This window comes from Cynocephalus volans, chromosome 10 (genome assembly GCF_027409185.1).
Source record: "Cynocephalus volans isolate mCynVol1 chromosome 10, mCynVol1.pri, whole genome shotgun sequence".
NCBI classification, from domain to species: Eukaryota; Metazoa; Chordata; class Mammalia; order Dermoptera; family Cynocephalidae; genus Cynocephalus; species Cynocephalus volans.
In genome coordinates, this window is record NC_084469.1 from 43,078,520 (window position 1) to 43,222,698 (window position 144,179).

Sequence of the window (144,179 nt, forward strand, 5' to 3'; positions counted from 1 at the left end):
GGAGCGACAGGTGTTTTCCTGTCCTTGGTGCTCTCACCTTTGGTTGACTTCTTGTGTGTCAGCTCTGCAGGAAACCAAGGTCCCCGTCCACCGGGAGTTGCCCCCGGCTGTCAGCAGCCAGCTCCCAGCAGCCAGCTCCAGAGGCAGCTCGAGCAGCTGCAGGCCCCGGCCGCTGCCTCAGCATCCCCGGCCCTCGTTGGCTTTTTTGCTGCCACTGCCCACCAGGGCTTTCTCAGACAGGACATCTTGGAGCTGGGGGTGGGAGGGAGGCAAGCTGTCCTCAAAAACTGCCCTTGCCACCCGAGAGGAAAAAACATTTCAGCCAGAGGGATTTCTTTTGCTGTTGCTAGACATAGAGTGTTTTTCTTTTTGGTGGCCGGCTATAGCCAGGCATGTTCTGTTGCCTGTCCCCAGTCCCACTCTCTCCCCGGACCAGCCTTCCTGGTTATAGCTGGGGAGACGTACCAAGTACACTTTGGTTCTGGGGGACCCGCCTTCCTGGGGCCCTGTGGCTTCCCTTTAGGGGATGTTTAGGGCTCAGGGTCCTGACCTCTTGTGCTCTGCTGCTCCTCTGTGGAGCTGGGGCGTGACCCAGGAGTCAGGGTTCCTTGTTCCTTTTGGTCTGAGATATCAGCCAGCATTGAATCCCTGGGATTGATGTGCCCCCTCCAGGCCACTGGGGATGTCTGGAGCTGGACTCTGGATGGTACATGGGGAGGCTGACCCGAGCCCCCAATGCCTCCCTCCTCCAGTGCAGGTGCTCTGGAGGGTGGGGCTGGGGGCACTGATTGCCATGGTGACTCTTCCCTGTGTCTGACTCAGTGTGGCAGGTGCTGTCCTGGCCCGTGGTTGCCTTTTCTACTCACCACCTCCTTGCCCGAGCCTTGGCACTGAGACTCCCCTCCTGTCCTTCCCCAGCCACTGCAGCTCAGGGGCCCACCTCAGGCGTTTGTGCACAGGTGGCTGGAACATCAAGATCTGCACATGGGAGGAGGGCTGCCAGCCTGACTCTGGGGATCCCTGAGCTCCAGAGCCCTCAGCTGCTGTGAGTCACAGATGTGGACCAGCAGTGGTCACCATCCTAAGCACCCCCACCCCATCCCGTGCCAGACACTCCTGCTGTGGCCTCCAGGAATTCCTGAGAGCCGAAACTGTCCTCCTTAGCTCTGTTTACAAAGGGCTCTTAGGAGGGACTGAAGAAGCCCCTGGGCCTCCAGGAAGAGATAGCTGGTAGGTGGACTGAGCTGTTCTGTGTCCCCTCCAGGCCTAGAGCTGCCCCATTCCTGGTGCAGTTTAAGAAAAGAGCAGGTTGTAGCCCTGGGAGTGGACAGACGGGCCAGCCTGGGCGCCTTTGTCCTCCCCTTCATATCCCAGAGCAGCTGGGCTGGGGGCCTTCTTTCCCTCCCTCCCTCCCCTCCCTAGGATCACACCCTTCCCAAGTTCAAGCACAGACTCCCCAGTAGCTCAGTGATCTAATGCTGGCTCCCTCTGGAGCCTAGAGGGTAAGGTGGCCCAGTGCCCTCCCAGCCTTCCCACAGGAGGGCTCCTGCACAAGAGGCCCCAGAGGGCCAGCACGGGCTTTGAGGAGCAGCGAGCCAGGTGGCACCAGGAGGGAGTAGCCCCTGCCTGAACCTAAGATTCCATGCACTGTGTTCTAACGGCAAGTGACTTGCCAGCCAACCAGCATACCCACAAAACACTTAGTACTTGAATGAGGAGACGAGGCTTATGGAGGCCCTATGTGGACCGTGGGCCCAGGAACAGCAGCTGGGGCTTTCTCAGTAAGTTTGTCCCCAGTTCCCACAGGTGTGACCTGGGCCTTCTCACCTTGGGCTTCCTTAAAGTTCCTGCTCCAGGGGGCTTGACAGGGCAAAGCTGGGCCTGGCCCGTGGTCTCCAGTAGAGCCTCACGGTGGCAGCAATAGCCACCTCTCCCAAGGTGGGGCCTCTGGTTCTGCTGGAGACACCCCGCCCTGGAGCCCCCCACCACCCCTCAGCCAACACAGTCTGACTCAGCCGTGCCAGCTTGTCCTCTGGTGCTACCGTCTCTGGCATCCCGGCCTCACCCCCTCCCTGTCCCAGGACGCTCTGGAAGCTGTTAGTCAGGAGGCTGGTCACACAGGGCCAGTTCGTGTGCCTGGGTTAGACCAGTGCAAGAGCAGGCAGAGGGACGTTTGGGGCCCACTCTGCTCCCCGCGGCAGATGGCCTGAAGGCCTCATACTCCCCTGCCACGTCTCACCCTGTGGGTTTCTCCTCCTTGCCCAGTCAAACTAGGTGGTGAGTCATGTGCCTTTCCTACTCAGGACCTGTTGAGATGGGTCTGGGCCAAGGCTGGTCTCCGGACCTGCTCCCTTTGTTATCTTTCAGCTCTTGAACATATTGCACGACATACATTTCAATGACAGGGTGGCCCAGCATTCTGCTCCAGGGTGCTTCCAGGAGAGGCACCCATGTGCTGTCCACACAGTCATCTGATCATTAGTCTTGTTTTTAACTGATGAGGAAACAGGCATGGCGAGGAGGTTGGGGAGCCCCCAGGGTGTGAGGAAGGAGTGGAGAAGACAGCCTCGGCTGGGGCTCTCCCTTCCCTCCCTGGCGTCCCACCTCTGCTCTTGATAGTCAGCACAGCCTGCACGATGGCAACAGCCTGCTTCTCAGCGGGGAGAGCCAGGCTCTGACAGGCGTTGTGGCTTGGCTGAGGTCTCCCAGCAGACAGCAGTGGCGTCAGGATCCCAAGCCAACCCCGGGCGACTTTGCTGCCCACCTTCCTTCCAGGGCCCACAGCGTGGTTCCCACTGCCTGGCTCCTGGGGCTGAGGCTGCCGTTGGCGCTAGCGCTGGCCCTGGCAGCGCGGCTGCTTTGCAGGGTTTCCTCAGAAGAGGCTGTGACTTCACACCAGCTACTGCTCTCGGATCGGAGCTCCTCTCCCCCCTAAAACATCTCCTTTTGGGATTTCTGGTCCAGCGTAGGGTGGTGGGGCCCAGCCTCGTGTGAACACAGGCCCGTCGGGGAAAGCGGTGGAATCCTGTCCCCCCCAGGGCCGCGTCTCATTCCGCCCAGGGAGGGAGCAGATGCCTGAATGGGAATTTTTCTCCTAGCTTCCCGCTGGGGTGAGGGGGTCTCACGGCTGCCCCAAACTAAAGAGGAAGGGGCACAGCAAGGCCACGCCCTTCCCCGTCTCATCCCGCTCCTGTTTGACAGGCGAGAGGCCGAGGCTTGCAGTGGGGGAGTCACTAGCCTGCAGCCCACCCTGCAGGAGGGGACCAGGATCCAAACCGTGTTCCCATCTTCTCTAGAGGATGGTGTTCAGCTTGTGTGTTATGAGGTCTTATGTCTACTTTAGGTGACAGATGCTCTCAGAAAGCAATAAACAGACAAAACTTCCAGCAACTTCTCTGCTCATTTGGAAGGCTGATGCAGGGTTCTGCCTCGAGCCATAACTCACATTGCCATTCAAGAGGGCCTGGCTGCCACGGGGAGGCCTTGCAGCGCGGAAGCAGGGGCCGCAGCGCAACATTAGCGGAGCACCTGGCCGTAGGCTCACACTTCCTCCTCAGTTCAGGATTCTCGGGTTTGCTCAAGTCCACCCAGATATCCCTTTACTATTCTCAGGGCCCCACTCCTTCCAGTTCAATACCCTAAATTTCACGTGAGAGATCCGGAGAGGCTATGAATTCAACTTGTGTTGTAATTCTGCAGCCCACAGGTTCAAATTTAGGGTTGCATTTTCAGTTGTATCAGTCTTATGACTACAATATATTAAACAGATTCTTTTCTGGTTGTCAAAGAGGCTCTCTGGTTTTCTGTCCATGCCTTGTGCAGAGTTTATCATTTTCTTTCCATGGACTCCAGTGTGGTCAGAAGCCACCAGCTCACTCCAGTCCTCCCAGGTGCCATCCCCACGATCAAGCAGCCATCCAGTCTCCCAAGCTTTGCCTTCAAAAGACACTTCATCCCCAGGCACTTAAAATAGGTGATATTATAAATATAGATGGTCTCTGACTTATGATGGTTGGACTTACAATGTTTTGACTCTATGATGTGTTTATCAGGACATAACACCATCGTAAGTCAAGGAGCTCCTTATGGCTTATTGGGGTTATGGTTTCCACTGGATGTGTATCACTGTCACACCATCGTAAAGTCGAGTAAGGCCAACCACCAGAAGTTGGGGACCGTCACTGTGTTACCAGTATTAAATGCATTTTTGACTTAACGATATTTTTGACTCGCAATGGGTTTATTGGGACATAACTCCATCATAAGTTGAGGGACAACTTACTACTTTTTTCCACTAAATGCTGTGAACTTCCAGGGCCCACTTTATTGTCAGGGCCCCCTGACAATAAGGTCATTATTGTTTCAGCCCAGTCAGGCCAGATAACCCATCCCAGGTTTCTAGCTTTGAGAGGCTGTTTCCTTGGGGGTCATTCCTGCTACCAAGAGCAATCTCGGAGCAGAGTCAGGAAAATGGAAACTGCCCAGGTACTCAGAGGGGACTTGGTGCAGGCGGTTGCGTATGAAGACCGTGGGAAGGACAAGAGGAGCAAGAGTGAGAAGGGGAGATCACCCAAATATTGGTAAGTGTAGGAAACTTTCACCCTGAGGCTGGAGGAACAGAAGGGGCTTCCAAAGCCGTGACCACTGGGCTGCTGAGGGTGCTCCTGGTGGAACCTCAGTGCCTGAACAAGACCCAGGGGGTGTGCCTGTTGGTCACTGCTGCGGCCACTGCCACTAAAAACACTCCCAAATCTAGAAACTCTCCTTACTGCCTTCTAATTTCCTGCCAGTGCTTCCCACCAGCAGAAACTAATTGGAAGGCCACTGGTGAGGGCTCTGGCAAATGCAGTGTGCAGGCTTCCAGCCCTCTGTGACACAGAGGAGGGAAGGGACAACAGCCAACAGGCAAATAATAAGGCTAAGCAGGAACATTCTTGCCTGCTAAGGGCATGGCATATGACGTAATGCCAGCCCATCAATACTGACAGCCAAGACGAAGCATTGTAGGGAATAACAGGCAGATCCAGGCCGACCGAGAGTGGTTATTAAAAATATGAGCTGACCCACTGTCACTAATGCTGGCGCACGATGGACTGGAGTGCTGAAAGAAGCAGAGCGTCCTTGTCCTGGGAGGAGCTTGTCTGAGGTCAAGGGAGACGCTTGCAAGCCACTGAACATGGGGCTGGGTATGAGATCTAACTGGGTGAAATTCTGTAACTTTCTGAATTAGGGAGATGGTAGAACTCATAAGGCCAAAGCATTCCTTGAGAGGTTTGTTCTTGAAGGTTGTCCTGATTCAGGTGGAAATTCAGTGATGGGATCACACATGAGATGTGGAAAGACGCTGAGGCTGAGCAAGAATAAGCCTCTCTGCGGTCATTCTGGAGTCTAGAAAAAGGACAGTCAGGGAGTAGGAGTGTACTGGAGTGTCTGCCAACGAGGGCAAAAAGTCCAGCTAAGTGCTATGGGCTAGGTCACAAAAGCAGGTCGTCTCACTTCAACATCCCAACAAGCTTGTGAGGAGAGAACCTTCACCTCTTCCAGGTGGAGCCAGCGCCCTTTGGAGATCCAGTGCCATCCACACAGGGACCACCAGTATGTGCTCAGGATGCAAGAGTGACCAAGACAGACGGGCTCCATCTTTGTGGGACCCACAGCCCAGTGGGGGGCCGGGGGAGTGGAGAAAGTACACGCACAGTGAGAAGCTCTGTGACGGGACTCTTGGTGCTTGCACAGGCAACATGCCCCCCCCGCCCTCAATGTGGAGGACCCAGAAGCCTTTCTTGAAGAAGGGACGTGTGGGCTACGACCTAGAAGATGAGTGGGTGCTGTGGATTGAATGTCCCCCCAAACTCATTGAAACTTAATCCCCACTGTTACAGGGTTAAGAGGGTGTTACAGAGTTAAGAGGGTAGTTTCAATTATGGTAGTTGAAAGGTGCAGCTTTAAAGAGGTGATTAGATTGTGAGGACTGTGGAGAATGGATGGATCCATTCATGGAGTGGTGGCATGGTTCTGATGGCTTTAGAAGGAGAGCAACTGAGAAGCTTAGCTCCTTCTTGCCCCTGCCATTCTCACCAGGTGACACCCTGTGTCATTATAGTCACCACCCAGGCCCCCATCAGATGTGTTCCCTGGACTTTGAACTTCCCAGCTTCCAAAAGTGTGAAGATAAATTTTATTTCTTTGTAAATTACCCAGTTTCAGGTATTCCATTATAAGCCACAGAACAGTGGGCTAATACAGTGGGCTTCATGAAGGGAGCAGCCTACAGGCCCTGCCTGATCTGGACCCCGTGTCTAGGGGAAGCCCTCTCTCACTCCACTCCAACCACATGGCCTCCCTGCTAGTTCACGTATCTGCAAAGCCACTCCCACCTCAGGGCCTTTGCATGTGCTGCTCCCTCTGCCCAGAGTGTTCTTCCTCCAGATAGGCTCATGGCTCCCTCCACCACCTTCAAGTCTGTGCCCAATTACCATCCTCTCTCTGAGCCCTTCTTCCTAATTCCCCCACACACACACTTTAGATTGCTACCCGCTCCACTCCTAATTCTCTTACCCTGCTCCATTTTTTTCCCAAGCATTGATTTCTTCTTACATAATGTAATAATTTGTTTTATCTTGTTTATTATTCCTTGTCTGTCTCTCCCTGCTAGAATATAAGCACCTTGAGGGCACGAGATTGTCTTCCATTTTGTTCACTGCAATATCTCAGCATCTAGCTCAGTGCCTGGCACATATTTAGTGCTCAGTATATTTGTTCAATGGATGGATGGATGGATGGATGGATGAGTGGATTAATGGATAGATGGACGAGTGGGTTAGTGGGTGGATGAATGAGTGGGCAAGTGGATGGATGGGTGGGTGGAAAGGTGGGTGGATGGGATGGTGAGGTAAAGAGGGCTACAGGTAGACTAAACAGCTTGAGAAAAGGCCTAGAGGTGAGAGACTGATGGCATCTGTGAGGAACTGAATGAAGGTGAACAAGGCTGGAAGGGGGGAGTCAAGAAATGAGATGGAAAGGTGGGCGGGGCCAGGTGACAGAGCGCTTGAGGGTATGGGAGAGGTTCCTGCCAGTTCCATCTGTTTCCACTTGTGGGCACAGAGCCACACTTCCCGGCCACCCTCACAGCAGGTGTGACCCGAGGTCTGAGTTCTGGCCAATGGAGTGTGTGGACATGACATGGGCTCCATCCACACTCTTTCCTTCTGGTCCCACTGCTGAATGCAGTTGGTGACATGGCCTTGGGAGGGGTGAATCTACTAGCTGTAAAGAACGTGGGTATTTGAATCACATGGAGAAAAGCCATTTGCCAATGACAAACTCTTGCTTTGGCTTGTTACATGAGTGAGAAATACATCTCTATGGTGTTTTAACCATTCTACGTCTGGGGGTCTATTTGCTATAGCAGATAGTGTACTAATACCTTGAAGTACAGTACTGTCATGACTTAAAACCTAAAACATAGCATTGGCTTAGTGGTCAGGCAGCAGGGGGCATGGAAATAATAGTGCAAAATGGGAAGCTGGAGCAAGATGTTATGCAGGGGCAAAGTGTTTGCTAAAAGTGTGTGGCCTGGCTCAGACCGGGGAGCACTAAGTCTGTAGCTCCAGGGGAAAGTGGTTGAATGAGCCGGAGGATTAATGTATGTTGATTGTTCCTTCAGCTTATGACAGCAAGGTATGAGAAAGATGCGCTCAAGCAAGATGCGGACGGCGTGCGAACAGAAGAGAGGGGAATAGAGAGAGTCTGAGGCCTTGCAGGGCTGGAAAAGTGAGGTGCAAATGGACCCCGAATGGCAGAAAATAAAATCGAAAAGGTTTTAAGTAACAAAGGCCCAATTAAAACTTTTCTCGGTTTTAGGGACAAGGGCTCAGCCCTGCAGCAAAGATCAAATGAAGGGCGTTTGTCTTGCTCCACAAGCTAATCGTTGAGATATTCCCAAGGTAGGCATGAGTAATCTGAGAGAGAAAGAGACAATCATAGGGATGAAGAAGCAGAGAAATAAAGCTGCTTGAAAACTATGTTAGGAAAGAACCTCAGTCACATGGAACTTCCTGGAAGGAAAGCCCCCTGAATTCTGGAGGGATTTGTATTGCCAAAGAAGCCATGAACCAGTTGTGTAGAATAAGAGTTGGTCCCCCAGACTTGCATGGGCAGGAAAAGAGCTGCAAAAACTGTGTGGTCCCCACCTCGGATGTGACCATGGAGAAAACCAGATGAATTGGGGTCCAAGTGAGGAAATCCCTCCATGGGTAGGGCAGGGGTCTTCACAAGCCTGCCCCCTGGGACTTCATTGCTGCTAGGGCCTGGGGCTGCCGTGTGTCTCCCATTCTCCCTCCCTCTAGTGAGAGCTCTGATTGTGTTCATTCTGTCCCTGCTCCACCCTTGAGCTGGCTTCAGAGGGGGCAGAAACTTGGATTTTACTTCATGATTGCAGGATGATTGCAGGTGGAGAACCTGGTGCATCTCCAGGAGATAGTGGCCCTGAGGCAGAAACGGGGTGGGGAGGGTGTGAGGACACCTGGAAAGGGGAACACCAGGACTGGCATTTGGTTGCCAGAAGGACAGACTGCTGTGGAGACTCATCGTAATGGTCCCATCCTTCCTCAGCACAGACTGTTTCCTGCTTCTCCTGTAGCTAATTGTGAGCAGAAGTGGACCGAAGCGTTTAAGAGGGGTGGGCCCCTTCCCTCATCTCTTCTTCTCCTTCTTTGGGCTGGATACAGAAGGGGAATGACAAGGACACCAGTTGGAGCCTGATCACTACCATACCCTTCCATGGACTGTGGACAGTCTGCCTTCCAGAAATGGCCCTGTCGGGCGGATGTCCTGCTGAGCTCATGCGGGGTTGCATGGGCTGGAGTGGTGGGGGGGGGCTGCAACAAGCTCCTAAGTCTGCCCTGCTGGTGCCCTCGCAGCAGCCTGCAAGTGACAAGTGGCAGCACTAAAGGCCCAAGCCATAGAAACAGGACCCTCTGCACTTCCCATGAGCCAAGCCACTGCTGGGAGACAGCTGGGGATGCACAGCCACCACCGGGAGGGACCAGCGCTGCTCACAAGATGCTTGTAGTTCTATACACGTCTTGCTCTTAGAACTTACTACATGACAGGCCTAGCATAAAGCAGGTGCTCGTAAGTACTAGCTAAAGAAAGACGGTTGGATGAATAACTGGAGGAAACTATACTTTTTTAAAAAATGAAAAAGGTTATATGTACGAGATCACACTCCTCTGAAGGGTCTCAGAGAGAAGCCTGGGTTCTGCCTCCCAGGTTGCACCCCTCCCCATGACACACACCATCCCATCTCATCTGGCCCACAATGGGTGGGAACCCAATTTCGGGTTGCGCTACAAGAGCAATTCTGTCAGATGCCGCTGAGAACACTCCAGAACAGATAAAGAAGATAGTGTGCTAGAAGGGGAGAACCATTTAATTGATGAGTAATGGCCTAACCTCTAGCCAGCAGTGTCCAACTGCACCCCCCAGCCTTCTCGGGCCCCTGTGCACCCTTCACGGTCTCACTCTGCCCTCCCCAGTGCACTCCAGTCCCGGGCTCCCCATACGACCCCTTCCCACACCTTCCTCTTTAAACCTCTCCCTGCTGCAGTGCCCAGCACAGTCCTCTGTACATGGAGCCAAGCTGGAAAAAACCTTTCATAACTCAACTTCTTTTTGAAAGAGAAACAAAGGACTGAAGGTGGAGGTGACAGGTTAGTTAGGGGCAGATGGGATAATAAAACGTGGTGTCTAAGCCTCAATTCAGGACTCATGGCACACGCCACACTGAATGTACCAATGATAGGCCCAGAAGGTCCTCGAGAAGCAGGAGGAAGGCAGGGCACAGGGCAGCGGCCTGGCAGGACATGTGTGAGGTGGCCATGCCATCTCCTCACACACACAGGCCGGGCAGCGTCTTGTGGTGACTCCCAGGCTGTGGCCCTCAGCTCCGGCTGCCATGGATTGGTTTGAAAATGCACAATGTCAGCACAGTTCTGACTCCGGCCATCCTGGGAAATGTCCACAGTGACCTGGCCTGGGAACCTAGGGTCTGGGTGAGAAGGGGGTGACCCCAAGCAGGAGCTGGCAGAGGTGATGAATTTTCCCCCCGCTACTAAAATTAAGACCTAATCTTCAGACAGTGAAAAAAGACACAGCTGTGAGAGTGACAGGGCCCAGCTGCTCCTCCTCGAGATGAGGGAGCCAAGGTCTGGAAGGCTTGCGTGGCCTCTGACCCCTCCAGACCTCACCTACTCCCAAGGACCTGAGGGGTCGCTGCACCGAAACTCCCCGCCACACCTCACCTGCACAGATGCCTCCACGGGGACACTCGCCTTTCTTTGGGGACAGCTCTGACGGCTACAGGGGCTTTCCTTAATTTTGAACTGATGATCTGTCCACTGTCTTCATAGTAGGCTGCACAGTGATCCGCAAAATGTCCACATCCTAATCCCAACCTGTGAATGTCGCCTTATTTGGAAAAAGGGTCTTTGTAGATGTAATTAGGTTAAGGATCTTGAGATGAGGAAATCATACCAGATTATCTGGGTGGGCCCTAAATCCAGTGTCCTTATAAGAAAGAGGCAGAGGGTGAATTGAGACAAAAGAGGAGGTGGCCATGTGACCACACAGAGATTGGAGTGACACGGCCCCAGGCCAAGGAAGGCCAATAGCCACCAGGAGCTAGAAGGGGCAGGGGACAGTCCCCCTAGAGCCTCCTGAGGGAGTGTGGCCCTGCCAGCACCCTGATCTCAGGCATCTGAATAAACGTCTGTTGTTTTGGGGTGCCCCATTTGTGGTCATTTGTGATGGTGGCCACAGGAAACTAAGACATCTTGTGGCCATTGGTCCTGGTCGTGAATCTGACTGTCCCCATGACACACCCCCTTCACCGTTCTCCCTTCCTGGGCATCTTTCCTGTCTCTCTCCCAGCTCCTCCTCCTTCTTCCTACCCTGCCTTTCCCAGGCACAATGAACCCAGGAGAGCCAGGGGACCTCAGCCTCCTTCCCTCCTCCAACTTTTATTTTGTCTCAGGCATTTTTTTCCCCATCTCCAACCCCAAACCAAATCAGATAAGATATACCCCCCAAATGCACCTGCTTTCCCCCGTTCAGAAGAGCAGTCACACCTGGGCCCAGGTTGGCAAGGTGGTGGGTGGTGCACGTGGAGAGGGGAACTCAGCAGGGAGGGACAGGCTGTGACAAGAGCCCTGTTCCAGTCCTGGCTCTGCCACCAGCTCACAGTTGGGCCCTGTGGTTATCCCAGGGCAAGAGGGGTGTATTAGTCCGTTTCTGTGGCTTATAACAAAATACCTGGAACTGCATAACTTGGAAAAAAGTGAAAGTTATTGCTTACAGTTTCAGAGGCTGGGAAGTCCAAAGTCCAGGGAACACATCTGGTGAGGGTCTTCTCTGGTGGTGGCTTCACAGCAATGCAGGGGTCTCACATGGCAGAAAATGGCAGATCAGAGAGAGAGAGAGATTCTCATGTGCTCTCCTTTTAAAGCTCTCAGAACCACACCTGTAACCACCATTATTAATCTATTCACTACTGCACAGTCCTACAATCTAATCACCTCTTCAAGGCTCCACCTTTCAATTACCATAATAGGATTTCCCACCCTCTTAACAGTGACAGTGGGGATCAAGCTTCTAATACATAAAACATGGGGGACATGAGTCAACCCACATCATTCAACCCCTGGCCCCGAAAGTTCATGTCTTTCTCACATGCAAATACATTAATTCCATCCCAAAGTCTTTACTTGTTTCAACTCAAAAGTCCAAAGTTCAAAGTCCCATCTGTGAAATGAAAACAAGTTATCTACTGCCAAGATACAATGGTGGAACAAGCATAGGATGCATATTCCCATTTAAAAATGGAGAAATAGATCAAAAGAAAGGGGTAACAGGTCCCAAACAAGTCTGAAACAAAGCAGGGCAGGCATTACATCTCAAAAGTGGTGAATCATGTACCTTGCTTCCATGTTTGATGTCCTCTGCACGCTGGTGTGGGAGTTGTGTCCCCATGTCCTTGGGCAGCTCTGCTCCTATGGCTTTCCTGGTCTCAGAACACACTTCAGCTCTCCCAGGCTGGTGTTCCACTCTGGTAGCTTCACAGGTCTGAGGTCTCCATGGTGGTCCCACTCTATTGGCTCCAGTAGACATAATACTGTTGAGGTTTTTCTGCTGCAACTCCAGCCCCATGTTTACCCTCAGCATTGCTCTAGTGAAAGATATATGAGGCAAATCACTCCTGCTACAGATCTCTTTCTGGGTCCCCAGGCTTTTCCATACTTCCTTTGAAATCAGGGTGCTCCTAAGCCTTCACGACTCTGGCATTCTGTGAGTCTGTAGACCATGTGGATGCCACCAAGCTTCCCAGCCTCTATTTTCCAAAGCTGTGGGTCCAGTTACCCCTGGGGCCAATTTAGCCACAGCTGGAGCAGTCAAGGTGCTGGTGCTAGAAGCAGCTTCCCAAGGTGGCCCTGGACAGTGAGCCTGTGGAGGGTGCCTCAGGCCTATTCCTGAGACCATTCAGCCTCCGTAGGCCTTGGGCCTGTGATGGAAGGGTTGGCCCTAGAGGCTCCTGCAATGCCTTCAGGGCCTTTTCCCCTTCTCTTGATAATCCCTTTCTTTTGTAGTAATCTCCTTAGAAAACAATCGCTGGGCTACACCATTGCATTTTTCTCCTGAAAATGCTCTCTTCTTCTCTACCTCATGGCCAGGCTGCAAATTTTCAAAATCTTCACACTCTGCTTTCCTTTTAATTATACATTCTGGCTTTATATGATGCCTTTTCTGCCATAACTGAGCATAGGCTGTTGCAGGTAGCCTTGCAGCTCACTGAATGCTTTGCTACTTAGACATTTCTTCTGCCAAATACCCTGGGTCAGCACCTTGAAATTCCTCATTCCATAAAACTTTTGGGCATGAACAGAATGCAGCCAAGTTCCCTGCCAGTTCATAGCAAGGGTGATCTTTGCCCCAGTTTCCAATAAACTTCTTATTTCTATCTGAGATCTTCTTAGAATGGTCTTTACAGTTCAAGTTTCCAAAAGCATTTATCCAGTCTCTAAAACATTCCAAACTTTGCCCGGTTTTCTTGTCTTCAAGCTTTCACCAGAATCTAGGCTTTTTCTAGCTTGTTCATCCAAATTCTTCCAGGCTTTGCTCAACACCCAGTTTCAAAGCTGCTTCCACATTTTCAAGTATTTGTTATAAGCAACACCCCACTTCTCCAGTACCAATTTTCTGTATTGGTCTGTTTCTGTTGCTTATAACAAAATACCTGGAATGGAGAGAATTATAGGGAAACAAAATTTTTTGCTTGTAGGTTTTGAGGCTGGGAAGTCCAAAGTCCAGGGAACACGTGGTGAAAGTCTTCTTGGTCGTGGCTTCACAGCAATGCAGGGGTCTCACATGGCAGAAGATGGTGGAGCAGAGAGTGAGAGACTCTCACGTGCTCTCCTTTTAAAGCCCTCAGAACCCACCCCTGACCACCATTATTAATCCATTCACTACAGCACAGTCGTACTATCCAATCACCTCTTCAAGGCCCCACCTTTTCAGTTACCATAATAGGATTTCCACCCTCAACTGTCACAGTGAGAATTAAGCCTCTAATACATGGACTTTGGAGGACACAATTCAATCAATCCACAGCATCATGTATTATTAAAAATAACTTCACCTGTCTCTCACTTTTTAAAATGTGGCTACTGGAAAATTTAAAAGGACACATGTGAGTGGCAAAGTATCTTCCTCCTCAGTGCCTGACTAGACTGAGGACTCCCTGAGAAGGTCTCCCCTGCATCTCTGCAGCCCCCTCATAGCAGGACGCCTGACACGGGGTTTACTGAAATGAATGAGCCAATGAGCTGCCAGCTGATGGTTCTCCACAACCTGCTCTTTTGGTGGATGGGGCTGGGGAGGGAGACCAGGGAGGGGTGGATAGAAAGAAACAATAAAACAGAAAAACCCGGATTTTGCTTTCATGGTCACTTTCTTTTTAACTGAGGTGAAATTGACATTAAAAAATTAACCATTTGGGGCCGGCCCGTGGCTCACTGGGGAGAGTGTGGTGTTGATAACACCAAGGCCATGGGTTCGGATCCTGTATAGGGATGGCCGGTTCGCTCACTAGGGAGAGCGCGGTGCTGACAACTCCAAGCCATGGGTTAAGATCCCCTTACCGGTCATCTTTAAAAAAAAAAAAAAAAAATTAACCATTTTGAAGGGTGCAGCTCAGTGGCATTTAGTACTTTCACAATGTTGTGCAACCATTAACTCTATCTAGTTCCGGAACATTTCCATCACTCCAAAAGAAACCCCATTTTCATTAGCAGTCACTTCCCCTTCCCCTCCAACACCCCCACACAGCCCCTGGCCACCACTAATCTATTTTCTGTCTCTATATGTTCCTTTATTCTGGGCATTACATATAAATGGAATCATACAGATTCTTCCTTTCGTGTCTGGCTTCTTTCACTTGGAGTAGTGTTCTCAATGGTCACCCACACTGTAGCACAGACCAGAAGTCCATTTGTTTCTCAGGCTGAATACTGCTTCATGGTGCGGATGAGCCACGTTGCTTATCTAGTCACCCACTGATGGGCACTGGGGTTGTCCTCCTTCTGGCAACTGTGAGCAGTGCTGCTGTGACCGTGAGCATACAACTGTCTGTTTGAACACGACGTGCAATGGTCCCCTTTGTGCTGTCGCAGGCCCCGTTGCAAGGCCCTTCTGGTCCCACTTCCTGTGGCAGCTGGTGCTAGGATTCTGTTGGTCCATCCTCCTGCGGGGTCTCCTTGGACCTCAGGCATCCCCAAGGGCAGGACAGGATTCACTCACATATGCTTTCACCCAGAGTCAGGGGTGGTATCTGGCCCAGCACAGGCCCTGCCCTCTCTCTGTGTCCTGGGTCTCAGGCCACCAGCATAGCCTCCCCACTTCACACCCCTTTGAGTGTGGCCACACACCAGCCAGGGGACACAGAGCAGTGTTCTCACCCCACAGTGTCCTTTTGTCAGTCTTCTCTCTGGTCTCCAGCTCCGTCTCTGTTGCCCCAGTTTCTCTCTGGCTGGAGGACAGTCAGCGCAGGGCATAGAGGAGGCAAGATGAGCCTCTCTTCATCTTGTGGCCTCATTCCAAACCAGGAAGGAGGGTGTTATGGGCTAAATTGTGTCCCTCCAAATTCATATGTTGAAGCCCTAACCCCTAGTACCTCAGAATGTGACTATATTTGAAGACAGGACTTTTAGGAAGTAATTACGGTTAGATGAGGTCATAAAGGTGGGGTCCTAATCTGATAGAATTGAAAGATCTCCCTACCCTTCCCCCCTCACCTTACCCATCCCCCCCACTTCCTACCCCCACCCCTGCCATGTGAGGACACAGCAAGAAGGCAGCTGTCTGTAAGCCAAGAAGAGAGCCCTCACCAGGAACTGAATCTGCAGGCACCTTGATCTTGGTCTTCCAACCTTGAGAACTGTGAGAAATAAATGTGTGTTGTTTAAGCTGCCCAGTCTGTGGTATTTTGTTAGGGCAGCCCCAGCTGACTAACGCACCTCTTCCCTGATACAGTTTCCTTCTTCCAGCCACCCCTAGTTACTCCCAATTATATCACCTGCTATCTCATCTGCTTAGCACTTACCTGAAAATATCAAATTCATGACTGCCTGTCTCACCTAGCATCAGTTCCTCGAGGGCAAGGGCCGGTCCAGTGCAGTTGTCCCTGATCACAGCCTGGTACAAACCCCCTAACTAGGGGTGGGATGAAAGGATGAACAGAAAGGTGTCGTGGGATGCATAGAAGCTTTCTATAATCTGTTTCAAACAACATTAACGAGCAATCCAACAATTGTCATCTGGCCAGGGGGTCCCCAGAAATGTTTGATGTGAGAAGGTGACCTTGCCCTTGGAGAGTCTGGGTGAGAACAGGGAGCCCCACACAGCCTCGGTGGAACGCTGTGCAGGCATGGGCAGGTGCCTTAACCTGTTTGAGTTTCCCAGTTTGTGAAATGAAAATACTGCCAGATGTCTCACCCACCTCACTGGTTTGTCATGAGGATGACAGAGGCTATAAAATGAGCTATAAAAAGCAAGGTACTATTATCATCAAACCATCTTTGACTTGCTCACCACACCCTTGCATGACCAACTTGGCCCAATTTGCTTAAGACACTCCCAATATTAAAGCTGAGATTAGGGCTGGTTGGTTAGCTCATTTGGTTAGAGCATAATGACACCATGGTCAAAGGTTCATATCCCCATACCCACCAGCCACCAAAAAACAATAAATAAACAAAAAACAACATGAAGTTCCTGTGTTCTGGCACCCCCTCAGTCCAAGGCAAACCCGGACATCTCGTTAGCCTTCTGCATTCCTGTTCTGGGTTTTGTCCCCAGCCTTGAGTGAGGGGCCGGCCAAGTGAGCTTATGGAAGTGAGGGGCACCATCTATCCATCTCTTTATTGCCAGGGCTTCTCCAGGCCTGGCACAGAATAGGTGCTGTGCAAAGTTTTGGTGAGGAATGAATAACACATCTGCCATGCATCTCCAAGCTTGCCAGGGAAGCCCACCAGGAAGGATGGGCTTCATTAGCAAAAATGAAAGAGGGCAACCTGTAGTACTCATGTTGTAAATGTGGGACCACTGAGGTGTCCCACTCACATCTTCTGGGTAACTGGGGTGTGCTCAGGGCTCCCTGGGAGTGCTGCTTATGCACACACCTCAGCGCCTTCCACATGTCCCAGGGGGGAATGTCAATGAGGTGGGATGGATTGAGTCTCCCCATGGACACCCTGGAGGGACAGTAGTTGGCTGCAGTTTGGGCTAACAGTTGAGCTTCTGGCTGCTGAGCCCTGCTAGGCCAGCTTCTGTCTCACCAAGTAGAGAATATCTATAGAAAGGATTTTAAAAAGTTGTGTCAGCTACCTACTACTGGATAACAAGCCACCTCAAAACATCGGGGCATCACACAACAGCAATTTTGTTCTACTTGTGGATTCTGTGGGTAAGGAACCCAGAGAAGGCACAGGGGGAGGCCTTGTTTCTGCTTCTTGATGCCTGGGCTCAGCTGCAACTGCCAACTCGAGCCTCCACACGTGGCCTCCCTGTGTAGCCTGGGCTTCCTCCCAGCATGGTGGCCACAGGATAGTCAGACTTCTTCCGTGGCAGCACAGGGAGCTCCATGGAACAGGGCAGAGCTTGTACAGCTTTCATGAGCCAACCTCAGAAATCACATGGCATCCCTCCCTCCATATTCTTCTGACCAAAGCAGCCACAAGCCCACTGTACGCAAGAGGAGGTGACACAGGCACCATCCTGATGGAAGGAATGTGAGAGTTTGTGGCCATGCTTTTAAACCTCCAGGGGGGCGCTTGGGGGAGAACAGAGTCCTAGTGCCAGGTAAAAGAGGGACAGTGGAAGCCAAGAAAGAGAGAGAGTGACAGCGGAAGGAAGTGAAAGGGCGACGGACTGAGGCGTGGCCACCGTCGTAGGGCTGGGGTTTTGAAGGGAATGCTGTGCACTGTGCGCTGCCACCATCCTCACCAACTCCCTGGGGAGACGTCCACCGCATCCACACCATTTGTTGCTGCTTCCAGACTTGGATTTCCGGTTATCTCAATAACGTGGAGTATAAGACCAGCCTCAAAGGTGCCGGTCAGGTAAGGGCCACCTCCATGGGGTGGGGCAGAGCCAGCCCAGAGGGGCCTGGCGATGTCCAGCTGGCAGTGGGGAGCCCCGAGATGAAGACGTGATGCTCCTCAGCTTACAATGGGGTTACGTCCCAATAAACCCATCAAAAACTCAAAAAATCCTCGGTGGAACCCTTGTTAAGTCAGGACTGTCTCTGTATTTAGAGCTTCTTTAATTCTTCTCAACAATGTTTCGTAGTTTTCAGAATATAATTTTTGCACTTCTTTTGTTAAATTAATCGTAAGTATTTCATTCTTTTTGTTATGTTGTAAATGACATTGTTTTTAATTTCCGTTGTTTGGATTGTTCGTTGCAATAGTATAGAGCTACAATTGATTTTTGTATTTTGATCTTGTATCCTGCAGCTCTGCTGAACTTATTAGTTCTAATAGTACTTCTGATAGATCCCTTAAGACTTTTCTGTATACAAGGTCATGTTGGCAGTTTCTCTTAAAATTAAAATGTGCATACTCTGACATTCAGCAGTACTGCTTCAGGACCCTATCCTACAGAAACAAAAGCAGCAGCTCATAAGGATGCAGGTAGAAGGATATTTTTATAATATTATTGGCAGTGGCTACTATCCACATTGAAAAGAAGTTTGAATATATTATAATCTTCCAAACTCCTGAATATTATGGAAGTAAGGAATTATTATAAGTAGTACAGTAGAACTATATATGTTGATCTGGGAGGAAAGCCCATGATATGATATTAAGTGAAATACAAGAGGCCAAAGTGTATATTTATCCCATTTTTACTAAAAAATAAAAATACACTTCTTTCCTCTGTGTGTGTATGTTTTAGAACAAGGAGAGGATGCACATCGCACTGTTAATATTGTTAGGATCAGAGCAGTGTGGGGTAGGGCTGGGAATTATTAACTCTTTTTTTATACATCCCTACATTGTTTCATCTGATATGTATGTTATGACTTACGTGATTGTGAAATAAGATCTGTAGAGTGAAAGTGCACAACCAGAGGGGAAAAGGTATCGAAGGTGCATATTAATGGCTGAGAATAATAAACACAGTATCAGATGATAGGAATTAGAAAAGTACTGTTAGCAAAATTTTGAAAAAGTGTATAAACTGTAACTTTTTTATCTCAGTAAATAAACATTATTAAGACCACCATTTTAAAAGAGCATTATATTTACAATGCTCAATTTCACTCATAATAAGAGAAATGCAAATTTCACATATAACAAGATAAGATTTTTTAAAAGAAACATTTTGGGGGATAATTTTAGATGTACAGAAAGATTGCTGAAATAGTACAGTTCCATATACCCCTCAGCCTGCCTCCCCTGATGTGAACATCTTGCCTATGTGTCAAAACTAAGAAACCAACATTAGCACATAACCATTAACTAAACTTGAGACTTCCTTCAGATTTTACCTGTTTTTCCATAAATGCCCTTTATTTGTCCTGGGATCGAAGGCTACCACAATGCATTTAGCAAGATACTTTTTCTTTTCTTTTTTTTGCTGGCCCATACAGGGGATTGAACCACAGACCTTGGTGTTATCAGCACCACGCTCTAACCAACTGAGCTAACTGGCCATCCAGATACAATTTTTTATTGATCAGATTAGCAAAGATAAAACGTTTGCTAACAGATGGTGCTGGTGAAGCTGTTGGAAAACAGGTGCTATCATATACTGCTGGTGGGAGTAGAAGGCAGTTTGGCAATATTTATCAGAATGTTCTCTTCAGGAAATTATCCCACACTTATATTTGCACATGGGCACCAGGAAGTTGTGCAAGCATATTTATTGCAGAACTCTGTGAAATAGTAAAATACTGTTGGGAGATTGGCTAATAAAATTACAGCATATCTAAACAATGGAATAGCACGTACTGTTAAAGCAAACCAGATATGTACTGATGTAGAGTGGTCTCCAAGATACAGTTAAGTGAAAGTAAAAAGAAGACACCGAGCAGTGTGTATAATATGCACCCTTTGAGTAAAAGAATAAAATTGTTTTTAATACATGCATGGACTTGTCTGTGTGTGGAATATCTGCAAAGGGCACATATAAGGTACCAGTGAACCTTGATGGTGTTGACATGGAGAGAACTAGGTAATGGGAAGATGGGCTAAGAAAAACTTATTTTTACTGTATATTGTTTTTGTAATCTGAATTTTATGCTATGTGAATGTTACCCATTCAGGATTAAAATTCTATTTTTAAAATGCTCATTTTGATGCTTTCAGTCATAAGTTCAAAACTTTTTATAAAAATATTATACCAAAGATATGTCTGGGGAAGATTTGCTTTTCTCTGAATGGCTCCTGTGTGCTGAAGCATAAGAATAGGTGTAATATCTTGAGCGCATGCTCATTTCTACCCCTCAAAACAGCCCTGCAAGAGAGGTGGTAAGTGAACGTATCTGTTGTCTACTTCCCCACTCTTCCCTACTTTTCTGTACTCTCTACTCTATGGTCAGGGCTGGAAGCCTGCAAACTACATTTCCCAGACTCCTCTGTCAGCTGACTCTGCCAATGGCAGGCACTGGCGGGAGTTTGGAAGACTGGAGGAAGGGAAAAGCCATTTCAGTCTCTGGCTCCTGATGGCAACTCAGACCAAAGTGGTGGCAGTAGCTGCATGTCAGTAGTGTTCCCCAGCAAGTGCAGCTCAGCACTCCTGCTCAGCAGCCCCAATCATGAATTCTGGAAACACAATTTTTCCTTTTGCTCCTCCAGCCTTAGGGGTCATAGCAGCTCCCTCCAGTTAGTAGTCTGGGGGTGTCCTTATTGCTCCCTTGTTTCTCCTGCCCTTCCAACACCTCTGTAAACAATACCCTGTATTAAATTCCTTCTGTCTGAAATACCTTGGGTGTTTTTTTTTTTTCTAATTTGACTCTTATATAGGTGAAATTACTCCCATTTTACAGTTGAGAAGACTGAAATTCAAAGAGAGGAAGAGACTTACCAAGGCCAAACTAAGTACCACTCCTGCCTCGCTATGCTCCAGCCACCCTGGTCTGGTTACGAGAGCACACCAAGCCCATTCACACTTGAGAGCCGCTGCATTTACTCTTTGTGTAGAACATTCTGTCTCCAGCCCTTCACATATGCACTTTCTCTTCATTCAGGTCCCATTCAAATGTTCCTTTTTGAAAGAGACCTTCTCTTACTACCCATGATCTCAAAGTCACTCCATTACATCATCCTGTTTCTTTTCTTCTTGGTACTTACCAGTCTCTGAAAATATCTACTCATTTAGTTGTTTATTCCACTGGAATGTAAAGTCCATGAGACCAGGAACAGTGCTTATCTTACTAAATGCTGCACTTCTGCACCTAAGAGTGCCTGGCATGGAGTATACCCTCACTAATGACTTGCTATAAGAATGAATGAATGTGGGGGCCGGCCCGTGGCTCACTTGGGAGAATGTGGTGCTGATAACACCATGGCCATGGGTTCAGATCCCATATAGGGATGGCCGGTTAGCTCACTTGGGAGAGCGTGGTGCTGACAACACCAAGCAAGGTTAAGATCCCCTTACCGGTCATCTTTAAAAAAAAAAAAAAAAAAAAAAAAAAGAATGAATGAGAAGTGGCAGGTTATTTTTGAGTACCAGCTAGAACATGCCCTTCCCACTGGCTGCCTCCCTGCCATGAGGGGCTCATTGGGAGTCTCCACTGCATGGGAGCCCTCTGGAATTCCAGTTTCCACCATCCAGGATGTGCCCTCAGTAGATGCTCAGTTAATACATCAACCTGCCTATGAACCTTCCAGACAATGTCTGTGCACTAAATGATCAAGACACAACAACATTGTGGGGATTTCAGCTCAAGTTGGCAGATTGGAGGCAGATGGCCATTTAGAAGTTAAAGGGAGAGAGAAGAGCTGGAGAGATGAAAAGATCATCCCAGGTCCACAGTTGTTTGAGCATTTACATTTAATCTGTGCACTAGACCCTAGCCTGGAACTGCCTCATTAATGACATTTCTGGAGCTTTTCCTGAGAAGCACAGTAGCATATTGTATCTCTGCAACCAGACAGCCTGGATTCAAATCCTGGTGCCATTCTTGACTGGCAGCGTGACTGTGGCAAGTCACTCAGGTCCTCTGTAACGCTATTTCCTCATTTGCAAAATAAGAATGTTGATAACAGTATCACTTTCATAAAGTTGTTGTGAAGAGTTCTTGGCATCACATAACAATCAGTTGTTATTGTTACCTTGTGCTCTCTTTTTCTAAGTTCTATAGGAGTATCATCTCATGACATACTAATAGCAATCCTGGGGGGGCGGTGGGTTACTAATATGATCCCCATATTGTAAACAAGGAAGCCAAGAAACAGAGTAGTTATATAAACAGACCCTGATCCAGAAGTGTGGAGCCATGCTTCAGGGTTGTTCTAGAATCCTTAGTATACCCTTTTAATCACCACGCTGGCACAGAGAAAAGACAGACATATCCACAGGTAGTGACATGATAACATGGTAATCCTTAAGAGGTCTCTAGCACGTGCTACACGTTGACACTTGGAGGCGGGGTTGTATGACTCAACTGGAAGACCAGGTACTTCCCAAAGACCAGACAGGTCCAAGACATTGAAGCATAAAAGTTGGCTGGGAGGAAAAGGCATTTTAAGGAAAGCATAGAACATCCGTGGACCCATAAAACTCCTGAATATACTAGCATAGCAAATTCCAGGCAGAAAAGGGAGGCGGTTGAAATTGGAGAGGTAGACGACCTCCAAACTAAGGAAAGGCTTCTAGATTGTGGTAAGGAGCTTAAATTACGCCCTGTAGGTAATGAGAGACTGCGAGAGCAGCTAAAGCTACTGTAGAATGTGAACTAGAAAGAAATGCAGAGGAATCCTCAAGGATGAGAGAATCACGTCCACACCTGCCAGCCCTCGGCTCTGACTTGCCAACGTCCACTAGACTGAAGTGTGGACAGCAGGGGCTGTGCTTCTTCCCCGCTCTGAATCTGATTTCTGTATTAGTTTTGCGCAAATATTTACAAGATCAACAAATATGTCTAGCAACGTTGTTTGTGGGAGCAGGAGAGGGACTTAGACGTTCACAAACTGTAAGGGATCACCCCAGACAGTCCATAAGCCTGAGATGCAGCGTCTAGGAATCTCTGGGTTCTGGTTGGCCCATCCTGACCCTGACTCTTTACTGCAGCGTCCAGACAGGGAAATGGCGGGTCCCGGGGCAGGGTTCTCGTCAGGCGGGATGATTTGCCCAGCACATGCCTTCAGAAATACTGACATATGAGACTATGTTCACGCTGCTACAGCCAGGGTAGGAGTGTGACTGTAACAGGGACTGAATCTCAAGCAGTGGCCTGGTGGCCCTACCTCAAACAGGCTTTTCTCAACCCCCCTATTTCCTTCACACATTAGCACACATTGCAGCTGTTTCTCTTTTCCGCTTTCAGATTCCTCCAGCAGCCTGCACCTGCAAGCAGCGGGACCTCCGTGGCAGCCGGGACGGCGTCTGGCTTGGTCTCCAAAGTATCCTCGGACTTCAGAGAATTTGGGGGGATGGAGCAGGAGCGGCGTCTGCCTCGGAGGAGGGCCCGGGCGGCACCTCCCGTCCCTCGATGACCTTAGTGGGCCGAGGCGGCTGTGAAGGGCAGAGGCCGAGGGGCTGGGGCTGGACGCGGGGGCAGCGGGGCGAGCAGGAGCGGCGGGGGCCACGCCGCCTCCCGCGCGACGCTCCGGGCGTCGGGGGCGCTCCGCTCTCCCCTCTCCTTCCGCTCTTCGCTCTCGCTACGCAGGACGTGCCGGCGAGTGTAGCGGCCGGGACTCCCAGTCGGCGACCCCGGGGATTCCAATTCCTGAGTGGCGCCCTAAACCAGGACCGCTCCTGCCGCCCGCCCCGCGCATGCGCGCAGCCCGCGGCCGGGCGGCTTCCGGCGCGCAGCATTGTGGGCCTTGTAGTTCCGCGGCGCCCGGCGCCCGCCCGCCGCGCCGCCCCGGGCTGGGGGCCGGACTACAATTCCCTCCGGCCCGCCCGCGCTCCCGAGGCCGCCCTGGCGCGAGACGTTGGCGAGCGGAGTGTCTCCAAGATGGCCGCTTGGGGAAGGAGGCGTCTCGGCCCAGGCAGCAGCAGCGGCGGCAGCGCCCGAGAGAGGTGAGGGCCGAGGCCTGTTGCTCCCGGGCAGGCGCTTCAGGAGCGGGTAGCCCAGCGGGGCCTCCGGGGCCGCAGTGCTCTCCTGCCGTCGGCCCCCGGCCCCCTCTGCTCCCCGCTGTTCCCGGGCCCCCGTCGGGCACACGGGTCCCCGTCCGGGAGGAGCCGGGAGCTGGGCCGAAGCGGCCTCGGCGTAGCACGGAGGGCGCACAGGAGGGCGCACGGGAGGGGGCCTTGGCAGCGCCCGGCGAGGTGGGCCCGGCGGGGCGTGGCCGAGGCCGGGCCGCGTGGGGAGGACCGGGTGTCCCGCGCAGGCCCCGGGGACCCGCCTAGCTGCCCACAGGCCGGGAGGCGTCCGAAGCTCCCGCCCCGCTTGGCCGCGCGCGTGGCGGTCCTGGTCCCCGACATGTCGGGAGGAGGAACGGGAAACCCCAAAGCGAGCCGGCTGTGCGAAGGGCTGTGCGATCTGCACGTTTACCAGCCGAGCCTTAACCCTCCCCACTTGTGTCTCTCCCGGGCCGAGAGCCGGCCGCTTCCTCGAGGGGCGATTCTTGCGACTTTTCGAGGGTTCTCTGCAAGCGCCCCTGCCGTCGAAGCCCTTTAAAGTGACCTTTCTTAATGAATGATGTGTGGGTAGAGAGCTAGAAGCGTGTTTCCTCCAAGATAGAGCTCGAGTTCTAGAAGAAGAGATTGGACTAGTTCCCGTGTTTCGTGTTGAATTTGCAGTTTTTGCTTTTCTGGAAGGCAGTTTCAGCTAGTAGAAGCCACTAGAAGCTCTTCGACCAATAGAAGTTTGGGAGAGGATATATATTGGTGGAGTCACCTGGATTAAACTGTCCTATCCGTTCTGCTGAGGCTTGATTGGTATAGCAGAGATCAGCAAGAAAGGAAAGTTTTGTCTTTGCTTTTTTTCTGTCTTTTGGGTAAGGACTGCTAAACAGAAGAGTCCTCTCTCTCAGCCACTCTGCGTTATTCCTTTTCTTTGACTGATTCCATCCCATGTTCATTGCTCTTGCCTGCGAACGGCTTTCCCAGCCTTGAAGACGGTTCCTGTTTGGCAGTTGTGATAGAATTCTTTAGCTTGCATTTTATTCTTGAGCTCTGAGTTACTGAACGTTGTCCATTCTTCATTTCCTCTTCCTTGGAAAAGCAGTGGCAAACATATTTTTGTTTTTCTGACTTCCTCTTGTTATTTCTTAGACAGGTTGGACCATTGAAGTTACCTCCGTAGTTTCCGAATGTCCTTAAAAACTAGCAAACATTTTCAAGATCTTTAATGCAAACATTAATCCTTTAGTAATAGGAAATAACCGATTTAGAAAACTTGGAGCATCAGAAAGAACGGCGTTCTTCTTCATTGGATAAAAACAACTAGAGGAGCCAAATGGAGTGCCCCAGATAAGGTACAGGAGCCTTGTCCTCAAAAGTTAAGCTTTTATTGATCAAAGGAAACAGATATTCGGAACTATTTTTCCTTTGGCTTGACACAAGTGTTAATTCAAAATGGAGTTTGTAAACCAGCAGCCCATAGGCTGAATCTAGTCCTTGATTATTGAGCCTCAACAATTTTTAAGAGAATTTAAATTAGTTGCCAACAGATTTCACGTAGCACTGTCCTTGAAAAGCCGGGTAGTGGCTGACTGTTTTTGGTCCGGGCAAGTGCTCTCCAGTTCATCATTCCTCACCTGACAGCTTGACTCATACCGGTTACCTGCTTGGTCTCTGTAGGTGTTCAGGTTGCAATCTTTGGCCTGAACTGAACGCTCTACTCACAAATACAGATGTTGTGTGTTGGCCAGTAAGGAGGCATCTGGTTTTGTGGTTTGGGTGTCACCATCTGCCCTGGCAGATAACATGGTGTGGCTGGAGCCTACCTCTCTGCCTTTGCTGGAAGCCTTAGTCAGGTCCTGTTGGAAAAGTCATTTGTATGAGCCCAGGTTCTCCTAAGATCCTCCTACACTGAGCAGGAGATGGAAACAACCTGCTGCTGGGTTAAGCTAGCTGATGTCTGGGCACACCTCCTTTCCTGCTCAATTGGTGGGATTACTGTTCAGGCAGCATAGGCTGAATTAATTGATTTCCCACCACCGTAGATTATGAGGTCTAAGTGTATTGGCTCTTATGACTAAAGTAGACTGTTTATGCCTCTCTTAAGTGACTTTGTTCCATGTCACATTTGTGCTGACTCAGTCTCAGCTCTGCATTATGAGAGCACTTTCCCAAATTGCTGTATACACCTGTGCTATGGGTCAAATGTGTTCCCTAAAAGTTCGTGTGTTAGAAACTTGATTCCCACTGCAACAGTGTTAAGAGGGTGGGAAGTCTGATTATGATATTTGAAAGATGATCCAATCACCTTTGAGAGGTGATTGGATCATCAGGACTGTGTCCTTGTGAATGGATTATAATTCATTTGTGAAGTAATGATCTATCGTGGGTGTGGACTGGTGGCTTTCTAAGGAGCACATGAGAGAGCTCTTCCCTTTCTCTTGCTATGTGCTACCCTCTGTCACCACGGGACCCTGTAGGAAGTTCCCACCCAGAAGAAGGCCCTCACCAGATGTGCCCCCTGGACCTTCCCAGCCTCCAAAACTGAAAGAAATAAACTTCTTTTCTTTATCCATTACCCTGTTTCAGGTGTTCTATTAGAAGCAACAGAAATGGACTCATACAACTTGGTTGGCATGCATTTTATGCTGAAACTGAAGGATACATTGTTTCGGGGGCAGGGCCTGGAGCAGAGCAACACTTTGGGCAAATTTACCAGATTTGCCAGTAGCTGTAACCTCTGAAGCAAACTTTGTATTTAAAGTTCCTGCCTGGTGCCAGATTGTCCACAAGTATTACTGTCATTAGCTGTGTTTTGATGATGGTCCATCTTAGAGCATGCATTGTATGGGCTCCTCCTGTACCTTGTTCTTGAGTCTAGAAACACAGCTCTAGAATTAGAGCTGAATTATTGAATTAACACAGCAATTCAGTAGTCACTAGCCACATGTGACAATTAAATTTAAATTAATTAAAATTAAATGAAAAATTCAGTTCCTCAGTCTTACTAGCCACATTTCAAGTGCTCAATAGCCACTTTTGGCTTGTGGCTACCATACTGGATAGCACAGATAGAACATTTCCATCATTACAGAAAGTTCTATTGATATGGACAGTACTGATCTAGACTAAAATAGGAAGGGTGGTAATAGCAAAATGACAGCAGCTTGCATGTTGATTTTTCTCTCCACTCCATTAAATCTAGGGAATCAACAATGTTTGTAATGAGAACATCAGACTCTGAGCTGTAACCTGAATTCTTGTCCAAAATTCAGCACACTGGCAGCGAGCACATCAAACAGATTGCCACTTGTCCTGTCAGCGTCTTTGAGACACACTTGCCCGTCTAGGAAAGCACAGTGCAGGTATCTGTGTGTTCTGCCACCTGTGTGCAAGTTCTGACCAGCTCACAGATAGCCCCGCCTGTCTTACTTGGGCTGCTTGGCTTCACTCTCTCAGGGCCCCTGGGCATCCCTGAGTTCTCCTCCGTGATTGTTGGAATGTGAGTATAGCTATGTGCTCTGAGTTCCTTTTTCTGTAATCACATGAGGATATACTTGATCTGCTTTTGGTCACGATGCACAGCAGCCTGTGGTGTTCAAAGGGCCAGGCGCACTGAACTAAATGTTCAGGTTGTTAGGGTTAAATTATTTTTTGTGGCTTTCTCTCTCCTCGTTTGTGCAGCTGTCTGCCCCAGCATCTTTTGGGCCTTCAGTCTGTGGGATTACTTCCACATCTTTCAATACCGTGCTTTATTCCCTGGGACCTCACCCTCCTATTCGAGAGCTTTGCTTTTATCCGTGAACTCAGATGTACATGGTCCCAGATGCTGATGGAGGGCTTAGTTCCCGTGAACTGTTCCAGTGAACAGATGGACCACAAGCCATATGGGCAGGTTGGTTCACATTCCTGGGGTGACAGACCCCTTTCTGATCTGATCCTTCCCTTTTAGAGCTGAGAACTAGGGTTTTGGGGTAGTTTTTCTGGAAAAACTCCCATTCTGGCTCTTATATGTGGTGGACATTTTCTTTCCTCCTCATCTGGATGGATGAGCAGATAACAGGATTTGCGCCCACGTCTGTCTGCGTTTAGCCACTGTGAGTTGTGGAGTTCTGCTCAGCTGTTTTCCTTGATTCACTCAAGCGGTCTGGATCCCAGCTGCATTAATTTGTGCCTCAGTAGTTCAGTGCTTCAGGCCACATTCCAGCCAAGGCCCACCTTTCTGAAGATGGTCCAGGGAGGTAAGGAGGTGGCAGAGGCCAAGCCCACGCTGGCTTCTCTGTTCTGGGCCTGTGGGCGTGCATGTTCTCCAGTGAGCGAGGGGCAGTGGCAGAGGTGGGAAGTGCTCCATGAGAGCTGGCACATCCAGGGAGTTCCCAGCTGCCACTGTTTTCTGTCCGTGGTGCCTGCAGCAGCTTTATGGGCACAGAGTTCTTGGGAAAAGTGAATAACTGTGTAGGTTTCATACTTTATTTCAAAGTATGTTGAAATACTTTCAAAGGCAGTTTCATAACTTTGATAATCAGCAGTTCTCATCCACATTGACTGCAGATTGTTGAAAGTGGTGACAGGTACGTAAGTAAGTAACCAAAGTACAGAGCTTGTTGGGTGAATCTTCATCCTCATTACGTTTTCTGGACAACCAGACATGGTTACAGTGTGCAACATCCCTTATTCCTTTGGCCAAGACATATTTGTTGAGCCTGGTATCAGTGTGCATATCCGGAGTCCCCATCTCCTTCATGGTGAATTTCAAGATCTGTCTGAGTGCCCAAGGGAAACACTTCTTGAAGGTCCCTTCATGGATACACTTGCAAATGTTGATGGTGGATTCTTGGGTCACCACCTTGTTGATGACAGAACGGCCCTTTTTCTCTCCACTCTTCTTTGCAGGAGCCATTCTTCCAGGCCCAAGTTGGAAAGCCATAACAGTTCTTTGGATCAGGGCTGTCCAATAGAATGTTCTGCCATGGTAACTGTTCTGTGTCTCTGCTGTCTGTTAGGGCAGCCATTAGCCACGTGTGGCTGTGGAGCACTTGAAATGTGGCTGGTGTGTCTGAGGTACTGAGTTTTTGTTTTATCTAAATTTAACTAATTTGAACAGCCACACGTGCCTTACACTGGGGTGGTGCTTTGCCCCTGTCACCTTTGGTTTGACACCCTGCCTATGTCCCGTCTTCACTGGAGTATTCTAGGAGAGCCAGGGCCTTTGGCCCCATTTGACATGAGGAAAATTGGCTCCAAGAAGTAAGGTGTTTTGCCCTTGGACACAAAGCCAGTAAGTAACTGAGAGGGACCTTGCATCCAGGCCTCTTTTGACTCCCACCTTCGGTGCACTGTGTTCTTGTTCCGAAGCAGAGGAGCTGCTCAGTTACCAGTGCACAGAGCAGGAAAGTGTCTTCTTGCGCATGGTTTTCTCTGCAACAGATGAAAGTGTCAGGTGCCCTGTGAAAGTGCCTTGGACTGTCGGGAACCCTTCTCAATATGCGGGGCTGTATGCCTATGCCTTTCTGTTCTAAATGGCCTTTAAATTTGCAGCATAGGATTTTACTGCTTAATCTTCCGGCTTTCTTTGAGCTCCTGAGAAAGCAATTCTTGGTTAGCCAAAAGTGGGTTTTCCTAGACCTCGGGGGTGTAGAGGTAGAGTCCAACACCTCACCTATCATAGGTGCTCAAGTGACCACATTAATCAAGTGAAAAGCAACCTGACATATGGGCTTAGTTTAATTTTTCAGGCACCAGTTCTCTTAACTGCCTTAAGTGTTTTTCTCCTGCAACTTATTACAAATGTACTTCCACTGATGTCTTTTGGGAACTTGTTACATTCAGGCCCAGTGCTGGGGATACCATGATGAAAACATAGTCTCTGCCTTTAAGGAGCTCAAATCAGTGTCCCTTGTATTTTAGATGTGAGCTCACACTTGAATCCTGCCTGTGAGCCCAGGGCCTCACTCCAGGGCGTGGGCCTAGAGCAAATGCTTCCACTACAGTTAGATTTGGTTCTTCTGGTTCTAGCGAAACCAGAAAGTGAGGGCAGCTTGGCCAGCGCTTACTTGTGTGAAACAGGGAAATGGAATTCTCCTTCTCCTCTTCTCCGGCACGACTGCAGACTGCAGGGGTGTGAGACCAGCGTGCTACCTGCATACCAGACTCAGCTGGTGGCCTCATTCCCTGTGGCTTCTCCATGGGCACTGGGAAGGTTCTGGAGCAGGAAGTGAGCCGCCTACTGCTCTCATTGGCATCAGAGGCCCATGGATATCTGGTCCCTTCACCCCAAGGGATACAGGGTTGTCAAATGGGACTTTTTTTTTAAAGAAAAAGTTTATAATTGTTTTTCCCATTATAAACAAAGAACATGTTTATTTATTTTTTTGAAACATACAGAAAAGTATGAAGAAAAATAAAATGTAAAAGTAACTGTTAGACCACCATCTGAAGAAAAACCATGGTCAGTCTCCTTTTTTCATGCATAGTACCTTTGCTACTTCCACCCATTTAGCTTGTCTTAGATTTTTAAAAATTATGTCAAATACGTCAAGAGTTATAACATGTAAAAAGTAATAAACATCCTACAACTTGATGACCCTTAAAAACAAAATACTAAATGAATGAAGCCAGTCACGAAAGACCACCTATTGTATGATTCCATTTTTCTGAAATGCCCAGAATTGGCAAGTCCATGGAATCAGGAAGCAGATTGGTGGTAGCCAAGAGCTGGGAAATGTTGGGGGAAATAGGAAGTGACCGCTAGTGGGTACATGGTTTCTCTTTGAAGTGATGAAAATGTTCTAAAATTGATTATGGTGTTGGTCACACAACTCTGTGGAAGTGCTGAGCCACTGAATTGTATGAGAAGTCTTCAAACAGTTCATGGAAAGATTCATATTATCTTTTAATTCTATTTTTCCACGAACTTTTTGAAGTACCCTTGTACACTTTATATGGGTGAATTGTATGGTTTGTGAATCCTATCACAATAAAGCTGTTATTAAAAAATACAAATTGAGCTGGCCGGTTAGCTCAGTTGGTTAGAGTGCCATGTTGTAACACCAGGGTCAAGGGATCCCCTACTGGCCAGCCACCAAAAAAAAAAAAAAAAAAAAATACAAATCAAAACCAGAGTGAGGTACCACGTCATACCCATTAGGATGGCTACTATTTAAAACAAAACAAAACAAAACAAAATAACAAGTATTGGTGAGGATATGGAGAAACGAACCTTTGTGCGCTGTTGGTGGCTTGTAAAATTGTGTAGCTGCCATGGAAAACATCATGCATGTTTCTCAGAAAATTAAAAATAGAATTACCATATGATCCCGGGATTCCAATTGTGGATATATACCCAAAAGAATCGAAAGCAGGGACTCAAACGGGTATTTGTACACCCATGTTCATAGCAGCGTTATTCACAGTAGTCAATAGGCGGAAACAACCCAAGTGCCCATTGGCAAATGAATGAATAAACAAACTGTGTATACGTATAGAGGGATATTATTTGGCCTTAAAAAAGTAAGGCAGTTCTGGCACACACCACAACGTGGATAAACCTCGAAGACATTATGCTGAGTGAAATAAGCCAGACACAGAAGGACACTTACAGGAAGTACTTAGGGTAGTCAGATTCAGAGAGGGAAAGCAGAATGGTGGCTGCGGGGGCTGGGGCGGGGTGGGGAGTTCGTGTTTAGTAGGTACAGTTTCAGTTGTACAAGATGAAAAAGCTCTGGAGATTGTACAACAGTGTGAATGTGTTTAACACTATTGAACTGTACACTTCAGATGATTAAGATGGTACATTTTATGTTATGAATATTTTATCACAATTTTAAAAAAGTAATAAACCCATGCGCTCACTGCTCAGCTTAAGAAGTAGAAGAGTAGCATTGCCTCTGCGCACACGTCCCTCCCCGGGCAGAGGTGCCTCACTGGTGAGCGCTGTGCCATCTCCCTGTGCTTCTTCCTAGTTCCCTGGACATGGAGACAGTCCTAAGTGGCACATCCTTCAGCTTTGTCTGCTGTAGCACGTGTAGGAGAGGTGTCTGGCTGCGCGTGTCCCCTCACGGGGGAGGGGTTCCACTGCAGAGACAAGAGCGGCTGGAGCTCCCCTCATTCTCACTCTTGGAGATTTAGTTCTCTTGTCGGTCATCTGCCGCTCTCACCAAACAGTGCTTCCCTGAACCTTCCCAGGCATCTCTTGACATCTGGGGAGGAGCCTCTGACTTTGGGGAGCCCCGCATTTGAGATTGCTTCTATTGGCCTTGAGGTGGCGTGGGGTGGAGCACAGGGCCGACCCTGGGCAGGTGGGCACACGCACAGGGTGCCCAGATCCCGGAGGGGACATGGAGTTGGTCCTGTTGAGTTTTCATTATGGCTGCCTTTTGCCTAGAATGCCAGCATTCCTGGGACATTCCTTTGCTGACCGCCACCAGAGGTGATTCCATTCAGCTCAGAGGTGGAGAGAAGAGGGCCTGCAGCCGACTCTATGGAAGGCAGAGTGGGGGAGGCAGGCTCAGGACGCCCAGTGCCAAGTGCACTGCACCAGCACAGTGGGCTCTTCCTGGGGCTTAAACAGGCTGGGGTCCTGCTCCCCAGCGCTGAAGGTCCAGAGACAGCCAGGTGTCCTCAGTGCAGGCAAAGTGTATGCCGGACGGGAACCTTGCTCCTTAAGTACCAGAGGTTGTGCCAAATTCAAAAGGATCAAAAGTTAAGTAAAGAGGAACTCCCCTCCCTTTTCTTTCCCAAGCTTCTTGGTTCCCTCCCTAGTCACAGTCATAATTCTCAGGTCTTTGTGTAGCCTTCCAGAAATGTTCTGTGCATGTTAAAGCAAACAGATACTTTTCAAAAAGATACACTACAGAGATCATACTATAAACATGGTTCTGTGCCTTGCCTTTCCCCTTAACCCGATTTCTTGGAGGCGTTCCTCTTATCAGTGCTACCTTCTTTTTAAACATAGACTCTCTATTCTCTCTTACTGGTCATTTCACTCCTGCAATGAAAAGAAAAAATACAGTCCCTTAGGAAGCCCAGAGCTCAAGATTCCAGCTAGTTATTACTTTTTAAAAAATCTGCTTCCATGTACCAGGGTTCAGGTTGGGGGTGAGCTGGAGATGCTGTGAGATGGTTCAAGGTACCTTTCCAGCTGGGTTCTCACCTTAGTTAGGTTACGTTTGACCCAGAAGCAGATCAAGCTATGCATGGGTGGTGCAGGAGTAATTGGTGCTGGCTGGACATGGCTCTCTCCTAGGAGTGCTCAGCCACCAGTGTCGGAAGTACCAGAAGTCCAGCAGTCCATGTCAGCAGTGCAGACCTGAACCCAGGGATTCAGGGGTCCAGGCAGCATTGCAGACAGTGTCCCACTCCTGCCAGCGTATGGGAAGGGTGGGTTGCTGACAGCTCGGCCTGTGTTGGGTAGACTCCAGCAAAGGAATCCTCCTGCTTCATGTGTGTCTGTGGTTTTTTTCATTTTTTTGGTTTGAACCTTGCCATCTCCTTGTATGTCAGTGTAGGGTCCTGGAAATTTACTTGTCTAGACTTCAGATTTTATTCTTGCCCGGTGGAAACCAAGAATACCTTTGCTCAATTGGCTTTAAAAGCCAAATTTGGGAGTCTCTAGTCTCAGGGCAGGCATGCAGGGTGGCACTGCCTACTGGGCTGACTTTAGAGACTGCCCTTGTTTGAAGGCGCCTGGAAAGTTCCTTCCGTTTGGCTTGTGTTCTTTTGTTTTCCTGCCATGTGTAGTTGTTTTAAATCCCATGTTTATATTAGTGGATAGGAGGGCAGTGACCTACCCACATTAACACACTGGGGCTCCAGGAAGCCAAGGCAATGCTTTGGCAGGCAGTGGGGAGCTGATCTGTGCAACTGTGTATTGGGATGTGTGTATTGGGTGAGCGCACCTGTGTCTAAACTTGCTCGCTCAAAGCTGTGGTGTTCCAAAGACTGCCCACAGCCAAGGGCAGAGGATGCCCAGGCCCCAGTGAGGACCGAACACCACTGACCCAGGAGTGACTGCCCTTGTCTGCTCGCTGTCACTCCGTGTGCAGTGAGCGCCTGGAGGTGGCCTCTCACTCACTTCTGGGCATGTTGGGACTCGCAGATGTACCCACTAATCTGTCTTAACAAATGATAGGAGGTAGCCTTGTCTACCATGGCTGCCCAAGGAACCAGAGGGAGCCCGCTGCTGCAGAGGGGTTGGGAGGAGTGGGCCTGGGTAGATAGGGATGCCAGCTGGGCTTGCAGGGGGTGAGGCTGCAGGGAGCTGGTGAGCATTTAGGGGTCAGGGGAGGTGGGATCTGCCCACTAATGTGTTTCCCAGATGGAGCAGTCTGTTCCAGGTGCTGGGTTTTCAACTGGAATTTCCTTACTGGGGTGAACAGTTTTTTCACTACATTTAGGATGGCTGCAGGCCTGCTGGGCAGAGAAGGGCATGACACTGGGGTGGATTTGGGTTTTGGCGAGAATATTCTGTAACCCCAACTTGACATCCATGTTTTGCTTTGAGTGTTCCAGAGGGATTAAAGCTCGCCTCTTGACGCCTGACCCTCGCTTTGATAGTGCACAGGACACACAGCTGACTTGGAAGCAACTCCTTTTCGGCTTCACTGATTGGTGCATGGTTTGGCTCCTGTCCCATGTTCTTCTTTGACTCCCTCTACCTCTCTTAGGTGATGGACTTGAAACTGCAAAGGAAATCTCGTAGCCAGGAATGCCCCCACCTGGGATTGGAATCCCCCTGCCCCTCTCTCCACACTTGGGGGCATAGCCAGCCTATTGCCACTGACTCTCATTTTTAACTGGACCACATGAGAGTGTTACCAGTCCTCAATTGTTCATCCAACTGGAGTGAAACCCTGCCTCAGGTTTGCTTACTTGTTTGCTAAAGGTGGCTTTTAAAATGTTGAATCCTGTCTGGCAGTAACAACTGGAACAACCTCCCTCTTACTCCTCTCGCCTCTGAATTAAAATCAAATGGAGAAACTCCAAAAAAGGACTTTTAAGGGAAAAATCCTATGTTTCCCATCTCGTAAGCTTCCAGCACAGTATTAGAGAAACAGCTTATTAATTTACCCCTGGAAAGGCAGCCCCCGACTACTGGCACGTGGTAGCAGGCTGCTTTGGCAAGGCCCATGTTTAGTCGGCTTCTTGTCCAACCCCGTGGGGCCTGATTTCTCCCCAGTGCACACCATTTAATTAGGGCTATGATTTAATTAGAAGCCTTTGCCTTAGCCCAGTTTGATTGTAGTACTTTTTCAGGATAAAAAGTTCCCTTTGCCTGAATCCCACTTGGGACTGGAGTCCCGTGCCTCAGCCCATTACCAGTGACTTTCATTTTTAATAGCAAGTGTTAATCAGTTGTTCATCCAACTAAAGTGAAACTCTGCCTCTTAGGTTTGCTTATTTGCAAACAGTAGCTTTTAAAGTGCCAAATCCTAAAGTGCCGAATGCTGAAGTGCTGAATCCTGCCTGGGAGCAACAACTGGGGACAGTCTCTATGGGCCATCGTACTCTAAAATCACCCATCCTTTCTCCTTAAAGTTTGCTCCTGACAATCCCATTTCCACACCTTTCACATATAATTGTTTCCATCTTTCAAAGAGGGTTGGGATGACCTTAATGCTGAACTGAGATTCTGGGGGTAACCTTGCTTTAAACAACTAAGCTGGGCACTACTGTTTTATGGCCACTGGCCAGATAGCTCTGAGCCTATCTACCCTGTGGCTTTCCTCTGCATGTCTGGGACAGGCCGAGTAGGCTGGCCCTTCCTGTCTGTTTGCACTTAGGGCTATTACTTCTTGTTGGCCACTGAAGGAGTCCAATTCCTGTTAATGACAATTAGAGCTGCAGATACATGGGCCACATTGACCCTTGAGTGGCCTGGTACACTGTGGCAAACCCCCCTCCCCCCAGTTGGAGGGGTATGGACTTGCGCAGGGGAGCAGTGACTACCAGGTCCCGGGGGCCTCATCTCCTTTGTCATGGGGTCTGACCAGCCTAGGGATCAGGGGTTGCTGAGGGGAAGGGTCTTTTCACTGAGGCCTATAACACAAAATGGTTCTACACAGCCTGGATAGTAATAATGTGGGTTAAAAATGTTGATCTAGCCTCCAGAGCTGTGTCTAGCAGTTCCCTGTCAGAGGCTGGGACAGAGAAGGCTTGTCAGATGAGTGGATAGCGTAAGGCTAGGAGAAACAGAATATGCTAGATGACAGTATGGAGATTCAGAAAGACCTTATCAGGCTGGAACAAGCCCTGTATTTAGGTTTGTCCCTCACAGGTCTGAAAAGATTCTGCTTTTGGTGGGAAGTTTGTACTGGAGAGGCCTCAATCCAAGAATCCCCAAACCACCTAAAATGCCACTTCAACCCATGGTCACTGCTGGGGCTGAGGCCAGGCTGCTGTCTGGCCTGGATGCAGAGCTGAGCCTTCTGTATAGTTCTGGCTTGCTCTTCAGCTGGTTAGGGTCATGTTGTCCATTCTGTTCCAGGGGGAAAGTTGGGGATCAGATCAGCTCCTTGAAGAGGATTTCTATGAAACAGCAGTTTCTGGTGAGACAGAGTCCTGGGCCTACAGGGTCAAAATTGGTGGCATTTTCTGGGCTGGATGGTTAAGAAGCCCCTCAGGTGTCTCTTCTGCTCACTAAATTTGAGAGCCACTACTGTTCTTGAGGTGTTGTCTGCTTTTCCCATGCAGTGGGCTGGTGTTCCTGATCTCCTGTTCTGGCCAGGACCCCTTTCTGTGGTGGCGAGGTGGATCCAGTGGGCTGTGGCCCCAGCCTGTGAAGGGCACTGAGGGCTTGTGCAGTCCTCCTGGAAGGGCCAGAGGGATTTGGTTTTAGTCCCCCAAGGTGAAGCGGTCCATTTTTATCTTTTGTTCTTCAGGCCAAGGATGCCTGCTTTTGAACTCTGCAAAGGGTGGGGTGTTTAGCATGATCTGGTCCAGGGGTCTGTTGATTTCCACCAAAGAAACCCTCCTGCAGTTACTCTGATTAACCGAGAGAAGCTTCCTGCTGCCAGCCTTGTGTGTCAGCTGTGTTGTGTGCGTGCAACTGTGTGCTGAAGGCTGCCTGTGCCCCTGGGTTGCTTTGCTGACGCACAGACCTGCTAGTGCACTGCATCAGGCCAGCTGCCAGAGACGCTACAGAGATGACCCGCCTGCCATCTTGTCAGACATCACTATTTTATTCTTTCGAAAAAAAAAATCCTTACTGTCTTGTGTGTTAGGTTCTAAAGGAGGTAAAAACATAAGTGAGATGTGCCCTTGTGGGCTTAGTCTTGAAGGCCCAGACTTCCCTCAGTGGCTTAAAGGAACACAGTAAAGTGCTTCTCAGCCTAACTATTGTGTGTCTCTCTCTCCCATCCCCTCCATCAAAAGGGTAAGCTTGTCGGCCACGGACTGCTACATCGTGCACGAGATCTACAATGGGGAGAACGCCCAGGACCAGTTTGAGTACGAGCTGGAGCAGGCCCTGGAAGCCCAGTACAAGTACATTGTGATCGAGCCCACCCGCATCGGTGATGAGACAGCTCGCTGGATCACTGTGGGCAACTGCCTGCACAAGACGGCTGTGCTGGCGGGCACCGCTTGCCTCTTCACCCCCTTGGCATTACCCTTAGATTATTCCCACTACATCTCCCTGCCCGCTGGTGTGCTGAGCCTGTCCTGCTGTGCCCTCTACGGAATCTCCTGGCAGTTTGACCCGTGCTGCAAGTACCAAGTGGAGTACGATGCCTATAAACTGTCCCGCCTGCCTCTGCACACACTCACCTCCTCCACCCCTGTGGTGCTGGTCCGGAAGGACGACCTGCACAGAAAGAGACTTCACAACACGATAGCACTGGCCGCCCTGGTGTACTGTGTAAAGAAGATTTACGAACTCTATGCAGTATGATTTCAGTAGAACAGGGAGAGAAGCAAAACAACCCAGCCCACGGGTGACAACAGAGTATTCAGATTGCCACAGTAACATTTTTTGCTCTGTGAGCCTGGGAAGGTGTTTGGTTTAATATTTGTTATTTTTTAAAAATAACACAGATCACGGGTGTACCAAGGGACTTTTCAACTCATTACACTAAGGTGTGGATTTCCATAACCGAAGAGGGGGTCTGAGGCTGTGGAAGTCTGATCGGGCAGTGGAGTGCTGATGAAAGCAAACGCTACTGAGGGGGTGTGAACGCGCTTTGGGGGGTGGGGGTCTTTAAGTATGTTGTTTAACTGTACCATCCAGAGCCAACCAGAAGCTATCGACCATTAAAATTATGAGAATTTCGGCTCCTGCTGTTCTCTCTGTCCATGACACTGTCTGGAGCTTGCTGTTGCACGTCTGCTCTGAGTGGTAGCCTGCACGTGGAACCAGCAGGCACTGTGGAAGCCACCCTGCTCTCTGCTGCAGCCTGGTGTCACCACTGCAGCAAGAATGGGCCTCGATCCGAGGTGGTCCTCAGGCCAAACCCTGCCCAGAAGCAGTCTCCTGGCTCCTTGTCCTCATCGTTTCCAAGGCCAGCACTGCTAATGTGCTGTTGAGGGACATGGTGGGATCAGGGGGCAAGGCCTACAGGTCACAAAGTCTCCATTTGGGGAATTCGGGGGCCCAGGACTCTTTCTCCAGAGATTCTGATTTAGGAGAACACAGAAACTAACATCTGTATATATATTTTTAAAGCACCAGAGCTGTTCCTGATGTGGACCCTGAGTTCAACCCCTTGCCCTAGGCCAAAGCAAGAGCCCTCAAAGCAGTCTTGGACACATCCCCGGCCTGGTGCTTCCTGTTCCACAGGAGCTGAGTCCTGGGCTTTTCTCTCACACTGAAAGGCATATCGCACGTCGTCTTCCACATTCCCTCTAAGACTTGGGATAAATGGAAAATTATTCCCTTAACTGCTACCTTCCTAAACCCTCTGTTCCCTCATCCCTAAAGAGCCATACAACACTTCCTTCTGAGGGGATAATCTTTAAGTGACAGCCAAATTGAGTTTTCACCTAGTTATAAAGGACCCATGAGGAAGCTCAGATGCCACAGAGCAACAAAGGGCTGCTTAACTTGGGGTGCACGGGAAGGCTTCAAGGGGCTTAAGGGTATGGTTGGGCCTTTTTTTTTAATAAGGGAGAACCAGAGATTTAAAAAGATATACGGCCCACAAAGTTTAAGAAACTTGGCTTAATTCCAAGGGCACTCGAAGGTGATTAGTGACTGCTGGGTGGCAAAACGGTGTTAAGTGCACACGATTGTTTACGTGGCAGTCATTGGCCGTCTGGAACAGTGGTAAAGATGTAACTGCATTCACCACACAAAAGTGATCCCAGATAAACATACCTCATTTTGACTACAGTGTGAGAAAAAATCCAGGTGTCCACACTCCTCAGTTGTCTTGAGTGCTGACTTCCAAGCCTGCTGGGCAGGAATGGCAGATGTTTTTGTAACAGGCCCAGATTTGGAAAGGGAGCCCTGTGCCTGGCCTGGAAGTGCTCTGCCTGCAAATCAGATTTCATGGGGGAGATGGCTGGAAGCAGGCAAGTCGTGGCGACCTCAAGTCAGCTGAGCAGAAGCCATCACCCAAAATAGGAACCAGGTGCAAATGGGTGGCTCTTTCGCTATTTCCCAAGCTGCACTGAACAAAGTGGTTCTTGTTGGGTAGCATAACCCAGATTCTGAAGTGCCATCTTAGTTACACGGCCCCTGGCCAGGGAGATGAAGACAGGTTTGGTGTGCCTAGGGCAGGGCGATGGGGAAGAGAGAAGCAACACACCTCGCTCCCTTTGCTCCTGCCACTGTCGCACTGAGAGGAGCAGCCACATCAGAGGTGGTGACGAGTGGCCTGTGCTCATCTGTGATGTGCCAGTACTTTTGAACAGACAACATTCAATAACTGCCAATTGAGAGAAAGCAGAAACCAAGTTACCTGGGCTCTCCTGTGCAAAAATCACATAAATGAGTCCTACGTGAATTCAGAGAATAGATCATGTAATTAATCTAGTAAATTAATCTGGTTTTAACTACCTACCCCCACCCCAATTTCAGAGAATAGCAAAGAGGCTCTGTGTGAAAGGACAACTGCGCAGGAAAGGCAGCGGAGTGGACCCAGGCCAGCCTTTTCTAACTGCAGTGTGCCCAGGTGGCTGTGCATTCGCCGTGCTCTTGACTCACTAGTGAGCTACAGCCCCTCTGCACTGCACAAACTATTTGGTTTCATTTTTCAGTCTCTGGTTTTGGCATGAAGCACAGGACGGCCTGCTTCTGCCCTGGGACCGGTGAAACCAAAAGGCTTCACGAGCAAAGTGGAACGCATCTTTGAACTTTATCAGATATATGAAGGTAGAACCAATTAAAAATCTTGCTTTTCAGACCTCCCCAGCAGAATTCAAGGATGAAAGAGGGGACCAGGGTGAAAAAAAAGACAAAACCAAAAAACCTTTGAGAGCAGAGAAAAGAAACTGGAACAGCAGCAACACCACCTCCCCTGGTGGCAAATGTTCATGTTCATATTCAAACACCAGTTTGAAAAATCCAAGAGCAAAATGAAAGGTTGCTCCAAGGCCATTAGCTGAAGGCCAAGTCTGGCTGAGCTCCCCTCTGGAATGCAGGCTCTTTGGCTGGCAGTGCGGGTAAGGAGCTCATCCACAGGAAGGCACTCATGCTGCTGTCCAAGTTAGGACAACTCTAAAGGCTCAGTAAGTCCCACATTTATCCACACCACTGCTCTCTCCAGGAAGGGAAGCAGCTCCAGGGAAGCCTGAGATGACCTGCTTTAGAATTACAGCCCACCTGGCCAGTTTCTGATTGTTGCATTTCTAAAGAATGCCTGGGACCATGCAAGGTTCTCTTCTCCCTTTTGACTGCTGTCTCTTTAGTAAATTCATCTTCCGCTTGGAGTGGTGCCCAGCGTCCTATAGGGCTGTGGTAAGAGTCAGCAGGGAAACCAGGGGATTCCTTTTAGATGCTACAGCTGCCATCACTTGGGACAAGCCAAATAACCCATCACATATGAGCCCATTTTTTATGTTGAACAAGCTATTATATGACCCTGGAAATGAATATGAATGATTTCTTAAAACTACAGATGTCACGCTTGAGTACTGGAGGTGGTCTCTCTGCCAAAACAATTAGGTAAGTGGTCTTAGATAAGCCAAATATGAGAACTGGGTCAGGTGACATCATGACACCTTCTGATTCCAAGATTGAAACAATTTCTAGGAGCTGGTGGGGCTGGAATTCGAAAGATGCACGGTTCTTCTATCCTTGAGAATGATGTCATTTATTTCATATTTTTAGATTTAAAGCCCAGTTCCATTTCATATTTTTAGATTTAAAGCCCAGTTCCACATTTACTCCTTAAGTGCTACCCCCACCCCTCAGAAGAAGCTTATTGCCTTTCCGGGTAGTGTTCTCTGCCAGCAGGGGCCTAGCTAGGGATCTGTAGGAGAAGTGTTTCTTCAGTCCTTCCCACCTGTGAGACAAATCTCCATTGAAGTCCCAACAAATGCAACTGTCCCTTGTAGAGCAACCAAGCCTAAGAAGGTGTTGCTTCTGTGCCCGGCTCTGATGCACCACTAGGAGTTCTTGGACTTCCGCTCCTTTCTGGCCCTGGAGGCCATGAGGCTGAAGAAAAGCCCAGGAGCCAGAGTTCGAAGATAAATAGCCAAGGAAGGCAGTAAGTCGGCCAGGATCACATCTTTCTCCTTCTTGCCCACGGCAGCAAGAACATCCTGGGCCACCTCCACAGGGTTTCGGCCCTGTGCTGTGGTCTTGTCTGTAGCTAAAATAGACAAAAACAAAAGGAACACATGAACTTGGGAGCAGAGGTCCTCTCTGCTGAGGACACGGGCTGATGTGAACTGTCAGGTCAGCTTGCTGCACTCCCACCATGAAGCTCTTCGCAGAGTGTCAGGAAGCAGGTGGTGTGGCGTGCCAGCACCTCTGATGATTTTGTACTCTAAGGAAATGAGGAACCATTCTGTGGTTCCACGTGGGTAAGTGGCGGTAAGGGAGATGTGGAAACAAGGTAGACTGGGGACCCCTGTCAGTGCCTGGGACCAAAGCAAGTCCATCTGCCTGGTGGTCTATGGCACGGACAGAGGACAGCCCAGGTGGGGTCTCAAAGAGTGAGCCCCTCACACCACATCTGAAGAGGAGCTTCCTGACCTCGGACATTTTTGCATCTTGGAATACCCAATGCTTAAGGAATGTACCATCCGATCTGTCTTGGGTGGCTGGGCTTCAGGGCTGCCAGACAGGAGGTGGGCGAAGACTGTGTGACCCCCATATGCACTACAAGCTCACTGAATCAGGAGTAGACATGTTTGAGCTCCCAATGTCATGTATTAACTGGAGGAGGAACAGGAAGAAACCCTTTGTTTTAGGTGTTAGAGGAGACAACTGGGAGAGGTTAGGAGGTGTTAGGTTAACAGCAAGGAATGTTCCTTTTCCCTAGTAATCTACCAATGTTGCCAACAATATAGGACCAGTTCACAGGCACAGAAGAGAGGCCACTAGCAGAGAGCACTGAAACCACTTTTAAGTTGTCCAGACTGCCTGAGCTCCCTCACCAGTATCTGCTCTTGTTGTGTTTTTGTTAACACAGGAGAATAGGAAATTTCTGATTGCTGCTTATTTTTAAATGCCACAGAAAGTTTTTAAACAGTATCTTCTAGGTATACGTAGGTAGGAAGCTGTCTGGCTCTATGCCTCTGTATGATTTCTGTTGTGGGGAGAACAAGACTTGCCACATGAGAGAGTAGCTGCCACCCAGGACATGGGCAGTTTTGCTTCAGACCTAGTGGGGACTGAGGGTGCAGGACCAGGAGGCCCCTGGGCAGCAGAGACCCCAAGAGATCATATCCAGCAAGGCAGGACACAGCAGGACAGTACTTGAGGGGTGGGCAGTGCTTTTGCAAGGGTGGGAAGGCAGAGTCAGCTCCCAACGGCTCCAGCACTTGTGGGTCAACTGAACTGAGAAGCAGAAGCCAAGTGGTCTCTGGTTGGTCTGAGCCTCCTTGCTGAGGCGGGGCCGTTCAGCCCACGAGTGCTGACTGCAGGTCAGCTGGCACTGTCCCTGACTAAAGTAAGATGGAGATTCTGAGACTACCATACCCAGCCTCACCCCAAATACTGGCCCTGAAATTGGTCGTTTATCAAGCAAAATGGATGGGGACCATTCAGGTCAAGCACCTCACACTTGCCATGAGGTTAATTAATTCACTTACCCTGACCCTATAAAACTCCTTGGGCCTTGGGGTCTGGGAATGGGTGAGCTGGAAGTCTGGTGAAGTTTCAGCTTGGGGACTTCTTCCTCCACCTCAAAGTCCTGCCTACAGGGTCCTATTCTGAAAGCTGCAGTGGTGACACTTGGGCTAAGGCTGGTTCATGTGGGGTGAATGAAGATTATTCAACAGTCTGTATCTACAACCAACACCCATATTGTTTTTTAGTTTTAAAAATTATATTCCAGATGAAAGAACCAAAGAATCACTTAGAGCAGAATATCTCCCTGTGGCCCACCAACAGCTTTTCATAGAGGAAAAGAGAAACCAGGCCTCACCTCCATATCTGGACCCATCAGCAGTGGTGGCATTTAGAGAGAGGTTGGTGTGGATGTAGCCAGGGCTGATGACAGTCACCTCGATTTCATACTGTTCCATCTCGGCACGTAGACAGTCAAAGAATGCCTGGGTTGCGTGCTTGGAGGCTGCATCTGCACATGTGGATAGACAGGCAGGTGAGTGCACTAGAGTGGGCATGCCCGAAGCCCACCTTTCGCTCCTAATCACTCATTCTTTTTTTAAAACCTGATCTTGTAATTTAAGATTACAGTATTATAACAATGTTCATTTCCTGATTTTGAGAAGTGAACTGTGTGTCCTTGTTCTTAGGAGACACTGAGTTAAGAGTAAAGGAGCATCGTGTCTCTAGCTTCCTTTCAAATGGTTCAGCAAAGAAATTAGAAATTATATATACATACATGCAAATAAGGTAAAATGTTAACAATTGGGGAATCCACATGAAGATACATGGGAGTTGTTTGTGCTGTTCCTACAACTTTTCTTTAAGTCTGAAATTATTCCAAGTTAAATGTTGAAAATAAAACAAAAATTTAATGCCTATTGGCTAAAACATTCAAAGAGTATAGAAGGACATAAAGTAAAAAAGTGAAAGTCTTTCTGCCTTCCAATTCCATTCCTAGAGGTACCTAATGCCAACAGTTTCCTAGGATTTATTTTTTATATATCCTATTTACATACATGTGACTTTACACATAAGTAATAGTTTTTTTTTACAGAAATGAGCTCATGCTGTTCCTATTGTTCCTGCAAGCAGCTTTCTTCACATGGTGGCACAGACGGACAGCCTCTGTGCCACCGTGCAGACCTGCCACATGGCTCTGGCTGCCCAGTCCTCCCCCGTGGGTCAGCAGGTGACAGAACTGGCCCCATCAATGGACCTTCATAGGTTGTGTCCAGTTTCTGCCACTGACAAACATGCTACCAGTGAGCATCTTGCATATGAGTGTGTGTGGATAAAATCCACGCCTGGCTTTTTGCATACTTCACTTGACAAACTTCCAGGCAGTGGCTTTTTATCCGGAAGATCAATAGCGCCTGCTCCACTTGCAGAAACAGCGCCATCTCTGCTCTTCAGCAATGGCTCCACAACCCAGTGAAAGGTGCTCTGAAGGGGAACACGGTGACCATATAATGACATTCTTGGGAAACACACCAGCATCTCCACAGAAAATCAGCTTCTTCCAGTTCATAGTTCTAAATGTTTTAGCCTTAGGAAAGAAGGGGCATCCATCAGCCAAGGAAACAAGAAGGGAAAAAGCAAGGAAGTGTTGTGGCAAGTCACATGAGGCAGTTTGGAGAGTCTGAGCTTGCTGTAGTGCATTTCTGGGCCAGCTCCTTGGGTTTGGGGCAGAGTTGCTGGGGGTTGTAGATGGGTAGAGAGAACTGCTATCGGCTGTGATTCGAGGGGTGCAGCCCAGGCCTGAAGACTGGGAAGAATGGGTCATCCTGGGGCTTCCTAAAATGGAAAGCTACACCTGGACAGCTGGGTCTCCCCAGAGCTCCCAGGCTGTCGGTTCTCAGCCAGACTGTGCTGACCTAACCCATCACCGCTGTCGACACCACTTGGCCTCTCTCCTGGGTGAGGCACAGTGCTAAGCACACCGCATGGATCACCTGACTTGGTCCTCAAATAGAGGAAGAGGGAGATGATGTTATTCTCCCCACTTTACAGATGAAGAGACTGCTGCTCATCTGGGCTGACTGACTTGCCCAAGAGGCACTGCCGTATTCAGTCTGGTCATCATAAAGAACCCACCAACCACGTGTGCCTTACTACAGTCAGCAGGCTAACTAGAGAACAAAAATCAGTGGAATTAAATCAAAGTAATATTTGGCAATAATTTAGTACAAAGAACTCTGTATATCCTTTGCCCTGCCTTACCTATCATTAACACTTTACATCATTTGCTTTATTGTTTGTTTTATATATATATAAATATAATACTATATATAGTATTTTTTTCGTGAACTATTTGAGCAGCCTTCAATGGCTCTCCTATGCTATCAGAGTTCAAATAGAATATTGGCCAACAGAGAAATAACCATAGAAACAAATACAGATACAGTGCTTTACAGTTTACAAAGGACATCTCTAGCTGTCTCCTTTCATCTTTAAAACAGCCTGTGAAGCCTGTACAATGATTGTAAGTCTCACTGATAAGTAAGGAAACGGAGGGTCTGAAAGTTAAGTCACTTGTCCAAGGACATACAACTGGAACCAAAAGGTAGCGCTGTGATTCAGACCTCAGGAGAAAGAATAAGTTTTTGTTACATTTCCAGTTCAGATAGTTGGCTAGATCATATCATCAAACTGGATGTTTTTTACTGTCCTTTCAACGTGCTGACACAGCTCTGCTTTCTCTCTATGGCCAAGGCTGTGGTGGGCAGGGCTGAGTCCCTCCTTGGGAGGTTGGTGAGAGTGGATGAGGCTGTTACATGTCAGCATTTCCCTTCAGAGAGTAGCCAAGAAAGGAGTTACTAGGACAGTTTGTGAAATTACCTTTAAAATCTTTAAAAATAAAAATAACTAGATTCTGTGTGTTTGCACGTGATGTGATGGCAGACAGGTGAGTGAAACGACATGTTAAATTGTGGCGTAGCCACTCTCATACATGCACATGAGAGTGTGAATTGGAAGCCAATTTAGCACTTTTAATTTTTTGTTCCTACCTAATAGTTCTACTTCTTGGAATTTATCTTATTGAAACGCTCCCCTGAGTACCCAGAGATATAAATATTCAAGGTTGTTCTATGTAGCACAACATTGCTAATGGTCAAAGACTGAGGAGAAAAAAAATCCTCCCATGTCCAGGAAAATGGCTTCATCAGTTACGTCACATCCACTCAATGTATTATTATATATCCACTTAAAAGGGTGGGGTAAATTCATATATGCTGATGTAGAAAAATATACTGTCAAGGGGAATAAGCAAGCCACAAAACAGTACGCATAATGTGATGCCATTTTTGTATGTATGTTTGATTTTATCTAGAAAAAAATCTGGAGACATATGCCCCAAGGTGATGAAATGGTTATACTGGTGCAGTTATGCTCATAATTAATAATAACAATAAGAGTGGCTAGTACTTGTGGGGTGCTTAGCGCCTGGGGCAGGTCATGCACTTCACTCACAGCAGCCCTCAGGGCTATGACTGGGACAATTTACATTTGCACATGAGGATGGAGCACAGAGAGGTGGGGACATTTGCCCAAGGTCACACGGGAGTAAGGAGTGGAGCTGGGGTTTGAATTTAGGCATTTGGCTCCAGAAAACACAGAAGGAAACATGAAGTTCCTTCACATTCTCTAAGCATATTTCTACAATGTCTGAATTTGGGATAGTAAACGTGTTAATTTTATAATGGGGAGAAAACAAAGAAAAACATTTGGGGAGAGGAAGACAGAAGCACTCACAGGCCGATCGAAAAGGAATGCTGATTTTGCCCTGGATGCTGCTGATGGCAACGACGTGGCCTCGCCTCCTCTCGATCATGGAGGGCAGGAGCGCTGGGAGAGAAGACAGAGGCATAGGTGGTCACTCTACCTGATGCTGACAGGAGGTGACTGAGGAAGGCCCCTCAGGTGGAGAAGCCGGGTGGAGCTCTCAGGCCTCCTGCGGTCAGCAGATGCCAGCAGGCCAGCAGGAGGCTGACAGCCTCATCACCACGAATGTTCTCCTCACTTGCCTTTTCCTGAGGGGAGCATCTCCCCTGGACTGAAATGTGTGGCTGGACATAAAAGCCCCATTTGTAGGGGCTGGCAGACACCATAAAAAGGAAATGCAGGTAATGCTGTGCAAAAGGAGGCTGTCACTGAGGATGACATCTTGATTTGAAGCTACAAAGCAGACAAAGCAAACACTCAAACTGTAATGACAACAGCCATGCCAGAATAAAGCAGAGGATGGAGACAGGCTATGTTTACCTGAAAAGAAACCAAATGAAGTAAAAAAGAACGCCAATATATCAGTGTTCTTTTTTCTTTTAACCCAAGACTGTTACCTTTTGTCAGAGCAACTGGGCCAAAGTAGTTTGTCTCCATGACTCTCTTGTCCACGTCCACTGTGGTGTCTATGATGGTACCACGGTAGCTGATCCCAGCATTGTTGATGAGTATGTCCACATAGCCAAAGCACTGCAGGATTTCAGCTGCTGCTGCAACTACAGCTCCAGGGTCTGTGAGGTCGAAGGTCACTGTGCAAGGCTTGTGTGTCTGCACCTGGTCAAATACAATAGATGCCAAATGTACCTTCTGAGTGACAGGCCATGCAAGCTATGTGTCTATGTTTCTCAGAGTCCTGGGAGTGGCCCAATGGGCACAAATTGATACAGGCTGCAACAATCCTCTTCCAAAGAGATGCAGCCTAAGGGGTTCCTGCCTATGGTGCTCACACCTGACCTGGGTAAATTTTCTCCTACATTAAAAATGACTACACTCCACAAATTATAAGGCTCCCTCTTACCTTTATCACCTAGACAGTAAGTTCCACAGGGCAGGGATCACATGTTATTGATTATTGTAGCATATTACCTCAGAAGCTATTAATCATAGCTCCCCTTGCTGCTCTGTGCTGTGCACCGTCATTACATTCCAAGCACCCACTGAGAGGTGCTGTACTTCTCAGGCTGAGTCGCTTTTATTCATTTGTTCATGAAACATTTTTTATACATTCTCTAGGTGCCAGGCACTGGGGACATACCAGAAAGCAAGATAGACCTGGTTCCTGTCCTCCTGAAGCACACAATCTAATGGGGAAGACAGATAAATTCTATAATAGTAAAGAATGTCATGAAGAAGCACAGGGTGCTACAGAAACAAGTAACTGAGCAATCTAAGAGGGCTTCTTAATGGAAGCAAGGTTAATAAGAGATCAAAAAGTTGAGTGGGGGTGATGTCAGAGAAGGCACCTCGACAACTGTACTGGCAGAAACTCTCTGTAGTGACTCTTTTGGAACCCTGGAGTCTATTTGTGCAGACTGAACCCTTGACATTGGTGTTACAAGACTGTGCTCTAACCAACTGAGCTAACCAGCCAGCTCCCTGGAGTCTATTTGAATGCTTGCAGTGCTTCAGTGTTAGTAAGCTGTGGTTACTTTTGGTCAACTTCAGCCTTCAGCTTAGTGATAGCTATCTGCCCACCACCCAGCCCTGTGGTAAGCAGCTACAGAAAAAAGTAACCTGTATTTCCAGTGCAGTTTGTGGGAACCAGAGTGGGAAATAAGAATCTTGTCCTCTAAATATTAGGGTTCTGTGTTCTGATGGTGGATTGCTGCTCTGATCAATGAAGTGCAGCATGGGGGCAGGTGGCATTGTTTCAACCACCATCATCTGAAACAGCTTCCAGTAGATGTAAAGTAGCCCCACCTGTTTTGGGGACATTCAAAAATATTAATAAATCTCTAGAAAACATACTGAGGAAGCCCAGATACTGAACTTACTAGACAATGACTTGAAAACAACTGTCTCTAAGATGCTCAAAGAGTAAAGGAAGACAAGGACTGTAGTGGATTGAATTATGTTCCCCCCAAACTCCCTGAAGCTTGAACTGCGTCCTCCAAGTTTTAAGTATTAGAAACTTAGCCCCCACTGTGACTGTTAAAGAGGGTGGGAAATCCTATTATGGTAATTGAAGGTGGAGCCTTAAAGAGGTGGTTGGATTGTAGGACCTTGCAGTAGTGAATGGATTAAAAATGGTGGTCAGGGGCATGGTTCCTAAGGCTTTAAAAGAAGAGAAGTCTTTCTCTCTCTCTCTTGCTCTATCTGCTTCCACCATCTTGCAATGTGAGACCCTTGGGTCACTGTCGCCACCACCAGATGGACTTTGGACTTCCCAGCCTCAGAAATGGTAAGCAATACATTTTATTTTTCTTTATAAATTGCCCAGTTCCAGGCATTTTGTTACAAGCAACAAAAACAGACTAATACAAGGACAAAGACAGTGAACTGATATATAAAAAAAATGAGAATATTGGGCAGAAAAGACAGTCCCCAGCGTCACTCTCTCCCACAAATCAACAAATTTACAACTATTAAAAAGCAACGACAGCCAAGCTGGGGCTGCTAGAGCTCAGGGGAAGAGAAGGAAAGACCTATGGAGTTCACGAAGATGGGAGAAGCCATGATGAGGAAGAAAAGATCGCTCCCACAATTTCAAGCCCCAGTTGCTTCAAGGCTGGAGCTGGTGAGTGCACGGAGCAGGAGCTGGCAAGAGCTACTGCTGTGCCCTTCATATGAAGTTGCTTGGAGGCGGCAGGGGAGAAGATTGCTCTGGTGGCCCCCAGGCCAGCAGACCACTAATAGGGTTCCCATGGACCCACATATGAGTGAGGAACCACACAACTGAAAACAGGAGCCACTCAGAGGCCGGTGAGTCATCACAAAGGACCAGTGCATGGCCCATTCTATGGGAAGTGTTTGGAGCTTGGGTGGTGGGAGAGATGGGCCACTGGGGGAACATTGCAGCACAACATGGACAGCTAATCTGCCATTCAGCACAGGACCACTCAGTGGAGACTGGTCAGGAATATAGAACTTCAGAGGGTGCAGTTTGCTGAAAAGACTCAGGTCCAGACCACAGTTGCCACACAACCCAGGTGGACTGGACCTCACGAGACCCAGAAGTGCTTACAAAGTCAACAATTAAAACCTGAGCTGCACAAAAAGCCTTCCCCAGGGAATCAGCAACAAAGCAACAATTTAGCTCAACCACAGAGCTCAAGTTCTGGTCCCCACAGGAAGTTCCCCCATTTTAGAAGTAAGCAAAGGACAACAAATTAGTTCCAGTTCAGAATTTAAGTGGTGGAAACATCAAATAATCCAACACAGAACTGAAAGAAGAAACAAAACACCCACAGATCAGAGACAAAGTTTGATATTAACCAGTAAAGGTCTACCACCAACAAAAAACACCTATAAAACCTAGAAGGACTGGAAGCACCCTGGACTCCCAAGCTGGGGGGAGGGGAGGGCGGTGGGCCTAATCCATAACCCCCACCAATGACTGCATCCAGCCCAGCAATGACCACCAAGGTGCTACTGGAAGTGTCCCGGGCTCCTGAGCCAGGGAGGGGGAGGGCAGAGGGCCTCAGCCATGCTCCCCCGACATCTGCAACCAGTCCAGCGATGACCACTGAGCCGTGGCCAGAAGAGCCCCAGGGTCCTGAGCCAGGGTGGAGGGGAGCCGAGGGCCTCAGCCACACCCCCCAGCATCCACAACCAGCCCAGCGATGACCACCGAGCTGCCACCAGAAGCACCCCAGGCTCCCGAGCTGGAGTGGTGGGGAGCCAAGGGCCTCAGCTATGCCCCTTAACATCCACACCAAGCCCAGCAATGACCACCAAGCCACTGCCAGAAATGACCCAGGCTCCCAAGCCAGGGAGTGGGGGGCCAAGGGCCTTAGCCACACCCCAAACATCTGCAACCAGCCCAGTGATGACCACTGAGCCATCACCATAAAAACCCTGGGTTCCTGAGGCAGGGCATTGGGGAGCTGAGGACTTCAGCCACACGCCCCTGACATCTACATCCAGCCCAGCAATGACTAAGCTGCCACTGTAAGCCCCCTGGTCTCCCTTGCTGAAATGAGGGTGCTGGCACGGGCCTCAATCATGCCTCCCCCTTCCTCCTCCTCTCACCTTATTTCCCTCCTCCTTTTCCTCTTCCCCTACCCCCCAACTGCTCCACAACATCTTAGAATGTAAAAAAATAATATTAATAAGTAAATTTTTTAAAACATGAGAATATAATTAAAGAGACAAATTATAAAAAGAAATTCTGGAGCTGAAAATTACCATAAGTAAAATGAAAAATACACTATAGGGGTTTAAAAGCAAATTTGAGCAAGCAGATGAGAAAATCAGTGAACTTACAGATAGGACAATGGAAATTATATAGTCTGAGTAACAGAAAGAAAAAAAGAATGAAGAAAAGTAAGCAGAGAGCCTAAGGGATTTGTGGGATATCATCAAGCAGACCACGTGTATTTGTGGGAATCTGAGTAGAAGAGAGAGAGAGAGGAGTAGAAAGAATATTTGAAGAAATAATAGCTGAAAACATCCCAAATTAGATGAAAGACATGAATCTACACATCCAAGAAGGTCTACACCAAGTAGGATTAACTCAAAGAAGCCCCCATTGAGAAACATTATAATCAAACTATCAAAAGACAAAAAGAGAATCTTGAAAACAGCAAGGGAGAAATAATTCCTCACATAAAGGGATCCTCAGGGGCAGAATAGACGGTCCCCAGCACAACTCTCTCCCACAAATCAACCAATTTACAACTATAAAAAAGCAACAACAGCCAAGCTGGGGCCACCAGAGCTCAGGGGAAGAGGAGGAGAGACATACAGAGTTCATGAAGGTGGGAGAAGCCATGATTAAAGAAAGAAAAAACTGCTCAGAGCATTTTGGGCTGCAGCCACTTTAAGGCTGGAACTACTGAGTGCATGGAGCAGAAGCCAGCAAAAGCCGCAGCTGTGCCCTTCGTATGATGTTGCTCAGAAGCAGTAGGGGAGAAGAGGGCCTTGGTGGCCCCCAGGACAGCAAGACCACTAATAGGGTTCCCATGGACCCACAAAGGAATGAGGAGCCACAACAACTGGAAAAAAGCAGCCATTCAGAGGCCAGTGAGTCATCGCAAGGGACGGGCGGGCACATGGCCCATCCCATGGAAAGTGTTTGCAGCACAGGCGGTGGGGGAGATGGGCCCATGGGGGGAACACTGGGACACAGCAAGGACAGATAATCCTCCCCCCAGTCAGCGTAGGACCACTCAGAAGAGATTGGTTAGGAATACAGAATTGCATGGGGTGCAGTTTAATGAAAAGACTCAGGCCCAGATCAGAGTTTCTACACAACCCAGGTACACCAGGTCTCTGGAGAGCCAGAAGCACCTATAAGGTCAACCAGTAAACCTTGAGCTGCACAAAAAGCATTCCCTAGGGAAACAGCAGCAAAGCAGCAATTTAGCTCAACCACACAGCTCAAGTACTGGTTCCCACAGGAAGTTCCCCCATTTTAGAAGTAAGCAAAGGACAAAAAATTAGTTCCGGCCCAGGCACACCACCAGCACCTTGGGGCCTGCGTGGGGTCCTGAGGCATCGAGCTGAAGACCAGAACCCCCCCCCCAACCAGGCACACTGCCAGCGCCTCGGGGCCCACCCAGGGTCCTGAAGCATAGAGCCAGGGACAGGACCCCCCACCGCAACCAGGCACACTGCCAGTGCCCAGGGGCCTGCCTGGTGTCCTGAGGCATCAAGCCAGGGACCAGACCCACCCCACACAACCAGGCACACCACCAGTGCCGAAGAGCATGCCAAAAACATCACCTCCATGTGGGTGGCCCATGGCTGCCACAAAAGTGGCTAGATATCACAACCACCATGCAGATGGTCCACCAGCCACCGGAGTGCACTGACACAAGCAGCATCACCAGCAAAGTCCAAAGAAAATAAGAGGATGTCTCTCTCCACAAAGCCCATTCCAGAGTGACAGAAGGAGCATCTGCTCTACAATAATACTGGGGGATCTGACACACCTCTCAGCATTGGACAGATCATCTAGGCAACAAATCAACAGAGTAATCATAACTCTTTCAGAGGGAGAGAAGAAATCAGAGGTGCGGTGGGGGAGGGAAAGGGGAATAGGTAGAGATTGGACAAGGGGCAGAAAGGATAAGTACAATTTGTAACAATATATATATGAGTAATATTGATTTGATGAACATATGTCAACAGTGAACCCCAAAAATATGTATAATCAATTATGATTCAATGAAATTTGTTTTTAAAAAAAGGGATCCTCAGTTAGATTATCAGCTAATTTCTCATCAGAAACCATAAAGGCCAAAAGGCAGTGGTATAATATATTCAAAGTGCTAAAGGGAAAAACAAAAACAAAAAAACAAAAAAACTGGCAACCAAGAATTCTATATCTGGCACACTGTCCTTAAAAATGAGAGAGAAATTAAGACATTCTAAGATAAACAAAAGCTGAGGAAGTTCATTACCAGTAGCCCTGCCCTCCAAGAAAAGCTCTCAAAGGAGTCTTTCAAGTTTGAAATGAAAGAAAGCTAGACAGTAACTCAAAGCCATAGAAAGAAATATCTCCAGAAAATAATACATGGGAAATTATAACAGCTAATATTACTGTAATTTTGGTTTACAGCTCTACTTTTTACTTTCACATAATTTAAAAGATAAACTAATTAAAAACTATTAATCATCCATGTTACTGGGCAAAGAATGTATAAAGATGTGATCTGTGACATACTGAATAGCAGAAAGAGGGAGGACAGCTGAAAAGAAAGAGGTTTTGTATGCTATTGAAGTTAAGATGGTATAAATTTAATTCAGAGTGTTATAACTTTAGGATGTGAAGTGTAATCCCATGGTAACCACAAAGAAAATATAAATGTAAGGAAACAAGAAAGGAATCTGTTTTACTACAAAAAATCCACTAAATGCAAAAGAAGGTAGTAAAGGAGGAAACAAGGGACCAAAAAAAGCTATGAGGCATATAGAGACAAATACTGAAATAGTAGAAGTCAGTCCCTCCTTTTCAGTAATTACTTTAAATGTAAATAGATTTAATTATCTAATCAAAGACAGAGGTTGGCAGAACAAAATTTTAAAAACGATTCAGACATATGCCAACTATTAGGGGCTCACTTGAGACACAAAGACACAAGTAGGTTGAAAGTGAAAGGATGAAAAAAGATATTCCATGCAAATAGTAAGTAACTAAAAGAGAGATGGGGTGGCTATACTAATATCAGACAAAGTAGACTTTCAATCACAAAGGTTATAGGAGGGTTTAGATCCCCTTATGGGCCAGCCACAAAAAAAAAAAAAAAAAAAAAAAAAAATTTTTAAATAAAATAAAAAGGTTACAAGAGACAAGGGACATTACATATAGTAATAAAAGTTTCATTGCAACAAGAAGATAAAACAATTATAAACATTTATGTACGTAATAAGAGACCCTCCAAATATATGAAGCAAAAATTAACAGAACTTAAGAGAGAAACAGAAAGTTCCACAATAATATTTTAATACTACAATACGCTACTATCAATACTGAATAGAACAGGGGACTTCTGGTCAAGATGGCGGAATAGACGGTCCGCAGCGTCACTCTCTCCCACAAATCAACGAATTTACAACTATAAAAATGTAACATCAGCCAAGCTGGGGCTGCTGGAGCTCAGGTGAAGAGGAGGAGAGACCTATGGAACTCAGGAAGGTGGGAGAAACCATGAAGAGAGAAAGAAAAAACTGCTCTTAGCGTTTTGGGCTGCAGCCACTTTAATGCTGGAGCACATGGAGCAGGAGCCCGCAGAAGCCGCAGCTGTGCCCTTTAGATGGAATTACTTGGAGGTGGAAGGGGAGAAGAGACTTTGGTGGCCCCCAGGACAGCAAGATCACTAAAGAGTTCCCATAGACCCACGCAGGAGCAAGGAGCCAGAACAGCTGAAAAAGGGGAGCCACTCAGAGGCCGGTGAGTGATCACAGGGGACCAGCACACGGCCCGTCCCATGGGAAGTGTTTGGAGCACCGGCAGTGGAGTGGGGGAGATGGGCCCACTGGGAGAACACTGGGACACAGCAAGGACAGCCAATCCGCCCCCCAATCAGCGTAGGACCACTCAGAGGAGACTGGTCGGGAATGCATAATTGCATGGGGTGCAGGTTGATGAAAAAACTCAGGCCCAGATCAGAGATGCTGCACAACCCAGGTGCACCGAGTATATGGAGAGCTGGAAGTACCTATAAGGTCAACCATTAAACCCTGAGCTGCACAAAAAGTCCTCCCTAGGGAAACAGCAGCAAAGCAGGAATTTACCTCAACCACAGAGCTCAAGTACTGGTTCCCACAGGAAGTTCCCCTGTTTTAGAAGCAAGCAAAGGACAAAAATTTAGTTCCGGCCCAGGTACACCATGAATGCCTTGGGGTCCACCAGGAGACATGAGGCATAGAGCCAGGGACAGGACCCCCGCGCACAACCACTCATACTGCCAGCACCTTGGGGCCCCACCTGGGAACCCGAGGATTGGAGCCAAAGACCGGACCCCACTCCCACATACAGGCATACCACCAATGCCTAGGGGCCTGCCCTGGGACCTGGGGCTAGCAGCCAGGGACTGGAACCCCTTCCCACAACCAGGCACACAGCGCCAGTGCCTTAGAGCCCACCAGGGGACCCAAGGCATGGAGAATGGGACTGGACTCCCCTCCCACAACCAGGCACACCATGCCAGTGCCTCGGGCCCCACCCAGGGACCTGGGGAACAGAGAAAGGGACCAAACCCATCTCCCACAACCAGGCTCACCATGCCAACACTTCAGGGCCTGCCAGGGGACTTGGGGCATGGAGAAGGGAACTGGACCCCCCTCCGACAACCAGGCTCACCATGACAGCACCTTGGGGCCTGCCTAGGGACACAGGGTAAGGACCTGGGACTGGGCCCACCCTCCCCAAACCAGGCATGCCAGGTTAGAGCATCAGGGCCCACCCAGGGGCCTGAGGCATGGAGAAGGGGACCGAACCTCCCTCCCACAACCAGGCACACCAGGCCAGTGCCTTGGGACTCACCAGGGGGCCTAGGACAGGGAGAAGGGGACCGGAACCCCCTCCCACAACCAGGTACACCATGCCAGTGTCTTGGGGCCTGTGCTGGGACCTGGGGCATGGATCTGGGGACCGGACCCCCCATCCCACAACCAGGCACCCAAAGCCAGCACCTTGGGGCCTGCCCTGGGACCTAGGGCATGGAGAAGGGTACCAGACCCCTTCCCACAACTAGGCACCCTGTGCCAGCACCTCAGGGCCTGCCCTGGGACCTAGGGCATGGAGAAGGGTACCAGACCCCTTCCCACAACCAGGCACCCCAAGCCAGCACCTCAGGGCCTGACCTGGGACCTGCAGCATGGAGAAGGGGACCGGACCCCCCCCCTCCCACAACCAGGCACACTGTGCCAGCACCTTGGGGCCCACCTAGAGACCCAGGGTAAGGAGCTGAGGACCAGACCCCACCCACCACAATGAGGCACTCTGGGACAGCACGCCAGGGCCCTGCCCAGCGGCCTGAGGCATGGAGAAGGGGACTGGACCCCCCTCCCACGACCAGGCACACTGTGCCAGTGCCTTGGGAACAACTCAGTGACCCAGGACATGGAACTGCGAATCAGACACTCTCCACAACCAGGCACACTGCCAGCACCACAGAGCAGGCCAAAAACATCTCCTCCATGTGGGTGGCCCACCATAGCTACCATGATAACCATAGCTGCCTGAAAGGTGGCTAGATGCCACAACCACCATGCAGATGGTCCACCAGCCACTGGAGTGAGCTGACAGAAGGAGAGTCACCAGCAGAGATAAGGAAAGGAGGAGGATGTCTGTCTCCACAGAGCCCATTTCATAGTAACAGAAAAGACATCTGCTCTATGATAGTACTGGGGAACCTGATCATGCCTCTCAGCATTGGAAAGATCATTTGGGCAGCAAATCAACAGAGTAACCATTATTCTTTCTGAGGGAGAGAAGAAAGCTAGGGTGATTAGAGGAGGTAGGGGGGAGAGAAAGGGGAATGAGGAGGGATTGGAAAAGGGGCATAAAGAATAATTACAATTTGTAATAATATATATGCTCGTAATATTGATTTGATCAACATATCTCAATGTTGAAACCCAAAAATATGTATAATCAATTTTGATTCAATAAAAATTAAAATTAAAAAAAAAAATGGATAGAACAACCAAATAGAAGATCAATAAGAAAACAGAAAACTTGAACAACACTATAAACCAATTAGACCTAACAGACATATATAGACCTCTTCACCAAACGGCAGCAGAATACACATTATTCTCAAGTGCACATGGAACATTCTCCAGGATAGACCACATGTTAGGCAACAAAACAATTCCCAGTACATATAAGAAGATAAATACCATCAAAGTATCTTCTCTGACCACAATGTGATGAAGTTAGAAATCAACAACAGAAGGGAAACTGGAAAATATGTGGAAATTAAACAACACTCTCTCAAACAATAGCTGGGTCAAGGAAAAAATCACAAGGGAAATTAGAAAACACTTAGAGACAAACAGAAATGAAAACACAACATACCAAAACTTATGTGATGCAGCAAAAGCAGTGCTAAGAGGGAAATTTATAGATATAAATGCATACATTAAAAATAAAGATCTCAAATCAATAATGTAACTTTACACCTTAAGAACTAGAAGAAGAAGAGCAAACTAAACCCAAAGCAAGTAGAGAAAGGAAATAATAAATATTAGAGTAGAGATAAACAAAAGACATGAAAGCACAATTTGGTTCTTTGAAAAGGTCAATAAAATTGAGAAGCCATTAGCTAGACTGACAAAGAAAGAGAGAAGACACAAATAACTACAATCAGAAATGGGGACATTATGACCACACTTGCAGAGATAAAAAGGATCATAAGAGAATACTATAAACAATTATATGCCAAAAAATAAGATTACCTAGGAGAAATGGACTAATTCTTTGAAACATACAAATTACCTAAACTGACTCAAGAAGAAATAGAAAATCTCAGGAGACCTATAACAGGTAAAGCAATTGAATCAGTAATCAAAAACCTCCAATCAGAAAAGTCCTGGACCAGATGACTTCCCTGGTGAACTCCACCAAACATCTAAAGAAGAATTAACACCAATCCTCTCACACTCTTCCAAAAAATTGAAGAGGAGAAAACACTTCCAAATTTATTCTATAAGGCCAGCATTACTTTGATATCAAAGCCAGATAAAGATATCACAAGAAAATTACAGACAAATATCTCATGAATATACATGCAAAAATCCTCAACAAAATACTAGCAAATTGAATTTAACATTATTCACTATGACCAAGTGGAATTTACTCCTGGAATGCAAGGGTGGTTCAACATAAAAAGTTGATCAATATCACATTAATAGAATGAAGGGGGAAAAAAACAACCACATGATCATCTCAATTGATGCAGAGAAGAGATCTGACAAAACCCAACACCATCTCATGATAAAAACACTCAATAATCTATGAATAGAGAACAAATTCCTCAACATGACAAAGGGTGTTTATGAAAAACCCACAGATACCATCATACTCAATGGTGGAAGACTGAAAGCTTTCCCCCTATGATCAGGAACAAGACAAGAACGCCTGCTTTTACCTCAGCTATTTAACATAGTCATGAAAGTTCTAACCAGAATAATTAGACAAGAAAAAGAAGTAAAAATCACCCAAACTGGAAAGGAATAAGTAAAACTATCTCTGTTTGCAGATGACACAATTCTACATATAGAAAAGCCCCATGAATCCACAGAAAGCTATGAAGAACTAATTAATGAATTCAGCAAAGGTGCAAGTGTACAGGATCAACACATGAAAACCAGCTGAGTTTCTATACATGAGCAATGAATAATCTTTCAGAAAAAGATTCAGGAAAATAGGAAAGCAATTCCATTTAAAATAGCAGTTAAAAGGATTAAACACTTAGGAATGAATCTAACCAAGAAGGTGAAAGATTTGTACACTGTAGACTACAAAACATTGCTAACAGAAATTAAAGCAAATACATGAAAAGACATCCCATGTTCATTGACTGGAAGATTTAACATTGTTAGTATGACAATACAACCCAAAGTCATCTATAGATTCAGTGCAATTCCTATCAAAATCCCAATAACATTTTTTTACAAAAATAGAAAAAAAAATCCTAAAAGTCATATAGAATTGCAATGGGCCCTGAATAGCTAAAACAATCTGAAAAATAAAATAGTTGGAGGACTCATACTTCCTGATTTTGAAACTTATACAAAGCTACAGTAGCTAAAACAGTATGGTCTGACATGGGACATATAGACCAATGAAATCAAATAAAGAAATATATCCTCACATATATGATCAATTGATTTTTGAGAAGGGTGCCAAGCCCAGTCAGTGAGGAAAGGACAGTCTTCAACAAATAGTGCTGGGAAAACTGGATATCCACATGCAAAAGAGTGAAGTTGGACCCCTATCTAATACCATAGACAAACATACCTTGTTTTATTGCACTTTGCGTTATTACATTTTACAAATATTACGTTTTTACAAATTGAATGTTTGTGGCAACTTACATCAACCAAGTCTATCAGTGCCATTTTTCTAACAGTGTGTGCTCACTTTGTGTCTCTGTGTCCATTTTGGTAATTTTCACAATATTTCAAACTTTTTAACTGTTATTGTATCTGTTATGGTGATGTGTGATCTTTGATGTTACTATGGTAATTATTTTGGGGTGCCATGAACACATAAAATGGCAAACTTAATTCATAAATGTTGTGTATATTCTGACTGCTCCACCAACTGCCAACTCTTTCCCTCTCTCTCCCTCTCTTTGGGCTTCCCTATTCCCTGAGACAGAACAATATTGAAATTAGGCCAATTAATAAAATTACAATGGCCTCTAAAGAAGCTAGGAAGCTTAATGAGGAAGACATGCATGTACAAAGCCAAGGCTGAAATCTAGGCCTCTTGTGCCAGTGCTGTGAGTACCAAATTAAGAATGCAAAGGAAAAGGTCTTAGAGGAAATTAAAAGTGCTATTCCAGTGAACACACAGAATGATAAGAAAGCAAAACAGCCTTAATGCTGACATAGAGAAAGTTTTAGTGGTCTGGATAAAAGATCAAACTGGCCACAGCATTTCCTTAAGCCAAAGCCTAATCCAGAACTAGGGCCTGACTCTCTTCAATTCTACAGCTAAGAGGTGAGAAAGCTGCAGAAGAAAAGATTGAAGCTAGCAGAAGTTGGTTCATGAGGTTTAAGGAAAGAAGCTAGACCCAAAACATACAAGTAAGTGCCAGGTGAAGCAGCAAGTGCTGTGCTGATGTAGAAGCTGCAGCAAGTGATCCAGAAGATATGGCTAAGATCACTGATGAAGGTGGCTACACTGAACAACAGATTTTCAACGTAGACAGAACAGCCTTATACTGGAAGAATATGTAGCTAGAGAGGAGAAATCAGTGCCTGGCTTCAAAGCTTCAAAGGACAGGCTGACTCTCTTGATAGGGGCTAACGCAGCTGGTGACTTTAAACTGAAGACAATGCTCATTTACAAATTCTGAAAATCCTAGGGTTCTCAAGAATGATGCTAAATCTACTCTGCCTATGCTCTATAAATGGAACTACAAAGCCTGGATGACAGCACATCTGTTTACAGTATGGTTTACTGAATACTTTAAGGATTCAATAATACTATTGAGACCTACTGCTCAGAAAAAAAGATTCTTTTCAAAATATTACTGCACACTGACAGTGCACCTAGTCACCCAAGAGCTCTGATGGAGATGTACAAGGAGATTAATGTTTTCATGCCTGCTAAGACAATATCCTTTCTGCAGCCCATGAATTACGGAGTAATTTCAACTTCCAAGTCTTATTATTTAGGAAATACGTTTCATAAGGCTACAGCTGCCATAGACAGTGATTCCTTTGATAGATTTGGGCAAAGTAAATGGAAAAACCTTCTGGACAGAATTCACCATTCTAGATGCCATTAAGAACATTCATGATTCATGGGAAGAAGTCAAAATATCAACATTAACAGCAGTATGGAAAAAGTTGATTCCAACCTTCATGGATGACTTTGAGGGGTTCAAGACTTCAGTGGAGGAGGTAACTGCAGATGTGGTAGAAAGAGCAAAGAACCAGAATTAGAAGCAGAGGCTGAAGATGTGAATGAACTGCCACAATTTCATGATAAAACTTCAATTGATGAGAAGTTGCTTCTTACAGATGAGCAAAGAAAGTGGTTTCTTAAGATGGAATCTATTCCTGGTGAAAACGCTGTGAACATTGCTCAAATGACAACAAAGGATTTAGAATGTTAAATAAACTTAGTTAATAAACTAAGCAGGGTTTGAGAAGACTGACTTCAACTTGGAAAGAAGTTCTACCATGGGTAAAATGCTATCAAACAGCATCACATGCTACAGAAAAATCTTTCATGAAAGGAAGAGTCAATCAGTGTGTCAAACTTCATTGTTGTCTTAGTTTAAGAAATTGCCACAGCCACCCCAGCCATAAGCAACCACCACTCTGATCAGTCAGCAGCCATCAACTTTGAGGCAAGACCAGCAAAAAGATTATAACTCGCTGAAGGCTCAGATGATCATTAGCATTCTTTAGGAATAAAATGTTTTTAAATTAAGGTACGTACATTGTTATTTTAGACATAATGTATGCACACTTAATAGACTACACTACAGTGTAAACATAACTTTTATATGCATTGGGAAACCAAAAAATTCATGTGATTGGCTTTATTGCAATATTTACTTTATTGTGGTGGTCTGGAACCAAACCCACAGTATCTCTGAGGGTATACCTGCATAAAAATGAACTCAAATGGATCAAAGAACATCAAAGAGTTAAAAATACAAAACTCACAGAAAACACTTGGGAAAATCTTCATGACATTGGATTTGGCAATAACCTTATGGATATGACACCAAAAACACAGGTAAACAAAAGAAAATAAATTGGACTTCATCAAAATTAAAGACTTGTGTATCAAAGGATAATATCAAGAAAGTGACAAGACAATCTGTTGAATAGGAGATACGATTTGCAAATCATATATCTCATAAGGTATTAATATCCAGAATACATAAAGAACTCCTAATCTCAACAACAAAAGACAACCTGATTAAAAAACAGGCAGAGGATATTTCTCCAAAGATATATAAATGGCCAATAAGCACAATAAAAGATGCTCAACATCATTTGTGATTAGGGAAATGCAAATCAAAACTACAATGAGATATCACTTCATACCTCCTAGGATGGGTATAATTAGGAAAAAAAACCCGAGAAAATAACAAGTGTTGGGGAGGAAGTGGAGAAACCAGAACAAAATGCAAAATGGCAGAGCTGTAGTGAAAAAGAGTTTGTTGGTTTCTCAAAATGTTAAACAGAACTACTGTATCATCTAGCAATTGCACTCCTAGGTATGTATCCAAAAGAACTGAAAGCAGGGACGTGAACAGATACTTGTACACCAGTGTTCACAGCAGCATTATTCATGATAGCCAAAAGGTGGAAACAACCCTAGTGTCCATCAGCAGATAAATGGATCCACAAAATGTAGCATATGCATACAATGGAATATTATTCAGCCTTAAAAGGGAAGAAAATTCTGACACATGCTACAACATGGATGAACCTTGAGGACATTATGCTAAGTGAAATAAGCCAGACACAGTGCTGTGTTCTGAATGTTCCTCCAAGCTCATTTTGGAACTTAACCCCCAATACGGTGACAGGTGGGGTCTTTAAGATGTGGCTGGATCATGAGGACAATGCCCTTGTGAATGGACGTAGTATCCATTCATGGAATAACAGACTGATGCTTTACTGGGTTGTCAGGGAGTGGTTTTGATGGCTTTAGAAGAAGAGCAAGTGAGCACGTTCGCTCTCTTGCTCATTCCATACTTGCTCCGTGATAGCCTGTGTTGCCATGGGGCCCTGTAGAGAGTTCTCAACCAGAAGAAGGCCCTCACCAGATGTGCCCCCTGACCATGAACTTCCCAACCTCCGGAACTATAAGAAATAAACTTTGTTTCTTTATCAATTACACAGTTTCAGGCGTTCTGTTATAAGCAACAGAAAACTGACTACTATACACAGAAGAACAAATACTGCATGATTCCGCTTATATGAGGTACCTACAGTAGTCAAATTCATAGAAACAGAAAGTAGAATGATGGTTGCCAGGGGCTGGGAGAAGGGAGAACGGGGAAGATATTTCTTAATAGAGAATTTTTTAAACAGAATTTTTGTTAGGGATGTTGAAAAAGCTTTGGGTATACATAGTGGTAACAGTCACATACACTGTGAATGTATCTAACACCACTGAACTGTACACTTATAAATGGTTAAAATTATAAATATTACGTACATTTTACAATTAAAAATTTTAAACTCATCACCAACCCCACCACCTAGAGATGAGTGGAGCTTAGCCAGGTGAAAGGAAGGGGGACAGCAGTCTCCAGAGGAAACTTCCTCAACCTGAGTGCTAGTCAGGGGTGGCGTGAGGATGCAAACTGTGGGACAGTTCTCCCTCCTCAGGCCACAGGCCCAACTTGCTGTAAAGAAGACCTGCTGCCTTCTCTGGGACAGTGTGACCACGTGGATGTCCTGTAGTCCAGCAGCCCAGGAGTGGGCCGCTATCTCCTCAGGTGCCTTACTGAAGATGGACTGCACCCCTTCCCCAAGGAAACCACACCCCAGGGCTCACCTTGGTGGCACGAGAAGTAGTGAGTTCTCTGATGAGCTCTTCTAGGGCTTCCCCATTCCGGCCACAGAGCACCAGCTTAGAGCCCGCAGAGTAGAAAACTTTTGCACATTCTAAAGGAAGAGACAAGAACTTTGACAGCTGAGGAAATCCAATGCCATTTTTCTCCAACGCAATTCAGTTCAAATTCACCCAGTGTTACAATGTATGTGTTTGTTTCTTCATGCACTTGACACGTGTGTTGGCTCCTGCTGTGGACCAGCTTGGAGCTAGAAGTTAGGGCCCAGTGCAGAGCTCACCTCCAGTGCCATGACAGACATCCACAGGCAGGAGGATAGCAGGAGGTGCAGACAGATTTGCTAAGTAGTATGCTCAGAACTTTCCATAGCACTCCTATTTAGCCCTGAACATCTTCCTGTTTTCTCAGCTGAGGAAGCTTGGCAAGATTAATCAGGCAGGGAACCCTCTCAGATGCTGCAGGGCCTTTCTCTGCATCATCCCCTTGGGCCGGCTTCTCCATGAGATGGGACTGTAGACAGTTCTAAGCTCATATCGACACAACTCCCCTGCCACACAGGACAGTCTCCTCTTACCTCTGATGTCCAAATCACAGGGAAGGACTTGGGTCGGGGCAACATCACTAGGATTAGCCCAGCAAGAGTCACATGTAAATCTCCTGTGGCTAATGGGGAGGGGTCTGTTAATAGGACAAAGTGGGAAAGGGGCCGACAAAATGCCACCTGGAGGCAGAAGGTGAAACCCTCAGAACTGGGTGGGGGAGGAGGGAAGGAGGGGCTTGTTTTTCTCTGGGAAGACAGAGAGAGGGGGCAAAGAGCGATGTCTCTTGCTTCCTGCTTAACCTCCCCCCAAACCTGTCCTACCTAAATGTCCACTGCTCTGAAAACTCACAGCTTTTTAGAAGAATACAGCCCAGTGGTCAAGAGCACGGACTGGAGCTGGACTTCCTGTGGGCAACTCTGTCTCCTAAACTCACTGGTTCTGTAATCTTGGGTAAGTTATAACTTTTGTTTCTCACTTTCCTCTTCTTTAAGATGCAGATAAAAATAATGCCTAATTCAGGGGTAACTGGCATTAAATGAGGTAAAGTAGGTAATCACTTATTACAGTGGTAGATAAAAAGCACTACAGAAGTTTGTTTTGTTTTTGTATTTCTAATACGCCTTTTAAAAATGTTCTAAAAACTGACTGACTGTGAAAATGGAAATGGGGTGGGATTACAGAGACCCTGCCTGTACTCACCTGAGATCCAGTCTCCCTCAAGACCAGATCTGCACAGGACACCTCAGGGACCCTGGCTGACCACAATACAGGCACTGAGCCACTCACATGGTTCCATATTGATCTTAGAGGCCCAGGTGAACAAGTGGCATCCTGGTCACCCCCTGGCTCATGGAAGGGACAAGCCTGCCCTTATAGGGCCATTTTACCTGTGGGAGCCACGCTGAGAGGGGATGAGGGATCAGGGCTGGGAAGGGAGAAGGTCAGAGGGTTCGGGCATTGTAATACTTGTCTGAATGGCATGCCCTCATGGAAGTGTCAAACTTCTTCAAAGCTTTTAAAAGGATTCAAAACAGGAGGGGAGAAGAAATGCCAGTGTCCTTCAGAACTCAGGGTTCTTAAATAAAAATTATCGGAGGCCATCATTTTGGACTAAGTTCCTGCACTAGGTCCCAAAAGACCACACTAAAAATCAAAATGGTGTTATCCCTGCTAAGTTCCCTGTCACCAAACCTAAACTAAGCTGTGGTCTGACCTTCCCAGAAATCTGTAGAGAGAGGTAACAGACAATTTCCCAAATAGGCCAGTTTAAATCTTCAATGGGCATGATAATGAAGTTCTCTCTGCTTTAATCCTTACACAAAAAGGACAGCCTGAGGTAACCTGATGTTAAATAAATAATCAGTTATTTTTCCATTGTTCTGTCTCCCTACCGCCACCTTATAAGAAAAGTAACTTTGAAATGACCAATCTGCTTTCTGTTCTTTGTTTCTGGTTCTTCAGCCTCCTCTGTCTATAAAACCAGCCTCCTCTGCCTGTCTCACTGGAACACTTATTCTGTGGAATGACATGTTGCCCAATTCTAGAATCGCAATAAAGCCAATTGAGATCTTTAACTAAATTTGTTGTAATTTTGCCTTCTGACAGGTCCTGAGAGGTCAAAGAGAAAAGGTTCTTCAATGTCTGTGTCACAGTGCAAAACCTCTACAGCTTCTCCTTTAGATCCTCCTACAGCTTTCATGTGGCGTGCCCAGGCCAGCACCTTGCTGTACACCCTCAGATAGAGTTTTCTGGAAAGACAAGATAAGTAGACTAAATCAATACATTCTCAGATGTGCTGCACCATCTTCTCTGAAGGAGGTTTGGTTGGTTTGTTCACTGGCTCATTCCAACAAAGGGCAGAAACCCCAAAGAGAGCTGCAGCCAGTTTCTCCCCACCCTGGACTTAAATGAGTTGATACATGTGGAGTGCTTACAGCTGCACATCCCTGCCTGCCTTCTCAGCAGAGCAGCAAAGCCCTCCTGGAATGAAGGTGGGGTGGGGCTGTACTGCTAGCCAGACGCCAGCATTCCTGAGGCTGGAACTGCTCATCTGGTTTACTAAATCATTCCCAAAGATTAGGAACCTTGTGCCCTGTTGGCTTCCTCATCCCACTTTGTCCTGTCCTGACCAATACATAGGACATTTTGTGAGGTGACACCAAAGAGTGTAGACACACAGAACCAAAGGTGGGAGGCATGCTGGTAGACAAAACAGCTTCTGGAAAATAACCACCTAAATTCTGCATAAGCTTTGCTTCCTAGCAAAGCCAAAAGGGAGGAAATTAAAGTTTGTGTAGGGAATGACAGAAATGAAAACAACTGATTGGATGGATTCCATTTTAATTTCTTGAAAAAGCTGATACAAGGAGGCAGGAAGGTCAAAGGAAAAAGGAAAACAGTTCCAAGGTACCATTTATCTAGAACTGCAGAAGATTCTCCAGTGCTGCCGGCATGCCTGGGTTGCAAATCAAGATAGCTGTGCACAACCATGGTTCAGCCTGGCTGAAGGAGACATCCAGAACATTCTGTTCCCTTAGTCAATGGTCCTACTGTTCTATGCCACAGAGGACAACGTGGACGTTCCTCCTCACAAAAGCTAGGGAACAGCAGCACGTCCTTGGTCACGTCAACAGTGGGTGTTTGTACTTGAGACAGCCAGTGAAGAATCTGTTCCTACTTTGCCTGCATGGAGGGACTCCTCTCCCTAAGATGTTAAATGAGCAGAATATAAGCAGAGTGGCTGGCATCTGGGAAAGGTCCGACAATGTATACTGATATGTAGACAGGTTAGTTTTTCTTGATTACATTTTCTCTCCCCTTTACAGTGTTGGTGTCAGGAGAGGATACGGGAAATGACAAAGAGGACAATGTCCTTCTCAATCATCCACATATTGGGGCACCTGCAACTCACTGTTCCACCTGAGCCGGCTCTCAAATATTCAAGGACTTTTTAAAAATGCTTCTCTCTGAGATCAAGAGAAGTGGCTGCTGATTACCCTATTTATAGTAGCCAAGTAAGGCCAGAGGACTGACCAGTGGCAAACGGCCTGGAGGCAGCTGTCCCTTCAAAGGTCTGGATATCCAATGACAGATGTGGTGTTACCTCCAGGGACATCAACTCACATCTACAATGGCATACAAATGAATCCACACTTCCTAAAGCCTTCCCAGTCTCCCCCGGCTGACAGCAAGACACTTACCCAAAAGACAAGGCCCCATCTGCTCCTTTGTGTTCCCTGCTCCTTTGTGTTCGTGCAGCACCCAACTGCTTACAACCCCCAGTATGACCATGCTGCTTACACCTCTAGGCCCCATCTGGAATGCCCTCCTACTGGTCCACACCTTCCTTTTACATGGCCATCCTGACCACCCCCCACTCCCCCCAACCCCTGTGAAGCTTAAGACTGTGAGTTCTGGAGTCAGAGAGACAGGGATTTGAATCTTGGCTTTAAGCTTTCTGGCTGGAAGTCCTAGGACAAATCACACCTTCTCTGAATCTTAGCTGTGAGAGTTCAGTGATATAATGCATGCAAAAATGCTTAGCACAAGCCAGCACATATAAATGTGCCTTCCCCCTACCAGGCCTAATTGGGAACGTCCATTACTGAAATGACAATGTACTCAGATAAAATCCTTGCCTTTCTCCAGGAGACTGTGAACTCCTTGAAGGAAGGGACCCTGTCTTTCATCTGTTTGTCCTAGCACTTAGCCGAGAGCCTTGAACCGAGCAGATGCCCAGTCAGCGCTGTACTATCACCAACCAAAAGGTGCAGCAGCGGGTGGGTTTACCACAAGAACTTCCAGTCTTCCTCCATGGAACTGACTCAGGTGTGGCTGGCATGCTGTGTGCATGTACAGATGTAGAGGATAGAGGGCAGGGGGTTCCAAGAGACAGGCCTGCATTTGCCCATCAGCCAGGCTGCCAAAGTCAGTACACTTGTGTGGAAGGAAAATGATGGGAGTTCTGCCACTTGTCTACATGGGCTTCCAGGAAAGGAACGAGGGTTGGGGGTTTTGACTGACTCTAGCATATAATTCCTGGGACTTAGAAGCTCAAGGTGTTTACTTGAACTTGAATGGAACTCTTTTGCAGAACCTGATTAAGGAACAGCTGAGGCATAACTTATCTTGTCTCTAACCCTGCCAAGGCCCAGCCCCAGGAAGAGAAGGTATGGGGAAGGTGCGTGCCAGGCCATGAACCGGGGGTGCCAGCAGAATCCAGAAAAAGGCCTGTTTCACTTGGCCCTCATGGAGGTAAAAACACTTGAAACTTGGGATTTCACATAAATCCCCTACTTCACAAGCAGCTGCTGCTGCGTACGGCTGCCTCTTCGAGGGGGCACACAGCCTCCAGTTTGTCACAGTCTTCGTCACTTGCTTTTGCCTCCCCACGCTGACGCTGACAGTCAGGGGGCCATTTCTCATTGCACTTAAGCTCCTGCTTTTTCCATACGGACCAAGGACAGTGACATCTGGCCTGCTTCTCTTGTTTGCATCTCCTGCTGCCATGTCAAGCACCTGCGCTAGGGGTCCCTGTGCAGCCGAGCCCTCATCCCTGGCTGGCTTACCCCATCCCCGACAGCACCGCCAGACCCACCTTTCCCCAGGCCTGAGGTGGCGCCTGTAATCACCACCACCACATTCCTCAGATAGGTCTTCATGCGCATCCACTGCAGCAGCCGGAAGAGGCTGAAGATGCCCACGCAGCCAAACAGCAGGGGCAGGATGGCTGTAGAGGTGATAAAGTCCATGGCCCTCACCTTCAGCAGACTCTTCCTAGAAGAACCAAAACCAAATAAACCAGTGATAAAGTAGAAGAACTTAGTTGACTTGCCAAAGCTCCCCCGCTAGTCTGATACAAATCCCACATCTCTCTTCTGCAGACTTTAGCTCTGAGACCAGGCAAATACCTTTCCAGGCCCTGCACTTTATGCTGGCAGTTCAGCATCATGGAACATGTTTTCTCCCACTCTGCACTAACATGAGCAGACAGCAAAGCCAAAGGCCTCATGACAACCTTCAGAGAACAAGCTGAGATTGTCATTCAGCTTAGGACTCAGTTACCCAAGGAGTGTTACAGGAGGAGGTGACATATCAGTACCCACCTGTTTCTCCTTTGGAAACCTGTTTTGGGGAACTTAAGTAATGCCCTTATCATTTCCAGTCCCTGAGTATTTGTGAAACTAGGACCATTTTTTAAAAAAGAAAAAGAAAAAGGAAATCATACCAATTCTTATACTCCTCCGAGTAGACGCTTGGGGGATGGAAATTTCCAAGTGGGGCAGCCCATGGAAGGCATCCGCGATGGCCACAGACGAATTTCTGACCACGGGTCTTAAAGACACCCAAAGGGAAATCAGTGCAGGACAGAGCTACCCTGTGCCAAGCGCCTGTACAGACTCAGACTGATAAGCATGTTGCACTGCTGTGCATGTGGCATGTTCCTGCTTAGCATTCCCCAGTGAGCCTCCGTCGGCCAGATGAAATCAGGAGGCCACAAGGATGTTTGTGCAACAGTGTGCAGTCAATTCTTAGGAAATGCATCTGTTTTTTTCCACAATGGCCCTTTATTTCCCTATTTCCCCTGAGTCTCCCCGATTCCTTGTCACTCACCCATGCCCCTGTGCCTAAAGCAACAGCTGAGAGGAGACACAGAGTTATAGGAAAATCAACGATGAGCTAGTGAGGAGCAACATCATGTTCATTGCTTTGAAAGAAATGACCCACAAGGCCACTTGACAAGTGAGCCAGAGTCTATTAGACAAGAGGTCCCCCTCCAGTCTACCTCCAGGACTGCCGTGTTATGAGCACAGTAATCCCTCTCAGGAAGGAAGAGGCTGGCAACCAAGAACAGAGTTCTAGTGAACCAGCCTGAAACTTTATTCCTCAACTTGGGAAGAACTATCTAAAACCCTCAGCCACCTAGTAAATGTACCATTTCCTCAACCCCACATATTTAAAAAAACATTTCTGTTTCCTTTCCCAAGATGACAGCAACTCTGTGGATGCCAGAGTGAAGCCAGGAACACTGCAGACTCCCAACAGCATCCACCAACATACTAAGTTGCTTTGATCCTGGAGTACATGGTCAGTGTGGCTGTCCTGATCTAAGTTAACCTGCCCCTATAATGGGCTCTGCTCCATTATAACACCAAGGTCAAGGATTCAGATCCCCATACTGGCTAGCTGCCAGAAAAAATAATAATAATAAAGTAAATAAATAAAAGGGTTCTGCTCCAACTTGAACTGTTAACTAGTTCAGTATTTAATTTTTCATCAGGCTTTCCAAATAGACCTAAACTCTTGATCACTATAAAAAAATTAACAATATTTTTAGACTATAAAAATGACTGTTTCCCATGAACTGCCACTTAGACCACTTCTGAAAAATTCTAGGCTACTGTGTGCACTTCCCTCACCCTACACTGCGCCAAACCTATACTGGATGAACTGGGAATTAAAGTGGCATCTAAAGTGCCAAGCTCTTCACCCAGGTATTACTGGCACCATCTCCTGCCCCCAACAGGAAGTTCAGCCAGGTGTTACAGCCTATAGGCCATGCCGAGTCCCAAGGAGATGCAGGATCCAAGGATCCTTTGTCTGGCACCCAGAAAGTGCAAAATAAAGGTTTAGAGCAGGCACCAGTGCCTGTGCCACTCCAGGGTTCTACAGGTGCTGCCGGGGGTCCTTCACAGGGTCCAGTCTCTGAAAAATGGGGATGTAAGAGGGTTTCCCAGGGGCAGGAGGGGTAACTACTGGGTGGCAGGAATGACTGTCAGTTTGTTGATATAACTTTACCAGAAAATTACAGCAATTGACATAAAGCACAGGTAGGCCTGGAGGTAAGTATAGCCAAGAACGGTCATGTAATAAATTTGGGGTGGAGGGAATAGATTTCTTTCTTTTTTTTTTTTTTTTTTTAATAAAGATGACCGGTAAGGGGATCTTAACCCTTGACTTGGTGTTGTCAGCACCACACTCTCCCGAGTGAGCCACAGGCCAGCCCAAGGGGGAATAGATTTCAACTAAGCTGGATAGCTGTTTGGGAAAAGCTTTTTCTCACTGCAACCCAAGGTCCATATACCAGACAGGTCTCAAGGTGGGACCACCTGCATTGTCCAGAATGACCTATGGCCTAGACAATGCCCGGGATGAGCAGTGGGGTGGCAGAGGGGTAGAGGCACTGCTCAGGGAAGGACGATAGGACTCAGCCTCTGCGGCCAGCCTCTTGGAGTTCTGGGTCTACTGGGTAGAAATCACTCTGCACACTCCTCCCATGGGACCCTGCAGACGACTCTGCAGAGTCCACCACATTTCACACCTACAACTTGGAGCTGAGCCAGAACTCCACCGAAGGCTGTGGGGGTCAAGCACCAATCACACAGCCTGTTGCCTCCCCAAACTCAGAGGTTCCAGACACCACCTGAGAAACACTAACTGCAGTAAGGCAGCAGCAGTGCAGGGGTCATGAGGATGAACCCTTGAGCCAGACTGGCTGGGGTCACACCCCGGCTCAGTCACTTGGCCTGGGTGGGGAAGGAACCTAACTGTTGGGCCTCAGTGTCCTCATCTCTAAGATGAGGGTATGAGAGAATCCAATTCTCAGGTTTGTTACTAGGTTAGATGAATTAATCTGTGTGCATGAGCCCTGACTCGGGTAAGTGCTCAGGGCACACAGCTGCCATCAGCATCATGATCCATGACTAACTCAAAGCTCCTGGCCCAGGAATTCGAGTCACGCCAATGAGATTTCCAAGGTTGAAAGAGTCCCCAGTTTATGAACACTGGTTCTTTCCAAATAAAGTTAACTCATTCAAATAGAGTTCAATGCAGTTTAATTTGTATACCTTCATAAACCCTTTAGTTTAATTAAATTAACAAGCAGAAGAAAAAAAAAACTGTCCAAAGACATCAGGATCCTGTGTCCCAAGTTTTGTGTCAGAAACGTGCTCATTAAGGCCGCACAGCAAGGAGTAAGCAGACAGGTACTGAAATGTCCCTCAACTCTTTTTTCACATCCAGGGAGGAGCAGGATGAAAATAAACCAGCCCAGTAAGGCCCCCAATGGAAGACAATTAAAGCTCCCAACAAACTGCATTTTCATGTGATATAATTAAAACTCAAACCAGCAATCCATGACATGAAGAAAAGAGAGAAAGTTACACACCGTCTTGTACACTTCTGGGATTCCTTGAGCACCTGACAGAACATCGCTGGCCAGCCTTGGTCTCCCAGCCCTGGGGACCACTTTGCCTGAGGCAAATATGGCGCAGGGTTAATGGGATCCATCCTCCGCCCATGAGCTGGCTTTCTGTGGGGACAGCGCACACGTGCATTCAATCTGGCAAGTTATTACAAAATCAGAATGCAAAATAAATTAAAACTCAGTGTTAACTCTCCCCAGCTAACTCAGGATGATGATGGTGGGAAGACACCCCAAACCAAGTCATTTATTTGAGAATCAGGTTTAAATTTAGCATAACTTTCCTGACCATATTTGAAATTCTGATTCTTTCCAGGAGTTTTTCAAATTCTTAAAGACTTCCCAACTTCTATTCCAGTCTGCAATAAACAGGGCCATACCAATGAGCATCCCTGGGCTCTTAAATAGCTGTGCCAATTCCTGTCTCACCCATGGCAGTCAGGATGGCCATGAGAGCTAGACACAGAGAGCCCCACTGCAGTGCTGTGGTGGCTGGCGGCCTTTCCCCAGCAAAAGGGACAGCTCCAAAGGGGAGAAAATGAATTGTGTCCCAGCTGGCCACATTTCCAGATTAGACAATAAATCTCCTATACAAAGCAAAGTCAAAGGGAGACCTGTTTTCTTTGAAAATGGCATATAAGAAGGACTTAAATTAACATGTTTATAAGTTATGCATTTTATCAAAAATGCTTATTTTTAGATGCTATTTCAAAATGCTAGTTTTAGATATATGGCTGCCTTGGGTTGAATGTCCCCCCAAAACTTAATCCCCATGGTAGCTGTTAAGGGTGCGAAATCCTATTATGGTATTTGAAAAGTGGGGCCTTGAAGAGGTGATTAGATTGTAGGATTGTGCCACAGTGAATAGATTAATAATGGTGGTCAGGGGCATGGTTCTGAGGGCTTTAAAAGGAGAGCACATGAGAAGTTCTCTCTCTCTCTCTCTCCTCCCTCCGCCATTTTCTGCCATATGAGACCCCTGCATTGCTCTAAAGCCACTACCAAAGAAGACCCTCACCAGATGTGTTCCCTAGACTTTGGATTTCCCTGCCTCTGAAACTGTAAGAAATAAATTTCATTTCCTTATAAAGTACCCCAGTCCAAGGTGTTTTGTTATAAGCAACTGAGATGGACTAACACAATGGCCAAGTCATGGACTAGGAGGACAAGACTGATGGTATAAAAAGGGAGGGGAAAAAAGACCTTGCTCATGATTTCTAGCATTTGGAGATTAACTTAAAGAAAGAAAAGACAGAACCTGCCCAGCGACACCATGAGCCATAGCAGAAAGCAGGACAAGTACACGGAGAGAGAGAGTGAGGTCAGAAAAGAAAGAAGGTGATGCCCCCTCAGAAAGAAACCACAGAGTACGCATCACCTAGAAGTACAGGACACACTGCCTAAAGATGTAATGTGTATACTCACGGTGATGTCCACTCTTAACTGACAGGTAAGAAACATGAAGTGTGATCTTGCACTAATGAGCCACATAAACTGGCATGAGGAGTTGAGAGCTCAGGGGTTCACACACTAAGGCTGTCTGCTTGTGTTTTCAGACATCACGAGATTAATGAACTCCAGACCCAAGTTAAAAAAAAGTGTAAAGGCAGGAAAGTCCCTTCAAGGGTGAGTGTTTCTTGGGCCCAGGCAGCCAGTGAGTTCATGGGTTCTCCCTGTGACTTTGGAATTCAGCTGCTCCCTTATTTTCCACTGAGAGGTTCTTTTAAAGCGCTTCAGGAACCTCAAATAAGAAATGAGATTACCACCAAGAAATCAACTCTTGAGCAGAAATGTCACCCTTTATGTCATCTCTTCCATTCCTTGTACTTTGGCCAAAATTCTCTATTGCATTTCACAGATGGAAGTTGTTCCTAAGATTCCCTCCTTCTCTCAAGCAATTAAAAAAAAAAAAAACTGAATCATCAGTAAAAATAGGTTGTTGGAATTTACTCAGAAACCACACATGGAAATTAAACTATTAACAGACACATCTGAGAATCAAAGTAGGGGATCTGAAAACCTTCCAAAGTTTAAAAAAAGAATGATTTCAGGTCTGTAAGAATGATTAGTCATGAAATAATTTGCCATGTAACAAGAAAATCAGGCTAAAGGGCAGAGAGGGGTTCCAACTGGAAGGCAGGACACTGAAATCATACGACAAGGAGTGGCTTAGTATCACCAAGAGCAGTTAAGATCCGTTCCCACAAACCTACATCTACTCTTAAATTTCTTAACTGACAACCAGTTATAATCAGCTGATTCATTTAAGGTGACATAAGCTATGGGTCATGCTTATGACCCATATCTGAAAATATATCTGAAAACTTATATCTATTTTCAGAAAGTAAAAACAGTAAAGCTGCTTTTGTTTTCAAGCATCTGAGAAGCAGCAGCCAAGGCTGTCTTCAGCTGGAAAGAAAGAACAATATCCTACCTCAAATGGCAGCTACTTTGCCAAAGGTGGGTCCTGGTACCAGTGTCTTCTCTGGTCTTTTGACCTGGGGTGGACTGACTTAGACCAGAGGCCAGAGGACACCTTCAGGTCAGCAAGCCCTCCATGGAATGCTGGAACAAGCCACAGATGAGTGGCCTGCAGGGTGTATTTTGGGATGCCAGCCTAAGGGCACCTGGTTTAAAGGAGTGCAGGCTGGCATTGGTAAAAACAAAACTGGAAGGGCAGGAAGATATTTCAGATCTGGATCCTGAGTGTTCAATCCTGGGAAGAGCAACCATGCTGAAGTGAGCTCTGCTCTCCAGTAAGACGCCAAGCACACGCTTCCCAGCAACCCTGGCCAGGGAGGGTGGGAAGAGAGGTGCCAAAGCCCAGCCCCTGTCCCTGCCCCTGTAGCACAGCTGCACAAGAAGAGTTCCTGAGCTCCAGGACACCAAGGAGGCAGAGCACGGCATGGGATGCTGGCCGTTGATTGTGGCCCAAAGTCTTGGTTATCAGTTTGTAAACACAGCACTTATTATAGCTACCTAGATACTCTAACACACATTAAAAATTTTTTGGTTCCTAATATGCTTTTTAAAGTGAATTTAGTATTATTGGAAGATGCTGGAATGATCTCACCCTCTTTCCTAGAAAACACATGAGGCCCAACCCACACCCCCCTGCACCCCCTTGTCAGAAACTGGACAAGGCACTCACTGTGATGATGAAGCAGAAAAAGCACCAAGTCGGCATGGGGTGGCAGAGTTCAAGGTCACCCTGCCATGGACTGACACAGGCAAATTTATTCTTTATCTGAGACTAAGTGTCCTCATATCAAAATGAGGGTGATCACTCCAATGAGAAAATGCATTGGAGAGCACTGTGCAAATGTGGGCATCCTGAACAAATGTGCTGTTGACTCATAACCTGACTGAAAAAAGGCAATTCCCAGAGAGGATTACAGAAATGTTCTGAGCAACAGCAGCCAAGCTGGCAGCTTTCAGGATTAGTCATGTTTAAGTATGTTCAGTAAAAAGACCAACCCTCTTTGTATCCACACCTGTGGACCATCTGAGGTCCTGGACGTTATAAGCTCACCCTCTCAACTCCTGCCAAGCCCTGGGTTAGGACTGGGGTATATGGCAATGAATGAAGTAGACATGCTGTCTGACCTCAAGAAGTTCACAGCCTCCATGGGGAGACTGACAACGAACAAAGAAACACAAAAATTAAATGATTATAATTGTGATAATGAAAGAAACAATCAGCGTAAAACAACATCGAGTGGTAGGCTGTCGGAAGTGCAAGCCTTGCCTGAAGATTTCATTCAAAGTCAACACAATTCAAACCGCTGTGCTGGCAAACAAACGCAACTGGCCAGGGGCTGCTGCTGGTTTGCAACTCCTAAACCTAAGATTTTCACCTTTAAAAATTACACATAACAACAATAACAAGACCAACAAGGTTTCAATGTAAATATGAGGCCAGGAAACCAGTGTGTTTAAAGGAGCTGCTAGAGCCTACACCCGAGTATCTAATAGGAACTGTATACGGGCATCAGCTTCAGAAATTTAAGAATAAAGCACACCAATCCACAATATTTGCATTCAAGATTGAGCACACTTATCTAATATATCTGCTGTAGTATAGATTCATTTGACAAATATTACTGAGCACCTACTGTGTGCTAACTGTTCCAGGCTCTGGGGTGCAATGAACAAAAAAAAAAAAATTACTTCCCTCATGGAGATGACATAGCAATGGGAGAGACAAACAATAAACAAGATAAACAAATGAAATGTCCATTAACATATACAACATGCTGAGAGCAGGTGGGAGAAAGGAAGTGATGGGGCGGTCAGATCATTTGCCTAAAAACCTGAAGGAAACGTCTATAGTTGACGGAAATAATTCTGATTCAGTACTTTTTCAATTACGTTCCATTTACTTAAAACATAAGGCCCTCTATATTTCATGAGGGTGATCATTCCAAGGATTCCTTCTTTCAGTCAGCCAATAAATATTTATTGAGTACCCACTAAGGATGTGGGGCTGGGGCTACATTGGTGAAATAAGCAAGATCCAGGCCCTGATGTCACAGTGCTTATGGACTATGGCAGTGAAGAGAACTATCAGTAAACAAACATTTAATTATCATGAGGCAATTGCTATAGATGAAGGACCAATGCTATTTTAAGCATATAGTAATCTGGTCATTCGTATTGCTTTTCCCTCCACTAAAATGCCCTGTAATGTTTCACGGGATTTTCTTCATGGAGGGCATTCGGAGTGGGAGAAGGAAGGGAACTCATTATTAACACCTCACAGTGAGCAGATGCAGGAAGATCTGCAGCAGAAATAGAAGCACAACAAAAACCAATTTTAGCTTCTGATGTGCTCTTTAAAGTGAACTTAGTTCACTAAAGTATAGTAGAGTGTTCTGCACAAAGACTCAAGAACTCAAATATACAGAATTGACAAAAACTCAAAGAGTAATTGTCTCCCAGTGTCCTGACAATGTACCAAAACCATCCCTTTCAAATTTAACTCAATACGTAGATTAAACCTGTGTTTTAAATGGTACCAAGGATGCTCAAGAAATAATAAATAACAATTTAAGAGCTTTGGTAATTGGGAAGCAGAAGAGAAATTGGGTCTCTGGGGTTCGTTCTTGCCTGCTGTTGGCTTAATAACTCCTTGTCAACCTGCAAGTCCTTCTTGGGCATCATGTCTCCCCTGAAGACTTTCAAGCCTCCCAGCAACCCTGACCTCCCCCCCTGACAGTGTCATCATTTGCTTGTTAGTGCAGCCTCTGCACCTCACCACACTCCCTGTTCACAAAGCACCGTGACGATTTCCCTCCACAGCACCTCCCTCCCTAGACGGCAGTCCTCTGAGAAGAGGATCTGGGCTTTCATTCTCTGCCTTCCTTACCTTCTATGTGGTGAGAACTTCATAAATGTTTGTTGAATGAGACCGAATCATGGAAATAATCTAATCCAATCCCCTCAGATTACAGAGAAAACTGGGGCCCTGCTAAATTGTTTTATTTGCCTATGCTCATTCAGTAATGAGCAGAAGCCCCAAACGAGAAGCCTGAGAAACAAAAGTACTTGCAACCCAACTGCTTGCCAGTTGCCATAAGAAAATGAAACATTCCTGCAGCTTCCTTTCAGCAAAAGATCATTAAAACAAATAGAAGCAAACAAGTCACATCCCAGAACAAAAATATGTCACTGACAAAGAATTAAACATTAAATGTTGCTTAAATTCAAGTAGTCTCACGGTTGAAATCAGATTATTCTCAATTCTAACAAATGACTGTTTTGGTTCCTCATAGATTTGGGTAAATCGTCTGGCTCTGTCCACTGTCTCTCTCTTAAACATTCTGCCTTACTGTAATTTATCTAGGATGATGGTTCACCCTGAATTCCAAGGTATTTTTAGAAGTGAAAAACATTATTGTGAAACTTAGCTAGGAAATGCCTTTTACTCTAAAGAAGTTTTTGAAAGAAAATTTTTATCATGATTCTCCTTTAAACTTGTAGTGCACTGATTTTAACAACAGAAAATACACATGAAGGTAGCCCACATAGTAGAAGGGCTAATGGGGAAGGAAACTATAGTAACGTCAGACGGTTTTGTCATTGCCAGCTTCTACGCTTTCATTTAAAAATAGCCTAGCAGGTGCCCTATCACTTTATTTTACCAGGCATCCCAGTAAATATTTCCCTGAGGACATGGCTGTAGACATGGCTGTGTCTCTTCAGGACAAGCCTACAGTAGGTGGTCAAACTATTTCATCCATTTACCAGATTTCCCATTTTTCTTCATAGATAAATTTTTCTCCCTTTATTTCTCTCACAGAGCCATTTCAGGCTAAAAAATAAAAACTATTTGGAAAATTCTGGAGTATGTATTAAAAGCAAAAATAATAAGTTGAAAAAATCTTTAACACATTCACCATAGTTCTTGTCAGAGTATGTAGTGGCAATGAGGTCTATCTTTTATAATTCCATTTAAACTAGAAAGTCAATATATGCTGTCATATAGGAAAGCCTTCTCTGGTCATGAAAGCATTAATTTTAGCCACAGAATGAGGTGAAAGCAAACACATTTTTAAATCAAATATTTGAGTCAGGAAATGCATGATTTAAGTTTCTTTCCTACCAGTATGGCAAAATGCTGACAGTTGTTGGAGCTGGGTGTTCACTGTACTATTTTACTTGTGCCTATCTTTGAGCATTTACATAACTTCTATTTCATATTTAACTTTGCTCAAATGAGGTAGAAAAAATGAATATAATCAACTACACCAGAAGCATCACCCTGTATAATGAATGAAATTAGCTAATAAATAAATATTACTAACTAGAACTAACAGGAATAAACTGAACAATGTCAAGTTATAGTGGCATCTATATGGGGCAGCATGGTGGGTGGGGTCTTGATCTGGACCCAAAGTGGGACCTGCGACAGGTGACTGCACAGTAAATCATCAGCCTCTTCCAGGCCTCACTTCCTGATATATTTCAGAAACTAGTTGGCTCAGAGCCTCCTTGCTCAATGTAGTCCAATCACTATCTGCATTAGAAGCACCTGTTGAAATGCAGCTCTAGGGCCCACCCAGCCCAGACCTTTGAAATCACTAACACCAGAAGGGGTGAGACCTGGAAATCTGGACTCTTAATATCTTCCTGTGATGATTTTAATGGTAGTAAAGTTTGAAGCCCCTGAAGGTCTCTCCAGTTGGTTACCAGGGGGATGTGCCACCCTAGACCCATCCCAGGGTGATTTACTGACCTCCATCACAGGGCCAGAGTTATCACCACCTCTTCTCCAGCCTCTGTCAGCAGTCCAGTGGAAGCTCCCACCAATGCCCCCCACCCACAGCCGTACCCCCGTGCTCAACATCATCACCTCCATCAGCCTGGAAACCACTGGGACCAATTTCATCATGCCCTTTACCCCTGTTTACATCAACCACAGACAGCTCAGGTATCCTGGAACATTCCCCAGCTCTCAAACACCAAACCACTCTGTACACTCCCTTGTCTGACCTGATCTCCCACCCTTCCCCACATTCTGAAACCCTGTGGTCCTCTTGGTCTGTCATCAGCAAAATCCCCTGCATCTACAACCTCTACTCTAGATGGCCGCTTCAGCTTCCTGCTTTCTGCTTCCTGCTCCAACAATGTCTGGCTCCTCCTGAGGACACTGCAGACCTCTGCGGTGGTGGCTGTTTTCTCTCCCACACCCCTCACCGAATGGCTCAGAGGGTGCAGTAGGGTCATCTTTGCTCCTCACTGCTGTTTTCCCTTCCTCCTCCCTAAAGCCACCCAGCTGTGACTGTCCTGACAGACTCCACCACCAACTGCTCCTCTTTATAATACTCATCTACTTTCCTCCTGGTTATCCCCCTCTGCCCCTATTACTTAAAGAGTTTTAGCTTTTCACTCAGTCACTCTCTCCTGCACATGTCCTCATCATAATTCTTGATTTTCTGTTCATGTGGGTTCTCCTTCTGATACCCTATCCTCTTAGTTCCTTGACCTCCTGTCCTCCATATCCTGTTTTTCACCCTATTCAGCCACTTACTCCCACAGTCACACATGTCACCTTATCACCACCAATAACAGCAGCCTTTTATAATCTCCATTTCACACATCTCATTCTGGCACTGCCTCCTTCCTTTGTGAATTTTTTCTCACACGTATTAGGTCTAAACATGCTAGAAACTCAACCATGTTACAATTATTGCTTTAATGCAATTTTATTATTTTTACAAAATTGAGAAGAAAATTAAAATATATTTATGTCACCTTTTACAATTATTCTTATATTTACCATTTGCAGTGCCCTTTACTCCTTCCTGCGGATTCGAGATAATGTCTGGAGTTATTTCCTTTTGGACTAAACGACTTCCTTTAGTATTTCTTGAAAGGCAAGTCTGCAATCAACAGATTATCTCAGTCTTTATTTATCTAGGAATGTCTTTATTTTGCCTTTAATTTTGAAGGATACTTTTAGATATAGACTTTTTAAAAAACTAATTTATTTTTTGTTTACATTCAAAGATGTTGTGGAGCGGTGGGAGGGGCAGGTGGGAGGTGGGTAGGGAAACAGAGGTGGAAGTGGGGGGCAGGGCTGGCCTGGTTGTGGACATCAGGGGAACGTAGCTGAATCCCTTGGGCCCCCCCACCCCGCCATGACCTCAGCTCAGGGGCCGAGGGGGCTTGTGGCAGCAGCACAGTCATCACCAGGCTGGATGCAGATGTCAGGGAGGCATGGCTGAGGTGCTCAGCACCCCACTCCTGAGATCGGGATCCCAGGGGGCTTCTGGTGGTGGCTCAGTTATTGCTGGGTTGGATGCAGATGTAGGGGGGCGTGGCTGAGGCCCTTGGGCTCCTCTCACTCCACTCCAGCTTGTGGGGGTGGGCTTCCGGCCCTTTTAGGTTTTATAGGTGTTCTTTGGTGGAATTAGACCTTTACTGGTTAATATCTGAACTTTGTCTCTGATCTGTGAGTGTTTTGTGTTTTCTTTCATTTCTGTGTTGGATTATTAGTTACCCCCACCACTGAAACTCTGCACTGGAACTAATTTATTCTCCTTTGCTTGCTTCTAAAATGGGGGAACTAACTGTAGGGAACAGCACTTGAGCCCTGTGATTGAGCTAAATTTCTACTTTGCTGCTGATTCCCTGGCAAAGGCTTTTTGCGCAACTCGGGTTTTAATTGTTGACTTTTTAAGTACTTCTGGGTCTTGTGAGGACCGATACACCTGGGTTGTGTGGAAACTCTGGTCTGGGCCTAAGTCTTTTCAGAAAACTGCACCCTCTGCATTTCTATACTACTGACCAGTGTACACCGAGTGAGCCTGTGCTGATTGGAGGGCAGATCAGCTGTCTATACTATGCCCCAATGTTCGCTCAGTGGCCTGTATTCCCCACCCGCCGCACTCCAAACACCTCCCATGGGATGGGCCACGTGCCAGTCCCCTGCAATGACTCACCAGCCTCTGAGTGGCTCCTTTTTTCAGTTGTCTGTGGCCCCGTGCTTACAGGTGGGTCCATGGGAACCCTGTCAGTGGTCTTGCTGGCCTGGGGTCCACCAAGGCCCTCCTCTCCCTTGCAGGCTCCGAGCAACTTCACACAAAGGGCACAACTGCGGTTTTTGCCAGCTCTTGTTCACTGTCCTCACCAGGGCCAGCCTTGAAATGGCCAGGGCTTGAAACAATTGGAATGGTCCTTTCTTTCTCTCATCACAGCTTCTCCACCTTCACGAACTCCATAGGTCTCTCCTCCCCTTCCCCTGAGCTCTAGCAGCCCCAGCTTGGCAGTTGTTGTTTTAATAGTTGTAAATTGGTTGACGGTGGGAGAGAATGATGCTGGGGACCGTCTATTCTGCCATCTTGATTCTCTCTCTAGATATAGACTTTAATGTAGAATTTTGGGTGATGGGCTTTTTTCTTCGAATATATAGTCCTACTGTCTTGTAGCCACCATTTTTTTTTTCTTTAATTAAAATAAATTCTTTCAGATCAGTGTTAGGCTCACAGCAAACTGAGTGGAAAGTACAGAGAATTCCCATACACCCCTGTGCCCATACATGTACAACCGCCTCCCACTATCCACATTCCTCACTAGTGTAACATTGCTACAATTGACAAAACTTTATTGGGACATCATTATCACCCAAAGTCCAAAGTTCTACAGGATTGGATAAATGTATAATGATATGTATTCACCATTGTAAGTATCATTCAAAATAGTTTCACTGCCCTCAAAATCCTCTGTGCTCCACCTATTTATCTTTCCCTCTTCCCTAACCCCTGGATGTCTAACTGCCTCCATAGTTTTTGCCTTTTCCAGAATGTCGTATTGTTGGAATCATACAGTATGTAGCCTTTCCAGATTGGCTTCTTTCAGTTAGTAATATGCATTTAAGCTTCCTCCACTTCTTTTCATGGACTCATAGCTAATTTTTTTAGTACTAAATAATATTAAGTTGTCTAGATGTACTGTAGTTTACCTATTAATTTACTGAAGGACATCTTGGTGGCTTCCCAGTTTGGGCAATTATGAATAAGGCTAACATAAACATCTGTGTGCAGGTTTTTGGGTGGATATAAGTTTTCAATTTATCTGGGCAAATACAATTGCTGGAATGTATGGTAAGAATATGTTTAGTTTAATAAGAAATGAACTGTCTTCCAAAGTGGCTGAACCATTTTTCATTCCCACCAACAACAAATGAGAGTTTCTACTGCTCCACTTCCTTGTCAGCATCTGGTGGTGTCAGTGTTCTGGATTTTGGCCATTCTGTTAGACATAGTAGTAGTGTCTCACTGTCATTTTAATTTGCATTTCCCTGATGACATATGACGTGGAGCACCTTTTCATGTTTATTTGCTATCTGTATATTTTCTTCAGTGAGATGTCTCTTTAGGTCTTTTGCCCATTTTTTAATTGGACTGTTCAATTTTAAAAGTTCTTTGCATATTTTGGATAAGTCCTTTATCAGATGTATCTTTTGCAAATATTTTCTCCCAGTCTGTGGCTTGTCTTCTCATTCTCTTAACATAGTCTTTCTTAGAATAGAAGTTTATAATTTTACTGAAATCAGATTTATCAATTATTTCTTTCATGGATCATGCACAACAGTCACTGCCATACCCAAGGTCATTCAGATTTTCTATGTTATCTACCAGGAATTTTATAGTTTCTAATTTTACATTTAGGCCTAGGATCTATTTTGAGTTAATTTCCGTGAAGAGTGTAAGGTCTGTGTCTAAATTCTTTTTTTTTTTTTGCCTGTGAATGTCCAATTGTTCCAACATCATTTGTTGAAAAGAGCATCTCTTCTCCATTGAATTGCCTGTGCTCCTTTGTCAAAGATCAGTTGGCTGTATTTATAGGCTTCTACCACTGGACTCTCTATTCTGTTCCACTGATCAATTTGTCTACAATTTCACTGAAATCACTGTATTAATTACTGTAGCTTTATAGTAAGTCTTGGAGTCAGATAGCATCAGTCTCTGACTTTGTTCTCCTTCAATATTGATCTGCCTATTCTGTGCCTTTTGCCTCTCCATATTAACTTTAAAATCAGTTTGTCAATATCCATAAAGTAACTTGCTGGGATTTTGATTGGGATTGCATTGACTCTATAGGATCAAGCTGTGAAGAAATAACATCTTGACATTTTTTAGTCTTCCTATCCATGAACATGGAATATTTTTCCATTTATTTAGTTGATATCTTTCATCATAGTTTTGTAATTTTCCTCATATAAAACTTATACATATTTGTTAAATTTATACCTAAGTCCTTCATTTTGGAGGTACTAATTTAAATGGTAATCTGTTTTTTATTTCAAATTTCACTTGTTCACTGTCAGTATATAGGAAAGTGACTGACTTGTGTATATTAACCTTGTATCCTGCAACTTTACTATGTTCACTTATTAGTTCCAGGAGTTTTTTGTTGATTCTTTAAAATTATCTACATAGAAAATCATGATATCTGTGAACAAAGACATTTTTATTTCTTCTTTCCCAACTGTATACTTTTTATTTCCTTTTCTTGTCTTATTGCACTAGATAGGACTTCTAGTATGATGCTGAAAAGCAGTGTTAAAAGGAGAAATCTTTGCCTTATTTCTAACTTTAGTAGAAAAGCTTTAAGTTTTTCACCATTAAGTACGACATTAGCTGTAGGGTTTTTGTAGATGTTCTTTATCAAGTTGAGGAAGTTACCTATATTCCTAGTTTGCTGAGTTTGCATCACGAATCGCTGTTGAATACCATCAGATGATTTCTCTGCATCTATTGATATGAATATGTAATTTTTCTTCTTTAGCCTGTTAATGTGATGGATAACATTAATTGGTTTCTTTGAATGTTGAACCAGCATTGCATACCTTGGATAAATGCCACTTGGTCATAGTGTACACTTCTTTTTATAGATTGTTGGATTCAATTTGCTAATACTTTGTTGAGAATTTTTACATCTATATTCATGAGTGATACTGGTCTATAGTTTTTTTGTAATATCTTTGGTTTGATATTAGGGTAATGCAGTCCTCATAAAATGAGTTAGGAAGTGTTCTCTTTTTCTGTCTTCTGGATGAGATTACAGAGATTTGGCATAATTCTTTTTTAATTGTTTGGTAGAATTTACCAGTGATCCCATCTGGGCCTAGTGCTTTCTGTTTGGAAGGTTAATATTATTGATTCAATTTCTTTAACAGATATAGGCCTAATCAGATAGCCTATTCCTTCTTGTGTGAGCTTTGGGACCCTGTGTCTTTTCATGGAATTGGTCAATTTCATCTAGGCTATTAAATTTGTGGGCATAGAGTTGTTCACATTCCTTTATTATCCATTTAATGTCCATGGGATCTTTCATTTCTGATATTGGTAATTTGTGTCCTCTTTTTTTCTTAGTTATCCTGGCTAGAGTCTTATTGCTTTTATGTATGATCTTTACAAAGACCCAGCTTTTAGTTTTATTTTCTCTACTGATTTCTTTGATTTCTGCTCTAATTTTTATTTTATCTCTTCTTCTGCTTACTTTGGATTTAATTTGCTCTCCTTCCTAGAGTCCTAAAGTGGAAGCTTAGACTATTGATTTCAGATCTTCATTTTTTTTCCCAATATATGCATTCAATGCTATAAATTTCCCTCTAAGCACTGCTTTTGCTGCATTCTACAAGTTGTGTTTTCATTTATAAATTTTTTTTCTTTCTTTCATTTATTTTTGTTGTTGGATGGCCTGTAAGGCGATATGAACCCTTAACCCTGTCATTGTCTTTTAGTTCAAAATATTTTAAAATTCCTTTTGAGGTTTCTTCTTTGACCCTTGTGTTACTTAGAAATGTGCTGTTTAACCTCCAAGTATTTGGGGATTTCTGGTTATCTTTCTGTTACTGATTTCTAGTTTAATTTCACTGTGGTCTGACAGCAAACAGTGCATGATTATTATTCCTTAAAATTTATTAAAATGTGTTTTATGGCCCAGTATTAATATCATTTATCTTGTTCAATCTGAGTTTGAGAAGAATGCATAATCTGCTGTTCTTGGATGAAGTTTATACATATTCATTATATGCAGTTGATTAGCTACCATTGAGTTTGACTATATTCTTACTGATTTTCTGCATGCTGAATTTGTCAATTTATGATAGAGGAATGTTGAAGTTTCCAAATATAATAATGAATTCATGTCTTTCTCCTTGCAGTTCTTTCAGTTTTTGCCTCATGCATTTTGATGCTTTGTTGTTAAGCTCATACACATAAAGGATTGTTATGTCTTATTGGAGTACTGATCCCTTTATTGTTATGTAATGCCCCTCTCTTTGTTCCTGATAACTTCCCTTGCTCTGTAGTTTGCTCTGTCTGGAATTAATATAGGTACCCTCATTTTCTTTTGATTAGTGTTAGTATGGTAGATTTTTCTCATCTCTTTACTTTTATTCTTTATGTGTCTGTATATTTAAAGCGGATTTCCTGTAGACAACATACAGTTGGATCTTCTTTTTTTGACCCACTATGACAATCTCTGTCTTTTAATTTATGTATTTAGACCACTGACATTTAAAGTGATTACTGATATAGTTGGATTTGTCACTTTTTTTGTTACTGTTTTGTGTTTCTTTCCCTTGTTCACTGTTTCTTTTTTTGTCTTTCACACTTTTTCTGCCTTTAGTAGTTTGAATTGAGCATTTTATATGATTCCATTTTCTGTTTTTTCTTAGCATATCAATTATACTTCTTTGTTTACCTTTTTTAGTGGTTGCTCTAGAGTTTGCAATTTACATTTACAATGAATCCAAGTCCACTTTCTAATAACACTATACCACTTCACAGGTAGGACAAGTACATTAGTCCCCCTTATCTGTACTTTCACTTTCCAATTTCGGTTGCCCACAATACAGTACAAGATACTTTGAGAGACAAAGACAGAGAGACAGTGAAAGAGCACACATTCGCATAACTTTTATTACAGAATATTGTTATAATTGTTCTATTATTCGTTATTGCTGTTAATCTCTTACTGTGCCTAATTTATAAATAAAACTTTATCATAGATATGTATCTGTAAGAAAAAGTATATATAGGGTTTGGTCTATCCCCAGTTTCAGGCATCCACTGGGGGTGTGTGTGTCTTGGAATGCATTTCCTGCAGACAGGGGCACTACTGTATCTTATAATGACAGAATAGTCCTGATTCCCCCTCCCATCCCTTGTATCATTACTGTCATTCATTTCACTTATATAAAAGCATACATTATCCCCTTACTGGCCAGCTGCCAAAAAAAAAAAGCATACATTAAGATGTGTGTATATATATATATAGGGGTGTGTGTGTATGTATATGTGTTCGGTCAGTCCTCTGTATCTGTGGGTTCCTCATCTGTGGATTTGACAAACCATGGATCAAAAATATTTCAGAAAAAAAAAAAAACCTTCATATGTACTAAACACATTCACACTTTTTTCTTGTCGTTATTCCCTTAATGATACAGTATAACAATTATTTACATAGCATTTGCATTGTATTAGGTATCATAAGTAAACTAGAGATGATTTAAAGTATATGGGAGGATGTGCGTAGATTATATGCAAATACTACACCATTTTATATCAGCGACTCAAGCATTCACAGATTTTGGTATCCACAGGTGGTCCTGGAACTAATCCCCGACGGATACCAAGGGATGACTGCATATACATATGCATACATAATCAAGACATTACTGTTATTGTGAACAAACTTTTATCTGTTAGATCAATTAAGAATGAGAAAAATAAAAGTTTTTCTTTTACCTTTACTTATTCATTTTCCAATGCTCTTCCTTTCTTTATGTGGATCAGGGTTTCTGACCTATATCATTTTCATTCTCTCTGAAAAACTCAACATTACTTGCAAGGTGGGTCTACTGGTAAGAAATTCCCTCAATTTTTTTTTTTTTTTTGTCTGAAAATCTTTATTTTTCCCTCATTTTTGAAGGATAATTTTGCAGGGGACAGAATTCTAAGTTGGTGGGTTTTTTCTCTCAACACTTTAAATATTTTACTCCATTCTCTTCTTGCTTGCATCGTTACTGAGAAGTCACATATAATTTTTATCTTTATTCCTCTATAGATAAGCTGCTTTTCCCCCTCTGGCTTCTTTTTCCTTTATCTTTGATTTTTCTGAAGTTTCTAAAGATTTTTTTCTTTATCTTTGATTTTTCTGAAGTTTGAATATGATATGCCTATGTGTAATTTTTTTGTTTGTTTTTGGCATTTACCCTATGCTATGCTTTGAATGTTTTTGTCCCTTCCAAAATTTATGTTGAAATGTTATCCCCAATGCAACAGTATTAACAGGTGTAGCCTTTAGGAGGAGATTTAGGAGGGGAAGAGGTGGAGCCCTCATGAATGAGATTAGGCATCTTTATAAAAAAGATTGATAGAGCATATTAGTCCATTTCTGTTGCTTATAACAAAATACTTGGAACTGGGTGATTTATAAAGGAAACAAAATTTATTGCTTACAGTTTCTGAGTCCAATGTCCAGGAAACACATCTAGTGAGAGCCTTGCTGGTGGCAACAGTGATGGCAGAGTATCACATTATGAAAATGGTGGAGCAGAGAGAAACTAAGCTCTTCATTCACTCTCCTTTTAAAGCCCTCCAAACCATGCTCCTGACCACCATTATTTATCCATTCACTATGGCATGGTCCCACAGTCTAATCACCTCTTCAAGGCCCCACCTTTCAATTACCATAATAGCACTTCCCACCCTCAACAGTTGCAGAAAGAATCAAGTTTTTGGGGGGTTTTTTTTGGGGGGGGGACATTCAACCCAATGCACAGAGGGAGTTTGCCCCTTTTTTCGCCCCTTCTATCCCTTCTGCCATCTGAGGATACCTAGATGGTATCATTTATACCCACTAAACTTGTTATCACCTTGATGTTGGACTTCCCAGCCTCCAGAACTATAAGAAATAAATTTCTCTTCTTTATGAATTACCCAATGTAAGGAATTTTGGTATAGCACCACAAAGGGACTAAGACATGCTGCTTGGTGTTCTCTGGGCTTCCTAAATCTGTGGTTTCATGTCTGAGATTAATTTGGGGAAATTTTTCTATCATTATTGCTTCAAACATTGCTTCTGTTCATTTATCTCTTTCTTCTACTTCTGGTATTCCCATTATGGATATGTTACACCTTTTCTCACAGTTCTTGGGTATTCTATTCTGCTTTTGTTTTTGTTTTCAGCCCTTTTTCTCTTTGCTTTTCAGTTGTGGAAGTTTCTATTGTCATATCCTCAAGCTCAGAGATTCTTTCTTCAGCCATGTCCCGTCTACTAATGAGCCCATTAGAGTCATTCTTAATATCTGTTACAGTGTTTTAGATCTCTAACATTTCTTTTTAATTCTTTCTTAGATTTTCCCTCTCTCTGCTTACATTACCTATCTGTTCTTTCATGTTGTCTACTTTTTCCATTAAAGCCTTTGGCATATTAATCATAGTTTAAAAAATTTTCTCGTCTGATAATCCAATGTTCCTGCCATATCTGACTCTGGTTCTAATGCTTCTTCAGTCTCTTCAAGCTGGGTCTTGTCTTTTCAGTATGCCTTGTAATTTTTTGTCAAAAGGTAGACATGATGCACTGAAAAAAAGGAACTGTGGTAAGCAGGTCTTTAGTAATACCGTGGTAAAGTGTATGTACATACACTTTTTTGGGGGGGGTGGCGGGCGAGGGGGAGTGTTCTATAGTCCTATGATTAGTTCTCAATTTTTTAGTTAGCCTGTGGGCTATGAACTTCACTGGTGCTTCTCAATTTTCTACTCTTAGGTGGGGAGGGATGGCTAGAGGGGGATGGAGTTGGGTACTGTGCTTTCCCCACATGGAAGGCTAAAGTGAGCTGGAGTTGGGTATTACCTTTCCCCAAGGTAGATTAGGCTCTAGTAAGATATTTCTCCTGAGCACAGGTCTTTGTTAAAAGAGCAGCTCTGGCACAGTTCAAAATGGTGACTTTTCCCCTCTCCTTGCTGGAAGCACATCGGGATTTTCTCCAATGTTCACCGTGAGGAGCTGGTAAAACTGTTCGAGGTAAAACTCACAAAAGCATGCCCCTCACCTCCTAGAACTGGGTCCCACTGAAGTTTTTAATTTTCAGACTTGTCCCTACTAACTCTCCAGCAATTTGTCAATTACAGTTCAGGTTTTCCTACCACAGCACTGGCTCCCATAGAGGTTTCTGCTCCAGTAAGTGTGATTCTGTGTATCTACCTGTCTGTCTCTCCTTATGGGGTGCACCAGTTTGCCACATGATTTCACATCTCTGATGGATCTAAGAAGAGTTATTGATTTTTCAGTTTGTTCAGTGTTTTACTTGTTAGGATAAAATGGCAACTTCTAAGTTCCTCACATGCTGAACTAGAAACTGGAAGTCCTGCCACACTAATCTTCATGATAAGAAGTTAGTCATTAATCACATAACCATTGTTCCCTTGTATATGAGGAGTAATTTTTTTCTTATTGCTTTCAAGTTTTTGTCTTTGGCTTTCAACAGTTTGACTATGATATATCTAGGTACGCGTCTCTTTGTGTTTATCCTACTTTGGGTTCACTGAGTTTCTTGGAAATGTATGGTAATGTTTGTGGTAGCATGAATAATACCCTCAAAGATGTTCACATCCTAACCACTGGAACCTATGTTACCCCACTTATATGGTAAAAGAGATTTTGCAGGGTGATTAAATTAAGAAGTGAGATGGGGAGATTATCCTGCATTTTCTGGGTGGGCCCAATGTGATCACAAATGTTTCCAGAAGAGGGAGGTAGGAAGGTGGAGTCAGAGAGTGTGATTCATTATCACACACTTCTCTTTAATCCTTTCAATGAACTTTCAGTTAGTTCTTTGAACATATTTATAATAGCCATTCTGAAGTCTTTGTAAGTCCAACATCTGGGCCCACAGCTTCTACTGACTCTATTTCCCCTGTTTGAGTCACACTTTCCTGTTTCTTTACATGTCTTATAATTTTTTGTTGAAAACTGGACAACTCCAGATTTTAATTCTCTCCCCTGAAGACTGGTATAGTTGCTGGGGTTTTTTTTACTTTTTTAGTGACTTGCCTGTACTAAACTTTGTCTCACCTGCAGTGTGTGGTCACTGATGTCTCTTCTCGGTTCTTTTTTTTTTTTCCCCCATTTTTATTTTTATCCTTGGATTCCTACTAGGGATAGCCTCCATATCTGCATGGTTTAGTGGTCAACCAACTATTGGTCAGAGTTTGTGCTCAAACATCTCAAACAAGTATAGCTCTCACTCTTTGCGGATGGATGTGTGTGTGTAATGGAAAACATATTCAAAGTTCAGACAAGTTTCAAGTCCTCCTTGCCTTACTTTCCATCAGGCCCTCTCACATCTCCTCTGCATGTGCACAGTATCCTTGTCAGTCAGGGATCTGTAGATAGCTTAAACCCTCCTTGGTCTCCTCTGCTCATGCATATTATTTTCCAGTCCTCCAGGATGTTTAGTTTATCAAGTCTGTCTATGGCTGTCTCACAGGATTTCCCTGTCAAATTTCTGGCTAGTCCACTGGTTCATTCCTTGGCCAACCAGGGCCACAACATCAGACTAGCAGAGCCTCTGGCCTTCCCCAGTGACTTAGTGCCAGGATCGCTACCCTTATTGAGAAAGCTGTTGGACATGGCTTTGTTTTGTTTGGGGGTTTTGTCTAATTTGTTTCAAATGGAGTTAGCCTCCTCTAACAGTGAGACTGCTAGTCTTCATGTCCTGCCCCGCCTTAGGTGAACTTCTGCATTGACTGATAGGAGCAGCCCCAGGCAAGAACACCACAGACTCCTACTGTTCTTACCCAACGTACAATGGTTTTTCATGAATAAATATTTCTTGACTTGTTGTATGCCTTTGGTCAATTTCCAGGCTCCTGAGATGGTTAGTTTTGACAATTTTTTCCAGTTTTATAGTTAGTTTTTGAGGAGATTTGCCAATCTCCTCACTCTGCCATACCAGAAGTCTTGCTCCCTGTCCCAAGGACTTTATAATTTTTTCTACTGCTAGAAATGAAACACCACTGACAATGGACACAAAAATGTAATCACATAGAAATTATGTCTCTCAAATAATCCTGTCTGAATGTCTTCCTCACCCAACAGTTCACATCAATTAGGAACTTTTAAGAAGAGATGCCTTTTAGGAAGTTATCTGTACTAAGTTAAATAAAAAATGTTGGCGGGAAAAGGAATATCCTTAATTTCAAGTTTACGAGAAAAAAAAAAGATACTAGATCATTGCAAAACTTTCTTCTTCTTACAAGAATTCACATTTCCTCACTTTATCCAGTCCCCTTGGCCTGGTGTCAGTAGCTATAGTTATCCAACCACATCTTCCTTCTGACTCAATAAGGGATCAAATTTTGTTTTTCCTAGTGTTTTTTCCACTAAATAATTTATCTTTAAATTTAAGTCTGTCTTACTTTTTGCCTAAAATGACTGCTTGCCATTTTTCTGTTAAAATATAAATAAATTAGAGGTGTGAATGATAATTTCAAATGTTATTGATATAACAAACTGTCTTTGGAACTGGGCAGACCTTGGTTCAAATACCAACAATCAGACTAATTGGGTAAGTGCCTTTGAACAAATTAGTTAATGTTTTAGCTACTTTCCTCATCTGCAAAATATGTTTAATGCCTGCCTTTCAAGATTGCAGGAAGGATTAAATGAGTAGACACGTGTTAAGAGGCCTTTTATATGGCCTACATAAATGATAGTGATTATCACCATAATTGCTGGATTATCCATGTAGAGTGGTGGAAGGTAATATGAGAAAGGGTGAAGAAAAGGAACAAAGAAAACTGATAAATTTATCTTCCTCCCTGTGCCCAGCACTAATGAGTAACCAAATTAACTATTTTAAATTTCCTAATCTCTCCTTATCCACCAGTGGACAATGAAGTGACCTCCTCTTTTTTATTCCTCTTTTCATTAATTGAAATACTTCTACACAGTACAATATTCTACCACATGCAACATGCAAAGAAGTGTAAAAGTTTCCTGTAAAGCTACATTTTAATTTTTTGTAACTAATTTTTTGGAGAGTTACTGTCTGAGAAACATTGCATTAAGTACCATAATTTGAAATTTTATATATTAAACTTTTAAAAAATCCGTTAGAGTGGTGGGGTTCTTCACCTTTTCTTAGTATAGATTCCTTTGAAAATCTGATTATTGCTATGTCTCTGCTAAAATGCAAGTACATACAAAATTGTGGAAATGATTTCAGGAGATCCACAACCTCTCTGAAGCCCATCTGTACACCCTAAGTTAAAATACCTATCTTTGCTGGAAAATCCTTCTTCAATACAAATATTCACCATTTAAACCTGGGTGAAGTAGTTGACCAGGATTTTCATAAATCTAGATTCTTTAAACTAATGCAGTCCAGCATTACAAATGAAATGCAAATCACTATAGTTCCTGAATGACAGAGCAAGTGATTTGGAGTCAAAATGTTGCCACTGTTTACTTCCTCTGTTGTCAATGGAACTTGTCCAATATGGCCCAGTTTCCTTATTCTATCCACATATCAAGACAGCTATGAGACAAGAGATAAAGAGGAAACAGTTCTACATACACTATAAAGTTGTTAAATGATGGATGGGCTCCTGGAATTTATCCCACAGCAGTTAGAAGCATCCTCTACTTCATGTGAGTATGTCTACTACATGTGAGTGTTTCTCAACCAGAAAGTATGAAATTAGATCAAGAGAAATCTCAGTATTTTCTGGTGTCTCCTGCCAGAGCTCCTAGAACACTCCATTGCACTTGATCTGTCCACACGTGGTCTCTATCTGGTGGCCTAAGAAAAGCCGCTTGATTCATTTCTATGTTATCTGTGCCTGGCACAAGATGGATGCTGAATAAATGTTGACTAGATGATGAACAAATGAAAAGCATATGTGAAAGAAGCAAACCAAACACCTTTTATGCCTTAGACTCCCTCTCTACACTCCTATCTTCTGGTTTTCAGCAACTGGATTTTAGGACCCCAACTGCTATCCCAAAGAGTCAGCAGCCTGTAAGAACTATAACTGTTTTGTGTAAACCACTGGGTTGAGCCCTCAGGAGATGCACACACAGGTATATATGAGAACCACTATTGGACTGTCATAATTTGGAAATCTCTGAGTTAAGATGAGAGAAAAAAGCTCACTCTCTGTAAAGACCTGGCAATTGATAAGAAAAGAGGGACTGTGCTCCTTTCAGATACTTTTTATATATTACAAAATACTGTAAGGTCTAATGTCACAATCCTTCACTCCTTTGAAAATGTGGTAGAAAGTACTATATATGCCAACTCCCTAAACCAGAAGTACATTTTTATTTCTAATATAATTAATCTTTTGCCTATTCTGTGGCTGTTTCTAATATACATGACAAGTTTAATTGTGTGAAATAATAATATTACACAGATGTCCAAATCATACTAAAAAGAAGTAATTTTTCACCTGTTACCATATATGGCTATTTTGGAAAGAAAAATATTAATAACAATTACTAACGTTGTTTAGTATTTGCAAAGTGCCAGACACTGGGCTACAGACTTCACACCCACAATCTCATTTCACCCTCACAGCAATCCTATGAAGCAGGGATGATAGTTACTTCCATTTGCTAAACAACAAAAGTACTTGAAGTCACACATGGCAGAACATCTAAACCCAGGTATTCAGACTCTAAAGCCCACATTCTTAACTTTTAAGTGTATCAAGTAGGAGGTCACATAAAAAAAAATAATAATAATCCTTTAGTAGGAGCCTTAAACAGAAACAATTCTAATACTGTCTAAGGCACAAACAGATCCCTACACTCAGTTCCAAACACCCAAACAGGACGCAAAGGCTTCTACGCAATAACTGAATATGAAAAAGCTAGTTGCTTAATAGGAACTCAGTACAATTTCCTTGATTCAGTTTAGCTAATATTTTAAGCCAATCTGGATTATAATACCATACTCACAGAGAATTTTAAAACAACAATGGTTTCCTAATATAGTACCCAATTTAAGGACTGTAACTTACTGCTCACATAAACCCGGAAAAATTTGTATCTCCCTTCAACACTTAGTGTTCCTAATCCAAACACAACCTTACTTAATAAAATAGGAGCTAAGCATAGTAAGCAAGCTTAAACTACTGGTAAGCAATGTTCAATCAATTCAGCTGCCATCAGCAGACTTTTCCCTCCACTAAGCAGTTTAGTGGCCAAGTCTCAGGTTACGGTGAACTTTAGAAGATGGGAGTGAGAACTCAGGTAAAATCCAAAGGAATTAATTGTATTTCCTATCTTGGTAGGTGGCAAGAAAGTTCCAAGCTGAATTTACATACCATTCAATCTCAGTTTTCATCCACATTTTCATGGCCTTCCAGAATAGACTGAGAGTTCATTTCTGCATTACAATGATAACATTACCTACCAAAGAAAGTTCTCATATACGCATAACTGGGTGGGAGTGAGAAATGACATTATCGTCATTAATGATATTATTGACAAGACATGCCCTGGGAGAGTTAACTACCAGGAACCAGAATTTTCCTTGGAAACCAGCAGGATCTTAAGTAAAACTACTGGTAACCTCTCTCCTTAAAAAACAATGTAAAAGAAATTATGGGCAAGATTTGACCACTTGAGAGCACCCCACCCACAAACCACTACATGGAACTTACTTAAAAACCATCTCTAGAATAATCCCCGTTCCATCCAACATTTTGGACATTGCTCCAGTCCAACATTTTACTGCGCTGAAAGTGTAACTATATTTTAAAAAATAAATTTTCCCTGTTGCCAAAAGGGAAAAAGATCTTTTCGCTCCTTCCTTTTTCTTACAGCATTTCTTTGAAAAACCTAGTATATGTAAATTCCTCTGTTTCTTTGACATGTATGTAAATCTTTTTAAAGGCTAAACTAGCTAACCAGCATCAAAATCCAGGACTGTTTTTCTGAAGGGCCTGGAGCCCCCAACTTTAAATGTAAACATTAAGGAAAATAGCGCCACATTTCCCAGTCATCATGGAAGTTTAGCCTAGGTGCCTTGACTATCTGCTTATCATAGAGATACAAGATGTTTTATTTTTCCTTCAGATAAAGGCAATTAAGTACCACAGATGGCCACCCCAATTACCAGGTGAATTTTGGATGAACTATGAAACAATGTATATTAAATGGTGCTGTCAAGTCTTCTTACAAGGGATAAATTACCTTTAATCTTGAGACTAGGTAGGTAAGGGGTTGCACGTGCTCAGCTTCTGACAAACAGTGGGAATTTCTTTTCTGTCTTGTAATCACATTAGCAGATTACCTGTGATGCTTCCCATCCTGGCTTAATGCTCATTCAATAATATAACCATTCTCTTTCTTTCCCCCATTTGTGAAGAGCACTTTCTAGGTTGGTAGATTTTATTTTTAACTTCTGCCCAACATGAATATATAGAACATTCTACACCCTGTCCTGGGCCACCTCACTGCTGTCTTCCCCACCTTGATGGTTCCCTCACTATAGGAAAAATATTTCTCCCTGACAAGAGCTTTTTAGACTCAGACGCACAAGCCAGTAAAGAATTAGCCCAGACACTCTTTCCCTTCTCACCCCAATGCCAACCTATCACAAAGCCCTGCTGATCCTACCTCCTAAACAGCCCTCATATCCATCAACTTCTGTCTCCACTGAAGAGCCACAGTGATCTTTCATAAACATAGATCTGATGGTGCTACTCCACTGACTGAAACTCTTCAATGGCTTCCCACCATTTTAGGATGAGCTCCGAATCCTTGGCATGGCCTATGAGGCTTACATGGTCTGACCCCTGCCTACCTCTACAACCTCATCCCCAACGCTCTTCTGCCTCCAGCCCCAATTGGAAACTTAAGCTCTGTGAGGACAGAGGCCATCCCTACTTGCTCACCATTGTATCCCTAACACATGCTAAATAAATATATATTGAAGGATAATGTTGATAAAACAACTATAGCATCTTTTGTGGAAAACAAATAAAACATTAACTTACGCAAGGTGGAAGGAAAGGGAGTATGTCTTATGTTTGTATCCTACATGGCTAACAGAGCTTGGACCAAGAGAGGCTGAAAAATGTTTGTTAAATCAATTTGCTAACCAGAGACAGTCATGATGAAATACAATATTGGCACTCTGTGTCCATTCAGCTTTTTATTGCACATTACCAAATGCCAATTAAATCTCACACTTAGGTATTTATCCCTCTTCTTATCCCTAGGCCCCTTCTGTGGGCAACCAGAGATTTAAACATACTTAAAGATAGGAAGCTTGGTTCTAAGACAGAGCTGGAAAATAGGTATGGCTTGTGGAGTTGACTCTATGTTCTGAGAAGCCAAATAAACCAAGACAGGGCAGCAATACTGCTCTCAGGATAAGATCCCTACCTACATTTTACATCTGACCTTACAACATTCTCTACCCTTTGGCCACCATAAGTCTTTCATTAACTACAAGATACAAGCTCTTCCCAGCCTCAAGGTTTCTTTCACAAATGCTCTTCCCTCACCCGGGTAGCTTTATGCCCAATTTACCTCTGACTTAGTCTTGAAGTCTCAGCTAAATATCATTTTCTCAGAAAAGTCTTCCCTGCCTCTCCCCATTACTCCCTCTTCCTGCCAGGCCCCATTACCTATTCTCATAGTATCCCCTACTGTCCTCCATAGCATGTATTACAGCCATAATTAATATTTAGTTTTAATTATCTATTTACTGTCTATCTCCCTAGCTAGATTTATAAGCAACTTCTGTTTTGTTCATCATTATACCCCCAACACCGAGCATATTGCTGATACACAGTAAGTATTCAATAAATATCTGTTAAATGAAGGAATAAATGAAATACATAGATAAGCACCAGATTTTCAGTAACATGGAATGGCTCTGCCTTTATTAGCTCCATGCCTTTGGATAAATTTCTTACCATCTCAGACCTACTCTTCCTCTATAAATGAAGATAACAGTTCCTACTTTACAAGGTTATTGTAGGATTGAATGATCCAGTAAAGTGCTTAGCACGGTGCCTAGCACATAGCAAATACTCAATAAATATTAACTACTATTACTATTATTACGGAATGAAGAAAAGGAGGCTTGTAAATGGTAGGGAAGGCACATTCCATGCCATTGACTAGGGCACAAACATAGCTCCCTTTATGCAAACACAATGTTGCAAATCTGAATAAAACAATAACTAGCACCACTTTAGACAAGACCAAGTACAAAATGGCACCACCCACCTCCTCCCCTCCCCCCTTCCCTTTACGAGAAGCCTCCTGACTTAAACAGAAACCCCTTTTGCTTCTGCAAGGATGCAGTTCTCCATCCCGATCCACATTAGCATAATGACCCTCCTTGATGGTATCAGCCAGCCCTTGGCGCACTATATAAGCTCTACCAACCCCACACCTGGTGCTGTCCACCATTTTCAGGGCAGCCCTGGGCCCTGTGCCACTCTGAGCACAGCCCAGCAGATTTCTTTCTTTAATAAAGCTTGAACGGTACCTGGCACCTCGGCTCACTTTCTTTCATCATGGTGCCGAAACCCAGGAAGCGTTTTGGCCGACGTCATGGACAATCCCCTCTCTCTGGGGGTGACTGGCCCTCGGCCACCCTTCCCAGACCTGCTGGAACCGGGTACACTTGGGACTCTCTACTTTTGCCGTTTCAGACCAATGCATCCAACACTGGCCTCAATTCTAGGTGAGTCAGTGGTTCTGTCCTGCCTACTTCTATGGTTCCCCTGACTACTCTCTCTATGACTCAGGTCTCTACGAAAACCCAGGTGCCTGACCGGGGGAACCCTTCTCGTGCCCCCCAGCTATTGAAGGATGCTTCATTAGCTGGTCAGTGGTATTTTTTTCTCTTGAAAAGAAGGTGGGCAACAGAGAGGACGCTCTTTATTGGCATGCTTCTTCTACCAGGACTGAGTGCCCTTTCTCACCCTCAAAATGTGATTGTCACAATCTAAACCTCCACGCTCTACAGCCTTGTGCCGTCTCCTGGCCAGTTTCTTGGCCTCTAGGGAGACATTGAACCTAAACATCCTGTTTTCTGCTGTACTCCATGCTCTACATCTCTGGGCTGTCTCCTGGCCAATTTCTCGGCGTCCAGGGAGACATTAAAACTCAAACGCCTCGTTACAATGGATCCCAGTGGCCACAAGATGGCACTCGATTTGGATACTCACTGAAATGGCAAAAGCTGTACAGGCCTTTTCCTATCTCTGAACATGTTCTTCTCTCTGTCACAACTGTCCTATCTCTCAAATTCTCCTAGCTCATGCTCAACCTCTCCTTCAGACTCAGATCAATCTTCTGATCCATCAGCCCTCCACATTTCTCTCTCTTCCCCACACGTGGCCTCCAGACACTCGTCCTCAGCCCAACTCCTCCCCTTTTCCCCCTTTGTCAGGTAACAACTCCACCTCAGGTCCGACTTTTTGTAACCCTTCTGTGAAGTGGCTGGGATGGAATGAATTGTCTGAGTCCATGTACAGGGAGCAGGTCTGGATGGCGGCTCAGGTACATGCTCAAAATAATAGGCGGCCTGTGGGAGCCATTGCTGTTCTTTGCACAGACCCAAACTGGAACTACCAGGCTGGCCAAGGGGATCAGGATCTCCAGGATAATATGATCACACACCTACTTCACGACCTTCAAAAGGCTACTCACAAGTCAGTCAATTATGACAAGCTTAGAGAGATCACGCAGAGATCCACTGAAAATCCCAGCGAGTTCCTAACCTGCCTCTCTGAGGCTTTACATGAATACACATGTACAGATCCAAACTCCCCTGCAGGCATGGCCCTCTTACACTCTCATTTCATTACCCAATCAGTCCCTGATACTCAAAAAAACTATAAAAGAGATCAGGCCAAATACCAGCTCCTGGCTAATGCCATCCAAGGCTCACATACTCCAAAGCTGGCTGCTTCTAGGGGTAAGTCACCCGAGAACTGCTTCAAATGCAGTCAACCAGGCCCCTCGGCACAGGCCTGTCATAACCCGTCCTACTGCAAATGGCCAGGTCACCGGAGGATTGACTGTGCCACTCGCCAGAGAGGGAGTGGGCCAGTCGCCAACCTATATCCTTCGGCTTCATGGCCATCCCTACTGGGGCTTCTTGGCTTTGCCCAGGAGGAGGACTGATGATGCCCAGGGCCTGCGGCCCCCACGGAGATCACCACGAGTGAACCCAGGGTAACTCACGTAGTAGCAGGTAAGCTGATCTCTTTTGTCATTGATACAGGGGCCATTTACTCTACCCTTCCTGAATATGCAGGACAAACAACCCCATCCTCTATCACAATAGCAGGGGTCATGGGATCAGAATACCACCCACGGATCACTCAACCACTTTCCTGCACCCTACATCACACCCAATTCACACACAAATTCTTAATAATGCCTCTATGCCCAGCCCCCTTACTGGGATGGGACATTCTTTTCAAATTCAAAGCTACTCTTGCCCTAAACACTTTAACTCCAGCTACAATACTCCTGTTACAGGCCACACCCAGACCTGGCCCCTGAGGCTTCCACCTTCCCCTCCTCTTGGACAAGGTCAATCCCTAGTATAGGATGCTTCTTCTCCCTCCATTGCTACACACCATTCCCCTGTCCTTGTAAAGTTGCAGAACCCCTCTTTGTTCCCTAATGTCCCACAGTACCCCATGACTAACAAACACCTAATAGGCTTAAAACCCATAACAGAAAAACTCCTTTTTTCTCATCTCTCACGGCCTACCGACTCGCCTTTTAATACACCCACCCTTCCAGTTATAAAGCCTGATGGCTCATACCACTTAGTACAGGACTAATCCTACATGTACTGTTCCCAACAACTTACTTGGACAGTACTACCTTAGGGGTTTGGGGATAGCCCCCACTTTTCCAGCCAGGCCTTAGCTCAAGACTTATCTGAACTTCCCTCAACCTCTAGCACTTTAATACAATATGTGGATGACCTCCTCCTTTGTAGACCCTCCTATGAGGATTCACAGGCCCACACTGTTGCTCTCCTTAATTTCCTGGCCTCCAGGGGATGTCGAATGTCCCCAACAAGGCCCAAATTTCTTCCCCTTCAGTTCAAGAGTCTAATTGCTGAACTCCCTACTCCTACCACAAAGGGTGACATCCTTTCTTTATTGGTGCTTGCAGGGTATCTGCACCTACGGATTCCTAACTTTGGCGTGCTAGCAAAGCCACTTTACAGGGCAGCCAGAGGGGATCCTGACATTCCTTTAGATCCCACAAAGCCCATTCGTTCTCCCTTCCAGTGATTAAAAGCCGCTCTCCTCACAGCCGCAGCTCTATCTCTCCCAAACCTATCTCACCCTTTTATCCTACATGTCACCAAAACCCAAGGACTGGCAGTCAGGGTTTTGGGACAAAAGGCAGGAGATATTTTCTCTGCGGTTACATATCTCTCTAAATAACTAGATACCACATCTCAAGAATGGGCCTTTGTTTATAGGCCTTGGCAGCGGCCACCCTTTTAGCATAAGAAAGCTCTAAACCAACTTTTAAACAACAGTCAAGACCCTCTCAGCCATAAGGCCAAGTCAATTCTCTCCCTTTCCCACCTACAATTCATTCACCTTACTGTCACTGAAAACTCCCAGTTCTCCTTTAAACCTTGCCCTCCCTTAAAATCCAGCCACTCTCATCCCAAAACACGACCCTTAAAACGTAACTGCATGGAGGATTTAGACCTCTTTCTCAATGCTTTTCCACACATCTCCCCAAATCCCATTACACAGTTCATAGATGGGAGCACCACCTCCAGCCCACGCCCCAGGTGGGTTATGCTGTAATAAATCTAACACAAGCTACTGAGGCTACACAACTCCCAAAGGAGGTTGGGGTTATACACTGCAGAGGACGCCAAACCTCCAATGACCCCACAGCCCAGGGAAACAAACTGGCGGATCTAACCGCAAAACAGGCTGCTCAGTCACCAGGCCCCCACTCTTCCTCTCCTGCTCAGGTCCTTCTCGTGGCCCCTATGCCCTTATCCCAATACATACTCCAAGAAATACAACACCTCCAACAGTTGGGGGAACAGAGAAAGGACAATTGTTATATTCTCTCCAGTTGCTATGTCCTCCCTACTACACAAGCTGAGCAAATCCTTTTAGATTTCCATAATTCAGTTCATATAAGCTATGAACTCCTACTATGCCTTCTTCAGCCCTTATATTACTCTCCCCACAAAAGGACACGCTATCTTCTAACCTTAATAGATAGCTTTTCAGGTTGGTTTGAGGCTTTTTCCTGAACTTCTGAGGATGCTACAGCAGTAACACATGCTCCCACCTCAGAAATCATCCCTCGTTTTGGCCTCCCCACCAGTCACTCACTTGCCTATGGGCTGCCCCCCACAAGCCCATAGGCCTCAGCTCCCTCAAACTTATGTACGGTAGGCCCTTCATTCTCACACCTCTCCCTTCCAGCTCATTACCTTTAGAGCAGTATCTCCCTACTCTTTCACTCATTCGGGATCTTCTTAGGGAAAAGGCCAACCTTCTATTACCTCATCCCTTCCCCACCACCCTCTCAGACTTTAAACTGAGCCTGGGACAGCAAGTGTATATTAAAACCCGAATCCCAAAGCCCCTCTCACATGCTAGGAAGGGCCTTATACAGTACTTCTTGTCACCCCCATGGCAGTAAAGGTACTAGGAAAGGCCCCTTGGTCTCACTTAATCCTTGGTAAAACTAGCACCTGAGACTTTACCCAAAGAATCTGTTAACACCAAGCCAGAGGGTCCCTCTATTCAACCCCCAACCCAACATCTCCTCATGCTTCATCCATTTTAGGACCCTCAAAACTAAAAACCTCCAGGACCTTCACTCTTCCCCCAATCCTAGAAGGATGATCTTTCCCCCGGCGATTATCCTCTCACCCTTGCAGGCCCACTCCACATCCTTCACACAAAAGCTACTATTATACTGTCTGTTCTAGTACTTGCTGAAGGATTGGCAGCAGCACCCCCCCCCCCCAAGAGTGTAACATTACGGGAAGATTTCTCCTGCACTCCTTTACCTCTTATCAGTAGGATGCTTCTTAGCAATGTCATCGTGACAATGTCCCCTTTAAATTCTTTTGGCTACCTAACCCTTTGCATCCTTCCCGTGTTTTCCCTCCTATCTCAATGCTCCCCCTTACCTGGATCATGGAGGTTCCAGATCCCCAGGGACAATGCAGTCCTCAGTGAATCAGACTGGTCCCCAAGCAACTCATTTGTCTCCCACTTCGCAAGAAACTTTTTGTGGCCACCCCCCTCCCTGTCAATGCACCCACAATGTTTCTACAAACGTCTCTTCACTTTCCTCTAATCTCGCCTCAGTGGGGACTGTCAGCATTATGTGGGGCCTGCCCACACTCTGCCTCACTAACACCAAACGCTACCACTCACTTACCCCCTCCTCCTCCATGCCCTAAAACCAGAATATATTTCCTTTGTAAAACTACGTCATCCCTTTGCCTTCTTCCGCTAATGCGACTTCTTGCATATTCATTTGGCTTGTCCCTGACATTACCATCCAGACAGACGGAGAGATGGAGCCAAGACTGGGACTAACTTCGGCCCCCCCTCTCAGGAAGTGCCCTCGCTCCTGTGGGGCACTGATTGTACCCTTTTAATTGGGGCAGGGATCCTTCTTGCAACTGGAACTGGCATAGCAGGCCCTGCTACTGCCTCTCAATTCTATCAAAAACTCTCAGAAGAACTAAGCATAGATAGTGTCCCCTTCGTCCAGTGACAGGTCACCTCACTTGCAACAGTCACTTTACAGAACCGTTGGACCCTTTACTTCCTTACAGCCACACCTGCCTCTTCTTGGGGGAGGAATGCTGTTATTACATAAATGAGCCTGGGGTGATCCAAAACAACTTAAACCATTTCACTAAACCCTTGGATACCCTGGCTTATGCCCCTACTAAGACCCCTAATTGTGTGTGCCTCATACTACTTTTTGGCCCTTGTCTGTTTTGGTGTTTCTCTAATTTCTTGCAGGAACATATGCAGGCTTTCACCAACCAAACGGTTGCCGAATTGTCCCTGCAAGGAGGACATCAGCTCCTCAGAATCAGTGACCCTTCCCCAGAGGAATACAGCCTCCCCACATGAAACCAATACCCTGCCACCTAAATCTTTTATTTTTTCCATATCTTTGTCCATCTCCAGCAGGAAATAGCTTTAGAAGAATGAGACCTCCACTCTTTTCCCTATACTTAAAAGGCAGGAATAATAGATCTGCAACATAACCAGTGCCACTTTAGACAAGACCAAGTACAAAATGGCACCACCCACCTCCTCCCCTCCCCCCTTCCCTTTACGAGAAGCCTCCTGACTTAAACAGAAACTCCTTTTGCTTCCACAAGGATGCAGTTCTCGACCCGATCCACATTAGCATAATGATCCTCCTTGATGGTATGAGCCAGCCCTTGGCGTACTATATAAGCTCTACCACCCCCACATCTGATGCTGTCCACCATTTGCAGGGCAGTCCTGGGCCCTGTGCCATTCTGAGCATAGCCCAGCAGATTTCTTTCTTTAGTAAAGCTTGAACAGTACCCGGCATCTTGGCTCACTTTCTTTCATAAGTATACTACAGGAATGTATTATCTAAAAGAACCCTGAAACAGATCTGTTTATAAAGCCAAGATCTTTCTGAATATAAAGTGATCATATACTCATTTATCTGGCTTCACACTTTTGTGTACAGTGTCAGGTTCTTTCAAAGCAGAGTGCACCAGGAATCCATTACTTCAAGCAGCAGGGTCCCACACCTGGGCTTTAAAACCTACAGGACCTCAGTCTAGTTGTGTTACCCTTGGTCCAGGATAGTCAGATAAAGCAACAGGTTTTGGCCTTTATTACAACTGCCCTTCTCTTCCTGCAGGAATCTCCATGCCTCAATGAGAAAATGCCCCTTCATTCTGGTGTTCTTCAGCATCCCAGAGTCACCACTCCCAACCCACTTCCTAGTGTATTCTCCATTCCCCATTACAAACCTTTTAACTTTGTTTTGGTCCTCGATTAGATTTTCCCACTTTGCACACATCTTTTAATCTCTCTGTGCCTCAATTTCTTCATCTGTAAAAATGAAAATAAAACAGTACTTCCCTCTTGAACAAATGACACAGTATATGCCACAAATTAGCATGTGGTAACTAGTATTTTATTGTTTCCACCATATCCCTAATCAATCTACAACCCAGAGAAAAATTGGAACAAAGGTCCTTTCCAATGATATAAATGGTTTTTTCAGAGTCTGTGTTTTCTACAATAAAAGAAACCTCCACCTACCGCATTAGACAATGTACTGGAATAAAATGTATGATCCCAAGGAAGCTCCAAATGTTGCAATGGAAAAAAAGAAATTAATTCAGCAGAACACCATTTATGTATATTCATTTTTATAATGTTTTCCTTTAAAGCAAGCACTAATAAGAGTACATAACTTTCTTCTGTTAATCTGGAAGCTTCACAAGACTGCTTTTGGGGTTAGCAGAATGCCATCCCAGGGAATCTCAGCAGAAAGGACAGCTGTCAGTTTTACTGGTCACACCTGACCAAGGCCCAGTTATGACTCTTCCTTCCATCTTCACTCACTTCCATCATAAGCCTCAGGAGAAATAAAACGCATCATTATCTTAGGAAAAGTTGCACGAGGGAGAGGGAGACCCTCAATATGTTGATTATGTTATGGCAAGGTTCCAGATTATCTTCTAAATATAATTTATTTAACAAAGACCCACTCAAAGGCTACCTTTTGTACTCAGATGAACATAGGTCTTGTAGAAAGGCCTAGGTCTAAAAGCCTGCCTCCCACTTACTTATTGTAGGTAGTCTTAGCTTCCATACTTCTGAAAACATATGTGGATACCACCCACTTTACTCTGTTGCAGTGAGGAGGAAGAAAGATATCTAAAACAGCCATTCTGGGGCCGAGCCCGTGGCGCACTCGGGAGAGTGCGGCGCTGGGAGCGCAGCGACGCTCCCGCCGCGGGTTCGGATCCTATATAGGAATGGCCGGTGCACTCACTGGCTGAGTGCCGGTCACAAAAAAGACAAAAAAATATAAATAAATAAATAAATAAATAAAACAGCCATTCTGGTGGGTGCTCAAAAGTCAGTTCCCCTCCCTGCTCTTCTGAAAAATTAGTTCTTTTTTGCCAATTCTAACTCTTAGTATCAAGCTAAAGATCTCTTTTTCCGTCTGCCACTTCTCTGGAAACTGACTTACTCTTTTTTTCTCCCCCATACAGTTTGGAAGACATGAAAATCACTTCCTGGCAATTCCACTAAGAGACAAGTTGTATGCTCACTAAACATATGTGTATGTATATACTTCTCGACTCTCAAATCACTATACTAAAGGTTTAGGGACTGAAAAGAGAATTATACAGGTACCCTGTGTTGAATACCTTCTATGTGCCAGACACTAGCTGACTTCACACAGTAACCTTATGAGTGGGCTCATTATTCCCAAAGTTACAGCTGAAAAAACAGACGCTTAGTTAACACATGTGCCCAAAGTCACACAGCCGAGAAAGAGCCATTCTCGTGGATGAGCAAGAGTCAGCACCCTGCCCTGACTGCTGAAACACTGGATCTCCTGTGCTAGTTCTAACTCGTCACCAGGCTCGCCACCGGCCTCCGGGGCTCCAGCCCCTAGTCACGCCATCTGCACAAGCTTCGGGGCCTCCCCGGAGGTCCGTGCAGAACTGGGGAGTAAAGAGCCGCCAGCAAGGAGCACCACGGGCGCGGCGGCCTTTCCCACACGGCGCCCTCGCCGAGCGGTGGGCGGGCTCAGCGCATCGTAACACACACTTGCAGCCACTGAAACCCAGACTCCGAGACCTCAGCGACTGCGAGGTCTCACTCATAAGACAACGAGAACGCGCCAGGGCCAGGACTCGAGTCTCGGTGCCTGGGCAGACTTCCTTCAGTTAAGCGAGCGGGAATCCGGAAGCCGCCCGGGGATTCGGCGCGTCCCCTCAGAGCCTGCGGCCTTCGTTCCCCCGACCCGAGCCCAGGATTCGCCTCAGCTGAAGCCTGGACCCGGTCCCCCTCACCCTTAGAGGTTCCTTCCTCCCCAGCCCCTACCTGGTTGCTGGAAAGACCATGGTCAATCAGCTCCATCCTTCCGCCTCGGAAGTGACGTGTCCAGCCCGCACGGCTCCGGCCACGCCCAGCGTTTAGGCTGCGCATGCGCGTCGGGCCTGCGACCCTGAAGGCGTAGGTCCGACCATCGGTCCTCCTGCATAGGTACTTTCCGTTCGTCTTCCGCAGGGAAATTGGAGAGGTCGTGGTTTCGGTTCCGAGCACTTTCAGGGGAGAGCAAAGTTGGAGAATTTACGCTACAGTTATCAAGATTATTACTAAGTAACGGGGAACAGTGGGATATGCGCACAAAGACAAAAATCATGAAAAAGAAGAAAGGCCACAAAGAGACCCACAGGTGTATAGCCACATTTTTTCCCCACTGTAATATAATGAAAAAGATTCTCTTCAGTAATAGACCTAGGACAATTGAATGTCGATTGAGGGACAATGAACCTTGACTGCTGCCTCATGCAAAAATGTACCAGCCCTAAAGGAAAAGGCTGATACATTGGGCGTTGTTAAATTTAAAATAGCTGAAGACACAATTAAGACAATGAAAAGGCAAGTAATAAAGCAGAGAAGATACTTGTAATACATATATCTGAAAATGACTTTTATTCAGGGTATATAATTATAGCAAATAAATTTTTTAAAACACCTGAAGTGATAGAAGAGGAAGTGTGTAAAGAGGCAATAGAGAAATGAGAGGAATTCTCGTAGTTCAAAATTCAAAAGACGCTAAAAGTATGTAAATTGAAAAAATTTCCCTCCCTATTTCCCGGAGACCAGGTTTCGTCTCCCCCTAGGTAACAATGCTATTAGCTATGTATGTCCTTCCAGCACTTTCTTATTCGTAATTGAGCAATTATGTATATATTCAACACCCCCCACACCCATTACACAAACAGCATACTGTAACACTGCTCTGTTTTTTGCTTTTATTCACTTTGGTCAATTAATGTATCATGGAAATCTTACAGGTATCCACAAAACCTGAAAACACAGGGGAAATTTTATTTTTAACTAAATGTTAGCTACATTTTCAAATAATATGTTTAGTATGTTTTCCTTTGACATATTTACAGGAGTTTATATACCCTCCTGGCACCTCACCATGGTTCTGAAAACTCTAGACTCCTGCTTGCCATTTCCCAAAGTTTCAATATCCCAGTAATAAACCCAGTATGATCTTGACTCCTTACTGCAAGACTGAGCCAGTTTCCAGGGTTAATTTCACAGGCCTATTATTCTCTTGCCCAATCCACCATTCAGTCCTGCTTGGAGTTTATTCTAGAAGCAAGACAGTAGATCCCAACGTTTTTGTAGCCAATTTTAATTGGATCTGTCAAATGCAAGTGTAAAAACTCTAACTTCCCAGCAGGATAGTATATAAATAAATCCCCACTGGTTAGCACAATATCACAGCCTTCTATGAAACAGGACAGGGGACTTCCATTTCCACAAAGATGGAATAGACACACTTTTCCCTGTTCCTCTCACTAAGTACAACTAAAACCTTGGACATTATACATAAAACAAGCATAAGAAGACTGAAAGGTGGACAGCATGCAGACCAGCCAGGGACCTCAGGATCCCAGGAACAATATGGTCTTTGTTGCCTCATATGTGTACTGGAGGAACAGACAACCTGCAAATACCAGCAGACACAGAACAAGCCCCAAGAAAAGCCTGTCTCTCTAGCCAAAGGACTAGGAAAGGGGCAGCCTAGGAAGACAGAAAACTTTTAAACAATAATGGCTCCACTTTAGACAAAACCATAGAAAAAAACTTCAGCCCTTCCCTTAAGCCTGCTTAGTGGAAAGCCTAGACTGCGTCTGGTGTAAAGAGGCACCACCACCCACTTCTCCCTTCTGCTGGTATGATATGAGAGAAGGCCAATTGGAGAATGGGAACTTTTATTCCCGCTGGGCAGTAAGGAGACTCTTACCTAACATAGTGTTAGTGGAAACTGCATGAGGAACCTGGACTTCCACCTCCACTTGATTGTAAGGAGTCACCCTTCCCCTCCTCTCTGGGGCAGTGTCAGAGGGAACCATGTGGAGAGTCAGGACTTTCACTATCACTCAGCAGCAACAATGCCACCTCCCACCCCACACTCAATGGAAGCCATATAGGAAACAGTAACTAGGTACCCCTTCCCCTCCCAGCTGTGATGACATCAGTGGTAGCCTGCTAGGGAGCCTAAACTCCCCACTTGTGCCAGAGTCCCTCCAGGTGTCAACAAAGGCCAACTGGAGAGCCTGGACTTCCACTTCCACCCGGCAATAATGAAGGGGCTTCCCTTTTCCCCACCAAAGTGATGTCAAGGAAACCTACTAAAACACAAGATTTAAGTAATGTCCAGTGTCTTATAATACCCAAAAGTCCAAGTTTCTATCAAAAAGCATTCATTATACCAAGAAACAGGAAGATCTAAACTTGAATGGAAAAACATGATCAACAGATGCCAACACAAATGACACAGATGGTAGAATTAATTGACAAGGATTTTAAAGTGGCCATCATAAAAATTTTTCAATGAAAAATTACAAACATACTTGAAACAAATGAAAAAAAATAGAAATTCTCAGCAAAGAAATAGAATATATAAGAAAGAAACAAATGGAAATTTTAGAACTATAATACAATAGCTGTAATTAAAAACTTAATGTATGGCTCCACAGCAGAATGAGGAGTACGGAGGAAAGAATCAGCGAGGCTAGAACAATAGAGATGACCCAGTCTGAACAACAGAGGTAAAATACATTGAATAACATGAGCACACCCTCAGGGACATGTGGGACTATAGCAAAAGATCTAACACATATATCATCAGAGTCAGAAAAGGAGAAGAGAAAGAGGATGGGGATAAAAAAGTATTGGAAGAAATAATGGCTGAAATTCCCTAAATTTCTCAATAGACATAATCCTACACATTCAATAAACTGAGGGCTGGCTGGTTAGCTCAGTTGGTTAGACTGTGACATTGATAACACCATGGTGAAGATTCAATCTCTGTACTGGCCACCTGCAAAAAAAAAAAAGAAGAAGAAGAAGAAGAAGCTGAGCAAACCCCAAGCACATAAACCCAAAGAAATTTATGCCAAGACACTTCATAGTAATACTTACAAAAACTAAAGACAAAAATCTTGAAAGCAACTGGAGAGAAAATGTGTATTACTTCTAGGATAAAAACAATTCTCAGGACTGCATATTTCTTATCAGAAACCATAGAGTCCAGTAGGAAGTGACACAAATTTTTTTAAGTGCTGAAAGAAAAGAACCATCAACCCAGAACTCTACATGCAGCAAAAAATATCCTTTGGAAATGAAAGGGAAATAAAGACATTCTCACATGAAGGAAAACTAAAAGAATCAGTCACCAGTAGACCTAACCCACAAGAATGGCTCAAGAAAGTGCTCTAAACAGAAATCAAATTTTATCAAAATGATAAAAGAAGGGATCTTAGAACATCAGGAAAGAAAAAAATGATTAGAGTAAAAATATGGGTAAATAAAATAGACTTTTCTTCTCCTCTTGAGTTTTCTAAATTATGTTGAATGAATAAAGCAAAAATTATAACACTGTCTGATATGGTTCTCAGTGTATATATGGGAAATATTTAAGACAACTATAAATAGGGAGGGAGGTAAGGATTCTATACTTCATTCAACCTGGTAAAATGTGGACACCAGGGCCGGCCCGTGGCTCACTCGGGAGAGTGCGGTGCTGATAACACCAAGGCCCCGGGTTCGGATCCCATATAGGGATGGCCGGTTCGCTCACTGGCTGAGCGTGGTGCTGACAACACCAAGTCAAGGGTTAAGATCCCCTTACTGGTCATCTTTAAAAAAAAAAAAAATGTGGACACCAGTAGACTGTGATAAGTTAGGTATACATAACGTAATCCCTAGATCAACCACTAAAAAGCTATACAAAGAGATACATTCAGAAATATTACAGATAAAATGGAATTCAAAAAAATGTTCAAATAACCCACAGGAAGAGAGGAATAAGAAAACAGAGATAAGAAAAATAGAGAAAACAAGCAGAAAATAAAAAATAAAATAACCAACTTAAACTTTAATAAGTCAATAATTACATTCAATGGAAGAGGTTTAAATTCAAAAATTAAAAGACAGGAATTGGCAGCACAGAAAAAAATAACATAATTCAACTATATGCTACCTACAGGAAACTCCCTTGTTAGGTAGGTTGAAAGTAAAACGATGGAAAAAGATAAACCGTGCAAACATCAATCAAAAGAAAGCAGGAGTGTCTATGTTAATATCAGATAAAATGGACTTCAGAGCAAAGAAAATTGCTACAGGCCAAGAGGTACATTAAATCATTAGAAGAGTCCACCAAGAAGACATAGAAATCCTAAATCTGCATGCACCAAACAACAGAAAAGCAAAATATGCAAAGCAAAAACTGATAAAACTGTAGTTGGAGACTTCACAGTCTTCTCTTAATTCTCTCTACAACAAATAAAAAGTCAGCAAAGATATGGAAGGACTCAACAATACCATCAACCAACAGAGTCTAATGAACATTTGTAGAACACTCACCCCAATGACAACAGAAAACACATTCTTTTTAAGTGCCCACAGAACATATATCCAGATAGACTGTATCCTGGCAATAAAACAAACCTCAAAAAATTCAGAATAATTGAAATCATACAGAGTGTGTACGAACTGCAATGAAATCAAACCAGATATCAGTAAGAGAATAACAGGAAAATCTCCAGATACTTAGAAAGTAAATAACCAACTCCTGAATAATCCATGGGTCAAAAAGGAAGTCTCAAGAGAAAATTGTAAAAATACATTGAACTGAATGAAAATAAAAACACAATCTGTAAAAACTTGTGAGACACAGCCAAGGCAGTGCTGAGAGGGAAATTTATAGCACTAAATGCTTACATGAGAAAAGAGAATAGTCTCAAATCACACAAACTAAAAAAAAAATAGATAAAGAAGAGCAAAATAAGCCAAAAGCAAGCAGGAAAAAGGAAATAATAAGGATAGCAGAAATCAGTAAAATTTGAAACAGCCTGGCAGGTAAGCTCAGTTGGTTAGTGCATAGTGCTGATAACACCAACGTCCAGGGTTCAATCCCTGTACCAGCTGGCTGCCAAAAAATAAAAAGTAAAAATAAAAACAGAAAAACAACAGAGAAAATTAATGAAACAAAAAGCTGGTTCTTCGAAAAGATAAATAAGGTTGATAAACATCTAGCAAGGCTGACAAGAAAAAAAAAAAGAGAGAGAGAAGACACAAAACTAATATCAGTTAAAAAGCAGGGAGTGTCACTACAGACCCACAGATATCAGAAAGATAATGAAAGAATACTACAGACAACTTATAGGTTTGACAACTTAGGTAAAATGTATAAATTCCTTAAAAAGTAAAAACTACCACAACTCACCCAATATGAAATAGAGAAATTGCTAACCCTAACCCAATAACTACTAAAGCAATTGAACCTGTAATTAAAAGCCTTCCAGAAATCTCCATGCACTGCTAGTTTCCCTGGAGAATTCTACCAAATATTTAAAGAAGAATACCAATTTTACAAATCTTTTCCAGAAAACAGAAGAGGAGGGAAGACTTTTGAACTTATTCTATGAAGTCAGCATTGTTCTGATACTAAAAGGCAATACAAAAAGAGGAGGGGGGGAAAAAAAGGAAAGAAAGAGACCTACAAACCCTCATACATATAAAGTCAAAAATTCTTAACAAAACATTAGCAATTATAATTCAGCAATATATAAAAATAACTATGCAACACAACTAAGAGGGATTTACCCCAGGGATGGAAGGCTGATCCAATATTTGAAAATTATTGTAATCCACAATATTAAAAGGCTAAAAACAAAAAAAAAATGACAATACCAATTGGTACAGAAAAAGATTTTGACAAAATACAATGCCTATTCCTGACTAAAAAAAAAAAAAAACTCAACAAACAACGAATAAAAGGGAACTTCCTTAACCTGATAACCAGCATCTACAAAAAAGCTACAGCAATCCTCATACTTAATGGTGAAAGACTGAAAGCTTTCCTCCCCACATCAGGCAAGGCAAGGATGTCCACTTTTGTTGATGCTACTCAACGTAGTAATAGAAGTTCTAGTCAGTGAAATGAGTCAAGACAAGGAAATAAAAGACATGCAGATCAGGAAAGAAGAAATAAAACTCTCCCTATTTATAGATGACATGATTGCCTACATAGAAAATCCCAAAGAATCAACAAAAACAGACTCCTAGAATTAAGTGAATTTGTTAATGTTCCATAATACAAAATCAACATAGAAAAATCAATTATTTTTCTTTATACTAGCAACAAACACATGAACACCAAAACTAAAGTATCATTTACAATCACTCAATAGATTGAAATACTTAAGTGTAATTATAACAAAACATGTACAGGACTTCTAAGGTGAAACTACAAAACATTGATGAACGAAATCAATTATCTGAATAAATGGAGAGAAATATCAAGCTCATAGATTGGAAGACAACGTAATAATGATGTCAGTTCCCCTCTAATTGATATATAGGCTGTCAAGCTGGATCACAGATCCCTCTGCCCCATCCTGTGCAGGTCACGAGTCAGGTAGTTGGAAAAAGATTCTGGCAGCCTTAGGCACAGTGGACATGCTTTATTTCAGATGCAAGCTCTACCAGCCTGCGATTCAAAACTGTTGTCTTTTATACTCAAGTACACAATAGTGCAACAAGCCAAGGAGTACATGGGCACACATGTGCAGTTACACTACTCTTATGTAACTTGTTTACAGCGAATGTGCTAAAATGTGCTGAATCGTGTCCTATCTGATATGAGGTTAGGGAGCCTGACTAAACTGTTTCCACTTTCCTCACACAGGTTTAGCAAAATTCCTACCAAAATGCCAGCAAGATTTTTTGTAGATATGGAAAAGATTATTTTTAAATGTATATGGAAAGGCAAAAGACCTAGAAGAGCTAAAGACAATTTCAAAAAGAAAAATAAAATGGAAAGAATCACACTAAGTGATTTCAAATCTTATTATTTAGCTCAAGATTAAAAAAATAAGATTCAATTATTATTTAGCTCAAGACTGTGTGGTATTGGTAAAGGAATAGACACATAGATCAATGGGACAGAATAGAAGACCTAGAAATAGCCCCATACATGTATGTCCATCTGATTTTTTAGAAAGATGCAAAAGCAATTTGATGAAGGATGGTATTTTTCTTTCTTTCTTTTTTTTTTTTTTTTTGGCGGCTGGCTAGTACCCTGATCCAAACCCTTGACCTTGGTGTTATAACACCGCACTCTAACCAATTGAGCAACCTGGCTAGCCCAGATGGTCTTTTTCAATAAATGGTGCTGGAGCAATTGGATATCTATAGGCAAGATTTTTTAAAATAAAAAAAAAAAGAGCCTAAACCTCTTACCTTTTACAAAAATTAATTCAAAATGAATCATAATTTAAATGTAAATCATAAAACTTTTTAGAAGATAACATAGGAGAGAATTTAGGGGAACTAAGTGTTGGCAAAGAATTTGTAGACATGATGACACTAAAAGTATAACCATAAAAAGTCGACAAAGTGGACTCCATCAAAATTAAAAACTTTTGCCCTACAAAAGACCCTGTTAATGGGATGAAAAGACAAAGTACAGACTGGGAGAAAATATTTGCCAACCACATATCTGAAAAAAACCTCATATTTGAATATACAAAGAACTCTCAAAACTCAAGTTAAAAAAAGGAGTAATTCAACTAAAAAATGGGCAAAGGCATGAAGAAACATTTTAATAAAGAAAATATATAGATAGCAAATAAGCACATGGAAAAATGTTCAGCATTACTAGCCATTAGGGAAATGCAAACTGAGACCACAATGAGTTATCACTACACAGATATTAGAACAGCTAAAATGAAAAAGGACAATACCAAACGCTAGAGAGGATGCAGAGAAAGTGGATTTCTCATGCATTGCTCGTGGGAATGCAAAATAATACAGCCACTCCGGAAAACAGTTTGACAGTTTCTATAAACAAAACACAAGAAAAACTGCACATACAGCCCAGCAATTGCATTTATCCCAAAGAGATGAAAACATATGAACATACCAAAATAAAGAAAAATAAATAAAAGAATGAACAGACCAAAACCTGTACATCATTGCTCATAGAAACTTTATTTGTAATAGACAAAAACTGGAACCGACCAAAATGTCCCTCATGGTTAAACAAACTATGGAAAAACATACCGTTGAGTACTATTCTGCAATAAAAAGGAACTATCTATTGATCGTACAATAATTTGAATGAATCTCAAAGGGCATTATGCTGAGTGAAAAAAAGCCAGTCTCAAAAGGTCACGCACTTATGAATCCATTTATATAACATTTTTGAAAGGACAATTGGTGGTTGCCAGGGGCTAGAGATGGGGGTGGAAGGGAGCCAGTGTGACTATAAAGAAGTAGCAGGAGGAGGACCTTTGTGTGGACAGCATGGTTCTGAATCTTGATTGCACTTGTCCTTGAATGAATCTACACACGTGACATGGAACTGCACACACGCACACACACATTGTCAAATTCCTGGTTTTGATGTTGTATTATAATCATGAAACGTGTCACCCTGGGGGAAACTGGGTGAAGAGTATAACTTTGCTCTGTCCTACCTTTGCCACTTCCTATGAATCTATAATTCAGTCAAAATAAAAGATTCTGACCATCTGGGTCCTGAGCCCCGGGGGACGGGGGGTGTCTCAAGAACACAGATGAGGAGTTTAGAGTCTTTTTGTCAGCAATGGGGTATCATTTAATGTCTTTTATAATCTATTATCTTTTGGATTTTTGAGGACTTGAGATCAAGAAAAATAAGGAAGAAAATAATAACAGCCAATACGTATTAAATGCTTAGTGTGTAAAATAAATAAATAAAATAAAATAAATAAAAGATTTTTTTTACACCGCACAGGACAGATGTTGAATTTCTTAACACCTCCACACCTCAGTCTTTCATCCTGAAAATGAAGATAATAAAAGTGATTGTGAGGCCAAAGGTGATAATGCTTGTAAAGTGCTGAATGAGTTAGTACTCAGTAAATTGTAGCTGTTGTTTTTATTGCCGCTGTTGATGGAATTGTTGTTGGACGAATACTAGGATCCATAACCCTATTTCTCATCTGATGAAAAAAAGAAAATGTTTCAGTGGTAACTACATAGGTTTAGTGTAGCTCTAAGGAGTATTTCCTGTGAGTGACAGGAACTCTCCCAGGCCCCTGCCATCTCCTGCATGGAATTTTTAAGTAAAATCTGTTTCCTTCTGATCTGTCCTTTGGATGACGCTGCTTGGAGGCTGGGGAGTGACCCAAAGGACCGCTGAACACCTCCCCCACTGAATTTCTTTTCCTGGGATGGCGGATGTCGCTGAGCTGTGACCAAAGACTGCCACCTTCCTGAAACACTGGGAACTGAATCAGCAATTTATATTCCCCGTATCTGTGCACGGCCTGTCATCTCCTCCTCCAGGAGACGTATTCGTGAACACAAATGTTATGCCAAAGCTACTTTAAGAAGAAAAACCGTGTAATTTTTAAAACGTCGTCGGCTTAAGACCAGACAGCATGATGCTGAGACACAGACAAAGAGCATTCTGTTATTTATGTTCCCTGGAAAATGTTTGGCTTCCTCTCAGGAAGGGGAGTTTTACTGCTGCTCAGTGAAACTCAAGAGAAAAGCAAGTGTTGGTGGCTGCTGCACAAAAATTGTGACCCTCAGAAATAAGAAAGCGCATATTTCTTCACTTGGAAGAAGTATTTGTTCAATTTTGTACAAAAATGTATTTTAAGGTTCCATTGACTATTCTAACAAACAGTATCTAGACTGCATTTTTTTAAATCCTTAATCAGATATTATATTCAAGAGGAATGTCAGGAAGGCGGGGTGCAAAGTATTATAATCATTTTAATATAATCGATTTTTGCACAGAAAATTGTTGGCATTTGGGGGCTAGAACGATGCTGTCCACTGCAATAGCTACTAGTTAATGTGGCTGTTTGAATTTAAATTAAGTAAATTTAAGTAAAATTTAAAATTCAGTTCGTCGGTCACACTAGCCCATTCAAGTGTTCAGGACAGTGAACTACTCAGCAGGTGTCCATCATCTAGACGATTCACAGTGAAGGCACATTAACCTTGGAAAACAGCCCTTCTGTACTCTATTATTTCCACCATATGAAGACATCTGTGTGTCACGCTATGAATTCACGTCAAATGGAAAAGATGAAGCCCCAGACACCAGGATTTGAACCTGGGGAGTCTGGCTCCAAAGAGCCCCCTTGCAAACAGTTACATGCCCAGTTTTTCCAGACGTGAGTGGGGTTACCGTCTGCAGATCTGCAGCAGGACATGCCTGTCTTGCTTCTGGCCCAGGGAGAAAATACTCTGACATTGGGATGCCATGGACAGGACACAGAAGCAACCCTTCCCTCCCACCCCCCATACATCCTGCCTCAGGGATTTTGCAGAACGTGTAGAAGACAGTGTAGAAGACTTCCGAAGAAACCAGTTGCATTTGACGCTCCCCAGGAACTGCTTGGGTTTTGTTTGTTCAGAATTTCATTTCGTTCAGAATATGTCAATTGAATGGTTGCTACGTCCCAATCTTTGCTTGATGAGAGATGGTCTGATTTGCTTTTCGCGTCTATATTCAACCCCAGGGCTTCCGCATTTGGAAATACACATTAAATAAACAAACAAACAAATAAGAGGCCAAATAGGATTGCAATAATTATGGAATATTTTCACGGTTTCCCCTTCAGTGATTTTAACATGTAAACAATGCGGTGCATTTGTGTTGTCTGCAAGACAATTCCAGACAGAATTCATGGAAACGCTACTAGTGGGCAATGCTCCGGACACTGCACCCGTGGTGACGGACCTAGCGCGGGCGGGATGAGGACGGGAGGGACGACGTTTTTCTCGTGCACGTCACCGTCTCCCTGTGACGTTGTGGTCTCACACAGCAATAAAGCCAGAAGTCCAAGACTGACGGCCTTTTTGTACAGGAAGCTAGGGACAAATGCCTCGCCCACCCCCTGCCAGTCTCCCCCGTTGCAGGCGGGGAAAGCGGTGCCAGCAGAAGGGAACGTTCGGCACCGTTCCGGCAGGTGGCGCGTGGCACCGGAGCGCGGTCCCCCGGGGAGACATCTTGTGCCCGCCCTCCCAGCTCCTACGTCCTCCCCTGTTGACCAGAAGCCTCTGTATCGACGGTCCCGGGAGGAGGGACCGACCGTGACTGTCCCTTTCCTCCCTTTGTCCCCGCCATCCTACCGCCTACGCTCCTCTTTCTAGAACTGTGTAGAAATACTTCTGGCAGAAGTATTGAGTAGAATTCCTCTGCTCTTTCGATTCCTTTAAGAAAACAGCTTCCTAAAGCAGCTCGTTTTCCCCTGCACTGTAAAGGACATTTGAGAGAGCCTAAGTAGAGTTGTTCAGTTCAACGTTTTTCTACTCCTTTAGCCCAGATGTACCCAAAAGCAGTGGCCACCTCCCCCGTTGAGGCAAGGGAAACCTGCCTCTGAGCCAAACAAGCTTTAATCTTAAGATTTCTCCCAGGAAATAATTGAATTGTTGGGCTCAGCAACTTGCAGCATCTGCCCTTTAGCAACTGAGAGACTTTCGGGAGGGTATTTGGGTTTGTTGAAAACACATGTGATTCTCAAACATTCTGGTTAAGGATCTATAAGAACCTATTCATACCCCTGCTACCCACACACAGCCCCATCAGCCATGGCAGTGCAGGTCTGTAACCTTTCTGTGTTAACTTAAGCTGTCTGATCTGTAAGAAAAAGGGAAAGTGAGGGCTCCCACCGTTACCTACCCAGAGTCACAAAATGAGAGCCTGGGAACCTGGGGGCTCAGCTACGTGGAGTCAAGGACTTCAGATCTGGACTTCGTATACTGTCACTGCTCAGAAGAGTACTGATAAGGCATCTCCTGGATCTGCAGTTCAGGTATCCTATGGAGAAATACACTTCCTATTTCTTACTTCCATTTCCTATAACAAATTCATTCATTCAACAAATGCTTATGGAGCACTTATTACATTCAGGCTACTGTGGGAAGATAAGGATTAAGCAGACACAGATCCAGCCCACAAGAGACTCACGAGCTGGAGGAGAGAGAAGACAGGTGCACACCTAACTGTAACAAGAGAAAACGGCATGTGGTGTAGAAGAACTTTAGATACACTGCTGTGGAAGTTCAAGTGGGGGTGGAATAAGGGTGGGCATCCAGGCAGGCTTCATGCAAGAGTATATATTTGTGTGGGACCCTAAAGGGTGGGGAGAATGTGGACATGCCCATTTCACCTTGGTGACATTAGCAAGGGCACAGAGTAACACACAGAGAATGGTGAATCCTCCTGTGGAATATACTAAAAAGCAAATGTACTTCACAGGGCCTGGTCTTCCAAAGCCTTGCAGTTTCAAATATTGACTTTGTGGAGGGCTGGAAATTTTCCTCAGGCTATAAAGTCTCTGGTGTAAGATAAAGATTTGTGGCACAGCAAGGTTGCTGGCTCAAGGACAGACTAGTTACTGATTGTTATGTAAAGATACTGAGAAATTGTGGAGGGAGAAGGAATGTTTGCTAAGATCAAGCTTTTTGTTAATTGCCTTACTGGAATGTCATCTGGCTTGTTTCACTGAGAGTTACAAGCCTATATTGTTAAACTATGACCCTACTATGTTCTCTTCCTGTAACTTCCTGGTCTGGAAAATAAATGCAGGAAGAGACTCCAATTTGGCATTAATTTCCCAAGGAAGGGAGGCCTCTCACTGGAGGGTTCCAGGGGAGATTAACCACTTCGGGGCTTCTCACTGCTCAGAAGGGAAGAGCTTTGAGTAATCCTTTCATCTCCGTCACCCAGGGGAAGTGGGGTGACAAATCCTTGGGGGGCAAAGTGACACAAAGCAACATCCTCCAATTTGCTTCGGAGCAGAGTGAGTGAAGAGGAGATTGGAAAGCAGATAGGGCCAGATTGGGGAAGGCTTGGACTCTACACAGGCAGCAGGGGACAGCCATGAGGGACTCATTAGCAGGGATCTGACCCACTCACCATATCACATGAGAAAGACTCCCACAGCTGCTCTCGGAAGGACGGACAGAAGAGGGGACAGCACGGAGGCAGACAGTCCACTCAGGAAGCTGACTAGCACTGTCGGCAGGAACCATACAACTGGTTCATGGGTGTATCCCTAGCTCCTTGCTTTTAGCGAGTTCTCAGAAAATACTTGTGGAATTATGGGGAATAATGGATTTTTAAACATCTATATTTCTTGCATACCTACTAAGTGCCAAGTAGTTTGGGATGAATAAAGGGAATGAGTTCCAAAATCAGGATCCTGGGGGCAGAAGTAGAGAAAAGAGAGGCTGCAATGGAGAGAAATGGTAGGCACAGGCTCAGCATGACTCAGCAATGGACTGGATGCTGAGAGGAGGAGGCAGGAGGGGCAGAGATGATTTGAGGAAGTTCCAGTGATGGAGGTCTCACAGAAGAAGCAGATTTGTGGGAGGAATGGGACGAGATTCTTTGTGGACATGTCGAGTGTGAGGTTCTGGCAAGGGAGCCCAATAGAGCAGCCCAGCAAGCATTGGATTTATAAGTTCGTTAGGCCTGAAGACAGAGCAGAGACCACAGGAGTTAATGAGATGGCCCTAGGGAAAGGGTGTGGGCGCCAGGTCCACACTGTGCGGTATGAAGAGAATAGGGCTGTGGTAGATTGAATTATCATTCACCCAGATTTGGTACCCCTTGCAGAATGATTCAACATCGCTGCTCTGTAGAACTCAGGAGCACCCATGAGATTTGCATAAAATAAAATTCCCCAATAAAATGTGGGGAGAAGTGACATGTGTTACTTCTGAGCAGAAACTGTAGGAATCAGTGTGTGGTTTGCCATATCCCTTTTCTTTCTACCGTAAGACTGCTAATGTCCCAGCTAGAGGCTTCTCTAACAGCCTGGGTTCTGGAGTGAAAAAAAATGAGGGGTAAGGCCATAGCAAACCCACAATGGACATGTAAATGAACAAGAAACAAACTTTTGTTGTTGTAAGCCACAGAGATAAGGGGGTCATTTTTCACACAGCGTAACCCAGCCTATCCTGACTGATACAAAGTCAAGGACAGACCCTTGGTAAACACTTAGGAAGCAGAGGAAGAGAGGGGTAGAAGGGGACCCAGAGAAGGAAGATAAGGACAGGAAGGCAAGTGATGTAGAAACTGAAGAATTCTTCGTCTATTCCAGCTTAAATCTGATGATCGATGTCACTGCTCTAGGTGAGCAATATCTTCAATATTTCAAATTTCATACACCCTCCACTCCAGCAATTCCCTGATTCTATAGATATCATTGCACATATGCAAAATGATGTACGTACAAGACTATTCAGTGCAGCTTTATTTTTTATAGCAAAAGATTGGACTAACCCAAACATCCATTAATGGAAGTCTGGTTAAATACATTGGAGAACAGCCATATACTGGAATACCATGAAAATCAAAGAAGAAAATCTATGTACTAATATGGGAAGTCACTATATCTTAGTGACAAATAACAAGTAAAAAAACCAAAGTGAGACTAGATTTTGCTGCAATAATACTACCTAACAAATTATCCCCCACTCCCACCCCCCAAATCTAACTGTTTTACAACAACAAACATTTTCTTGCTTACAGATCTGTGGGGAAGGCTGCTTTGGACTGCCTGTCAGGTTCACGGGTACTCTATGTGTCTCTCATATTGAGACCGAGCCTGAAGGTACAGAGGCTACCTGGGGCAAGTTCTTGTCTCAGCACACAGCAAGAAGACAAGAGTTTGGGGTGGGGGGGGCGACCTGCCATGCCTCCTAAAGCCTCAGCTTGGATATGGCACACTTTCACTTCTGCCCAACTCTCAGCCAAAAGAAGTATATACCCAAGCCCAACATCAGCAAAAAAGGGAAATACAATATACTCTACCACAATGAGGTGAGCAGGGAGTGAATATTTGCTGAGCAACAGCCCAATCAAAGCACAAATGCATAAGGAGCTAAGCTCAGAGGCCACCCAAAAGAGACAGACATGGAAACTGGGCCAGGTGGGGTCTAAGGATGAAAGAAAGTCCCTCAATGATTTTTTATACATTTTGTTTGTTCAGCCATATTAATGCAGTAAGTTAATGTTCTTGAACCATGTAAATAAACTTTAAGTAACTCAGAAAAAAGCAACAATGTATTTATGTTGTAAACTCCTACAGGGCAAGAGTTAACATCTTCTGTTTCCACAATGCTATCATGCTTTTCATACAGGCATTTAATTAATGCAATATATAAATGCTGATGATGTGACGGTGATGTCATATGCCACCTCCCCCATTAAGCCTTCCCTAACCTCATCCCCTTTCCCAGACTGAAAGTAATTTCCATATTCTTAGAAACTTTTTTTTTTTTTTTTGGTGGCTGGACAGTTCCAGATGTGAACCCTTGACCTTGGTATTGTAACACCCTGCTCTAACCAACCCAGCAAACCGGCCAGCTTCTCCCACCCCCCTTAATATTCTATAACTCCAATCACATGGAGTCTTGGGGAATAAATTAGTTATATATTTGTCTTAATTGTTGAAATCACCCTGGGTCTTCCCCTTACCTCAACTGGAAGGTTCTGGAGGACAGGAATTGTATGTATATTCAATGTGACTTTTTGGCACAGGTTAATCGTTAATAACCTTCTGTTGAGGAAAGGTTAATACACGAAATTTTAAAGCATCTTTCCTTAATTTGTGTTCATAAATATTTAAGTTTCCCTTATAATTTAGGACCTGATCTTTGAAGTCATTGTTTATTTATAAAGTGAATCTGGATAATGATACGTTTCAGAGTTATTTCGAGGTTGTAAATTGCTCAGCAATATTATGGATATTGTTGTGAGGCACCCTCCTGCAAGAATTCACTTACAGGCCACTCGTGCAGAAAAGGGCAGTTTATTCACTCCAGCTGGCCAGCGACCGTCTCTCTAGGAGCAACCAAGGGAGAACAGCCCCTGGCCTTGGTCTTGTGGGGTTTTTAAAGGCAAAAACCACATCCCGTTGGCACACGCGTTTGTCCAGGTGCACAAAGCAAGCTAGGGAGCTAGGTCACAGAGGCCAGGAATGAGCCGTTAGAGCAATTGAGTGTACAACTTTTCATTGTGTCTGTTCTGTAATAGTTCACTATGTATGGTTCCTGTTCCCATGTAATAGTTCACTGTGCATGGCTCCTGTTTCTATGCACCAACTTTTGTTTCTATGAGAAGGTCATTGGTTTATCATGCAGGAGTGGGTAGTCTGCAGGTCAGATGGGGTAAAATGGAGTTACTTAGGTACAGCAAGCAATTCTACAGAAGCAGATAGCGTACCTTACGAGGGTGGAGGGAGCGCTATTTCAATATCATCGATGGGGGGGGTCCCCCAAAATGTCATCTAGTGTATTATTAAATGTGGACAGATGGAGGCAAGCTTCTTAACTAAGGGCCAGAAAATGCTTGCTGCCTAGAGTTTATTTAAACTGATTTTCTTTCCTCCCTCCAGGTTTCTGGATCTGTGAAATAGGCACCGTCCCCCTGGTAACTGTTGGGGACTCAGATGTCACGTTTTGATCGCTCAGTGAGTTACTTTTCTCCTTTTTTACCTTAAATTGAAAAAGAACAGGTGCAAATGCTGCCCCCATCGTGGGAGGCAGCCCCTCCTAGCCAGCTCGGAGGCTGGTTCCCGAGTCAGTGACTTTAAAACTGCCCGGGGGCAGTTTTAAGGAAGCACGTTTGGGGAGACAAGGGGGCGGTTTAGGTTTTGGGCTGGGCAGGGCTTCCCTTCCCACTGTGCCTGAGTCGCTCCACCGATTGATAGAGCTGTCAATCAAGAGCCCTCCGCCAATGGATGGGCGCGAGTTGCTGCTGGACCAATCAAGCTCTGTCTCTAGGGCTTTTGCGTGAAGAGGCGAAAGGTCCCAAAAGGAAAAGGAAAAAAAAAAAGGAAAAAGGGCGGTGGGAGAGTGATAAGGTCTAGCAGCCCGTCTTGTGAACCTGCCCATTAGTTCCTGTTCTCTGAACCCCTTTTCGTTCCTTTTTATGAAATTTCTTTTCTGTCACTGTAACAGGAATAATATTAATATTAGCATAAAAGGACCCTGCTTTTTTAGCCGGTCACCCCGGCCCCCAACAAAAGACTACATTTCCCAGAGTTCCTTGTAGGCCGGAAGAACCAACGAGATCTGGGGCGACTTCCGGCATCGGCGCGCGCTTTGGCTGTGGCTGCCGTGGCTGCCGTGTCTACCGTGTCTACCGTGTCTACCGTGTCCGCCTTCCGATGGGCTTTGGCCTCCTTCGAGTCCCAGTTTACGAAATACTGGTACAGAGGGGTCTTTGTGTTCAGACAGTAACCCAGGATTTTGTTTGTTTGGGGCCAGGGCTTGCAGAAAAAGCAGCAGAATTTAATAGGCGCCGAATGAAGGTGTAGCCCGCCTGTGACCCAGTGATTCTGCTCCTGGGTGTGTTGTCCAGAGGAAGGTGCCAGTACGTACATGTGGCTTTGTTCGTAATAGTCGAAACACAGGAACGACCCAAACAGTTCCCCAGCAGATAAGTTGTAGTATAATTACACAACGGGTTGTTAACAAAACAATGGAAAAGTCGTAGATGAATATCACAGACCTGATGATGAATGAAAGAAGCCAGATACGAAGAGTAGCGTTTAATGAAGTCCAGGAACAGGGGATGGAGGAGCTGGAGGCCAGAATAGTGGTTACCTGGAGCTGGATGTAGTGACCATGAAAGGGGCCTGAGAGACCCTTGTGTAGGAATTAGTCAGTATCTTGATCTGGGAGATAGTTGTATGGAGGTGCACATATGTAAAACTCCTATATTTGTAAATTTCAGATTATGCACTTTATTTTATGTATATTACAATCATATTTGTATGTTATACCTAAAGAAAATAAAATGAAGGATGTAGCATTCCATTCTTGAGTCTGTATTTCCCACAGGGTCCAAAATTGGGCCAGAAGGTTTTAGTGGAAATTTTCTACTTTTGTTTTAATCGAATTTCATATTCTAATAAATCACTTTCTATCATATTCAGGCTGAAGTACAAATTCCTTTGATTATAATATAGTATTGTGGTTAAGGCAGCAGGTTCTGGGACCAGATTTCCTGGGCTCAAGTCACATTTTTGCCTCCTAGTAGTATGAGCCTGAAGAAAGTAACCAATTTTCCTCATCTGTAAAATGAAATAATCTTATTACCTTCCTCATAGGATTGTTGAGTGATGAAATGCAAAGTGCTTAGAATCCTAAGAGCAAAAGAAGGCATGCTGCTGTTGTCGGCGCTTAGTGTTACTTGTGGTGCACAAGGCTCTTTGTGGTCTGCTCCTTATCGGTCTTCCAGCGTCAAGTCTCGCCATTCACCCTCCAGTTTCTACCCACCCGAGTGTACTTAACCGTGCTTTTTACTTCTTGTCTTTTCATATGCTGCTCCCTCTGCCCAGAACCCCCTCCCCTGGGCTGCAGCACCCAACATACAGTTTGAGCACATGCTTAGGGCACCAACAAAGCAGAGGCACTTGTAAAGTATTTGATGGTTGATGCCCCACACACACACCAAAAAAAAAAAAAAAAGCAGGGAAGGAGTTATTATGGAAAAGTCCATACTTTATTGAGCTACATTGCACCTATTTTATGGTCGAGAGTTGTTTATATTTGAATTACATTTGGGTGATGGGAGGAGAGTGTAATCTCTTCAGAACTTAGGCCCTTACAGGTCTTTGGGGCAGACTATTTTCCAAAACGGTTGCAATGTTATCTCCCATGAAACATTCTCTTCTTACAAAGTGACTTTGATGCTCCTTCTGTTCAGAGATAGAACCTCTCCCCTTGAATCTGGAAGGGGCTGTGACTATGGGGATAGTGAGGCCATGTCACTTCCAAGTCAGGATGAGATAGCTTCCCCTTGGTTCATTTGGGACACTTGCTCTTGGGACCCAGCTGTTCTGCTGTGAGGAAATCCAGGCTACATGAAGAGACTACATGGGGTATTTTAGGCAACAGCTCCAGTTGAGGTCCCAGCAAAGAGCCAGCATCAACTGTCAGACGTTTCAGTGAGGAAGCCTTCGAGATGAATCAAGTGCCAGCCACTGTCTCCCTGCAACTGGATGAGAGAGAGATCCTGAAGGAGAATCATACTATTCAACTCCCAAACCATGAGCAAGTAAAATAAAATGGTGGTGGTTGTTTCAAACCACAAAGCTTTGGAGTGATTGTTATACAGTAGTAGATAACTGAAATAGTTTTACCCACCCTCCCTTTCCCCACCTGGATAATGCTACTTGTTTTTCAAGATTCAGCTCCAGTTCCCCACCTCCAGCCTGACCTTTACGGCTCTGTCCTAGCCATTGGGAACACAGGGTGAGGTGCCCTTCACCCCGGCTCTCGTGGTCCTCTGTGCACCCCCCCTGTATGTCCCCACCACACCCTCCTATCTCTGCCTGTTTACTTGTCTGATGCCCTCACGTGACACTGTAAACTCCCATGGGCAGTGACTGCATTTTTCTATCCTCTGTATTCCCAGTGGCTAGCACAAAGCCAAGAAAAAAGTAAGGGCTAGTAAATTATGTGTAAAGAACAACTTCTTCATCAAAGCGGATGCTTACAAATCAAGCATTGTCTGTGAAAGTCAGACCAAGGCTTGGGGACAGGCTGCCTGATTCCCTATCCCAGCTGGGTAACCTCAGGCAAGTTACTGAACTTCTCTGTGTTTTGGTTTCTGGAGTTTAGTAATGGTAATAGTACTGCCAAAGACAAAAGTCTAATATATAAGTACTGAGCACTGAGTGAAGGTTTTTACTTCCAATATAAAACATACAAAGGACTCTGGTTTTCAGAACAACTGTCTAACAAGTAACATATAAAAAGAGAAGATGGTGCTTATAGTTCAAATTATTATACAGAAATCATCAATTTTATTGGGTAATGCTTGTATTCTCTTTTGATGAAAACCATAAATTTCTGTTTTTATTAATAAAAACCAAGACATGGTTTATCTAAAGATGCCAAATTTTGATGTTTGTAATTCAAGCCTTCTTGGAAGCCTATCTCAGAATACAAGGTTTTTAGAAATATAAACTTTTTGCATTTTGAAGTGTAACCATTTTCTGGGCTGAAGAGTTTAATGAGTCAGCATAGACAGAGCTAGTCTCAGTAACTACTTCCTTGGGTTGTTATAAGGATTAAATGATACGTATATATGCATATCACAATAGAACAGTGCTTGGTGCATAGTAAGTATTCAATAAATATTTGAACACTTGTTGTTGTTGCTATTACCACTGTCATCAAAGCCTCAGAAAGCCAGCTTTCCGTCCTCACCCTGCCACTAAAGCTATGTGAATTTGGGCCTCCGAGCCTCGCAGTCCCTCATGGGCAAAATGGAAATTGATACCTGCTTTCTGGGGCTGTTTCGAAGACTACACAAAGTTATAGATGGAAAAGGGGTTGTTTCAAGAAGAATAAGAGATTATTAATTGCCAAAGTCCAGCTTTAGCGAGGGGTGAGTACCCGAAAAGGGAGAGAGAGGGTTGGTGAAAATAACAAACACAGACAGAGACCTCAATGCATCAATATGCACGTTCTCTCTCTGCAGGCTGTCAGCATGTTGCAGCTGGAGCCCAGTAGAGCACGAGACAATGCCTTTTATTTAGATTTTTCTCTGCAGGGGGGTTTTGGGTACTATTTTTATTGTATCAGCAAGCTTAAATCAATACTCCAAAAAGCAGGGAGGAAACTTTTTTAGAGGTCAGCCAGTCCTTTCTTTTTGTCAGCATGTCTCAGGTGATCAACTTGTGCTTCTTTTTCCTGGAATCAGGTTATCAGATCATCCCTTCATTGTCTTGAAGTTATCTTGTGACCTTTTTCTGTTAGCAAGCTGTGGTTAATATCCACCCTGTTAACAGGGTTGGAGCTAAATGTAAAAAGAACAGTGGATATTTGAGTAGCATTATCATGCACATTTTAAGGTTATGCATTGGCTGTGGCCCTGTAATCTTGATCTAAATGTTAAAGTGTCCTTGTGCACAGCACCATCCCTCACAAAACCAGTTGCACTCTCTTATTTTTCTAAGATCTAATTTTGCAGGTTTAATAATTTTACAGCATATATTTTTACCCCAATATCTAATTCTTAATGATTTATTTAAAACTGGGTACCACCAAGTAAAGGGAATTCTACGGTTTTATTCCCATATACTTAATTTATCCCAATCATATAATTTCCCATTAATACCAACCATTCTCTTGCCATTAATACAATCTCCAGTAAATGATGTTTGCCAACTTAGATCATACTTTGGACGTCACCTGGGAGGGTACCAAATTTTTCCCTTTATCACTTTATATCCCATGTAACCATATACCCAGATGGTGGCAAGAGGATGGGGACTTCTTTTATTTATTAATTTCTCTGGTAAAGGCAATTGCTCATGATTAATCATGACCGATGCTTTTGAAACATCCTTTGGCATAATTAATTGACTCAAAAGGGACAATTTGGAATTGTTCAATCTTCCCAGATCTTTGGTGGAACTATCTAATTTTATGACAACAACTGTTTGTGTGTCATTATCTGCGTCTTTAGGAGACTCAGGAAACTGCCACGCTGACCAAAACATCGAAAGAGAAAATAAAAGCAGTACCACTATGCCAAGGCAGAGATCCTTATGGTTGCAGCAAGTGCTCGTAGCTGTGGTCTTGCCAACAGCTCTCCCTCCGGCGGCCTTGCCAACTCGGAGAGGGCAGCCCATGCTGATTCCTTTAGGATCCTGCCATGGCGTGGACCACGCCAACTAATATCTTGAATGTTTTCCCAAAAAAGTTAAATACTGGATAGCCTCATTAATTTGAGAGAAGAAAATTTCCATATGCTCTTTTAATTTCACTGCTACTGAGTAAACTCCGTATTCAGCCTTTTCTGCATTTCTATCAGTGAGACAGCACTTTGCAGCTCTGTTTCTTGCCTATGATGCTGAGTAGTGCCATTTCAGAGCCAGGCCTTAAAAACTGCAAGTCTTAATAATTAACAAAGGAGCCTCAGAAAGAACTGAAGGAGATGTCTTTTCTCCAGAACAGAGAGAATGTTTTGCATCATAAACCATTTAAAACACTCTATTATAAGTAATCTATTTTAAATAATCTAAACTATTTTAGATAGTCTATTATGAGCAAGAAATTTAAAATAAGCTGATTTGATAAAATAGTAAATTGAGAGTGGCCACAAAGATCTTACCCTCTGTGGCAAAATGGAGAGTGGTGTGACTATTTACAACAGTTACCAACTGGTGTTTGTGATTAAAATAGATATTTCCTTACAAGTGTTGTGTGAACACAGAAAGCTTTAGAAATTGTTACTATGTTCTGCAAGAAAGAAACAAAGGAAAGAAATAGAAAAGACAAAAGAAAAGAAAAACCTACAAAAAGAGCACGATTTCTACATTGTTATCTTAGTTGATAGTTTATTGTTCTTGTTGGAGTGAGCAGGACTGAAGCCATGTTGGGATTTAAAACCCCATGGGTTCTAAAAGATTTTTAAAAGACACAGTTTTTTTTCTTGGCATGCATTTCTCTAAGTTCCCTCTTTTCCCATGGTTATTTGATATTTTGAATCTTGTTTATGGGGCAAGATGACATCATTTACATGAATGTAAAGTTGTTTTCCAAGCAGCCCGAAGCTGCAGACTTGCTCATACAACCCAGACCCTGATAAGGACGGGAGCAGAAAACCAGAGTCTTGGCAAGACCTTGCACCTGAGACCTTGCATGAATCCCTCATTGGTCACGTGCCCTCCCTTCGCTTTTCATTTTCCCACATTCCATTCCCTCATTCCCCTGTTTAAAAACCCCTCAGTCTTTGAGATGGCTTTAGCCTGGCCAGTCTCCTTCAGGTTTACTAGAGAGATGGATTTGCCCAACATCTCTCCTCAGGTCACCGGGATTCCTGAATAAAAACTGACTTCCGTTTTCACCAACATTTGACTTTTGAGTGGTTTGCTTTTGTCTGGGGGCAGGCAGCTGGACCTGTGAGTTTGGTATCAATTTTGGGGTGCCTCAGCCAGGAGCTGAGTGTGCCCTGTAGCACTTTGGTGATAGTATTGTGATTGACATCTCTGTATTCTTGGTAGATACTTTTAAGGTTTACCTGTTAAATCTGAAGAGGATCATTGGCCCTTTTTTCTTTTCCTGTATGTGCGATGGAAAATGTCCAACTCCTCTGGGTTTATTATTAAAGATGAGTTTGAGTTTCAATTAGGAGATTGAACTCTGCTTATTAAGAAACTGTGGTGCTGGCTGGTTAGCTCGGTTGGTTAGAGCTTGGTGTTACAATAGCAAGGTCAAGGGTTGGGATCCCCAAAACAGCCAGCCACCAAAAAAGAAAGAAAGAAAGAAACTGTGATAATACAACTCGCTTGGGACAGACGTTGATTCTTGTTTCATCTAGAAAAATTGCTTTAAAGACATCAAATTTTAGTGTTTGAATCTGGTGGGCATTACTCATTTCAAACTAATACTAAACATTACATTTGGGATTACTTTGTTGACACTTAAGTCTGGTTGGAAAGTCATAACATGGTTTGGTAAAATTTTAATCATTTGGGATATTCATAAATTCAAACAGGCATTTTCCCTAATTTGGGAGAGGTTAATGGGTTCTGCTACGGGCACTTTCTGAGAAAGGCAGGAGAGGGGGAAAAAATAAGAATGAGAGGAAAGAATAACATGAGCACTGAGTTTTCAAGAAAGTTGCTTGGCAGTTTTTGGCAGGCACCTGTATTTGTCCATTTCTGCTGCTTATAACAAAATTCCTGGAACTGGGTAATTTGTAAGAAAACAAAATTTATTGCTTACAGTTTCATAGGCTGGGAAATCCAAAGTCCAGGGAATACATCTGGTGAAGGCCTTGGTGGTAGTGACAGGGACACAGGGGTCTCACATGGCAGAATGGAGGAGCAAAGAGAGAGACTAACCAACCTCCTCATTCACTTTCTTTTTAAAGCCACCAGAACCACTCCCATTATTTCAAGAAAGGATCAATCCATTCCATTCTCGAGGGTGCAATCCTCACAAACCGATCACCTCTCCAAGGCCTCACTTTCCAACTACGACCATAGGATTTCCCACACTCTTAACATTGTCACAGTGGGGACCAAGCCTTCAACACATTAAACTTTGGGGAGACATAATTTAGTCCACAATAGCATCTTTATTTAACTTTCCAAACAGCAACAACATCATGCTTGCGCCTAACATATATAACTCTCTTTCATACAAGTTTTCATCTTGTTTCCTAAAAGAAGAGACACAAGATACCATCAGGTACTGTATTCAAATCTCGGTAATGTTAATTCCTCTTCTGTTTCAGTCACAGTCCTGGACACTCTTTCCCTAAAGACTATGAAGTTAATCACCACCCACTTTCCTTATATAAAATAGCTGAAAATAAGAGGAATCAAGAAAGAACTGAAATTAATATTTATAGTACAAATACAAGCAAAGACAAAAGTATGCGTATTTGCTACAGTTTCCTTTACTATAATTGGTCAGAGGCCGTGACTGATGTTTATAACTTCCTTCTTTGACTACCTGTTCCATGCTACCTTTGCCCTCAGCCAGCATCTCAGGGTTCTGTACCCATTGAGGTGACCCAAAATTTTATTCCTGAGGATCTGAGGCCTTAGTGGTCTCATTCTTATTGGGTTCCATTGGCTTTTACTACTGGACATAGAAACACCAAGTGACCCCACCCCCCCACCCTGTGAATCCCCTGGGGTCCAGACGTAAGCTTCCCTGCTCACATTTTGCATTAGCAACACATTTGCATTCTCCTTGGTAATCAGGACCAATCACTCAGGCCAGTGCAGTATCTTCCCTAGTTGCCTGTAGGTTAATGAAAGAGCTCAAAATAGGAGGCAAAGTGAGTTATTGTGTGTAAAAATGAAAGGACACCTCACACTCATTAGGATGGTGACTATTTTAAAAAGAAAAAAAAGAACAAACGTTTGAGAAGATGCACAGAAATTGGAATGCTTGTGCACTGTTGGTGGGAACGTAAAATGGTGCAGCTGCCTGGAAAACAGTATGGCACTGACTCAAAAAATCAAAAGTATAATTGCCATGTGATCCAGCAATTCTGCTTCTTCTGGGCATATGCTCAAAAATATTGAAAGCAGGGTCTTTAGAGATATTTGTACACCCATGTTTATAGCAGCATTATCCACAATTGCTAAAACATGAAAGCAACCCAAGAGTCTGGGTTGAATGAATGGATAAACAAAATGTGGAATATATGAGGGGTCGTTGAAAAGTTCTTGGAAAGATTTGTGTTATCATTCAATCCCATTTTTCCATGAACTTTTGAAGTACCCTCATAAATACAATGGAATATTATTCAGCCTTAAAAAAGGAAATGAATTCTGACGCACGCTACAACATGCACAAACCTTGAGGACATTATGCTAAGTGAAAAAAGCCAGTCACAAAAGAACAGATATTCTATGATTCCACTTAGATGAGGCGCTTAGGGTAGTCAAAATTATAGAGACAGAAATTAGAATGGTGGTTCTCATGGGGCTGAGTTTAATGAAAAATTATTATTCAATGGGTACAGGGTCTCAGCTTTGCAAGACGAAAAGAGTTCTGGAGGTAGATGGTGGTAATAGTTCCACAATAATATGTACTCGATACCGCTGAACTGTACACTTAAAAATAGTTAAGATAGGGCCGAGCCCATGGCGCACTCGGGAGAGTACGGCGCTGGGAGCGCGGCAGCGCTCCCGCCGTGGTTTGGATCCTATATAGGACTGGCCGGTGCACTCACTGGCTGAGTGCCCGTCACGAAAAAGACAAAAAAAAAAAATAGTTAAGATAGTAAATTTTATGTTATGTATATTTTACCACAACAAAAAAAGAATGAAAGAGCTACTTTCAATTCAACTCATGATTTCCGGCCCCAGGTGTTCTGGTTATGGGAGAAAAAGAGCCCCATAAATATGTGATGGGCTGTAAATATATGTGCTGCATCTTTTAGCACAGCTTCCCAACCTTGCAGGCAGGTGACACAAAAACTAAGTCTTCTGTAAGCCATGCCAATCTTGTGAAATCACTATAGCTTATCAAAGAGGCTGGGGGCTCCCACACCCAAGCATTTCTCAAAGCCTTGGTGAAGGGAGTGTTCTCTGGGTATTCTCAGGGTACCTACTCGGGGAGGGTTCGGGCATGTCACATGTAAGAGTTTCCCCCATGCCTACCTCTCTCAGCCAGGGCTCCATCTTCTATAACAATGGTTCTCAAAGTGCAGTCCCCAGACTACGAAGAAACTTTTTATAAATGAAAATTCTTGGGTCCCACCCCAAACCTACTGCATTAGTCTTTTTAGGGGTGGGGCCAATCAACCTATATTTAACAAGCCCCCCGTATACTCAAGTTTCAGAGCAACTGCTCAGTGTTATTCTAGGGATGTTCTGCCTCTCAGCCTCATCAAGTGTAGGTTGAGATGAATCCAGGTTTCAGTCAGCCAGTCAACAATCCATTAAAACCACTGCCAGCTCCCCAGGCTAATATAATAAATCCGGAACTTCTAGTAATAGAACCCATATCTCTAAATTCTGTCTAATCCAACACAATGTTCTCTTCTCCTTGATTTAGTGCCCTTAGGATCCATTTTTATGCATTTCTTTCAGATTTGGGCAGATATAAGTTAGTAAAATCTTGTAATTCTTTCAGTATTTTGAAATTCTTGTGTGTAAGCTATGAGTGGTCTTCAAAGAATTCATGGAAAATGGGTATCATGAACAAAGCTATGCATGGATTTCAAGCTTTTTTTTTTCTTCACCAAAACAAACTTGTACTAACTTGTTATAACATGTCTGAACGGGATCTAGTTTGAGGCACTAATAAGTATAAGACATCAGTTTGAAAAGAGCCCCCTATCAGAGCAACATGAATTCTGCTAAAATTGAAGCAAGAACAAACATCAAATTTATGGTGAAGCTTGGGAGGAAGAATGGTGAAATCACTGATACATTATGGAAAGTTTAGGGGGCAAGGTCCCAAAGAAATCAGCAGTTTATAAATGGATAACTCATGTTATTTTATTTATTTTTGGCAGCTGGCCGGTAAAGGGATCTGAACGCTTGACCTTGGCATTATCAGCACCATGCTCTGCCAAGTGAGCAACAAGTCAGCCTGGATAACTGTTTAAGAGGGGACAAGATGATGTTGAAGGTGAAGCCCTCAGCATCAGACCACCCACATCATTTGCAAGGAAAGAATTAATCTTGTTCATTCCCTAATTGAAGAGGACCAATGATTAATAGCAGAAACAATAGCTAACACCACGGACACCTCAGTTTGTTCAGCTTACACAATTTTGACTGAAATATGAAGTTACAGTTGAGCAAACTTTCTGCTCAATGGGTGCCAAAACTGTTGCACTCAGATCACCTGCAGATAAGAGCAGAGCTTTCAATGGAAGTTTCAAACAAATCTAATCAAGATCCTGAGGAATTTCCTCAAAGAATTATAACAGGAGATGAAACATGGCTTTACTAGTACGATTCTGAAGACAAAGCACAATCAAAGCCATGGCTACCAAGAGGTCAAAGTGGACCAGTCAAGAGCAAAGGTCATGGAACTTTTGGGGGATGCTCAGGAACTTAGCTTGTTGACTTTCTCGAGAGCCAAAGAACAATAACATATGCTTACTATGATAATGTTTTGAGAAAGTTAGCCAAAGCTTTAGCACAAAAACACCTGAGAAAGCTTCACCAGAGAGTCCTTCTCAACCACAACAATGCTCCTGCTCATTCTTCTCATCAAACAAGGGCAATTTTGTGAGAGTTTAGATAGGAAATCCTTAGGCATCCACCTTACAGTCCTGATTTGGCTCCTTATGACTTGTTTCTGTTTCCTAATCTTAAAAAAAAACTTTAAAGGGAGCCCATTTTTTTTTTTCAGTTAATAATGTCAAAAAGACTACATGGACATTGTTAAATCCCCAGGACTCTCAGTTCTTTAGGGATGGACTAAATGGCTGGTATCACCCAAAAGTGTTTTTAACTTGATGGAGCTTATGTTGAGAAACAGTTTATATTTTTTATTTTTATCTTTTTTCCATGAACTTTTTGACATTCCTTCATATTTCCTCCTGCATCAGATGTTGTTGTTTTCCTAAGGCATGCTGGAATCTGACTCTAGTTAGGGTCTGCTATGGTTTGAATAATGGTGTCCCCTCCAATATTGCTGTTGAAACTTAATCCTCAATGCAATAGTATTAACAGGTGAGGCCTTTGGGAGGTTACGTCATGGGGGTTCCACTCTCATGAATGGGATTAGCATCCTTGTAAAAGTGTTTCAGGTTAAAGGGAGCACTCTCTTACCCTTTCATCCCTTCTGTCATGTGACTCTCTTACCCTTTCATCCCTTCTGTCATGTGAGGACACAGACATTCCCTCCATAAGACGCAGCAATAAGGCACTGTCTTGGAAGCAGAGAGTAGCTCTCACCAGACATCAATCCTGCCAGCACATTGATCTTGGACTTCCCAGCCTCCAAAACCATGAAAGGCATAAATTTCTATTGTTTATAAATTACCAAGTCTGTGGTATTTTGTCATAGCAGCCCAAACAGACTAAGACTTTGAAGTCAAGGAGGAGAGATGGGGGTGGGTCTGGAGGAAAATCAATGACCCCTTACAAAGCATTGCCTCTGATGAAGTCATTGTGTAGTCTTCGGGCAAGGGAAGGCTGGGATCGTATATGGGTTCAAGATTCTCAGATTTATCCAAAATTCACCCAAATGTCCTCATCTCCAACTCTCTCCTAGTCACTGTAAGGGATTAGTTAAGTTGTTGAAAAGCCTGGAGGAGCAAGAGCAGAAAGGTGGTGTTACTGAGAGATAAGGGGTCTCCCAGCCTCTGTGATGGAACCCAGAAGCCCACACTATCACCGCTGCTGGTGGAGGAGTTGGCAGCAGAAAAGGTTTATCTTTCCTCCCATTTTTGAATCTCACCAACTGGCCTCCCATTCGCAGATCCTAATTGAGATGCATCTGACACATAGCCTGGGAAATGTGGTTTTCAGGCTCCTGTCTCTGGAGGTGCACAGCAGGTGTGAGTCTGAGGACACCAGACAACAGCCTCATGTATTTATATATTTTTATTTTTATTTTTTATTTATTTATTTTTAATCATAATTTATTTATTTTTATTTATTTTTAATTTAATTTAATTTAATTTTACTTCTCAAAATATATTGCACTTGATTTTCATGCCCCTTTACCCATTCCTCTCCCCCCACCCCTCCCCCCCCATCATATCTGTGCACTTAACTTAAATAGTTCAAGGAATTTTTGTGGTTATTCTGTTTTCTTGTATTTATATATTTTTAAATTATTCTTTTAAAAAAATGTAATACAGGACCATGCTAAAAATTCAAATACTGCAAAACAGGGACCGAATAAGCCTCCACCCTATCTCTCCTCCTCCTGAGAAGAAATGATAGTCATCAGTTACCTATATATTGCTCTAGAGATATCCTTCATATATAAGTTATGAATATTTTAGGGGGGTCAAGGGTGGACTGTGAGGGCCTTTTTGATGAGCCTACTTGGTTAGGCTACAGTCCCCAGTTACTCAATCAAGCACTAACCTAGGTGCTGCTGTGAAGGTACTTTGTAGATGAGATTAAGCATAGGTAACCTAGTTAAGCTGGTGGGCCTGATTCAATCCATGGAAAGGCCTCAGAAGCAGGGCTGAGGCTTCCCTGAGAAAAGAAGAAATTTCCTTGCGGACAGCAGCTTCAGCCCAGGCCCATGAGTTCTTGCCTGCCCTTCCTGACAGCCCACCCTGTAGCTTTTGGACTTGCCTCGCCAGCCCCCCCACTGCATAAGCCAATTCCTTGCAACACCTCTCTCAATACATCTCTCTCACAACTGCTTCTGTAGTTGAACCCTGATATACTCACTTTATCACGCATTTAATTATCTCTCTCCATCTGTTAAGTCAGTGTATTTCTGATGCATTTCAAAGTCAATTTTAGCTATCATATACTTCCTTCTAAATACTTAGCATGTATATCATTAACTAGAGTCTGATTTTTTTTTTTTCCCTTTTCTTTTGATGTTAAAATTACATACAGAGTAAGGTCATAACAACGGCAGTTAGGAAGATTCAGGGGTTGCTTCCTCCACTGAAATAACCACTAAGCTGGAAAAAATGATCAGGCTCAACAATTTCAGGACTCTGAAACCTGACCAGACCTTTACAGCAAACAGCGGAGTATTTGAGAAATGGAGAGGCTGCTGAACTTCAGCTGCAGCTGCTTCCCTGACAGCCTTCATTGGGAGATTTAAAGAGATATACACACTTTTTATTTTATTTTATTTTATTGATTTGTTTCTTTATTTTTTCATCCAGACATTTAAGAAAATCTTTGTCAGGACATTAGCTGACCATAGAGATAACGGAACAGAAACTTCAGAGAAGATACATAACAAAACATATAAACCTTGAAAAATATTTTGGAAAAGTCACTCTACAAATGGAAAACTGCAGCCCTCAATAAGAAACAAAAGGAATCCCTGAAGAGGCAGAAAATCTAATTCTAGTGTACTACATTATGATACCTGAATGTACAATTATAAACAGACAATTATAAAGCATACAAAGATATAGGAAAACAAGGCTTATTCACAGAGAAAAAAAGATTTTGACAAAACTATCTCTGAGGAAGCCTAGACATTAGAATTTCTGCTCAAGAACATTAAAGCAACTGTATTTAATGAACCCAATGAGCTAAAGAAAAATATGCACCACAAAATTAAAAGAAATCAGGAGAACAATGTATGAACAATAGAGAATGTAAAAGAGATAGAAATTACAAAAAAGGAACTAAATAGAAATTCTCGAGTTCAGAGGTACAATAGCTGAAATGAAAATTCACTAGAGGGCTTCACTGGCATATTTGAGCAGACAGAAGAAAGAATCAACAAACATGAAAATAAGGCAGTTGAAATTATCCAGTTTGAGGAGGAAAAAAAAAAAAGAATGAGGAAAAATTAACAGATTTGGAGGGACTCGCAGGATACCATCAAGGTACCAACCTGCCCATCTTGGAAGTCCCCAGAAGGAAAAAAGAGATAGAGACACAAAAAGTATTTGAAGAAATAATGGCCCAAACTCCCCAAATTTAATGAAAGATGTAATCTATACATCTATAAGGGGTCCTCAAAAATTTCACAGGAAGATTTCTATTCTTTTAATTCTATTTTTCCATGAATTTTTTGAAGTGCCCTCATATACATCCAAGAAGCTCAATGAGCTATAAAGAGGACAAACTCAAAGGGATCCACACTGAGAAACATTTAAATCAAACTGTCAAGGCCAAAGACAAAGAGAGAATCCTGAAAGCAGCAATAGAGCAGTAACATGTCCTGTACAAGGATCCTCAATAAGATTAACATATGATCTCATCAGACACCTTGGAGGCCAGAAGGCAGGGGGATAACATTTAAAGTGCTGAAGAAACAAGACAAAAACTAAAACAAACATAAAGTGCTGAAGAATAAAAACTATTCATCAAGAATTCTATACCTGGCAAAACTATCCTTCAGAAATTAAGTAGAAATTCAGCCATTCCCAGATATACAAAAGCTAAGGGAGTTTGTCATCAGTAGACCTACCCTACAAGAAATGCTAGAGAAAGTCCTTCAGGCTGAAATGAAAGGACACCAGATAGTAACTAGAAGCCATATGAAGAAAGCAAGAAACTATCTCAAGAGTTCTTACCACCGGGGCTGGCCCATTAGCTCAATTGGTTAGAGCATGGTGTTATACCACTGAAGTCAAAAGTTTCGGATCCCTGTACTGGCCAGCCATGGGGAAAAAAAAGGAAAAAAAAAAAAAACAAAAAAGAAACCGGTAAAGGTAACTACATAGGTGAATATAAAATTCAGTATTATTGTACATTGGGTTCATAACTATTCTTTTTTTCTTATATAATTAAAAGGCAAATCCATGCAACAATAATTACAAATCTATATTAATGGGAATACAATGTATAAAGATGTAATTTGTGATGATAACAATACACAGGGAAAGGGATGGAGATTTATAGGAGCAGCGTGTTTCTGTACTACTTAAACTAAGTTGGTATTATTTAATTCGATTGTTATAAATTTGAGATGTGAATTGTAATCTACAAAGCAATCCCTAAGAAAATAAATAAAAAATATACAGAAAAGTGAAGAGAGAAATAAAAATGATACACTACAAAAAATCAACTAAATACAAAAAAGAAAAAAGAAAAGGCAGCAATGGAGGATTGAGGGATGAAAGCCATACTATGAGACACAGAAAATAAACAGATAAGTGTCAGGAGAAAATCATTTTGAAAACTACAAAACATTACTGAAAGAAATTAAAGAAGACCTAAATAAACAAAAAGACATTCTGTGTTCATGAATTAGAAGACAATATTGTTCAGATGTCTATTCTATCCAAAGCAATCTACACAATCAATGTAATCTGTATTAGTCCATTTCTGTTGCTTATAACTGAATACCTGTAACTGGTAATTTATAAGAAAACAAAATTTATTTCATACAGTTCAGAGGCTAGGTAGTCCACAGTCCACATAGGGTGTCACGTGGCAGCTCTCCTTATAAATCCATCAGAACCATGCCCAATACCACCACCTTCAACGGATTAATCCATTCAGGAGGGTACAGCACTCACAATCTAATCATCTCTTAAAGTCCTCACCTTTCAATTACCATGGTGGGATTTCCCATCCTCTTAACATTGTTACAATGGAGATTGTTTCCAATACATGAAATTTGGGGGGACACATTTTACCCATAGCACAATCCCTATCAAAATCCCAATGGCTTCTTTTTGCAGAAATGGAAAAACCCAGTCCAAAATTCATGTGGAATCTTTTTTTTTCTTTTTTTTTTTTTTAAGATGACTGGTAAGGGGATCTTAACCCTTGACTTGGTGTTGTCAGCACCACGCTCTCCCAAGTGAGCTAACTGGCCATCTCTATACAGGGATCCGAACCAGTGGCCTTGGTGTTATCAGCACCACACTCTCCCAAGTGAGTCATGGGCCGGCCCTCATGTGGAATCTTAAGGAACACCAAATAGCCAAACAATCTTGAAAAAGAACTCAAGAATAGTTGGAGGACTCACACTTCTTGATTTCAAAACTTCCTACAAAGCTACAATAACCAGACAGTGCAGTACTAGCATAAGGATTGACATATTGATCAATTAAATAGAATTGAGAGCCCAGAAATAAACCCTAACATCTAGGGTCAACTGATTTTCAACAAAAGTGCCAAAATCATTCAATGGGGAAAGAATAACCCCTTCGACAAATAGTTCTGAGAAAACGGGATATCCACATGCAGAATGAAGTTGGACCTTTGCCTGACTCTATATCCACAAATTTACTCAAAATAGATCAAAGACCTAATTAGACTTAAGGAGTAAAACTCTTAGAAGAAAATATAGGTGAAATATTTATAAACTTGGATTTGGCAAATATGACACCAAAAGCAAAGAAAAAGTAGGTAAATTGTATTTCATCAAAATTAAAAAAATTTGTGCATCAAAGGACCCTATAAAGAAAGTGGAAAGACAGCCCACACAGTGGGAAAGCATATTTGCAAATCGTGTATCTGATAAGGGTTTCAAATCCAAAATACACAAAGAACACCTACAACTCAGCAACAAAAAGACAAACAACCCAATTAAACAACAATGGGCAAAGGACTTGAATAGAATTTTTTCCAAAGGAGATAGGCATATAGCCAATAAGCACATAAAGAGATGCTTAACATCATTAGTCATTAGGGCAATGCAAATCAAAACTGCAGTAAGATACCGCTTCAAATCCATTAGGACGGCTGTAATTAAAAAGAAAAGAAAAGAACATGTTGGTAAGGTTGTGAAGAAACTGGAACTCTCATACATTGCTATGGGAATGTAAAATGGTGCAGCCATTCTGGAAAACAGTTTGGCAGTTCCTCAAAAAGTTAAGCATAGAATTAACATATGACCCTGTAATTCCACTCCTTGATAAATACTTAAAGGAATTGAAAACAAGGACTCAAACAGATACTTGTACACCACTGCTCATGGCAGCATTATTCACAATAGCCAAAAGACAAAAGGTGGAAACAGCCCAAATGTCCATCAACAGACGAATAGATAAGCAAAATATACTATAAAGTATCAACACATGCTGCAACATGGATGAACTTGAATACATTATGCTAAGTAAAATAAGCTAGATACGAAAGGACAAATATTAAATGATTCCACTTACGTGGAATATCTAATTAGGAGTCCGGCTCCTGGTTAAAAACCTATGTGTGGTCTTTCAGGCCTGCCCATGTGCAATACCGAGGCTTTCCCAGGCAGACACAGGGGGGAGCTGCCCTCCGCGTGCAGAGGTGGAGCACAGCAGAGCAGCGCAGCCTCAGAAGGGAGCTGTGGTCTGGACTCAGCCCCCTGCTGGCCATGCTCTTTGCATATTTGCATTCCTAGCTCCTGCATCTTCATTCCTTGGTCCTTTACCTGAGACATTGGACAGAGGTCTTTCTCAGGTGCCTGTGCTGAGGCCTTACTGGGGGGAGGTGGAAACCTAGAGACACTTTCCCCACCGTGACTCAGTACCCAGGACTTTTCCACTCTGAGACTTCCTCTTGGTCCATAAAACTGCCAGAGCCTTTTGGTGGGGCTCCCTCCACAGTAAAACACCCCCACATCTGTGCTGATCCACCTGGCCTTGACCCGTGTGTTGTTTCATGGGGGGAATGACAGAAGGAGGAGTCAACGTCATCTCTGGTTTGAGCCTCTTGCTCATACTATCACTATCAGTAAGTGATTAAAGGTTTAACTCTTTCATTTTTAGCTTGTTGCTTTCAATCAGCTACTCCAACACCTGGTAGCTCCGCGTTCTCTCTCCCAGGTCAGCTGAGCTCCTGACATCTAGAATAGGCAAATTCATAGAAACACAAAGTAGATTAGAAGTTACCAGGGATTAGGGGATTGGGGAGGTCTCGCTTGGTGGGTATGGAGTTTCTGTTCTATGAACAGATGATGAAAAAGTGTTGGGTATAGATATTGGTGATGGTTGCACAGCATTGTGAATGTAATTAATGCCAGAAAATTGTGCACTTAAAAATGGTTAAAGCAGCATATTTTTTGTTACATATATTTTAGACAATAAAAAATGGAAAAAATTACATAAAATGAAATGCACAAATATTAGGTTGCATATGCTCTGTTTTGACAAAAAGATACACCTGTGTAACTCAAAACCTTTCAAGACATAGACCATTACCACAACCCCAGAAAGTGTCCTCAGGCCCTTTTCCAGTCAATCTTGGTCTCCAATCTCCCAGAGCAATCCACTATTCTGATTTTTTTCCAAAACACGTTTATTTTACTTCTTCTAAAACTTCATAGAAATGGAATAATACAGTAAGCTTTCTTTGGGTCAGGCTTCTGTCACTCAGCACAGTGTTTCTGAGATTCATCTGTGTTGTGGGTTGCAGTGATTCATTCCTTTCTGTTACTGGAAGTGCTCCAATGAATGAACTTACTATGGTGTGGTTAACATTTTCCCATTGACGGCTACTAGGGCTGTTTCCTGTTTGGGACTACTATGAATAAAATCATTATGAGCACTATTATACAAGTCTTTTGGTGAAAATATATTTTCTTTTCTCTTGGTACCACTGGGTCATAGAGTAGATGTATGTTAAGTTTCACAAGAAACTCCCAGACTTTTTCCCAAAGTGGTTGAACCAACAATGTGTGAGAACTCCAGTTGCTCCATAGCCTACAAATATTTGACATTGTTGGTCATTTTAATTTTAGCCATTCTGATGAATGTGTAATATGGTGTGTAATGAATAGGTAATGTAGCTTACATTTACATTTCCCTGATCACTAATAATGTTGAGCATTTTATGAGTTTATTAGTTATTCATACGTCTTCTTCAGTCAAAGTGTCTTGTTCTAATCTTTTGCCTTTTTTTTTTTTTTTTTTTAAGTGTCTGGCTGGTACAGGGATCAAACCCTGGAACTTGGTGTTATGAGCACCACACTTTAACTGACTGAGCCAACCATATTTTTAAATTGAGTTATTGGTCTCTTTACTATCAAGTTGTAAGATTTTAAAAATATATTATGGGTACTAGTCCTTTTTCAGATATGTTTTATGGATATTTTTTCCCAGTGTGGATTACCTATTTATTTTCTTAATGGAGCTTGTTGGTGAGCAGGAATTTTTTTGTTGTTGTCGTTTGTTTTTTTTAATTCAATTTTATTTATATTTATTTTTGTGGGGTACAGTGTGTTGTTTGAATACATGCATAAACTGCACACTGATTCACTTAGTGTAAAGAGCACAGTTTTGTCCCCTGATCTTCTACCCCACCCCCACCCCTCCCAGCCTCTGGTAACCATTATTCTACTCTTGTAATTTTTTTTTTTTAAACACACAAAGATCAACATCCTTACTGCAAAAATAACTCTTAAAAACGAATTAGAAAATACTAAGCGGAAATTTGGTGAAGGACGTAAGCAGGTAAATCACACACCCCAAAGAAACACACGTGGTTAAAAAGTACATTCTAGGATCTGATGCAGGTAGGGGCAGGGCTGGCCTCACCCCTATCTCAGGATCCTGGGCATCAGCTGGGTCCATTGCTGACCTGGATGTGTGGCAGGGGCGGGCTTAAGGCTTACAGCCCGGTCTCAGCACACCCGGGTGTCAAGTGTCGGGCTGGATCCGTTGCTGCAAGAGTTTTTACTTTAATAAAGTTTCATCTACCAACTTTTACTTTATTGTTATTATCTGTGACCTAGAAAACTTTTATCTAACCCCCAAATCCT

The 144,179-nt window shown here is 44.2% G+C and overlaps 3 protein-coding genes across 9 annotated transcripts in view; 2 read left to right on the top strand and 1 right to left on the bottom strand.

Moving 5' to 3' along the window:
• The window catches only part of NATD1 (N-acetyltransferase domain containing 1), a 12,513-nt gene extending 8,726 nt beyond the window's left edge, over positions 1 to 3,787 (top strand). Inside the window, exon 3 of the mRNA XM_063110274.1 lies at positions 1 to 3,787. This exon is cut by the window's left edge and continues 756 nt beyond it. The gene's annotated coding sequence lies outside the window, so the exon portion shown is untranslated.
• A 19,894-nt stretch (positions 3,788 to 23,681) lies between these two features.
• Positions 23,682 to 38,120, top strand: TMEM11 (transmembrane protein 11). The gene is made up of 2 exons (XM_063112243.1): positions 23,682 to 23,808; positions 37,225 to 38,120. Exons 1-2 carry the CDS (start codon positions 23,744 to 23,746, stop codon positions 37,739 to 37,741), a joined length of 582 nt encoding a protein of 193 aa, XP_062968313.1. The 5' UTR covers positions 23,682 to 23,743; the 3' UTR covers positions 37,742 to 38,120.
• A 2,955-nt stretch (positions 38,121 to 41,075) lies between these two features.
• DHRS7B (dehydrogenase/reductase 7B) lies at positions 41,076 to 107,205 on the bottom strand. 7 transcript variants are annotated; one of them, XM_063111006.1, is made up of 9 exons: positions 107,145 to 107,205; positions 105,047 to 105,128; positions 72,454 to 72,597; positions 68,884 to 69,062; positions 63,729 to 63,838; positions 47,410 to 47,626; positions 46,823 to 46,915; positions 43,386 to 43,538; positions 41,076 to 41,603 (listed from the first exon to the last, which is right to left on the bottom strand). In XM_063111006.1, the coding sequence occupies exons 2-9, from the start codon at positions 105,094 to 105,096 to the stop codon at positions 41,398 to 41,400; spliced, it is 1,152 nt and encodes a 383-aa protein (XP_062967076.1). In that variant the 5' UTR covers positions 105,097 to 105,128; positions 107,145 to 107,205; the 3' UTR covers positions 41,076 to 41,397. The 7 variants fall into 7 exon arrangements, with proteins under 7 accessions (XP_062967076.1, XP_062967080.1, XP_062967079.1 ...); XM_063111010.1 differs by lacking the exon at positions 72,454 to 72,597; XM_063111009.1 differs by lacking the exons at positions 105,047 to 105,128; positions 107,145 to 107,205 and adding an exon at positions 75,641 to 75,818.
• Between the last annotated feature and the right edge of the window lie 36,974 nt (positions 107,206 to 144,179).

Excerpts from the sequence above, each read along its gene's own strand:
- TMEM11 (XM_063112243.1), top strand. The coding sequence starts at position 23,744 with ATGGCCGCTTGGGGAAGGAGGCGTCTCGGCCCAGGCAGCAGCAGCGGC. Across the intron at positions 23,809-37,224 it reads GGCGGCAGCGCCCGAGAGAG|GGTAAGCTTGTCGGCCACGG; the intron begins GTGAGGGCCGAG and ends CTCCATCAAAAG.
- DHRS7B (XM_063111006.1), bottom strand. The coding sequence starts at position 105,096 with ATGTGTGCAAAGTGGGAAAATCTAATCGAGGACCAAAACAAAGTTAAA. Across the intron at positions 63,839-68,883 it reads CACCTCAGGCCTGGGGAAAG|AATGTGCAAAAGTTTTCTAC; the intron begins GTGGGTCTGGCG and ends CTCTTCCTTTAG. Across the intron at positions 43,539-46,822 it reads CATTCCTTTTCGATCGGCCT|ATGCAGCCTCCAAGCACGCA; the intron begins GTGAGTGCTTCT and ends CCACATGTGCAG.